Source organism: Scyliorhinus canicula, chromosome 2, assembly GCF_902713615.1.
Source record: "Scyliorhinus canicula chromosome 2, sScyCan1.1, whole genome shotgun sequence".
NCBI classification, from domain to species: Eukaryota; Metazoa; Chordata; class Chondrichthyes; order Carcharhiniformes; family Scyliorhinidae; genus Scyliorhinus; species Scyliorhinus canicula.
In genome coordinates this window covers 107,974,718-108,083,728 of record NC_052147.1, presented here as the reverse complement: position 1 = coordinate 108,083,728, position 109,011 = coordinate 107,974,718, and the positions used below count along the sequence as shown (strand labels likewise).

Sequence of the window (109,011 nt, the reverse complement as noted above, 5' to 3'; positions counted from 1 at the left end):
CGACCGGCACTGTGCAAATGGATAAAGCCTTTATCTGGATTTCACTTGGCTGGTTCGAAGAAAGTGGCTCTGTCTCTGCTGGGCTCATCCGTCAGGTAGCGATTGTTGGTCTTGAACTTGGCTGGCTGTTCCTGCTGCAATTGGGCTGGCACAGGCCGGATCCAAAAGAGAGAGAACACATGGCTGTGCTCTCCTTTATCCCTCTGGGATTTTGCGCTCTTTGGGGTGGTCCTTAACCTTGGGCCCAATAGTTCAACAGGGCTCTGATCACTGTCTTCGATTTCGGCCAATCAAGGGGCGGGTGCCTTAGTGGCTGGGCGGGTCCTTAACGGTCATTGACCTTGGCAGTTGGGCTTTCTGAGAAAAGGGAGTGGCGCCGATCAGTCTGTGGCTGTACTGGTTGCTTGATTGGAGTTCTATTGTCCTGGGAAAATGGGTCATTGAAATGTAAACAAGCAGGGGTTTTGATCAGGCCTGGTTACCTGTGTTTCAGATACACATCGACTCAGTATCTGTCTGAGTCCTGGGTTGGCCATAATTCCCATGGTCCTTTGCAGGCGGCCATCTTAGATGGCTACACGTGGGAGATAGATGGTGGCTAATATTGCCTCCATAGGTATAATGAGTTGGGATGGCTTTATCTCTTTGTTATAAATCCAGCCTGGGAAGACCATCGGTTGCTCACTTGTTTCATTGATTGTAATGGGTTCATACAATATTAGGTGTGAAGTTCCACAAGGATGAGGGTTGAGCTTTATCCTACAATTACTGTTGGACATTTCCAGGAACATAGCCAATGTGAAAATCATGTGACTTTTAGCAGCCATGTTTTTGTTCCATTTCGGAATAAGCAGAATGTAAGGTTTGATTTAAACAGTTCATGAAATTTTCCATGTCTTATGAACATAGCGGAATGCTTCAACAGGACCATTATGTGGCCATAGACAGGCTTGCCTGACCCTCCATTGGTAAGGAGCCTGCAAAGTTGATGTGCATCATTGCCCTGGGAGTATTGACACATCATTTAATGAAAACTTAATACCCTTGTTAATACTGAAAAGGGCTCAGGAGAGGTACCGGTGCAACATTTTCGTCCCATTCCAGTCTTCCACAATCTCAACCTTCCAACGTGCAATATTTCCAAGGACCCTTAACGTACTGCTTGCACAGTCAGGTAATGAAATTCACATCAAATGTCCGTCTGTGACTTGAGAAAGAGATTCCATCATTCCAATCCATACGATGATTCATGTGCAAGGGAACACCCTCACATGTAACAGGCAGGTATCACAAGGCTGAGCACTCACCTCTGACATTGCACACTCATTGACGTCAAACAGGCATTAAAAATTCTAGCGAGAGGAACTAACTTCCATAGCTCTGCATCATGCATGTGGAGTGTGGGAACTAATAAAAGATTATGGTTCAGCCGTAAACACATTAACGAGAATGATTTGGCAGGCATAAACGACAACAATCTTCAAAGATAATCCATACAGAGATTAGGGCGAGTCCTAAAGGACATAAATGCTAAACTGGGACTGCAGCAGGTGGTGAGAGAACCAACAAGAGGGAAAACATACTTGACATCATCCTCACCAATCTGCCTGCGGCAGATGCATCTGTCCATGACAGTATCGGTAGAAGTGACCACCGCACAGTCCTTGTGGAGACAAAGTCCCGTCTTCACATTGAGGATACTTTCCATTGTGTTGTGAGGCACTACCACTGTGCTAAATAGAATAGATGTCAAACAGATCTGACAACTCAAGATGGGCATCCATGAGTTGCTGTGGGTCATCAGCAGCAGCAGAATTGTACTCAACCACAATCTGCAACCTCATAGCCTGGCACATCCCCCACTCTACCATTACCACTATCAACCCTGGTTCAATGAAGTGTGCCAGGAGCAACATCAGGCAAACCGAAAAATGAGGTGTCGACCCGGTGAAGCCACAACACAGGACTACTTGTGTGCCAAACAGTATAAGTAGCAAGTTATAGACAGGGCTAAGTGATTCCACAACAAAGGCATCAGAGCTAAGCTCTCTAATCCTGCCACATCCAGCTGTGAATGGTGGTGGACAATTAAACAACTCACTGGAGGAGGAGGCTCCACAAATATCCCCATCCTCAATGACGGAGGAGCCCAGAACATATGTGCAAAAGACAAGCCTGAGATACTCTCAACAATCTTCAACCAGAAGTGCTGAGTGGATGATCCATCTCAGTCTCCTCAGGAGGTCCCCGACATCACAAATGTTAGTGTTCAGCCAATACGATTTACTCCACATGATGTCAAGAAATGGCTGAAGGCTTTGGATAGTGCAAAGGCTATGGGCCCTGACAATATCCCGGCGATAGTACTGAAAACTTGTGCTCCAGAACTTGCCGCACCCCTAGCCAAGCTGTTCCAGTACAGTGACAACACTGGCATCTACCCGGCAATGTGAAAAATTGCCCAAGAAACAGGACAAATTCAAACCAGACAATTACTGCCCTATCAGTCAACTCTCCATTATCAGCAAAGTGATGGAAGGAGTCATCAACAGTGCTATCAAACGGCACTTACTCAGCAATAACCTGCTCATGTATGCTCAGTTTGGGTTCCACCAGGGTCACTCATCTCCTGACCCCATTACAGCCTTGGTTCAAACCTGGGCAAAAGATCTGATTGCAGATGTGAGGTGAGAGTGATTGTCCTTGACATCAAGGCAGTATTTGACCGAGTATGGCATCAAGGAGCCCCAGCTAAACTGGAGTGAATGGGAATCAGGGGGAAAACCCTCCGTTGGTTGGAGTCATACCTGGCACACAGGAAGATGGTTGTGATGGCTTGAGGTCAATGATCTCAGCTCCAGGGCATCACTGCAGGAGTTCCTCAGGGTAGTGTCCTCGGCCCAACCACCTTCAGCTGCTTCATCAGTGACCCCCCTTCCATCATAAGGTCAGAAGTGGGGATGTTTGCAGATGACAGCACAAGGTTCAGCACCATTCACAACGCCTCAGATAATGAAGCAGCCCATGTCCAAATGCAGCAAGACCTGGACAATATCCAGGCTTGGCATGAGAAGTGGCAAATTACATTCGTGCCACACAAGTGCCAGGCAATGATCATCTCCTACAAGATAGATGGATTTGTTTATTGTCACGTGTACCAAGGTACAGTGAAAAGTATTTTTCTGCGAGCAGCTCACACAGATCGTTAAGTACACAAAAAGAAAAGAAAAAAAACCATAATAGGGCAACACAAGGTACACAATGTAAGTATATAGACACTGGCATCGGGTGAAGCATATAGGGGTGTAGTATTAATCAGGTAAGTCCAGAAGAGGGTCATTTAGGAGTCTGGTAACAACGGGGAAGAAGCTGTTTTTGAATCAGTTTGCACGTGTTCTCAGACTTTTGTATCTCCTGCCCGATGGAAGAAGTTGGAAGAGTGAGTAAGCTGGGTGGGAGGAGTCTTTGATTATGCTGCCTGCTTTCCCCAGGCAGCGGGAGGTGTAGATGGAGTCAATGGATGGGAGGCAGGTTCGTTTGACAGACTGGGCTGTGTTCATGAATCTCTGAAGTTTCTTGCGGTCTTGGGCTGAACTGTTGCCACACCAGGCTGTGATAACTGAATGCAGATGTGATAGGATGATTTCTGTGGTGCATCTGTAAAAGTTGGTAAGGGTTAATGTGGACATGCCAAATTTCCTTAGTTTCCTGAGGAGGTTTAGGCGCTGTTGTGCTTTCTTGGTGGTAGCGTCGATGTGGGTGGACCAGGACACATTTTTGGAGATTTCCCCCCTAGGAATTAGAAACTGCTAACCATCTCCACCTCAGCCCTGTTGATGCTGACAGGGGTGTGTTCAGTACTTTGCTTCCTGAAGTCAATGAGCAGCTCTTTAGTTTTGCTGGCATTGAGGGAGAGATTGTTGTCGTTGCACCACTCCACTAGGTTCTCTATCTCCCTCTTGTATTCTGACTCATCGTTATTCGAGATCCAGCCCACTATGGTTGTGGCATCAGCAAACTTGTAGATTGAGTTGGAACCAACTTTTGCCGCACAGTCGTGAGTGTACAGGGAGTATAGTAGGGGGCTAAGTACGCAGCCTTGCGGGGCCCCGGGAGAGAGGAACTAACCACCTCCCCTTGACATTCAGTGGTATTACTATCGCTGAATACTCCACAATCAACATCCTGGGGGTTACCGTTGATTAGAAACTGAACTGGACTAGCCACATTAATACTGTGGCTACCAGGGCAGGTCAAAGGCTAGAAATCCTACGGCGAGTAACACATCTCCTGCCTCCCCAAAGTCTGTCCACCATCTGCAGGACACAAGTCAGGAGTGTAATGGAACACTCTCCACTTGTCTGGATCACTGCAGCTCCAACAACATTCAAGAAGCTCAAAACCATCCAGGACAAAGCAGCCCACTTGAATATTCCCCCTTCCACAAACATTCAAACCTTCCACTACCAATGAACAGTGGCAGCTATGTGCACCATCTACAAGATGCACTGCAGTAACTCACCAAAGTTCCTTAGACAATATCTTCAAAACCCATGACCACTATCATCTGGAAGGACAAGAGCAGCAAAAACCTGGGAATCCCACCACCTGGAGGTTTTCCTCCAAGTCATTCACTACCCTAACTAGGAAATATATCGCCGTTCCTTCATTTTCGCTGGGGCAAGATCCTGGAACTCTCTCCCTCACAGCACAGTGGGTGTACCTACATCTCAAGGACTGCAGGGGTTCAAGAAGGCAATTCACCACCACCTTCTGAAGGGCAACTATGGATGGGCAATAAATGCAGGCCTAACCAGCGACGCCCACAACCCATAAATTAATTTTTTAAACTGACAAGTCGCCAAATGCAGGCCTTTGCAAAGGGCACGTCATTGGAGTAATTCCAATGCCGCTTTCGGGTGAGGTCCTGTAACAATCACAGTGCTTCACGAACTTCAGTGCTTCTGCACCTATATGATGTATAACCTTCCAAGATCAACAGTCATTAGACTGTATTATTAGATCCTTTGATGTAAGTTTTCCATTTGCATCGTACAACTATCATGTCCACATAACTTCATTTCACTTATGTGGAATTATCTGAGATGATATTGGTTTGGACAACATGGAAGTGAGGGACGCAAAGCAAATCTTGATGAGGGAGGACATCTGTGACCCTTGAATGAACACAGATCATTGAATCAGATAGAAGAACCATTCAGTACCTGAGACACTAAGTAAGAGAATCCAAATAGTGTTTATAGAGGTGCAAAATATTTGCAATGCTTGAACACCTATGCCATCATAACTTCTTATTATTTCTAACTTGACCACCATGTCTTGGTGCAGCTCCGGCATGCAGAGCAAGAGGTGAAGTAGCCTGCTGACGCCAATGCCATGTTGTGTGAGATGACTTAGGTTGGCGTCCTGTGGATTCCCAAGGCCTGGAATACACTGGCCTGTTTTGGGTATCTTGTTCAGGGTAGGTGCACTCTCCTTGGCCTGACCAGCTGGAGTTGATGGGGTCACTGGAAGATTGGGATTTGGAGCTGCTGAACCCCATTGGAGTGTCCTGGCTGCATACTCCCAGGGTGTCTGGCTGGTACCCCTACTCCTTTGGGTGCCCAAGAGCTCCTCTCTGATCTCTTCAGGAACAGCGGGCACCTGGAGAGAGAACAAGATGCCTGTCACCTTCTGGCCTAGCCATTATTGTATGCCACACATGACTGGAGCAATAGGTACAAGTGCAAATCCAGCAGAAACAGCTGGAATTAGGTCCCCTGGGATTACTCGCGCCGGGACTTTGGCGCCGGCTGGAACTGCGGGAGCCACTCCGGCATCAACCTCACCCCCTAGAAAGTGAGAATTCCTCACTTTCAGGGGCCATTGGCACCGGAGTAGTTGGCGCCGGATTTCATGCCAGCTTGGGGACATAGCCCCATTATTAGAGAATTATGCCCATAATGTTACAGTTATAACAAGGTGGAAAGAAAAGATCAACTTAATACGAGGGTGATCTTTTCTTTACACCTTGCTATAACTGTAACAGTATATTCTTCAGTCTCTCCTTCCTTCCCTGTGTACGGTATGCATTGTTTATACAGTATGCAAGAAACAATACATGAGCCTACTCTTGATCTTGGACCCATCAAGATGCGTGTGCCTGCACAGGTGGAGTGTGTAGCTGGATGCAGTGATGGCTCCACATCTAGTGCATCCTCAGCCTTTTCATTCGAGGTGGGCTGTGGTTGGGATTGAGGGGTTGTCTGGAGGTCAGTATCAGCAGAATGCTTGAAAAGACAGGTGCGCACATTATTTTTTAACTCACAGTGATTATCAGCATGCAGCCGAGTAAAAGAGGATGCATCCGCGTGGCTTGCTGGGAGAGGCGAATCTCGTCTTCCACGCAGGACCGATCCAGATCCTCAGCTGCTGACTCCACCTCCTGCAATCATCGAAGCAGGAAAGGTCATGCAACTGTGGAGTGCTGCCTCTAGTCTGGGATTTCGCCCTCCTGTTGCATCTAGTCAGATGGATGGATTCAAGGCCATTGAATCCCTATAGTGCAGAAGGAGGCATTTTGGCCTATTGAGTCTGCACCAATGCTCTGAAAGACACTCTACCTAGCCCCACACTCCCATCTTATCCCCATAACCTGCACACCTTTGCACAGTCATGTGCCTATGCCCTCGAATACACCGTGGTATTGGGTGATGATGTTCTTCAGTTGTGTTTGAAAGTCGGCGTCCGGAGATGCTGAAGCATCAGTGGGTGACAAGGAGTGAACCCTTTGAACGAGGTTTAGGAGCTTGCACGCCTGAGCACCGAGCAGGGAAGCTTTAGTGGATCCCACTATCTCAAAGGGCAGGGTGGTCTTTAATAAACGGTGTGACACCACAAGCTGGCAAGAGCCACTATCAGCTGGATGGCAGGATGGTAGGCTTGACATGGAGGCTTTCGAGGTCAGACTGCGCAATGAGGTTGGCTGAAGCGCCGGTGCCCAGCCGGAATCAGATGCAAGATCGGTTGACCGTGAGGGTGGCACACCACTCGTCGTCCGGATCAATGCTCAGTACTGGGGAAGACTTGGCTTTTGTTTTCTGAAGCACCTTGTGTTTGGTGATGATGCCCGTCCAAAATGGTGCTTTGGGATCCTCGGTGTCAAGGTCCGGAATCATGTTGGAGTCGGAGCCGGTGACCAGTGGCTGGATGGTTCGGACATCCCTTCGTGGCTGGTGGGAGTGACGAGAGGTAGTTGGTTGAGCAGACCTGCATAGGGCTGCATAGGGGCCAAGCTTGCCACACTGGAGACAGCGTTGGGATTTTGCAGGACATTGCCGCTTTAAGTGGGCGGAGCCACAGTTGTTGCACTTCGTGACGTCAGACGTTCGGTGCGCCACCACGCATGCGCGGTGTGGTCATACGTAGTATGCGCCTGCACAGTGCGCTCTTCGGCCTCGCCGTCCCCTCAGTCAGTGCACGCATGCGCAGGAGCCCATGAAAAGCACGCAAAATGGCCGCCCTCATCCAGGCTCAGGCCCTGGAAGCTGTTTAATGGCTTGCACCCACTCTTCCTCATGGGGGCCTTGCCGCGCCGTTTCAGCCACTTGAATGTGCGAGTATCGGTTAGTGGCGTGTTCATGCAGAACGCAGGTCTCGATGGCTATAGCAAGGGTGAGCTGTTTAACTGTTTAACTTTGAGGAGCTGCTGGCGTAGGGGGTCCGATTGCACACCGAAAACGATCTGGTCACGGATCATCGAATCGGAGGTGGAGCCATAATTGCAGGACTGCACGAGGATGCGAAGGTGGGTGAGGAAAGATTGAAAAGGTTCATCCTTACCCTGCAGACGCTGTTGAAAGACGTAGCGTTCAAAACTTTCATTTACTTCGATGTCACAATGACTGTCGAATTTGAGCAGGACTGTCTTGAACTTGGACTTGTCCTCACCTTCAGTGAATGTAAAGGAGTTGAAGATATGGATGCCATGGTCCCCGGCCATGGAAAGGAAGAGAGCAATCTTCCTGGCGTCGGAAGAAGCTTCCAGGTCTGTAGCTTCGAGGTACAGTGGAAATCTTTGTTTAAAGATTTTCCAGTTCGCACCGAGGTTGCCGGTGATACGGAGCGGCGGGGGAGGGCGGACGCTGTCCATACTACCGGATGGCTGATCGCTGGTCGAAGGCAGATTACTTGAGGGTAGGTCCATCAAACTCTAACATCACGTACTGGTACCATGATGTGTTGGGTACTCTGGATCTGTGAAGACTGCGTTTACCAGAGCAGTAACATAGACAGGCTACCAGCACTTGTAGAAGTACAACTCTATTTTCTTTAACTATGAGCTGTTAAACATACTTGAACTATGGGTCAACACTATGTTAGGTTAACTGAAGACCTATGGCTAACCTGACCAACCTATAATGCTAGCACATGGTAGATGTTTGTGCTACTGACTGCGGGTTCTGTCTATCTCAGAGACTGCATCCCGAATGAGCGGGAAAACTAGTGCCCTCTGGCTTTATAGTGACCGTGCCCTATCTGGTGATTGGCTGCTGTGTTGTGTGTGTTGATTGGTCTTGCAGTGTGTCAGTCAGTGTGTGTCTATGCACCATCATATACTTATGTGTTTATTATGACAGTGTGTGAGATGCCTATGGACTGTAACCCTCAGCATGCCTGATGCTCTGAGAGTGTCTGAGTTTGGAGTGAGGAAAAGGATTACTTCCCCTGGTGGAGTGGATGAGATTGTTCATTGTCTTCCTGCACCGCAGGGCGGACCTTTTCTGTGTGGCATGAGGGTTGACCTCCTTGGCGCTCGCCTCCCAGGCCACCGCAGTCTGAATCAGAGAATCTTTACAGTGCAGAAGGAGGCCATTTCAGCCCAACAAGTCCGCACTGGTTATGTGGATGAATGGCCCTCCAGCTCCCATCCCTCAGAAAGAGGACCTCCTGCCAATTCTGCATGGGTTGGTGGAGATCATCAGGGAGGCCTCTCTGAACCATGGTGCAGGTTTTTTTTTGTTCTTTTAGGCGCCATTTTCAAGAAGCTCTCAACAAAAGCTTCGGTAGCATTGTGGATAGCATAATTGCTTCACAGCTCCAGGGTCCCAGGTTCGATTCCCCGCTGGGTCACTGTCTGTGCAGAGTCTGCACATCCTCCCCGTGTGTGCGTGAGTTTCCTCCGGGTACTCAGGTTTCCTCCCACAGTCCAAAGATGTGTAGGTTAGGTGGATTGGCCATGCTAAATTGCCCTTAGTGTCCAAAATTGCCCTTGGTATTGGGTGGGGTTATGGGGTAGGGTGGAGGTGTTGACCTTGGGTAGGGTGCTCTTTCCAAGAGCCGGTGCAGACTCGATGGGCCGAATGGCCTCCTTCTGCACTGTAAATTCTATGATTAAAAAACTTCTGGCCTGAAGGGCGTGAATATGTGTTGGACTGTCATTTAAATATGGTGCCTGGACCGTTGACCCCCATGGTGTAATTGCAGGAGAGAGGAATCACTGCCCCCCCCCCCCCCCCCCCCCCCCGGGATTTGATGAGCTCCTTGCTGATACATAATTAATGAGATAAGTAGCGGAAAATCAGGTGCAAAAATCTGCCCCGCCACTCAGCGGGAAAGATGCAGATTTTCCCACCTGCCTCAATGTTCTGACCCAAAAGCAAGTGAGCCCAAATAAGTCATGCTGATACATTAAGAACAGCTGTCAAATGAGAAAGCACTTTGTGTAAAGGACAAAGTTACAAAGAAATAAGCCAAGCACTCTTTACACATAATTACTCAGCAATAGAATGTGAAAAGATTTGTGCAAGAATTGAATTGGTGAAAGTTGCAAAAGACTGGTGTTAAGTCTGATTTGTTTCAATCTCAACTAAGGTTTGGGAGTGTAAACATTTTGTTACTCATTAGCTTCTCAATGACATCTGACTTGCAGTATTTTATTACTTTGAACAGTAAAGCACTTGAGTTGGACACCACCTTTGGCCAGTTATAGAAGGTAAGGAATTGGGAGCTAAAATATCCTGAGGAGAATCCTGTGGAAGGATACATCTGGATACATCTGGTCAAGTCAATAAGTACAATTAAAGGTAGGTAAGAAATTCCAAAAATAGACAGGCACCGACGCATAATTGTCAATAGTGAAAATCAACAGAGCGTTAGAAGTTGGCAGCAAACTGGTTGTTATACGGAGACTGCCATATAAACGTAAGCTCCATGAAAAATGAGAGAATAAATTCAACTACTGACCAAAGAGTTCAGCTGAACAATGTACCACGTTCGTGTCATATATAAGCTAGTTTTAGAGGCTGTTTGCCTGATTGCACATCAGGAAATTTTGACTGTCGAACAAATAATGTGATAATTTTATGCTTTCATTTGCGACTCCATGTAACTGCAAAGGTCTGTCAACAAACTTAATTTTGGTCAAAGGTGGTGTAAGGTTGTGCAAAAGGAGAGTGTTATGCACTATTTTACCCGTTCTTGAGACTGATCTAAGGGAGATTTTAATTCCACCTTCCTGTCAAATTAGCATTTTTACTGGACAGTTGGGTTTAAATTTCCAACATCTGTTTGTCCATAGGCATTATAATTTGAATCCAATACATTAGATCCAGTAATTTATGTTGTGCTTTGTTTGTGGAGCTGGATGTGTCTGGATATATTCCTTCGGACATCCTTAAGGCACAGGTTGTTAAACCCTGAGCTTTAGCACACACCTTCCTTGACAGTTACATTCTGAATCGCAAATAAAAATGAAAGAAATGCAAATGCCAGAAATTGGAAAATGTTGGAAATACACGTTGGTGTAAATTTTACAATTCCACCCACCATGGGAATTGTCACGGATGGGACGGATAATTAGAAGGACCATTAAAAGGTCCGTTGACCTCGGATGGAACTTCCGGTCCCTAGGCGGGAAGGACTGGAAAATCCCATCTGTTGTATATTTTATATCTTTGTAGATATGACACTAGTTTCTTTGTATGTAACGGGTTCCATTCACAGTATTATAAATGTCTACTCCATGTTACAGCTGTGGCTTCCAGCTTGTCCTAAATGTGTTTGCTTTTCTCTGAGTCCACACCCAGGCTTAACCAATCAAGCACCGTGAACATCAATAACAAACAGATTCCCTATTCAAACAGTGAACAGTTGATACTGCATTGCGCAACAGTATTGCAGTGGTGGGGGTGGAAAACAGGCCACTGCTTTGGAAGGAGATCATGCCAATAGAAATAGTTCCGAAAAATTAGCCAAGCTTTCCAACTTCAGCACTGCTGATGCATGCTGGGAATGCATATAAGAGGAAATTCTGCACTGCCAACACATTATTGCCTGACCTGCAGGTGCACTATCGCAAATAAAACTGGATTATGGTTTCAGAAAAGCTTTTTCCTGACGGTGATAAACTTCCATCTTAGCATTTCTCATTCTGAGGTACCTTTGTGTGACAGCTTCTAAGTGATTGTAACATAGTCTCATCTTTTCGTTTGGTTCACGTCTGGGATCTCAGGAAAGTAGCTGAAACTATGCTGCGCTTGCACATTCACAAAACAAAATGGAAGCCCCACCCCCTGCAATCCACAAAATGAAAGTGTACCAACTGACAGCTATAAGTTTTTCAGCCTGGCACTTTGCATGATTGAGCAGGTCTTCCTGAAAATAACGGCTTGTGTTGGTAATGGTGGCTCCAAGCTTGTTCGATGACAGAAACATACTGGTGCTCTGAATGCTTCAACGTGTTTTCAAGGCCTTACTGACTCAGAAATCAGGACACCCAGGAAAATCTGTATCCCCACTGCAATCAGCTGAATACAAATATAGAACATAGAACAGTACAGCACAGAACAGGCCCTTCGGCCCTCAATGTTGTGCCGAGCCATGATCACCCCACTTAAACCCACGTAACCCCGTAACCCAACAATCCCCCCATTAACCTTACACTACGGGCAATTTAGCATGGCCAATCCACCTAACCCGCACATCTTTGGACTGTGGGAGGAAACCGGAGCACCCGGAGGAAACCCACGCACACACGGGGAGGACGTGCAGACTCCACACAGACAGTGACCCAGCCGGGAATCGAACCTGGGACCCTGGAGCTGTGAAGCATTGATGCTAACCACCATGCTACCGTGAGGCCCCAAATCAATTGGTTTATATTTGAAAAGGCTTGGTGAGTTTTGCTTGGGACGATGAAAACACTGAGAGCAAAGGATGGTATGTGAAGGTATCAGGGGTGGGATTCTCCGATAATGGGGCTAAGTCTTGACGCCGTTGTAAACGCCGGAGCGTTTTATGAAGGCATCATCTGGCCCCTAGGAGCAGCAATCCTGTGTCGCACAGGGGGCCAGCACGGCACTGGAGCGCCTCACACAGCAATTAGCCTGCCCGGCGATCAGTTGGCCCCGATCCCTGGCCACCGTGCAGGCGCCCACTGGAGTCAGATCCACCCTCACCCCCCACCAGGACGGCCCCCGCAGCCAGAATGCCGAGGTCCCGCCGGGTAGGACCACCCTGGGGGGTGCCCCCACGCCATCACCATAGCGGAGGCGGAAGAGACCCCCTCCCCTGCGCATGCGCCGGTATGACGTCAGCAGCCGCTGACACTCCGGCGCATGCACGGACTTACGCCGGCCGGCGAAGTCCTTTCGGCCATGGCTGGCGTGGAGCCCAAAGCCATTCACGCCAGCCGGCAAAGTGGAAACCACTCCGGCGGGGGCCTAGCCCCTCAATGTGAGTGGTTGATCCCTAAATGTGCGGAGAATTCCACACCTTTGGGGCGGCCCGCGCCGGAGTGGTTCACGCCACTCCTACACGCCGGGACCCTCCGCCCCGCCGGGTAGGGGAGAATCCTGGCCCTTGTATTTACTCAGCATCTTTTATAACCTCAGAACATCCCAAATTGTTTTACAGTTGAAAAAGTACATTGCAGTGTATAGTCATCATTGCAAATCAAGAGGCTCAGCCAATCACGCCCACATGTTCTGGGCCTGCCCCAGACTTGCCGGGTTCTGGACAGCCTTCTTTGAGGTGATGTCCAAGGGTGTCGGGGTGAGGATGGAGCCATGCCCGAGAGTCGTAGCCTTCTGGGTATTGGACCAGCCAGGGGAAGAGTGCCGACACCCTAGCTTTTGCTTTCTTAATCGCAAGCCAGAGAATCCTGCTTGGCTGGTGATCAGCAGCACCACCCACAGCTGCAAACTGGTTGGCAGACATGTCGGAATTTCTTCACCTGGAGAAGATCAAGTACACCATCCGTGGGTCAGACCAGGGCTTCCACAAAGTGTGGGGGCCATTCATCAACCTGTTCCAAGACCTGTTCAAAGCCAAATGCGACCAGGTAGAGAGGGGGGAAGGGAAGTAGGAGGGAACCCAGGGGAGTCGCAGAGAGAGAAATGGGGGAAAAGGGACAATGGCAGGGGGCAGGAAGCCCCCTCCCCCGCCCCCACACACACTGAACCCAGAAAGACAATAGGAAACTGGAAAAGACACCCAGGGCAAAGGTTGGTGCCAGGAAAGAACCAGACTACCAACGGGGGGTGGGCGGGAGGGGGGAGCAGGGATGGGGGAGGGCGGACGGAGAGAATGCATGTAAAATTTGTAAATAAGAAATATCACAATGTGTAAATACCAGGTATACTCTATGTTGAATCGCTAGTCTGTAAAAATTGGAAAAATACCAATAAAAATATATTTTTTAATATCATTGCAATGCATGAATTTTCAGCAACAAATTTGCACATTTCCCTGTAATCCTCATCACCATCATCCTAATTACCACTGTCTAATTACCTTCATTCAGTTAAACCCTATGGATTTTGCCTTGATTTCTGTATAAGTATGTATATGATATCCAAAACAAAAATTAAATTTGTCCAACTCAATCCCTGTAGCTAATGGTTAACAGAAATAATTTAGAATCACCCTGCACAAGCTCTTAGCATCTATATTCTGTGATTATTTACCTGCCTTAGAACTCTGACAAAATCTCCCTGCTGGCTAAAGCTTTGGAGGTCAAAGTTGATGAGGACACTTCAGGTAGCTGAGTTTGGTGACTCGTGAAACCCCTGAGTGACTGGTTGTAGACTGAATCTTCTTGGTATAGGTTGGCCCAGCCTTCTGTGTGGCACTATAAAGGACACTGTGAATGGATGGTGGGGAGGAGTGATGGTGCCTCTCACATTAAGACCACACTCTAGGGGCCTCGGTACTCCTGAAGGTCTCTGCGAGAACAGGAGTGACATGATACTCTGGAAACCTCTATCAATGCTGTCCCTAATTCCATGTCTGCAGCTGTCTGAGCATCCATGACGGGTGGTACATCATCTCAAATGTGCAAATATAAAAATCTTGCACAAGCTCCAAAAACCAAGGCCTTTGTCTTCTTCAGAAAAAGCGTTCACCTTCGATTATAAACTTGAGTTTATCTGAACCCCCCCCCATCTCACAAACAGAGAATTTATTAACCAAGCATTGAACAATTCAAGTGTCCATTTTTCCCAAACCTGAACAAAAGTTCTTTATTTCGCTGAATTTGAAACTTTTATGAGTGTTTTAAAGCCTTTTTATCTTTGCCTTTTCAGCAAGGTTCTCAATGTGCATAGTTATACATACCAAAGTACATTGGCACTTTCAGAGCCCAAGGTCTCACCTATTGCTTGTTAGATAACAATCTGGAATGCCTTAACCTCACCAGAGGGTCTAATGTAAGTGAAGAATTTCACAACATTAAGACATTCAGAGTTGACGTCAGTTTGGAAATATCCTGAACTCATGATCCATTTGACTCAGAGACAATTTCACCTCGCATCAGTCCTGAATCTCTTTCTTAATGCCATACAATCAGACACCAGCAGTACTTCTAGAGTTAAGGACAGGTGCTGTTCATCACAGAAGATCATGCACAGCTTTAATTACACAATTTCCCATAAGCGGATTTAGCGAATAAAAGATAATCAGCGAGATAAAAGTTTTTCTTTCTGTAGTATGACAAGTAGTTGATGTGTTGAGTAAGCTGGGTCTGCGAGGACTGTGTTTATTGCAGCAGTGAGAGAGACAGGCTTCCAACACTTGAAGAAATGCAACTCGATTTTATTGAACACTTAACTATAACACATGCTTTAACTGTAGGTTGACACTATGCTGACTTGACTGGAGACCTGAGGCTAACCTGACCAGACTATCTTACCACCACATGGTGTTTGTTCTAGTTGCTGCTCACGAGCTCTGACCGTCTCAGAGGCTGGATCCCGAGAGAGCGGGAAAACTCGTGCCCTCTGGTTTTATAGTGGTCGTGTCCTGTCTGGTGATTGGTTGCTCTGTTCTGTGTGCTCACTGGTTATCCTGTGTGTCAATCACTGCCTGTCTGCACACCATCATATACCTGTATGTATATTATGACATCTCACCCCCTTTTTTTAAAAAAATATGTTCAGGTCAATAAATAGTGATTGTGTGTGTACAGGAACCTGACTATATCCAAAATATGCTAACGTATTTACATGGGAAGGTGTCTAGTGTAGATAGAGGGCAGATAACACATGAGACAAAAGCCAATATGTACAGATGTGTAAACGATGAGATAACAAAGTAATGCAACATTCAGTCTATAAATTCAATCTCTGTGGTGGGCGACGAATTCTGGTTGACCGCATCAAGGGTGGGTCAGGGGCCGCCTGCACTTGAACGGGTGGAACTGCCGCCAATGTAGAGGTTGGTAGAATAACTGGCAGATCGGTGGCCTCGTGGAAGGGCGCGTCCTGAGGAACCAGCGTGCGAGATGAGACATCACGGTTGGGTGGCGGGCGTGGAAAACGACGCAGTGCCCGCTTATTACGCCAAAGAAAGGAGCCATCAGACATGTGAACGAGGAATGATCTCGGGGCCACTTGCTTGACCACCACACTGTGGCAGACCAGCCACTGTCAGGTAGCTGAACACGAACTCAGTCAGCAGGGACCAGGTCAGGTTGATCTGTGGCGTGGGCATCGTATGCCGCTTGCATTGGGCCCGAGACTGTTGCGTCCTCTGTAGGACCGGGAAGTTGTCAAGGTCTGGAATGTGGATAGCCGGCACCGTCGTTCGCAGTGTGCGGTTCATTAGGAGCTACACTGGGGACAGCCCAGTGGACAAAGGAGTCGCCCTGTAAGCTAACAGCGCCAGGTTGAAATCAGAACCTGAGTCAGCAGCTTTGCACAACAGTCTTTTAACAATGTGGACCCCTTTTTCAGCCTTCCCATTCGACTGAGGTAGTGGGGACTTGATATGACGTGCCGAAAATTGTACAGCCGGGCAAAATCTGTCCACTCCTGGCTGAAGAAGCAGGGGCCGTTGTCACTCATAACTGTGAGTGGGATGCCATGCCGGGCAAAAGTCTCCTTGCATGCCTTGATTACTGTTGTTGAGGTGAGGTCAGTCAGTTTGACCACCTCGGGGTAGTTGGAAAAGTAGTCCACCAGGAGGACATAGTCTCTGCCTTTGATATGAAAGAGGTCAACACCAACTTTGGACCATGGTGAGGTCACCATTTCATGCGGCTGTGGAGTCTCTTTAGGCTGAGCCGGCTGGAACCTTTGATAGGTTGGGCAATTGAGGACCGTGTTGGTGATATCTTGGCTGATGCCTGGCCAATATACTGCCTCTCGGGCTCGACAGCGACACTTTTCGACCCCCAGGTGACCCTCGTGGATTTGGCAGAGGACCAACTCTTGCATGCTCTGTGGGATCACAATTCTGTCCAGCTTCATTAGTATGCCGTCTACCACCACTAGATTGTCCTTTACATTATAAAACTGGGGGCACTGCCCCTTTTGCCAACCATCCGTGAGATATCGCATGACCCGCTGGAGTAGAGGATCCCTGGCTGTCTCCTGACGAATTTGCACAACCCTTTCATCAGTGGCCTGAAAGTTGGAGGCACAGAATTGCACCTGCGCGTCTATTTGACAGACAAAGTCAGTCTGCTCACACGGTGTGGTGATAGATCTGGAGAGTGCATCGGCCACAATGAGGGTCCATGCCCGTGGTGTACACCAGGTCGAAATCATAGCGTTGGACTTTGAGGAGGATACGTTGTAGCCGTGGCGTCATGTCATTGAGGTCTTTTTGGATGATGTGAACCAATGACCTGTCGTCCGTCTTGACCGTGAATTTGGGGAGGCCACACACAGGGCTAAATTGCTGGCTTTTAAAAGCAGACCAAGGCAGGCCAGCAGCACGGTTCAATTCCCATATCAGCCTCCCCGAACAGGTGCCGGAATGTGGTGACTAGGGGCTTTTCAAAGTAACTTCATTGAAGCCTACTTGTGACAATAAGCGATTTTAATTTCATAATCATGGAACTTGTCGATCCCTGTGAGGAGGCCCAGGCAGTCTTTTTCAATCTGAGCGTATCATTGCTCAGTGGATGTCATGGCTCTAGAGGCATATACAACTGGGGCCCAGGAGGAGAAGTCGTCCAGCTGGAGGAGCACTGCCCCAATGCCAGCCTGGCTCGCGTCGGTGGATATTTTCGTCTCCTTCGCGAGGTCGAAAAACACCAGCACCGGGGCCTTGGCGAGTTTCGCCCTGAGCTCACGCCACTCTTGTTCATGAGCGGGTAGCCACTGGAAGTCCATAGTTTTTTTAATGAGATTGCGGAGAGCTGTGGTGTGTGATGCAAGGTTGGGGATAAACTTCCCAAGGAAGTTGACCATCCCTAGGAAGCGGAGTACCGCCTTCTTATCCTCCGGGGCCTTCATGGCATTGACCTCCGACACCTTGTCTGCATCTGGCTTCACACCGAACTGCAAAATATGGTTGCCAACGAACTTTATTTCTGCTTGACCGAACGAGCATTTGGCTCTGTTGAGTCGGAGGCCATGCTCGTGGATCCTGTGGATCGATGTGCTCCTGAGGACATAGACATAGAACAGTACAGCACAGAACAGGCCCTTCGGCCCTCGATGTTGTGCCGAGCAATGATCACCCTACTTAAACCCACGTAACCCGTATACCCGTAACCCAACAATCCCCCCATTAACCTTACACTACGGGCAATTTAGCATGGCCAATCCACCTAACCCGCACATCTTTTGGATTGTGGGAGGAAACCGGAGCACCCGGAGGAAACCCACGCACACACGGGGAGGACGTGCAGACTCCACACAGGAGTTGTGGACCAGATAATGATATCATCGACGTACACTCGCACACCCTCGATGCCCTCCATCCTTTTTTCCATTATGCGGTGGAACACCTCTGAGGCGGAGATGATGCCAAAGGGCATTCGGTTGTAACAGTAGCGACCGAATAGGGCGTTAAATGTGCACAGCTTTCGACTGGATGCATCCAGCTGTATTTGCCAAAACCCCTTGGAGGCATCCAGCTTCGTGAAGAACTTGGCATGAGCCATCTCGCTGGTTAGCTCTTCTCGTTTAGGTATTGGGTCGTGTTCCCTCATGATGTTACAGTTCAAATCTTTGAGGTCGATACAGATTCGAAGTTCCCCTAATAGCTTTTTGTCACAAACCATGGAGCTAACCCAGTCCGTGGGTTCCGTGACCTTAGAAATGACGCCCTGGTCCTGGAGGTCCTGCAACTGCTGCTTGAGGCGGTCCTTAAGGGGTACCGGCACCCAATGCGGTGTGTGGACCACAGCGGTGGCGTTTGGCTTCAGTAGGATTTTGTATCGGTAAGGGAGTGTGCCCATACCTTCGAACACGCTATGGTATTGTGCTATGATGTCATCGAGTTGGGCTTGGAAGTTAACATCTGGCGAGGCCGTTGCCTCTGCGGACGACCTGGTGTGAACCCGCTGCACAATGTTCAGGAGTTTGCAGGCCCAAGCACCGAGCAGGGAAGCTCTGTTGGTTCCTACAATTTCAAAATGCAACGATGGGACACCACAAGCTGGCATGAGCCACTGGCAGCAATGGCATTGCCATTGTAATCATGGAGTTGGCAGGCCGATGGAAGAATGCTTGGCTTGACGCGGAGGGTTTCAAGGTCAGACTTTGAAATGAGGTCCAGCTTGTAGGCGAGCCTTGTTGACCGTGAGGGTGACACACCACTCATCGTCCGGATCAATGCTCATTATTGGGAGTTGTTTCACCATCGTTGATAAAGGCAGCGTATGCTTGGTGATGATGCCCACCCGGAATGGGGATGTGAGGCCCTCAGTGTTGGGATCTGGAAGAATGTCGGGGTCGGAGTCTGTGATGGGTTGCTGTGCTGATCAAACGTTCCTGCGCTGTGGCTGGGATCGCTGTGCGTTGGGCAGTGGAGCAGATCTGCAAAGGGCTGCGTAGTGGCCAAGCTTGCCACACTGGAGACAGCGTTGAGATTTTGCACGACAGTGCCGCTTTAAATGGGCGGAGCCACAGTTGTAGCACGTCATGGCGCCGCCGTCAGGACAATCCGTGCGCCAACGTGCCTGCGCAGTGCGGTCGAACGACGTGCGCACTTGCGCGGTTCGGTCGTCGGACTCGCCGCCCCCTTGGTTGTGGCGCACATGCACAGGAACCCGGGAAAAGCGCGAGAAATGGCCGCCCTCATCCAGATTCAGGCCCTGCATTTGTTTGATGGCCTGCACCCGTTCCGCATCGTGGGGGTTTTGCCGTGCCGTTTCTGCCGCCTTGATATGGGAGTACGAGTTGTTAGTGTGTTCATGGAGGACGCAGGTCTCGATGGCGATGGGAAGGGTGAACTGCTTAACTTTAAGGAGCTGCTGGCGAAGGGGATCAGAGTGGACCCCGAAAATGATCTGATCCCAGATCATGGAATCGGGAGTGGAGCCATAGTTGCATGACTGCACGAGGATGCGGAGATGAGTTAAAAAGGACTGAAAAGGTTCATCCTTACCCTGAAGCCTCTGCTGGAACACATAGTGTTCAAAGCTCTCATTGACTTTGATGTCACAGTGGCTGTCGAATTTCAGCAGGAATGTCTTGTCCTCGCCTTCAGCAAAGGTGAGGGAGTTGAAGATGTGGATAGCGTGGTCCCCGGCTGTAGAAAGGAAGTGATCTTCCTGGCATCCGATGCGGCCTCGAGATCGGTGGCTTCAAGATATAGCTGGAACGTCTGCTTGAAAATCTTCCAGTTAGAACCAAGGTTGCCAGCGATGCGGAGCTGCGGGGGAGGGCGGCCGCTGTCCATGTTACCGGATGGCTGATCGCTGGACAAAGGCAGATTATCTCAAGGTAGGTCCATCAAACTCAAGCATAACTCACTGGTACCATGATGTGTTGTGTAAGCTGGGTCTGCAGCGGTGGGAGAGACAGGCTTCCAACACTTGAAGAAATGCAACTCGATTTTATTGAACATTTAACTAAAATACATGTTTTAACTGTAGGTTGACATAATGCTGTCTTGACTGGACACCTGAGGCTAACCTGACCAGACTATCTTACTACCACATGGTGTTTGTTCTAGTTGCTGCTCACGAGCTCTGCCTGTCTCAGAGGCTGGTTCCCGAGAGAGCGGGAAAACTAGTGCCCTCTGGTGGACCATAGTGGTCATGTCCTGTCTGGTGATTGGCTGCTGTGTTCTGTGTATTCACTGGTCATCCTGTGTGTCAATCACTGCCTGTCTGCACACCATCATATACCTGGATGTATATTTTGACGGTAGTATCCATTAAATTTACTTGCACACCCTTTAGTTTACTGGCGTGAGATGTTTCGAATTATTTGTATCCTTGATCGATAATGCTGCATTCCTCACCTTTACTAACTCTTCCACCAGGCCCAGTAATTGCAACTCTCATGCTAAGGGGGAAAAGAAACACCATTTCCTCTCTGAATGAGTTATTCAATAATTCTGACTCTTTCACGGAACTCACAGTTCCTATACCTTATTGAGCACTAATTATGGGTAAGGAAAGACCTTAATTGGCCTGGTTCTGTTGGGGCATCACCAGACAATATTTGACACAGAGACACATGAGGAGATAATAATAAGCAGTTAATAAAAGTACACAGAAATCTAGGCCGTGTCATAGGTGTGTTGATAGTAAAAACAATGTTAAACTTACCTAGCCTTAACTGGAGTTTTTTTCGTTTGTTTCTATAATCTTTATTGTCGCAAGTAGGCTTACATTAACACTGCAGTGAAGTTACTGTGAAAATCCGCTAGTCGCCACACTCCGGCGCCTGTTCGGGTACACCGAGGGAAATTCAGAATATCCAAACTATCCAACAAGCACGTCTTTCGGAACTTGTGTGAGGAAGCCAGAGCACCTGGAGGAAACCTACGCAAACACAGGGAGAACGTGCAGACTCCGCACAGACAATGACCCAAGCGGGCATCAAACCTGGGACCCTGGAGCTGTGAAGCAACAGTGCTACCCACTGTGCACCATGCTGCCCAGCCAGTTCTGGGCATCACATATTAGGAAAGGTATGAAGGCTTTAGATTCATGAGAATGGCCTCAGGAATGAGGAATTTAATTTATTGAAAATAGATTGGAGAAGTTAGGACAATTTTTCTTGGAGAAGAGACGGTTGAGAGAAGATTTGATAAACGTATTTATAATCATGAGGGGTCTGAATAGATCAGATAGGTGGAAGCCATTCCCATTGGTGGAAGGATCAAGAACAAGAGGGCACAGATTTAAGATAATTGACAAAAGAAGCCATGGCGACATGAGGGGGGAACATTCTCAGGGTTACTGTCGTAGACAATATTTTCCCCGGTTCTGGACTGTGATAGAAAGATTCAAACAAGGTTCGTTAGGTAAGCAAAACTAAGCTTTATTTACGAACTGCAACTGCTAGCAGTATGGCTGAGACTTGGAGTCGGAAGGCAGTCAAGTACAAACTACTGGTTCCCTTCCAAGTCTGCAGTATCACAAAAGAATAAGACAATTTTTATACATTATAGGATCAAGATAACATGAATACAGCCAGGTCAGGAATTTGATCAAAAGTAAAACATAAGTAGTAATCATTAAAATGGCGTCACCTTGCTGACCTTTAGAGGACTCGGGGTCTCATATCATTATCTTGTCTTTTGGTGCATATTTAAGAAATGGAGCAAACCTGTTTAAGTACCGAAAGAGACAGGTTTTTAGCTTATAGAACATAGAACAGTACAGCACAGAACAGGCCCTTCGGCCCTCAATGCTGTGCCGAGCCATGATCACCCTACTCAAACCCACGTATCCACCCTATACCCGTAACCCAACAACCTCCCCCTTAACCTTACTTTTATTAGGACACTACGGGCAATTTAGCATGGCCAATCCACCTAACCCGCACATCTTTGGACTTAGATGGGGTGACGAGGATAGGGTGGGGCAGTGGGCCCAGGTAGGGTATCCTTGGACAGCTTATCGTGTGTATTTAGACTGCTCTGGTCTTATGACGAATGAGCTTTATCCGAGTTTAGAGTCAGCCAGTTCTCGGGTCAAGTTGACCTTGGCTGCTTGTATTTGTGCCTTAGGTTACGCAAAGTCAGTTTAAATTTAATTGTACCAAGAAACTTGACTAGTTTTCCCATCATGCCATTATTTGCTTCGCACAATACCACATTACGATGTGGAATGCACTGCCTGAGAGTGTGGTGGAGGCTGGTTCAAACTTGGCATTCAAGTGGGATTATTATCCAAAAAGGATGAATATGCAGAGGTACAGGGGGAGGCCGGGGGAATGCTCATACGGAGAGCCAAAAGGCTTCCTGTATGTAACAATTCCATGATTCTGAGATATTCGGTATATGGTCAAAAGTTTTGGTCAAGGAGATGCATTTCAAATGGCATCTTAAACTTCGCAAGAGAGTGACAGAAAAATATTCGGTAGTGAATTACAGAGCTCAGAATTTAGACAGCAGAAGGGGCAGTCACAAATACTGGGGTAAAGGAAATCCGGAATAAATACCTTGGTATATGGCTCCCTGACATATAGTGAAATATTTGTAGAATCCACAGGGCAGAAGGAGGCAATTTTCCCATCAAGTCTGCACCAATCCTCCGAAAGGATACCCTACCTGGGCCCACAGCCCCACCCTATCCTCGTAACCCTGTAACCCCATCTAAACTTTGAACACTAATGGGCAGTTCAGCATGGTCAATCCACTTAAACTGCACATCTTTGGTCACTAAGGGCCAATTTTGCGTAGCCAATCCATCCAACCTGCACATCTTTGGACACTAATGCTCATTTTTGCATGGCCAATCCACCTAACCTGCACATCTTTGGACTGTGGGAGGAAACCGGAGCACCCGGAGGAAACCCACGCATACAAGGGGAGAAGGTGCAAACTCTACACAGACAGTCATCCAAGGCCAGAATGGAACCTAGATCCCAGATTCTTAAGTTATAGAATGCTATATGTCCTCAAAACAGTATAATATTAGCCTAAATACATTTTGTTGCAGGGTCATATTTAGTTGTCCCAAGCGCTACCAATTATAACATTGTTACTGTGACTCCTTTTTGTTCAAACTTAAGAAAATAAATAATAATTTAAAAATGGAAAACCAGCACTACCTAGTAGAAAATAAGTTTTTATATTAAAAATGCAATTCTTGTCACATCAGTGTAAACTTCTTACAAAACATTGCATATGTAGCCCAGATTTGCATAACAGCATCCTACAAAACAGTTGACGACCAGAGTGAATGAATTCACACCAAAAATGTGGCATTTAGGCACAATTTGCATCACAGTTTGCACAGTGACTGTAGAACACAACAACAATCACAGCACTCTAACTCATCACATGCAACTTTCACATTCCCAATGTCTTGCCCACGCAGGTGTGCCTGTTGATGGATGACAAATGAACACTTTATTTTCTTTAAAACAACATAGAGAATGGACTGTCTGCATTTGAACAAGATGGAGTCAAGAGGTCAGGTGACCTAATTCTTTGATTGCCAAATATACATGAAACCGCATAAGGCTTTATGTAGTCTGTTTTTCTGGTCAGGGTCTAAAAGTGTAAATCACCATCTGGAACACTGCATTGAGAAGACATTAAAGCAACCTATAGATTTTACAGTTGGATTTGTTTAAGTGTCTACAGAAACTGATATACGATGATCACACAGACTTAGTGGCTGCGGATTGAAATGCAACATAATGGGTGCGAGGCAAAACCATTCTATCAAAATGGGATGCAAATAGCCAGGATAAAAAGCCAATATTTGTCGATGCTAATGTTGTCAAGGATCATTTGAGTGGACAAAGGGAATACTAATACTGTCACCCGACAAAAATTAGTTTGCAATAAGAAACACTTCATCGTCACACATCTTAAATGCATGATGTCAGTGATGCACTATCAATTACGACGAGACGAGAGTAGAATGTAATCGAGGCTTTATTACACAGAGGTGTGTGGCCTCCGACAGCAGTTGACGAAATGGCTGCTGGACGGGGAGCACACATATTTATACTCTGCCTACTGGGTGGAGCCAGCAGGCAGGGATCTACCCCTGTACCTGTAGTACAGAGGACTTACTGTAAAACCCATATGTATATACAGTATATACATCAGTGGTGATTACCACAGTCAGTCAGTCTGGGAGACAAAGAGACTCAACGGGAATCCACCAATAGGCAGAGAAGTGGAGCTAGTTTTTTTACATACAGATTTGTAGAATAATGCCAGATCTTCGCTTTTGAGTTTCGACTCCAACTTTGACTGGAGCAAAGCCAAAAAACTGTTGCAAGGAGTGAATCACTCTGAATTCATCACCAGAAACTTCCTTCAGTGAACTAAAAGGGAACCATCAGGCCTGCAACATTCCCACCTTCTATCTCGCAAGACAAGAGTAAAAGTTACTTCTTGGACTCTTTAAAAACAGAAGTGCGTGCTACCTCTTTTGTAAATACCTTTTCTTGTGTGTCAGTGTGCGTGAGTCTTGTGTAATCGTACTGTTGTGATTATGTTCGAGTTTTAAGAAATAAATATTTATTCTTTTGTTTAAGTTAAACTTATGAGAAAGCTCCCTGTCTTGTGTTTGTTCTAGTGAGTCACAGTACTCAAGAGGTTCAAACATATCCTCTTTAAAATGCATTTTATTGTAGTCAGTTAGAGATAGAAACAGGAGAAACCATTCTGCCAAGTCTCCTCTGTGTGCAGCACACCCACTAGCACATAGCAATATATGTAAATACTACTATAAGTACTTTCCTTTTACTTCCTCTCTTGATAGATAATCACATTCATATTCAACATTTTCTTAGGTATTTGCTATTTGCAGCAATATAGCCTGCGGGGCCCTTGAATATGTATTATCTATAGCTGATCTTCCGATGTATGTTTACTTGACCCAAGGCATAGGCTGTGGTGATTAAAGATCTTGGGCGGGATTCTCTGAACACCCCCCCGTCGGATCGGAGAATCATCGGGGGAGGGCGGCGTGAATCCCGCCTCCGACGGCTGCTGAATTCTTCAGCGCTGGAGATTTGGCGGGGGCGGGAAACGCGCCGCGTGGGTCTCCCCCGGCGATTCTCCTGCCCTCGATGGGCCGAAGTCCCGCCCGTTCTATGCAGGTCCCGCCGGCGTAAATTGGAGTTGATCTCTTACCGGCGGGACCTGGCGGCGCGGGCGGGCTCCGGGGTCCTCGGGGGGGGCGCGGGGCGATCTGGCCCCGGGGGTTCCTCCAAGGTAGCCTAGCCCACGATCAGAACCCACTGATCCGCGGGTGGGCCTGTGCCGTGGTGGCACTCTATTCCTACACGCCGCCTGTGTAAGTCTCTACAATGGCTGCCGCGAAGGTGAACCCCCCTGCGAATGCGTGGGGATGACGTCAACTGATGCTGAAGCTCCCGCGCATGCGCGGACCCGCACCGGCCAGTGGAGTCCCTTCGGCCCCGGCTGGCGTGGCGCCAAAGGCCTTCCATGCCGGCCGGCGGGGGCGCAAACCACTCCGGCGCCGGCCTAGCCCCTGAAGGTGCAGAGGATTTCACACCTTTGGGGCGGCCCGACGCCTGAGTGGTTCCCGCCACTCCACTGCGCTGTTTCTGCCCACCCCGCCAATTCCCAGAGAATCTCGCCCCATGGTACCAACCATTGCTTATTCTCAAAATAACTTACAATCAGTAAAGCTACTAAATTTGACCTTAAACTTTATGTTGAAAGATACCTCCGAAATTGAATCAACAGATGAGGTACATCAAAAACACCACATAGTTGTTGATACAATAATGCATTTTGATATGGAAGCTGAATATATATGTGGCATCTTTGACGTTGACAACCTTATCCTCACCCTTGTCACTTCAAGGCTTTCCTGCATTGACTCAGTCACCCCAATGCCGCAAATTATAATTCTAAATACTCATCCTTGCAGATAAATCTTTTTCATTGTCATGCCTCTCACTATTTATATAGTCACCTCCAGACTTCCGACATTAAATTCTGCCTTTCTCTGCCAATGACCTTCTGGGTATGCCCTAACTGACCTCCCTTCAACCCATCACTTGTAATTAATAATAATTATAATAATCTTATTGTCACAAGTGGGCTTACATTAACACTGTAATGAAGTTACTGTGAAAAGCCCCTAGTCGCCACATTCCTGCACCTATTCGGGTACACAGAGGGCGAATTCAGAATATCCAATTCACCTAACACGTCTTTCAGGACTTGTGGGAGGAAACTGGAGCACCCGGAGGAAACCCACGCAGACACAGGAAAACATGCAGACTCCACACAGACAGTGATCCAAGCCAGGAATCGAACGTGGGTCCCTGACGCTGTAAAGCAACAGTGCTGCCCTAACTGTGCCATCAGTTGCCCAGATCCCAACTCAGAAGTGCTTATATGGAAATGCAACAGAGTCCCGTTTTTGGCCGCATTTAGCGGGATGTTTTCTGGTGCTTGCAGTGCCGAGAACGATCCCACTATTAAACGGGACTCCAAGGCTGCACTTAGGCTCATTTCCTGCACTAATGAACTCAGCTTGTCAGTGCAGAAAGTTTGGGCATCATTTTTAAATGGCGCCCCAATTTCTGAACCATTCACTGCAGACTCCCGACCCCTCCAATGCCCCAACTTTCTAATTAAGGGGTCCTCGATCCCCCTCCGTACCACACCTCATAAGGGCAGGGCACCCCGGGCCCAATCTCTGGCACAGGAAATATGCCACCTGGGCACACTGGCATTACAAGGGTGGCACCCAATTGGCACTCCCAGGGTGCCAGATTGGCAGTGCCATGGTGCCTGAGTGGCACTGGTCATGCCAGGGTGCCACACTTCTCATAGCCTGACCACTAAGGGGCTCCGGATAGCCTGGGAGACACCCCAAGTGCCGGTATGCCTGGTTCACATTTGTGGGAACCAGTGCCAAGTGACGCCCGCTCGGGGTCTCCGAGACGAGGCCGTTAACTCAGCACCTTGGGTAACTCTGGCGTAAACATATTTAAGTGAGCTTAACTGTACACTTAAATATGCAAATCTGAATCCTGCCCATTGAGGGTGGGATCCGATCACGACCCCTGGCAAGATCCTGTTAGATCGTGTAAGGCATAACGGGTGTCATCAAATGGGCCTCGCCACGTCCCGAGTTGGGTGCGGTGAGGCAGTCAGATCAAGCCAACAACCTCTGTAATTCTCCCTGTATCTTGCCTTCTCTCTTGCTATTAGACCACTTTAAAAGCCCACCATTCTGAGCAAAAACCCTCCCAGTGTCTCCAATTTTGGCTCAGTGCCATTTTTTGATGATGCCTCCATGAAGCCTCTTTGACGACATTAAAGGTCCACAGTGAGAATTTTAAGATTAAATCTAGCAGTCTTAACATGTTTAAATTATGGTGGAAATGAAGCTAAGATTTAGTCCTTTAGTCACCATACTCTGAATCAAGTTAACAAAAACAAAGGGCACAGAAGGTCACTGAGGCAATAAGTCTTCATGGATGATATTGTTCCTCAGATGATATTGCTACAGATAATACATGTTAAGTGTTGATTTGATCATAGTGAGGGAAAGAAAGTCAATAAAAACATTTACCTGTACATTTCAGATATTCTGGGATTAAAAGAAACAAGAAATCATAATTTTACATTAAAACTTTAGTCTTTAAATTAGCTTCATATCCAGATTGAAATTAATCCCGATACAAAGCAGTTTTACTTCATGCCAAACAAACTCCATAACATAGGGTATACTAGAGAAGCCAATAAGGGTTTTGGGTGCAATGGAAGGAATAAGATCTTGTTAATTTACTCTGGAAATGTCCAAAGATAATTTCTCATTGTCAGCAGTATCTGATTAAATCCACAGTGCATTTACAATGCATTTACGACACAAAGCAGCCTAGGTCAGTCTGGGGGACCGACAATTAAGTTTTGGCCTTGAAGGTTAGGCAGCCTGCCTTCTATTAGCTCAAATGTTTTGGCTTAACTGCTGGAGAAAGACTGAATAAAAAGCCTTTGAGAAGCAAGCAATCATCAGAATAGAAGTGGTTTTGATGTCTTACTGCCTCATGAGTCAGTAAAAAATTTTAAAAGTCACGGTTGGAATGTAGGATAACAATGCAGCCAATTTACACAGAGCAAGATCCCACTTCCAGCAAGGATAGATGTTAATAATGTGTCTAAGAGACAAACTCTCTTGCTTTTCCTCGTGTGAGTCATATTTCTTATTCAGCTGCTTGAACAAGAAGTGCTGGTTGAAAACAAATCTGATTATCAGATTTGCGACTGAGGTCACTGTGAACTCTGGCTGAAAATAACAGTTGCTCATAATTGAATTCTTGAATCAGCTGAACACAAACTATTGAAAGGAAGTTAAGGTATAGGGTGCATTGTTCGACTGTAAATTTTCTTTCTCTACTCAAGCGAGGGGCTGGTTTAGCACAGTGGGCTAAATCGCTGGCTTGTAATACAGAACAATGCCAGCAGCGCGGGTTCAATTCCTGTACCAGCATCCCTGAACAGGTGCCGTAACGTGGCGACTAGGAGCTTTTCACAGTAACTTCATTGAAGCCTACTCGTAGTAAGTTATTATTATCCAGTTGAAACACCACATTCCAACCTGAAATAATAAAGTTTTTGGAGTTTCTACGTTTGTTTCATTTTCTCAACGGAATTAGGATAACTTATAAAAAATAGCCTCTTAAAATCACGGGACCCAGTTCCTAATGGAGGGGGTCAAGTGGAATGAAGTAGGCTTGCTAATCTAAAATGAATACTATTCGCAAAGCAAATAGTTAATAACAGCAGGACATCTGGGGGCGGCTACCTGTTGGAAAAGAAGTTCCCCACTCGCAATGGGAGCATTAATATGTACTGCACCAGTTGAATACTAAAAGATTGTCAAATAATGGTGAAATTGTTCGAGATGTAAATCACTTAAGGTGTTAATGGAGAGGCAGGGAGTTTGGATGGGGAGCCCGACATAAGAACAATTCAAGCAAGGCTGGGATGTGGAGGTCATACAGATGTTAAAGAGGCATCATTTCGATATAGGGCAAGATTCTCTGGCCTCCCAGCAATGTATTTCTCGGTAGGAGATGGCCTACTTTTGTCCGACAACGGGATCTTCTGGGATTTCCCTTTGAATCCACCACATGCCGCCAGGAAACCCACGGAGGGGCTGTGCCATTGGCGGGACCAGAAGATTCCATTGGTGTGAACAGCCAGAAGATCATGCCCATTGTAATTGGGCTGTTGAGGCTGTAAAGATCTTAAGGCCTCATTTAAATACAGCAATGTTCTGCAAATTCCAACTTGATTGACATTCTGATTGACAGGCTGGCTGCTTGGCAGAGGGATCCATGGCGTCTGTCCCCAGCACTCATTGTGGGGAGGGATGTTGACGCTTCAGGCTTATAATCATGTTGGGTAGTTGGGGTGGGGGGGGGGGGGGGGGTAAGGCTGAAGGATCATGGCCATCGTCAGGTCTAAGGGAGGTCAATGGTTCCCTGGTGATGGAGGGGTGAAGGAGCACTCCTGTTCATTCTGGCCCATAAATTTGCTTAAAAGGAACATACCTTTAGCACTTACTTTGGCCAGTCAGGCCTGTGAAGAGTGGCATCTTTGTCATTGACAAGCGATTCATCACCAAAAACATTAATTTGCATTCATATAGTGCCTTTAATGTAATAAAATGAGCAAGGAGTTTCACAAGAGCATTATAAAACAAAGTATGACATGGGCATAGGGAGACCTTGGGACAGATATGCATAGGAATGGTCAAAGAGTTAAGTCTCAAAGGAGGAATATGAGGCACAGACATTTAGGGAGGGAATTCGAGGGCTTAGGACTCAGGCAGCTGAAAGCATAGCCACTGTTGATGGTGCAGATACAATCAGGAATGCTCAAGATGCCAAAATTAGGGGATTGATGATAGCTTGGAGTGTTTGGGGGCTGGAAGGGGTCACAGAAATAGGGGAATGTGAGACCACACAGGTATCAATACAGGAACATTCAGTCTCAGGTCAGAGATAACCAGCAACTCAGGCTTGTCCTCGTCTCTCACGGTTAAATATTAGTTATGGTGGCAATGATGTCATCAGACTGCTGATGTGTTGGGTATGCTGGGTCTGTGAGGACTGTGTTTACCATAGCAGTGAGAGAGACAGGCTTCCAACACTTGAAGAAATGCAACTCTATTTTATTGAACTCTTGACTATTAAACATACTTTAACTGTGAGTTGTCACTATGCTGAGTTGACTGGAGACCTGAGGCTAACCTGACCAGACTATCTTACTACCACATAGTGGATGTTCCAGTTGTTGCTCCCAGGCTCTGATTGTCTCAGAGGCTGCATCCCATGAGAGCAGGAAAACTAGTGCCCTCTGGTTTTATAGTGGTCGTGTCCTGTCTGGTGATTGGTTGCTGTGTTCTGTGTGTTCATTGGTCATCCTGTGTGTCGATCAATGTCTGTCTGTGCACCATCATATACTTGTGTGTATATTATGACATCTCCCCCCTTTTAAAAAATGTGTATATGTCAATAAATAATGAGTAAGTGTATGAGCTTGACTATGTACAATGTATGTGAGTGTATTTACATGAGTAGGAGCCTGACTATATTCAAAATACGTGAGCGTATTTACATGGGAAGGTGTCTAGTGCAGATAGAGTGCAGACAACAAATTAGGAAGAAACAATATGTACAGATGAGTAAACGAAGCTCAAGGAAATGAAACATTCAGTCTATAAATTCAGTCTCTGTGGCGGGCGACGAATTCTGGTTGACCGTAAGGGTGGCACACCACTCGTCGTCCGGACCAATGCTCATCATTGGGAGTGGTTTAGCCTTTTTTGCACAAAGCATCGTATGATTGGTGATGATGCCCACCCGGAATGGGGATGTGAGATCCTCGGTGTCGGGATCTGGAACCATGTCGGAGTCGGAGTCTGCAATGGGTTGCTGCACTGACCGGATGTTCCTGTGCTGGTGCTGGGATCGATGCGTGGTGGGCAGTTGAACAGATCTGCATAGGGCTGCGTAGTGGCCAAGCTTGCCACACTGGAGACAGCGTCGAGATTTCGCGGGACATTGCCGCTTTAAGTGGGCGGAGCAACAGTTGTTGCACGTCATGGCACCAACGTCAGGACGCTCCGTGCGCCACTGCGCATGCGCGCTGTGGTCGAACGATGTGCACACCTGCGCAGTTCGGTCCTCGGCCTCGCCGTCCCCTCGGTCATTGCGCGCACGCGCAGGAGCCCGGGAAAAGTGCGCAAAATGGCTGCCCTCATCCAGACTCAGGCCCTGGAGCTTTTTTACGGCCTGCACCCGCTCTGCATCATGCCACCTTGATATGGGAGTACCGGTTATTAGCGTGCTCATGTAGGACGCAGGTCTCGATGGCGATGGTGAAGATGAGCTGCTTTACTTTAAGGAGCTGCTGGTGAAGGGGATCGGAGTGGTCCTGGAAAACGATCTGGTCGCGGATCATGGAGTCGGAAGTGGAACCGTAGTTGCAGGATTGCGCGAGGATACGGAGGTAGGTTAGGAAGGACTGAGAAGGTTCATCCTTACCCTGAAGCCTCTGTTGGAACACATAGCTTTCAAAGCTCTTGTTGACTTCGATGTCACAGTGGCTGTCGAACTTCAGCAGGGCTGTTTTGAACTTTGTCTTGTCCTCACCTTCAGCAAAGGTGAGGGAGTTAAAAATGTGGATAGCGTGGTCCCCGACTGTAGAAAGGAAGAGAGCAATCTTTCTGGCATCCGATGCGGCTTCGAGGTCAGTGGCTTCAAGGTACAGCTGAAACTTCTGCTTAAAAATCTTCCAGTTCACATTGAGGTTGCCGGCGATGCGGAGCGTCGGGGGAAGGCAGATGGTGTCCATGTTACCGGATGGCTGATCACTGGTCAAAGGCAGACTATCTAAAGGTAGGTCCATTAAACTCTAACATGACTCACTGGTACCATGATGTGTTGGGTAAGCTGGGTCTGCGAGGACTGCGTTTACTGCAGCAGTGAGAGAGACAGGCTTCCAACACTTGAAGAAATGCAACTCTATTTTATTGAACTCCTAACTATCATACATACTTTAACTGTGGGTTGACACTATGCTGAGTTGACTGGAGACCTGAGGCTAAGCTGACCAGACTATCTTACTACAACATGGTGTATTTTCTAGTTGTTGTTCACGGGCTCTGACTGTCTCAGAGGCTGGATCCCAAGAGAGCGGGAAAACTAGTGCCCTCTGGCTTTATAGTGGCCGTGTCCTGTCTGGTGATTGGCTGCTGTGTTCTGTGTGTTCATTGGTCATCCTGTGTGTCAATCAATGTCTGTCTGTGCACCATCATATACTTGTATGTATATTATGACAATTGCGACTGTTGAATTTTCATTAGGTCCCCATCTTACAGCCTTGACTCAATGATCATTTTGTGTCTGTTAAAATCTGGACCGCTGGGTTGGGTTGGGGTTGGGTTTTCAATCTGGATACTTTGACACTTTTCAGCCCATTGGTGGGAGTTAAAATTGAGTCCGGTGTTAGTCAGGAAACTCTTTAATGTACTGATTTTACCAGTTTGTTTCACTGTGATCATTTGGTGACATGTTTTGTTTGGTGTACTGGTTTAATTTTTTCCAACCTGTTTACTCAAAGTTATTTTAGCATTTCTTCACTCTTTCTTGGGTTGTGGGCGCTGCTGGCAAGGCCAGATTTTATTGCCCGGAGGTCTTCAACATCGACTCTAGACCCCATCCACGTTCATGGCACCTAGTAAAATATGGGCAGGGAAACCTCCTGCTTATTATCACGTACTGTCCCCACTCAATTGTTGAATCAGTACTCCTGCATGCTGAACACCACTTGGAGGAAGCGCTGAGGGTGGCAAGGGTGTAGGATATACTCTGGATGGGGGACTTCAATGTCCATCACCAAAATTGGCTCAGTAGTACTACCCAAGCTGGCTGGGTCCTAAAGGATATAGCTGCTAGACTGGAACTGCGGCAGTTGTTGAGGGAACCAATAAGAGGGAAAGACAATAAGTAGGAGTGACCACCGCACAGTCCTTGTGGAGACAAAGTCCCGTCATCGTACTGAGGATACCCTCCATCGTGTTATAGGGCGCTGCCACCATGCTAAATGGATAGACTTTGAACAGACCTAGCAACTCAAGACTGGTCATCCATGAGGAACTGTGGCCCATCGGCAGCAGCAGAATTGTGGTCAACCACAATCTGTAACCTCATGGGCACATCCCCCACTCTTCCATTACCATGTAGCCAGGGGGTCAACCCTGGTTCAATGAAAAGTGCAGGACAGCATGCCAGGAACAGCATCAGGCATACCGAAAAATGAGGTGTCAACCTGGTGAAGCCACAACATAGGACTACTTGTGTGCCAAACACCATAAGCAGCAAGTAATAGACAGAGCTAATGTAGCCATCTGGGACGGCCACATCCAGAATACAAGATGGATGATCGCAATGACTGTAGGGAAATATGGACAAAGTTAAGAAAGCAAGCAGGCACAGGGCCTGCATGCATATTGGAGAAGGCAGCTCCCAGACGAGACTGAAACTATAGGTCAATTAACATATTGATGGCCCATCTCTGGGAACAAAGGAAAGACACTCAAGAAACCGATACAGCTCCAGACATCCCGGCACCAGTTCCTCGAACCGAAAGCGTAAACAAAGCAAGGCCAACAGCCACCAGCTTTCAGGGCACCAACCCCTTTATTGGTCAAGATCAATACGAATGATCAAGCTGCGGCCCAATTAATTGGGGCCAAGTTCAAGGCTCGCCCAAAAGCCCGCGAAGCCCTTTCGGATATAAGAAGAAGCCCCCGAGAGAGAATCACTCTCTTGGAATTGGCTCTCAAAGTGGAGAGACCCTTCCACCTGCTGCACCAGAAGCAAGTAAGTCCAAGGTCAATGCCCGCTACCAAACGGACGACCTGAGCTCTTCTCCTGTACTACTTCGAACCCAACGACATCAGATCTGAACAACGGCCATTGTTCCTCTGACTGAGTGGGCACCCGAAGTTAAGTATAGGCGTTAGTGTCAGATATAGTTTAGTTTGTTGTATTTTATGCATGAGTAGATATTACTGTGTGTAAATAAATAGTATTGACTTTGAACAAACTAACTGGTATATTGGTTCTTTGATCAGTATTCGGGTTTGAACCTTGTGGCGGTATCGAAAGATACCTGGCGACTCTGGAGCAAACATAATTAGGATTAAGGAAGGCGACCATATTGACTGCCATATTTATTACCAAATAAATATAGCAACATTTACTGGTGACTCCATCGGGACTCGACCTAGAAGTGGCCTAGTCACTCCGAGAGAATCCAAATTTGAATCCAATTGGAAAAAGAAAAACCACAAGCCTAAGACCAATACTGATCAAATCCACCAAAATTCAGAAGTGTGTTATTTGCATGCGTACTAACAGTGATATAGGTAAACCTGAGATATTTTGTTGCGTAAAACTGTCGGGAGTTTTGTAGGTCAGAAATTAGCGTAAGCCGTACCCGTGTTTACATCACCACTTTATCATCCCCTGTTCCAAGTTCGGTAGAGACCCAAGAGATAGCGAGAAAAATGGCAATGAAGGCAATGGAACGCCTTATGAACCCCCAGGAATTCGAGGTCGCAGTGACCAGTAGAGTAGGACAGTGTCGCGTATGGGAAGAGGAAATCAGAAAGTACCTCAAAGGGAAAGGATGGCCCCTTTGGAGCGAATTCTGCGCGAATGATGAAACAGGTCCCGGAAGTATAGGGCATACTTGGTGGGAGAACCTGTCAGAGATCCATAAGAAGAGCTTAGGGAAAGCTCGCAAGCCGATGGCAATCGTGTCCTGCTTGGCACAATTACGAGGCACAGAGGAGGTCGTTAGGATGCTCCGTAGAGAGATTGAGGAGAGAGACAAGAATAGTCAAGGAAACGTGAGTGAGTATGAGAAAGAAAACAGGGAACTGAGAGAGCAGTTAGCGGCGAGGGACAAAGAGGTGGCTGATGCCAAGCGGGCACACCAATCTTGTCTCGCCCATTTAAGCAGTTTTCAGTCCCAATACGACAAAGCCTACCAAGACATGCAATGCGTGGTCTTGGTAAGACAGGAAACAGAACGACAAGTTGAGCAGTTACAAAAACAGTGTAACGATTTAAAAGCAGCCCTACGAGCACTACACACTTCCACGACGGAACAAAGGCAGAGCTCGGTAGATCATGCAAAGTGCCGGAAGCAAATTGCAGAACTGTAATCTCTGCTTTCTGTTCAGAATGGGTTCCAGAGCACGTTTGGACCCCAATTAGACCAAAGAAATGGCCACAATTGGCAGGAGTTAAATGAGACTGCCCATAGATATGTACATGGAACATGTACACAGGACAAACCCCAGAAACGAAAAGCACCCCAACCCCGACTGCACAGGCAGAATACACCCCTATGAACCCTGTAACCACACAGCGCAGGGCCACAACAGACAGAGACCCAGATTTCCTATACACCACCCCATTAACCGTCATTCAATTATGGGATGCGTGCGATAAGATTACACCATTCCTACTCACATTGGATCCCCACCAGTTCTTTGTAAGAGTAAAACAGCAGGCAACCATGTACAGCCTGGATGAAAAAGAGCAAGTGAAGCTCACAGTTTTAAGCCTCGACCCCTCAGTTGCGGCAGCCCTTCCCGACCCACAAAATGTAGGAGGAGGCACACTCCAAGAAATGCACACAGCGATCCTAGACGCGATCGGCTATAACAAAGGAGACCCCGTAGAAGGCCGAAACAAGTGTAGACAAAAGAAGACAGAGCACCCCACAGCGTTTGCTGGACGCTTATGGATACATTTTACTGCGGTGTTTGGAGAATTAGCCTGCCCATTTGTCCCCAGTTAATATGGCCAAATGGACCCACATCCTAGTCTCTCATGCGACAGAGGCAGGACAAAGAGTTTGAGCAAATTACGACCCCTCAGCCGAGGCCCACAACGTGAAATGGGTTTTGAAAAGATTGTCCTGTGCTTGGGAGTAGTCCATCCAAGGTAAATCAGCGTATGGTAAAGCAGAGGAAGAGCAGGCAGACATGCATCCAGTTAGAACACACCAGAACCCCGCATGGGGAAATGAGGGAAGGAACAGCCCACAGCAGACCAATACCCAGAAGTGTTATAATTGCGGCCAATTAGGACACTTCGCACGAGAGTGCAATGCACCCCAGAAGCAGCAGAGAAACCAGCAGACAGGCACCCTGAATAGGAATAGTGCAAAGCCAATTCACAGTGTTAGCGCCATTTCTGATACCCCTGATATGAACGGCACCGATTGACGGTGTTCAGACTCCCCGACTTGGGTCTGCGACACCCTTTAGGACAAGTCCGGGAGATCGGTAGTGGCAGGCACAGTCCGGGGACACCCCGTGGAATTTCTTTGGGACACAGGAGGGCCCTGTACCACGATAAATTCCTCCACAATGTTTCAGCGAGACACATGGCCCACCACAGACGCCATTACTCTCAGCGGTTTCACAGGACACTTACAGCAGGGACACATCACAGACCCTGTAGCCATTCAGATAGGGAACATTAAAACTAAACAATCTTGTCGATCTACCCCAGACAGCCGAACACATTTTAGGTATCGATTTTATAAGCTCCCACAATCTATCATTCGATCTGGTAAATAAATGTGTGTGGAAAATGGCAAAGGCAGCATGAGCCCCCGCCACGCTTACAGTTGGAGACTATGAAAATAGGATTAGCACAGTAGGAGACTTCTGGTTCGACCCTCGAGCCATTAGTCAGGACAAACAAGTTAGGGAAGTCCTGCAGTGACACAGAGCAGCATTTACACAGCACAAACACGACTGTGGCAAGATCGCTGGCTTGGTGAATATTACAGGTCCCGACCCCACACCCCAAAAGCAGTACGGTTTTCCCCAAGAAGCAGAGGAAGAGATCTCAAAAGTTATACAGAGTCTGCTTGATCAAGGAGTACTCCATTCAGTAGCCTCCACGAACAATGCTCCAATTTGGCCCGTCAGGAAACCCAATGGATCATAGCGACTGACCATCGATTATTGGGCACAAACAAAGTAACCCCAGTAGCAACCCCCACCGTAGCCACGAGTCCCGAGACCATGCTCAAACAGGGACTACAGTCAAAACATTTTTCGGTTTTGGACATTAGCAAAGGCTTTTGGTCCCTTCCATTGGATAAAGCGCGCCAATATAAATTTGCATTCACATTCCAGGGACAGCAATATACGTGGACGTGCCTTCCACAAGGCTTCCACCACTCCCCCTCCATTTTCCACCGACAGCTGGCAAATGGTTTAGCAAAATTTTCCCGACCCGATTGTCTGGTCCAATATGTAGATGACTTGCTTCTGCAGACAGACACTAAGAAAGAGGACATTTTGCTTCTCGATGAACTATTAGGACTCCTACAACAAATTGACTGTAAAGTGAACCACAAGAAGGCCCAGACTTTACAGGAAAAGGTGATTTACTTAGGAACAGTGATCATGCCTGGTAATCTCGAGATCGAGCAGAAAAGAATCGAGTCGATCGTCAAATTACCCCTGCCCCATAATGTCACGGCCATCTGGGTATTTCTAGGACAGGTTGGCTACTGTAGAAACCACATCGACGGTTTCGCCAGAAAGGCAGCGCCCCTATCCGACCTTCTCAAGAAGCAAGCACCTTGGGAATGGCTTCCACAGCACACGGATGCCGTGGATGCATTAAAAAGAGCCCTCAGCACAGCCCCGGCTTTACAGATCCCAAATCCACTCTCCCCATATGCAATTGAAGTTGCAAGCACCGACCAAACCCTTTCGGCCGTGCTCCTCCAAGAACAACATGATCGTTTAGGCCCCGTGGCATACGCCTCACGTGTATTAGATCCAGTCGAGCAAGGATTTTTTGCCTGTGAAAGGTACCTGCTCGCAGTTTTTTGGGCAGTACAATACTTCGCCTACATTACTGGACTCAACCCCATCATCATTTTAACTGAACACACCCCAACACAACTCCTACTTGATGGTAGACTTAAGGATGGCACAGTCAGCCAAATCCGCGCAGCCTGATGGACCCTTCTCTCACAGGGATGGGACATTATGGTAAAGAGGACAAAGACCCACACTTTCCTCGCTGATAATTTACACTGTGCAGGCACCCCACATGAGTGTGAAATAATATCCACTAGACACAATAGTCAGCTACCCAGAAAGCAGGTACCCCAGAGATCCCAGCCCACAGACACATGCGCACCCCTTAGAATCTATGTGGATGGCTCCTCTACAGTTTTAAACGGCAAAAGGATTACCAGTTTCAGTATTTATGTGGAGGACGGGCAGGGATGCGCCCCAGAAGAGATTTTGTTAAAATTGCCAGGACACCTAGGCTCGCAGGCAGAAGAACTGGCAGCCATAGCATACATTGTAGAACACCCCAACTCATTCCCGACCCCAGCCGACATATATTCTGACAGTCTATATGTCTGTAATAGTTTAACAGAATTCCTACCCCTGTGGGAATCTGGACGATTCATTTCCGCAGATGGAAAACCCCTCCCCTCAGCCCCATTACTCCAGCATATTCTATAGACAGCCAAAGATCGGTAATATGGGATTATTAAAGTTCGTAGCCACCATCGTTCTCCTCCCCCCCCCCCCCCCCCCCCCCCCCCACCCCGGCAACATTAAGGCAGACACACTAACAAAGGCAGGTTCCAGACACGGTCACTTTTGGAACCCCCCCCCCCCACCCCCCCACCGAGAGCGCCCCAGTACAAGCGGTTCAGGTCTCACAGACCAACATTCAGGATTTAGAAAAGGCCAAAACAGAAGACACACAGCTCAGGGGAGTTTTAAAAGGCAACTTCCCAGCCCCCTACGATAAATATAAAAATGCGTTAACCACACATGACGGTGTGATTTTTAAAGACGGAATTTATATAGTCCCCAGCCAGGACAGGAATCAGATTATTTGCCAATTCCATGACAACCATGGATATCAAGGCATAGAAGCCACCCTAGTCCACCTCAGACCTCTCTGCTGGTGACCTGATTTAAAGACTAATGTGACACATTACATTGAGAATTGCTTGATCTGTGCCCAGAACAATCTGGACAGATACGCAAAGAAAGGTCAGCTAAGTCACATCCGCCCCATGAATGGCTCTTGGAAGAACTTACAAATTGATTATATAGGACCCCTACCCCCCCCCTGCAGGAACGGTTTTAAGTATGTCTTGGTGGTCATCGACACCTTCACAAAATGGGTGGAAGCGTTTCCATCCAGAACAAACACAGCCAGAAAGACAGCTAAAATCCTCACTCAGCACATCTTTACAAATGGGACTTCCACGCAGTACAGAGTCCGATCAAGGCTCCCATTTGCAGGACGAGTGATGAAAAACGTCCTTACAATTTTCGGCATAAAACAAAATGTCCACATCGCATACCACCCCCAGTCAAGCGGCATAGTAGAAAGAATGAACAGAACTTTAAAAGCGACCCTCAGAAAAATGGTGCAACAGCACAACAGCACCTTGGACACAGTTCTCCCATTTGCATTAATGTTTATACGAAACACAGTATCCATGTCCATAGGATACACCCCCCACACCCTCATGACCGAACGCCCCATGAAAGGGACAGATTATTTATTCGGACTGGATTTGGCCAGCCCCGCGGTCACTGCCCTCACCCATGAGAAAGCAGTTCAACAGATTATAGAAACTGTAAAGGCAGCCCAGCTTGCAGCAGGCGTTAAGCTTGGGACACGCAAGAAGCAAAGAAAAGTTTGCTTTGATAAGACAGTACACATCACAGAATTTGTAGTAGGGCAGCAAGTCATACTAGCCCTAAACAACCCCAGTTCATTCCTTTCCCCCAAATTTGCAGGCCCGTACTCCATTTCTGATAAAGTCAGCCCCTTGGTGGGAGTCAGACTCTATGTCATCACCTTCTCCTGATTGCCATACTCTTGACTGGAGTAGTCGTGCCAAAGCTGCATGGGGCGAATTGAGGTCCATCTCATCATTCCGGATGAGCCTGTGCGAATTGTCTCGGTGCCAGTATTTAGTATCTAGGTTGGAGCTGCCAGGGGCTAATTCATAATCGTCGGGCGGTGGGTCTGGATCAGGGGCTTTAATATACGTCATTTCAAAGGGGTCGCTGGAATCCTGTTCGGAGTCGCTGGGAGTGGGGCCTGGTGCGGGGGTTAATCATAGCGTGGTGTGCTGAGGCTGTCGCTATCGCTATCTCTATCGCTATCATTGTCGCTGTCGCTGTCGGTTGGAGGAAGGGAGAGGCAGAGTCCCTCTGGGGGTGGAGTCGAAGGCGTGTCTGAGGATGGGCTGGACAGGTTGGGGGAGGGTAGGAAAAGGTTGTTCGTTTGCGGGGCGTGTTAATCAGCTGCTGCGAGCAAGATGTGGTGTAAATGGTTGTTCTGCGAGCCATAAGCCTTAAGCTGGTTTATGTGGAACCACGCAGACTTGCCATTGGGATAGGTTCTTTGATCAGTATTCGGGTTTGAACCTTGTGGCGGTATCGAAAGATACCTGGCGACTCTGGAGCAAACATAATTAGGATTAAGGAAGGCGATCATATTGACTACCATATTTATTACCAAATAAATATAGCAACACTAAGTGATTCTATAACCAATGGATCAAATCTACGCTCTGCAGTCCTGCCACATCCAGCTGTGGATGGTGCTGGACAATTAAACAACTCACTGGAGGAGGAGGTTCCAGAAATATCCCCATCAACAATGATGGAGGAGCCCAGCACAACTGTGCAAAATAAGGCAGAAGCATTTGCAACAGTGCCAAAGGTGCCAAGTGGATGATCCATCTCAGCCTCCTCTGAGGTCCCCAGTTTCACAGATGTCAGTTTTCAGCCAATTCAATACACCCAGCATTATATCAAGAAATGGTGGAAAGGCACTGATATTTCAAAGGCTATGGGCCCTGACAATATTCCAGCAATAGTCCTGAAGACTAGTGCTCCGGAACTTGCCGCGTTCCTAGCCAAGCTGTTCTAGTACAGCTACAAAACTGGCATTCCACCCTGAAATGTGGAAAATTGCCCAGGTATATCATGTACACACGAATCAGGATAAGTCCAACCAATTACCGCCCCATCAGCCTATGCTCGATCATCAGCAAAATGATGGAAGATGTCATCAACAGTGCTATCAGGCGGCACTTACTCAGCAATATTCTGCTCATGGACACACAGTTTAGGTTCCACCAGGGTCACTCAGTGTCTGACCTCATTACAGTCTTGTGATGTGAGGTGAGGTGAGAGTGACTGCCCTTGGCATTAAGGCACAATTTGATCTAATATGGCATCACGGAGACCAAGTAAAACTAGAGACAATTGGAAGTAGGGGGAAAAGTCTCCACTGGTTAGAGTCATACCTGGCATAAAGGACATAAAGGAAGATGGCCGCAGTGGTTGGAGGTCAATCATCTCAGTTCCAGGACATCACTGCAGGAGTTCCTCAGGGTAGTGTCTAAGACCCAACCATCATCAGCTGCTTCAACAATGACCTCCCTTCCATCATAAGGACAGAAGTGGGGATGTTTGCGGATGGCTGCACAATGTTGAGCACCACTCACGACTCCTCAGATAATGAAGCAGTTTATGTCCAAATGCATTAAGACCTGGGCAATATCCAGGCTTGGACTGACAAGCGGCAAGTAACATTTGCACCACACAAGTGCTAGGGAATGGAAATCTCCAACAAGAGAGGACCTAACCATCGTCCCTTGCCATTACCATCACTGAATCCCTCACAATCAACATCCTGGGGGTTACCATTGACCTGAAGCTGAACTGGACTAGACATATAAATACTGAGGTTACCAGAGCAGGTCAAAGGCTAGGATATTGTGGTGAGTAACTCCTAACCCCACAAAACCTGTCTACCTATCTTCTACAAGGAACAAGTCAGAAGTGTGATGGAATACTCTCCACTTGCCTGGATGGGTGCAGTTCCAACAACACGCCATCCAGGACAAAGCAGCCCACCTGATTAATCCCCCTTCCACAAACATTCCAACCCTCCACCACTGATGAACAGTTGCAGCCGTGTGTACCATCTACAAGTTGCACTGCAGAACTCACCAAGTTCTGGTCACCAAGTTAGGCTGCACCGTTTAAACCCACAATCACTACCATCTAGAAGAACAAGAGCATCAGTTACCTCAGAACACCACCACCTGGAGGTTCCCCCCAAGTCACTCACCACCCTGACCTGGAAATATATCACCATGGCTTCACTGTCACTGGGTCAAAATCCTGGAATTCCCTCCCTAATAACACAGTGGGTGCACGTACACCTGAGAGACTTCTGCAGTTCAAAAAGGCAGCTCTTCACCACCTTATGAAGGGAAACTGGATATGGCAATAAATGCTGGCCTAACCAGTGTCACTCACACCCTACAAAATGATTTTTTTTTAAAATCCCTAATTGTCCTTGAGAAGGTGATGGTGAGCCACTTTCTTGAATCACTGCAGTACATTTGGTATAGGTACATCCACAGTGCTGTTGGGAAAGGAGTTCTAGGATTTTGTATCAACGACATTGAAAGAATGGCAATTCGCTTTCTGTGAGTATGGTATGAGGCTTGGGAGGATATTGCAGATGATGGTGCTCCTATGTGTCTGCAGCCCTTATACCTCTCAGTGCTGGAGGTAGCAGGTTTGGAAAGTTCTGACGAATGAGCCTTGGTGACCTGTTGCTGTGCATCTTGTAGATGGTACACACTGCTGCTACTGTGCATTCGTGGTAAACAGACGAATGTTGGTGATTGGGGTGCTGATAAAGTGGGTTTCTTTATCGAGGATGGTGCTGACCTCCTTGAGTGTTGTTGGAATGACGGTCACCCAGGCAAATGGAGAGTATTCCGTCACACTCCTGACTTGTGCCTTGTAGCTGGTGGATAGGTTCTGGGGAATCAGGTGTTGAGTTACTGCCTTAGAATTCCCAACTTCTGACTTTAATAATATTAATATTAATAATCACTTATTGTCACAAGTAGGCTTCAATGAAGTTACTGTGAAAAGCCCCTAGTCGCCACATTCCGGCACCTGTTCGGGGAGGCTGGTACAGGAATTGAACCCGTGCTGCTGGCCTCTTTCTGCATTACAAGGCAGCTGTTTAGCCCACTGTGCTAAACCAGCCCCTCACCACAATATTTATATGGATGGTCCAATTTGGTTTCCGGTCGGCCTCCCCAGCAAGAGGTCACACTGGCGACGATTCATGCTTCTTTTTAAAAACGTGAACATGGCAGAAGGGCTTCTGCGAGGAGCCGAGGAGGTGACAGTTGTAGGTTCACTAGGATATTATGATGGATGAGAAGGCAGAGTTAGGAAGAGAAACTTGAGCGGTTTGGATTGTTTTATCAAAGCTGCAAAGAGTGAGTGCATGGGAGAATGAGTGAGTATAATAATAATAATCTTTATTGTCACGAGTAGGCTTACATTAACACTGCAATTGAGTTACTGTGAAAAGCCCCTAATCGCCACATTCCGGCGCCTGTTCGGGCTCACAGAAGGAGAATTCAGAATGTCCAAACCACCTAACAGGACATCTTTCGGGATTTTTGGCAGGAAACCGGAGCACTCGGAGGAAACCCACGCAGACGCGGGGAGAATGTGCAGACTCCGCCCAAACAGTGACCCAAGCAGGGATTCGAACTGGGGACTCTGGCACTGTGAAGCCAGAGTGCTAACCACTGCCCATTATATGTGTGTGTGTGTGTGTGTGTGAGAGAGAGAGAGAGGGAGAGAGGGAGAGAGAGAGAGAGAGAGAGACAAAGCCCTGAGAATGGGAGTGAACCAGACATACACATAGACACACACACACATACACACTGCTGAGTGAGGGGACACATATACAAATTCCCTTCCCCACCCCAAACATCTATCCACACACTGCTTTTTAAATGAAAAGACAAAAATGGTTAGCTCTCTTCTTTGGCACTTTCTAATGATCGTTTTTTTAAATCAATTATTCATTTTTAAAATGATCAATTTATTGTTTTGACATTGTTGCTTATGTTTTCTTCATACCTTAACTTTTTTCCTGAAATTTCTATTTAATATTATGCCAAACCAGCTCTCAGAGAGCTGCTGCTAGGTGTCTTGCTGAAGAGGAATGAGAGGTTTAAAACAGTCTGGACTATTTTTTGGAGGGCTGGAAAAAGGGGGTTATTTTTGCTCCAGTAAAAATAAGGAGCGCTGGAAACACTCAGCATGTCTGGAAGCATGAGAGAACCAGATGTTAGCGACCCTTCGTCAGAACTGGTGCCGTTAAGGGACCTGAAATGCTGACTCTGTTTCTTTCTCCATAGATGCTGCCTGGTCTGCTGAGTATTACCTGCATTTTATATTTTGGATTTCCATCATCTGCAGCACTTTGTCCTCCTATTATAGGCTCCATGTAAGTGTGATTAGTTTCAATTTAAAATGAGAATATATTAAAGGCGTATTTTTTTCTGTTAGCCAAAGCCCATCTGCATGGTTAGAAATAGCACATGATTGAGAGGGGCCAGACTGGTGCTAACTTTACTGGAAGCTTTTGCCATTTTTAAACTCGGAGGTGAAGCCAGGTTAACAAGCAGCAACTCGTACTTGAAAATTTATTTGGGTTATTTGATTATTGTCTGCTTCTGAAAGATTCCGGTCATGGTTTACCAGCCGCATACCACCGGAATCAGGACAGGTGTGGCAGGTAGATCTGGAAGAGGCCTCTCCCGGGATTCCTGAAGGTCGTTAAGCATTGCGAGATTTGACGAGATCTCGCGAGACATCGGGATCTGGATCATGCCCACAATGGGCAAAACCCAGACTCACATACTTAAAAGAGCTTAAAAGCCCACTTAGTTACACTGCCGCCAAATCTAACCAGCACCTGGCATCTATTGGCCTTGCCAAGGTTCTCCAGCCGGCATTTGGGGGGTCTTCCAGCCGATTGTAGGCCCCCGGGTAGTCGGCCTCTAGCTGGAGTGTTTCACGACAGCATCGGAGGCCACTCCTGGCCCCCTATTGGGGGGTGGGGGGGGGGGGGCTAGTAGCAGTGTTCCGTAAATCTCGGCTGCCGGGCCTTGACACTGGCGTCAAGGCGGCGCGCCGAGAATGACGCGGCCGCTGGCGCCTAATGACGTCAGCCACACATGCGCAGGTTGGCCGGCTCCAACCCGTGCATGCGCGGTTCCCGTCTTCCCCTCTGCTACCCAGCAAGACGTGGCGGCTTGATCTTGCGGGGCGGCGGAGGGGAAAGAGTGCGCCCCTTGGAGACGCCGGCCCGACAATCGGTGGGCACCGATCGCGGGCCAGCCCCTGCCGAGCACGGCCGTGGTGCTCGATCCCCTCTCCACCCCCCACAGGCTCCAAACTCACCTTTTACACCATGTTCACGCCGTCAGTGACCAGGTGTGGTTGCTGCCAGCGTGAACAGGTCGGGAACGGCAGGCTGCTCGACCCATCCGGGCCGGACAATCGCGGGTCACCGTGAAAAACAGCCACCTGCGATTCTCCGAGCGGCGTGTCGCAAAACGTGACACGCCATTTTAGGGGGGATGGGAGAATCGCGGGGGTGCCAGAGCGGCCCTCCCGCAATTCTCCCACCCAGCGTGGGAGTGGAGAATCGCGCCCATAAAGTGGTACGGGAGTAGAGGGACCTGAGTGTATATGTGTATAGATAATTGAAGGCGACAGGAGAGGTGGAGAGAGCAGTTAATAAAGCAAATAGTATTCTGGACTTTATTGTACGGGGCATAGAGTCTAAGAAGGTGGAGGTTAACCTGAATCTATACAAGGCATTAGTTAGACCTCAGCTGGAGCACTGTGTATAGATCTGGGCACCACACTATAGGAAGATGTGATTCTAGGGATGAGAAGCTTCAGTTATGAGGATAGATTGGAGAGATTGGAACTGTTCTCCTTGGAGAGAAGAAGGCTAGAGAGGAGATCGGATAGAAATACTCAGAATCATGAGGGAGGCTGGGCACAGTAGATCAGGAGAAACTGTTCCTGCTCGCAAGAAGGTCGAGATCAAGAGAGAAGAGATTTAAAGTGAGTTGCAAAAGAAGCAAACTTGATATGAGAACAAACTTTTTCACACATCTTGTGGTTCAGGTCTGGAATGCACTGCCTGGAAGTGTGGTGGAGGCAGCTTCAATCGAGACATTCAAGGGGGCATTAGATGATTATTTGAGTAGATACAATGCGCAGGGGCCCAGAAAAAAGCTGGGGAAATGGCACTAAGTCATGACGCTTGTTTGAAGAGTTGGTGCAGGCACAATGGGCCAATTGGCCTCCTTCTGCACCATAACAATTCTGTGATTCCCTGAGCAGTTAAAAAAATGCAAATTGTAAAAAAAATTAGAAAGAGTTTTAGTGGAATGTCTTTAATCAATTTACCTCAGTTGATAAAATAAGGCTGCAACTCAAAGAACCAATAGAATCTATTACAAGTGAGTTTTAAGTACGGCACTATTTATTTATCTCTCCAATCAGTCTTCCAGCTGTCATTTGGAGATTTTGGAGCTGTCTTTTGAGAAATTGTAACTTAGGGTTGCCAACTGTATTTAAATGGGTTCCTGGAAGTTTCATCCCATGGACATGATTATCCCCACCCTCCAGCTTCTTGTCAGCCAACGCAACCATCCCTGTTACGCACTGCTTTCCTAAGCCAATTGGAAAGCAAGAAAACTCATTACGCAAGTGGGTGATGCTTAGCTATCAGTCAAACTGCAGCCCCCGCCTCCCCCACCCCACCATGCACAAGGACTGATTTTAAACGGGGAAGTTTATCACAGTAACACAAGGCTGTTGCAGTTCCTTTTTTGCATTCTGATGTTGCAGAAAATGAGTATTATATTTGCTTGTGTTTTTTGTTTTGAAGGATGAACTCCAAGAATTCACTGAAGAGAAGTCCAAAGGTGGTCATTGTCGGAGCTGGGATAGCTGGAGTGGCAGCTGCTGGCAAACTGTTGAAGCAAGGTTTCACTGACGTACAGATTATTGAGGCATCAAGTCAACCTGGAGGACGCATCAGAAACTGCCCATTTGGTATGCCTAATGAAACAAAGAATATGTAGGAATTTAGAAATTAATTAGACCGTAAGACGTAGGAGCAGAAGTAGGCTATTCGGCCCATGGAGTCTGCTCCACTATTCAATGAGGTCATGACCAATTTGATATGATAATCCTCAACTCCACTTTATCCCCACAACCTTTGATTCTCCTACTATGAATCGTGAACGTACTTAATGATCCAGCCTCTACATTTCTCTATGGTAAAGCATTCTACAGATTCACTATCCTTGATTGATTTAGCACTTTTTTAAAAACTTACTGCACAACTAGGATAAGGTAAAATTCACCAGTCAGTCCCAGATAACCATAGACTGCTTGACTGGTGGTATTTTAATTTTAATTAATTTTTAAATTTATTTTAACCTGAGGATCACCACCCTCTGGGAGAGGGGCACGGTTGAGAAGGCAGGGCCTTCATGAATAATCTCAGCCAGTATAGGAATTGAACCTGCCCTGCTGGCCTTGTTCTGCTTCACAAACCAGCTGTATAGCCCACTGAGCTAAAATGGCCCCTGGTTGATCAGTAAGGAATATGTTTACCTATTGCGTCCTGTTATTAAATGAGTGTAGATTTTTCATATAGATTTATTAGATATAATGTTCACAAAGCAACGTAGACATTAGAAATTCCAAATATACAAGTGTATAATCTTTTAATTTTAAATGTAAAAGAATGTCATAACAGAAATTCCATTAGCTCTCTAATGTACTCATAATCAGTATACTGAATGTGGTCACATTTACCAATATTCAAGTGATGTCTTTCCTGACTTCATTTGACAGATTACCTCCGGAGAACAGAAAGGGCTGACTCACGGTCCAAAAATAAGGCCAAAGAGAATTAGATACTTGTGTTACCGGAAGCCATTTCTGACACTTGAACCCAAAGACTCAGACCCAAGGTTTACCAATTCTTTATGTTTAATAAGGACACGGGGCGTCCGCACTGAGTAAAAATAAGAACAAAGTTTTATTTACAAACGTGATATGTACGCTTCCCGGTAGACTACTACCGGATTCCTTTCTGGTCAGTGTTTTGTTATGCTCTTGACGTAGCATAAGCTGCTTCCTTGATGTGCACTCTGACAAAGGAAGGTTCAGACTTGGAGATAGCTTTAACACATTTATTAAACTGTTAACAATTCTCCTACTTGGATTTGACTCTCCTGTTAATCCTGCTATAGCTACTCAGGCTGATGAACCAGTCTGCTACAATCCCCGTGGTGGGTGTGATGTGTTTCAAATCAACCCTGTGTACACACTGACTGTCTCCACTGGAAATAGGAAGATCATGAGTGCTGTCTTTTTATATGGGTTGGTGTAATGCCCCCCTGTGGTAGTGTCACCTCTGTGTGTATCGTGAATGCCCATTGGTCGTTTCCTATCTTACTGACCTATTGGTTGAATGTCTGTGTGTCATGTCTCTGGTGCTCCCTCTAGTGTCTAGATAGTCTATGTGTATTTACATTAACACCTTGTGTATTTACAGTGATGCATATCACCACATCACCCTTTTTTTCGTGTTACATATTTTCTGTACACTGTTAAAGAAAATTGAACAAAAACAGGTAGATAGGTGATGCTCTGTACAAGTTATGATAACAGTGATCATTAAACACTAAGTCCAAATCATATTCATGAGTCCAAAATTCATTAATTATTATGGTCGAAAGTCTTTCTTGTTGGGTTGGTGAGGTGGTGATGTTGATGGTGGCATTGTATTGTAAATGCCATCCTTGTCCCTGTGCGTGAGGAACCAAGAAGTGGTCAAATCACTTTGTTGTCCGATTTGGAGTCTTTTTTTCTTCCGATGCTTGTGATAGCAACGTTTGATGGCATCTGTCCTGAAAGCCAGGTTGCCTGTTGGTAGTGTAGCAAACGTTAATTGGGAAGTTGCATCGTCCTGCCACGGTATGTCATTGTACTGAGCTGAGCAGTAACAGTGCAGAGTTGTACCATGTCGTACAAGTTGTTGTGCCATAGCTGTTGTCTTTGTCGTGCTTGCTGTCGACGTTGTTGCCTTTGGTATGCTTCTCGTTATTGTCGTTGATATGGTTTTCATAGGTTGTGCTGTTGTGTTAGATGGTTCTGTTGTTGTGTTCGCTGCGCTCAAGAACCACACTCTGTGGATAATACGAGTCCTTCACACAGTTACTCGTGTCAGTGTGCTTTGTGGCATCTGCTGTTTTCTTGAGCGTGCCGTCACTGAGTTTGCGGTGCTCCCCGTCTGGAGTCATGTCCGGCTTACTTGAATCAGCTTCGGCTTGTTGATTCTCCCCATCTTGAGTCTGGTCTGTTTCACCTGAGTCAGTTTTGGCTTGTCGATACTCCCCGTTCGTAGTCATTTCAGGTTCACTTGAGTCAGCTGAGGTTTCTTGATGCTCCACGTCTGGAGTCAAATATTCAGGAATACATTGCTTGTGGAGAGGCTCGAGCGAATGAGGTTTGAAGTAACGTGGTGTCACTGGAGTCACCAATAGTCTTGCTGTGGTTGTCGAGTGCCTCTGTACATTCTAGCTGAGGTCTGCAACATTGCACATCTTGTATGGAAGTGGGATGCCGTCGTCACTTGTCTCAGTAGCCTCAGTAGCTTCTTGTTGTTCACCTGAGCTGGGTAGACTGTCAGAGTCTTCTTCTTGTGGCTCAAACAATCTGGGTGGACTGTCATAGTCACTTTGTTGTTCACTGGAGCGTGGTAGACTGTCATAGCCTTCTTGCTGTGCACTTGAGCATGGCAGACTGTCATAGTCTTTCTGTTGTTCACTTGAGCATGGCAGACCTGCATCGTCTGCTGCTGGTTGCTCAGAGGAGGTTGCTTGACCCTCATGGTCTTGGTCATGCAAGGACTGCGCTTTGGTGTCTTGCGTTGCTCCTGTCATGAAGGCTGTCCATGAGCTCGCTGTGGAGGCTTGTGTCACTCGAGTCACTTTTTGTGTAGAGACATGCAGTTGTCTCGCTGTGGAATCTTTCATGGCTTTCTGTGTAGAGGCTGGGACCCTTTGTGGTGCGTGGACCACTCTCTGTGTGGAGTCGGACCCTTTGCGGTGCGTGGACCACTCTCTTTGTGGCAGCAGGCCGCTCTCTGTGGGCTTGTTCCACTCTCTGTCTCTTGGTGTCAGGCCGCAGCATAATCCTGCACTCACGAGTTGGGATGTCATAGATGCTGGGCTGAAGATTCTCAAATCCGAAGAACACATGCGCATCTGTGTCAGATTCTTCACTGTAGAGCACATCTCGTTGCGGTTCGGATTTGGTACTGGGGTCGCCATCTCCAATGATGAAATCTTCGTCTGAGTCACAGTCTTCTAGGACAATATCATCATTTTTTGTGTCGGAGCTGGCATTGGGCTCATGATGTCCAAAGAAGAAATCAAGGTCGGAGTCGGAGTCGTAGTCTTCAAGGACTGTATCATCTCTTAGGGCGGTGCTAACTGCTTGTTGCAGGGTTCTGCAGAGGTTACTTTCAGCTGCTGGTTGAAGTTCAGGCATTGTGCTGCCGCTCCAGGTGAAAAAATCGGGTTTAACGGCTATAAAGATTTTTTTCTTATTTTGGGACATTTCCCCTTTAAGTGGGTGTGGTCAGGGGCCTCTGATGTAATGAAGCGTGTGATGTAGGGCGTGGGAAGCGATTGCGCATGCGCAGATCGTTGCTCCTTTGCTTTGCGCATTTCTCTCAACTGCGCATGTGCGGTGCCTTTTCCAAGATGGCCGCCGATCAAAATTGTCGCTCGTTGCTCAGGGACCTCGGCTTCGTGGTGAGTATTGGCAACTCTCTTACCGTTTTCTGTTGGTTTTTTAGTGTTTTCCTTGCAGTATTGTTCGAATTTGTCCAGGACTGCCTGGAACTCGCTCCTGTTCTGCCCTTTGGAGAACTTGAATATTTTGAAGATTTCTCTGCTCTGGCACCGGCGATGGTGAGCAGAAGCTCTGGCTTTTCAGCATCAGCCACGTTTTGTAGGTCGGCTGCTACCAGGAAGATCTCAATCCTTTGTCTGAATGCACGCCAGTTTGCACTGAGATTGCGGTGGCACTTGAGCTGCTGTGGAACCGGAATCTCGATCATCGTGCCTGGGTGTTGTTGCTGGTTGTCATTGTTTGCTGAGTTGGAGCTATATGGATTTAACAGTCACTCACTGGTACCATGTCTTGTTGTGCTATTGACGTAGCATAAGCTGCTTCCTTGATGTGCACTCTGACAAAGGAAGGTTCAGATGTGGAGATAGCTTCAACACATTTATTAAACTATAAACAATTCTCCTACTTGGATTCAACTCTGCTGTTCATCCTTCTATAGCTACTCAGACTATCTAACCAGTCTGCTGCAATCCACGTGGTGGGTGTGATCTTCAATCACCCCTGTGTCTGTACTCACTGAATGTCTCCACTGGAAAGAGGAAGATCATGTGTGCTGTGTCCTTTATATATGGGTTGGTGTAGTGCCCCCCTGTGGTAGTGTCACCTCTGTGTGTATCGTGAATGCCCATTGGTCGTGTCCTATCTTACTGACCTATTGGTTGAATGTCTGTGTGTCATGTCTCTGGTGCTCCCTCTAGTGTCTAGCTAGTCTACGTGTATTTACATTAACCCCTTGTGTATTTACAGTGATGCATATCACCACAGTCGGTGCCTTACTGGCCAACCTTGTGTACACTGGGTAATTGGGCTATCCCGCCCTTATTGGGGAGGCTCGTACCCCACAAGCAGCAAGGGGTAGACAAGCATTCCTGCACCTTAGGTCAGGTGCAGGATATTGCATTATGAATTCTAGTGAATTGAAAGACGTTCTCCTCTGAGGGCAAAGTAACAGTATTCATCATGCTCAAAATTTAAGAAAGAATTTTGCACACGCATTTATATTCCATCTTGAATATTGAAGTATCTCACTCATGTAAGATAAAAGCAAATTACTGCGGATGCTGGAATCTGAAACCAAAAAGAAAATGCTGGAAAATCTCAGCAGGTCTGGCAGCATCTGTAGGGAGAGAAAAGAGCTAACGTTTCGAGTCCAGATGACCATTTGTCAAAGCTCTTTTTGGTTCCACTCATGTAAGATATGGGCCAGTTGGATGGAACATCAATGAGAAGGTCTAAGTTAGTAGCATGTGCACAAATTCCAGTTGCACAGACTCAAAGTGTTGTTTTAATGATGCTTTTGGAGTTGAAATGAAAGAATAGAGAACCAAATCAGATGGGTGATATGGTGAAAATCTCAACTTGGGTGTTGTGTTTATTTGTGGAAAATAATCACATCTAATGGCTGTTCTCCAATATGTATATTTTTAATTTATAAAATTAACCTCTGAAAATTGTTGACGATTGATATTCCCTTCAATGATTTTTTCAAAGAAACAGCTTGGTGCAGTGCTTACTTCTGTAATTGAAGTTTATATCTCAATGTACTTAGGCAAATCGGTGGTTCCTGAAGGGGCGCAGTACATTCACGGGGCTAGTATGAAGAATCCCATTTTTCAACTGGCTAAAGAGTATGACCTTCTGCAGCAAGTGTACAATAAGTCAGAGACTGAATGGTCAGTGTTCACCAATACACAGAAACAGCTCGATCTTAACTTCACTGAGGAAATGAGTAATCTCGCCAGCAGCATTCTGAGGCGTGCTCATCTTCTCGCTCAAGAGAGAGGCTACACACAAGCTAAAAGCATTGCTGACGTCTACTTAGAGGAAGTAAAATTGTTACTCGCACAATGGAGTGGTGACCATGTTGACCTGAGGAGACAGAAGTTGGGGGTGCTGAGTATGTCAATGAAGTGGCAGTGTATCCATCTTGCGACAAATCGGCTGGCAGATGTGTCCGTACATGAATATGAAGAGTATAAGAACATCGAAGGAGATGACCGAAATTCTCCAGGGTAAGAAAAGCACATCTGACACTCATTGCTGACCGCCATGACACTCTACATAATGTTCATAGGCTTTAGTATTTTAGCCATTCCCATGTTTATGATACTGGATTTGCGATCCAGAGGTCAAAATTTAACTTGGGTCATGATTCGTGTGAAATATTTTTAAAATGTGGGGCAGAATTGTAAGGGTCCCTGCAGGTGGATTTGCAGATGGGAGGGCCTGTAAAAATCCCTCGGGTAGCCTTCTCCCTGCTCTCCCACCTGCCCCCCCGAGCTGTCCTCAATTTTACTAGGGGATGCCCCAATTTTACCAGGGAGGCCCCTACCCTCGTCCCAATTGAGGCTCTTATGTGGCCAATTATTGACCACTTAAAGGCTGATCCCGCTTGTGCAAAATTTCGAGTCCAGTGAGGGAAGTTGAGGGATGGATGGGAAACCTGGCACGTCACTCTGCTTAGGCTAGGGCAGGATTAGCGGTCCTTTTCCATATCAGGTAACCAAGGTTTACCCCCTCCACTCTTAGAAACATAGAAAATAGATGCAGGAGTAGGCCATTCGACCCGTCGAGCCTGCAACAACATTCAATATGATCATGGCTGATCATGCAAATGCAGTATCCTACTCCCGCTTTCCCTCCATAACCCCTTGATCCCTTTAGCCGCAAGGGCCACATCCTCTTGAATATATCCAACGAGCTGGCCCCAACAGCTTTCTGTGGTAGAGAATTCTACAAGTTCACAACTCTCTGAGAGAAGAAGTTCTTCCTCATCTCAATCCTGAATAGCTTACCTCTTATTCTTAGGCTGTGACACCTAGTTCAGGAGATCCCCAATATCGGGAACATTCTTCCCGCATCTAGCCTGTCCAGTCCCATCGGGATTTTATATGTGCCTATGAGATCCCCTCTCATTCTCCTAAACTTCAGTGAGTTCAAGCCCAGTCAAGCCTGTCAGTCCTGACATCCTGGGAATTAGTCTGGTGAACCTTCGCTGGACACTCTCAATAGCAAGAATGCCCTTCCTGAAACTAGGAGACCAAACTGCACACAATATTCAAGGTGTGGGCCCACCAAGGCTCTGTATAACTGCAGCAAGACATCGCTACTCCTATACACAAATCCTCTCGCTATGAAGGCCGGCATGCCATTCGCTTTCCTCGCCGCCTGCTGTATCTGCATGCCAACCTTCAGCAACTGTTCCACCATGACACTCGGGTCTTGTTACACTTCCCCTTTTCCTAAACTGCCACCATTCAGATAATAATCTGCCTTCCTGTTTTTGCCACCAAAGTGGATAAACTCACATTTACCCCATTATATTGCATTTGCCAAGTATTTTCCCACTCAGCCAGCCTGCCCAAGTCACCCTGCAGCTTCTTTGCTTCCTCCTCACAGCACACACTGCCATCCAGTTTAGTGTCGTCTGCAAATTTGGAGATATTGCGTGCAATTCCTTCGTCCAAATCGTTAATGTATATTGTGAACAGCTGGGGTCCCAGCACTGAACCCTGCAGTACCCCACTAGTCACTGCCTGCCACTCTGAAAACGACCTGTTTATTCCCACTCTCTGCTTCCTGTCTGCAAACCAGTTCTCTATCCACATCAGTACATCACCCCCAATACTGTGAGCTTTAATTGTGCTCACCAGTCTCTTGTGTGGGACCTTGTCAAAAGCCTTTTGAAAGTCCAGATACACAACATCCATTGGTTCACCCTTTCCACTCTACTGGTCACATCCTCAAAAAATCCAGAAGACTTGTCAAGCATGACTTCACTTTAGTGAATCCATGCTGACTTAGATTGATTTTGTCCCCACTTTCCAAATGCTCAGTTATTTCATCCCAAATAATTGTTCCACATTTTCCCCACCACCGATGTCAGGCTGACAGGTCTATAATTCTCTGTTTTCTCTCTCGACTTCCTTCTTAAAAAGTGGGGTTACATTAGCTACCCTCCAATCCATTAGAACTCTTCCAAAGTCTCTTAAATGCTGGGAAATGATCCCAAATTTCACTCCGTAATAATAATAATAATCTTTATTAGTGTCGCAAGTAGGCTTACATCAACACTGAAATGACGCCACAAGTATTCTGCAGTGCTCTGCAGTGTTTTAATCTCATCAACTTCCCCAATACAATTTCCTGACCAATGAGAATTTAGTTCATCCTTCATGCTGGACCCTCTATCCTGTAGTATTTCCGGAAGGTTATTTGTATCCTCCTTATTTAGAAGAGCAAGTGCAGTGGATGCACCACAATCTGCAAGTTCCCTTGCAAGCTACACACCTTGCTGACTTGAAACTGTATCGCCATTTCTTCGCTATAGCTGGATCAAAGTCCTAGAACAACCCCCTAACAGCACTGAGTGTACCGACATCACAAGGACTGCAGAATTTCAAGAATGTGGCTTACCAGCTCCTTCGCAAGGGCAATTAGGAATGGACAATAAAAATGCTGGCCAAAAGGTCAAAGTCTCATGGAAGTAAATAGGGTAAAGATTTTGACAGAATGTTGCAGATTTTGTTGGTTTTATTGAAAGCCAACAGGATCACAATTTTTACTTGAGAGAGCAGGAGGAAATGGTTCAAGTGGTTTGTCGTCGCTGTTGTAGTACAGGAAAACATAGGCCAATTTTTTCGCACTGCACGATCCCATGATAATAATGTGATATTGACCAGCTATTCTGTCTCAGTGAAGTTGGATGAATGCTAAGCATTGACCAGGAGACCAGGAAAAGTTTCCTATTTTTCTGCAAAAAATATTTTTTTTTTCATCTAACTAAGCGGAAATACAGGACCTCAATCTCATTTACAAGGTGGCATCACTGTCAGGGCAGGACTTCCTCAGCACCTCACGAAAGCATTAGCCCAGATTATGTGCTCTCTGGAATGGGACTTGAACTCATGACCTTCTGATTAATGCGAGAGTATTACCAAGGAATCCAGTTTGATACTTCATGGAAACTGGAGTAGACTGAGTATCTAACATTGTTACCTGGTCTGTTATCTAAGGACTATAATGCTATGTTAATCTCACAACTGTTTATCAATCTTAAACACTAATTTCAACTGTAAACTCATAATCAGGGAGCTGTTATTGCTTATTTACTGTAAAATAACTGAACTTCTTTTTATAATATTATATTATTGTCAATTAAGGCCAGCTACTAATTATTTACATTTTCAATGTTTAAGTGCTGCTAACAACGATTCCAAATAATTCTAAGTCATTGTTAGTCCATTGACCTTGTTGTCTGACTTTTTCACAAGAAAGTTAATTTCTTCATTGAGGAGCTTGGATCCTGATGGGAGTTTGATAATATCATCTAACTGATTGACAGAAGCTAGAAAAACAAGCCAAATTTGGGCATCATTCACTCTGAGACTTAGACTGATTTGTAAACCTAAAACATTCCTTGATGAGGAGTTAAGGTGAAGGGTAAAGGATTTATCTTGTTCCTTTGGTAAATATTCTTCTCAGGGCACAAATCCCAAAGATTTTGTCTTCCCTATGGTGAAGGACATCATGGATCTGGTGAAAGTGTGAAGGAGTGTGACTAACCTTACAGCTCTTATACACGAGGGTGACTCCAAGAGACCTTCTGAAGACATATAAGGGCTTCTAAAGTTTTTTTAAATAATGAAATTCTCCGACCTCCCCCCCCCCCCCCCCCCCCCCCTCCCCCGGCCGGGTTGGAGAATCGCCGGGGGTTGGCGTGAATCCCGCCCCCGCCGTCTTCCGAATTCTCCGACCCCCCAAATGTCAGCAAGGCGTGAATCACGCCGCCCGCCTCGGATAATGGCGGGGACCGGCGCGACTCAATGGGCCCCAGGGCTGCCCGAATTCTCCGGCCCGCAATAGGCCAAAGTCCCGCTGGATTTTTGCCCGTCTCACCCAGAGGGACCTGGCGGCGTGGGCGGGCTCCGGGGTCCTGGGGGGGGGGGGGGGGCGCGGGGGCGATCTGGCCCCGGGGCGTGCCCCCACGGTGGCCTGGCCCGCGATCGGGGCCCACCGATCTGTGGGCGGGCCCGTGCTGTGGGGGCACTCTATTCCTACGCGTAGGCCATGTTAGCCTCCGTGTTGGCCGACGCATAGGTGAACCCCCCCCTGCGCATGCGTGGGAATGACGTCAGCAGCCGCTGACGCTCCTGCGCGGACTCTCGCCAGCCGGCAGAGTCCCTTCGGCTCCGGCTGGCTTGGCGGCAAAGGCCTTCCACGCCAGCCGGCAGGGCGCAAACCACTCCACCGCCGGTCTAGCCCCTGAAGGTGCGGAGGATTCCGCATCTTTGGGATGGGCTGACGCCGGAGTGGTTCACGCCACTCCGTCCTGCCGGGACCCCCTGCCCCGCCGGGTACAGAAGAATCCCGCCCATGGTCGAAGAGGTTATTTGAGATGGAAGGGATGATAGGACTGAACTCTCATGTGCCGAGCACCGAGTCCAATTAAAGTAAACTTGACAACTTTCTGTGTGGAGGATATCTCCAATTATAGAAATTGCCTGGTTAGTAGCCAAATTAATGACTAATGAGCTATTGCTGTCTCCCGAAGGCGTGGAGGGGGAGGGGTGGGGGTGGGGGGGGGGGGGGGGGGGGAGTGTGGGGGGGCATTTTCAGTGGAGGCATAGAATTGGGAAATATTTCCTACCTTTTCCTAAATTGGCCCACTTTGGCTGATGAAGTGGAAACAAAGACACAGAGCTTTTGTATGTTGAGTTTATTGGCCTGCTTAGTTGCACAGCTTTTTGCCCACTCAACCCAGTGTCCCAACTATCCCCTAGTTATAGTCTCATACAAAATAAACAAGTGAACGGGGAGTGACAACCCCTGGTGAGATCCCTTAGTAATATGCCTTAGGCAATTAAAGCCCATCACTTACATCTCTTAACCTTAACAATGAAATTGACATCCACTTGGTGCATTGCCGCCTATCTTTATTTATGTACATTTGCATTGTATTCCTAATTCCACATTTACCATTCCAGATTATTCCCCAGTCTATTGCAGAAATTGCTAGAGGTTATCCCAAAGGAAAAGCTATTGCTGGAGAAGCCTGTTAAACAGATCCAGTGGAATGGAAGCTTTCAATGGGAGGATGGCTCACTGTATCCAGTCAGAGTGGTGTGTGAAGATGGAGATCATATTCTGGCTGATCATGTCATTGTAACCATTTCACTGGGTAACTATGATAACTGTATGATCAGCTGTCTTCTAGTGACCTGCAATTATTTCATTAAACTACAACCAGAGTTGATCAGCAATTTCTACAGAATATGTAACTTTTATTGCTAACATTATGATAGGACCATAAGCTTCAATCCGTAGGGATCCTCCTGACTGGGTGCACACGCTGGTGCTCCCGCGCATGCGACAACTCGGGCCGGTCAGCAGATGCCCTTCGGCGCCGGTTGGCGTGGCGTCAAGCCCTTTGACGCCAGCTGGTGTGGCGCCAACCCGCCAGCACCGGCCTAGCCCCTGAAGGTGCAGAGGATTCCGCACCTTCTGGGCAGCCCGACACCGGAGTGGTTCACGCCCCGCCGGGTAGGGGAGAATCCCGCCCCTTATGTCTACAGGTCTCTGTATTACTGAACTAGTTGGATATTTCTGAAAAAAGGGACATGTTGTTGAAGCTTTTCTTTTTTTAGAAAATATTTTATTGAGGCATTTATAATTTTAACAATTGTAAACATCCGGTTTCAACAAGAACAAAAGAATATAACCAACACACCCCCCCAGTGACATACCCCAGCCAATATGTCTCACACAAACAGTACCACCTTCCCCAGCTCCCCTTTTCTCAAAGAAGTCGATGAATGGCTGCCACCTCCGGGCAAGCCACTGCAGCGATCTCCTTAAGACGAATTTAATTTTCTCGAGTCTGAGAAACCCCGCCATGTCACTGACCCATAGTCCCGATTTCGGGAATTCCGAGTCCCTCCAACCTAGTAAGATCCGTATCCAGGCCACGAGGGAGCAAAAAGCCAGGAAATTGACCTCTCTCACGCCTGGGCTCCCGGATCGTCTGACACACCAAAGATCGCCACCTCTGGACGCGGCACCATCCTCAGCTTTAATACCTCTGACATGACGTCGGCAAACTCCTGCCAGAAGCCCCTCAACCTCGAACATGCCTAAAACATATGGACATGGTTCTCAGGACCCCCGCACAGCGCCCACATCTATTCTCCACCCCCTCAAAGAACCGGCTCATCTGGGCCACCATCATGTGTGCCCTGTGGACCACCATAAATTGTATCAGGCTGAGCCTAGCACACGACGAAGGATGCATTGACTCGCCTCAGGGCCTCCATCCATAATCCAGCCTCCAACTCCCCACATAGCTCTTCTTCCCACTTTCTCTTCACTTCCCCTATCGGGGCTCCCTCCCACTCCACAGTTCCTTGTAGTTACCTGAAACCTTCCCCTCTCCTATTCCTATTCTCAACACCACCTTATCCTACGGCCCCTGGTGCAGCAGGTCCGGGAAGGTCGAAACCTGCCTCCGCAAAAAATTCCTCACTTGCAGATACCAGAGCCCATTCCCACCCGGCAACTCAAACTCCTCCAGCTCCTCTAAGCTCGGGAAGCCGTCATCAATAAAAAGATCTCCAAATCTCTCGGTCCCTGCCCGCTACCACCGCCGGAACCCCCCCACCCCCCCACAGAGCGAACCAGTGATTACCACATATCGCTGCCCACACTGACCACCCCGCCTCTAACCCCATATGCTGCCTCCACTGTCCCGACACCCTCAAGGCTGCCACTACTACCGTATGGAAGGCTCTGGAAGATGAACAAAAACCTCAGGAGGACCGTTATTTTCACTGTCTATATCCGCGTCACCAGTGACAACAGGAGCACATCCCACCTCCAAAAGTCCCCCCTCATCTGTTCTACCAATTGACCCAGATTCAGTTTATACAGCTGCTTCTAATCCTGCGCCACCTGGATATCCAAATATTAAAAGCTCCGTCCCGCCACTTTGAATGGCATCTCACCCAAAATGTTCTCCTGTCCTCTCGCCTGAATTGCAAAGACTTCATTCTTACCCACATTCAATTTATACCCTGAAAACCGACCAAATTCCTCTAATATTTCCATTTTTCCTCCAATCCCCCCCAGCCAGTCCGATATGTATAGATGTAAATCGTCTGCATAAAGCAAGACCCTGTGCTCCACCACCCCCCCTCCCCTCCGCCCCCATACTATCCCCTGCCAGACCCTCACATTCTCAGTGCCATTGCCAATGGCTCTATAGCCAGGGCAAACAACAGTTGGGAAAGTGGGCACCCCTGCCTTGTCCCCCGGTGTAGCCTAAAATAATCTGATCTCATTCTGTTCATCCACACACTCGCCCCCTGTGCCTGATATAACAACCGGACCCAATCCACAAATCCCTGCCCAAACCCAAACCACCCCAGAGGACGTGCCATAGATATTCCCACTCCACTCGATCAAAGGCCTTCTGAATCCATGGCCACCACCACCTCTACCTCATGTCCCTCTGGAGGCATCATGATCACATTAAGTAACCTCCTGATGTTGGCTGCCAGATGCCTCCCCTTCACGAACCCCGTCTGGTCCTCCCCTATTACCCCTGACACACAGTCCTCGATCCTCGAGGCCAAGATCTTCGCCAATAGTTTGGTATCTACATTTAGCAGGGAAATAGGTCTATATGACCCACATTGTTCCAGATCCTTATCTAGCTTTAGAATGAGGGAGATCAATGCAATGGGGCAGCACGGTAGTACAAGTGGATAGCACTGTGGCTTCACAGCGCCAGGGTCCCAGGTTCAATTCCCCGCTGGGTCACTGACTGTGTGGAGTTTGCATGTTCTCTGCACGTTAGGTGGATTGGTCATGATAAATTGCCCTTAGTGACCAAAAAGCTTAGGAGGGGTTATTGGGTTTCGGGGATAGGGTGGAAGTGAGGGCTTAAGTGGGTTGGTGCAGACTCGATGGGCCGAATGGTCTCCTTCTGCACTGTATATTCTATGTTCTATATTAGAAGATGGAAAATGGAAGTGGTTATAACTTCAATATTTTCCTCCTCCCCGTGTGTGCGTGGGTTTCCTCCGGGTGCTCCGGTTTCCTCCCACAGTCCAAAGATGTGCAGGTTAGGTGGATTGGCCATGATAAATTGCCATTAGTGTCAAAAATTGCCCTTAGTGTTAGGTGGGGTTACTGGGTTATGGGAATAGGGTGGAGGTGTTAACCTTGGGTAGGGTGCTCTTTCCAGGAGCCGGTGCAGACTCGATGGGCCGAATGGCCTCCTTCTGCACTGTAAATTCTATGAAGTGCCTGCAACAACGTTGGGGGGGAGTACTCCCAGCTCCTTTGCCTCATTGAAAGCCCTTACCAACCGCGGCCCCAATAGCTCTGAAAATTTCTTGTAGAATTCCACCGGGTACCCGTCGAACCCAGGTCCTTACCTGATTGCATCGCTTCCAGCCACTTCACTACTTCTACCAGCCCAATTGGGGTGACCAAGTCAGAGGCAAGATTGTCAAATTTCAAAGGGAGAATTTTGACTGCATGAGAAAAAGATGCGGAAAGGTTGAAATAGCCAACTTGCCAAGCAATCAGCAGGCATTTCTCATGCAGTATAAATTGTTGCTGCATTTGAAATGTGGCATTCTTGTGTTTGTCATGATGAGTCTATGATGAAAAGCTTCAACAGCATGTCTAATTTTTTTCAGCAATACTCAAGCTCTGTGCTAACAAATAACTAAAACTACTTGGGTTTAAATAGCACCCTTCACCCAAAGTGGAAAAGTTCTTAACAAGAAACTTAGAAGAATATAGTTCAGGACATAAACAAAATTGTGAATAACAGTGGACATATTGCATGAATGCAAGTGTGAAGACTGCCTATTGTATGGAAATAGTGCATGCATAGCTAGCATAGAGGAATTCAGTACTCTGAATCAACCATGTTCATTTGTAAATTCAGATTTTTAAAGCAGCTAAATGATCAGTATTGTGTTAGCTATACTTCAATTTTAAAAGCATTGGCCAGCTGGAGAAAAGGATGGCCATTCACCCTATCTTTGTTAATATCAAATGTCACCATAAATATACCAGGGTGGCAAGTCTACTTGGCCAAGCCAATAAAGATGGATTAAAACAACTACCAGATGTGTAATGATTTAAATTTACATGCACATCCCAGAAGAAAGTAAACTGTAATCAATATGTTGACCATCTCAAGTCCAATGACCATTTTTAATGGAAATGACAGCAGAGTACCATAGAATTTCTACAAGTGCAGAAGGAGGCCATTCACCCCATCGGGTCTGCACCGACTCTCTGAAAGACCAACCCATCGAGGCCTACTCCCCTGTCCTATCCCCATAACCCTACCTAACCTGCACACTAAGGGGCAATTTAGCATGGCCAATCCACCTAACCTGTGTATCTTTGGATTGTGGTAGAAACCAGAACACCCAGAGGAAATCCACACAGACACAGGGAGAACGTGCAAACTCGACAGTCACCCAAGGCCAGATTTGAAACCCAGTCCCTGGCGCACAGAGGTAGCAGTGCTAACCACTGTGCCACCGTGTCACCCAGTAGTAGGAGTCTAATTCTTCCTTTCCTCTCACATAAGTTTGACAAAATGACCATGTTTTACAGGACAAGTTTCCTCATCCAGCTGTATTCTTCTGGAGCCCACTGATGGGTTTCGCCATCTATTGATGAATTTTAATGTTTAAAAAAACTGGAGTTCACATTGGAATCAAAGACTGACAGCTACAAGCAATGAATGTTTGGTTTCTCCTCATCTAGTTGGCTGCAAAAACTTTGGAAGCACTTTTTTAAGCAAATCAAATGACAGTTTAATTCAATATTATTCCCACCTCAAAAAAGGGGAACTTAGAAGATGCAAGGAAAAGGTTAGTTTAGAGATTAGAAGACAAATGAAAATTTGGAATGAACTACATTCGTTAGAAAAAAAATTAATGTTACATGATTTGCATAAAGAGACATTACAGGTAAAAATAAGAGTATGTAATAGTTTAGAGTTAATATCATTTACTAATTCTGGAGAGCGTTGTGGAGTGAGGCCAACTGTACGGTTTCAATTTCTGTAACTGATGAGGTTATTCATGAAGACCCCGCCTTCTCAACCTTGCCCCTCACCTGAGGTGTGGTGACCCTCCGGTTAAATCACAACCAGTCAGCTCTCCCCCCTCAAAGGGGAAAGCAGCCTATCATCATCTGGGACTATGGCGACTTTACTTGACTTACTCTGGAGAGTTAGATAGCTTTATTATCACAATGCTGGTCACAGTTTTCAGCTGTGCTGTGTGTGAGCAAAAAGCTAATGATATCAAATGGCACAGAGAAATAAACATTACAATGAGTGTGATGATTCATTTATAACCACAATACATTAAGTTAAAAACAATAGAAAAAAATGATCTTTCAAACATTCTTTTTTTTTACCTTATTCACAGGTTGTCTAAAAGCAAGTAATCAGTCACTGTTTCAGCCAAGCCTACCTGCAGGCCATCTACAAGCTATTCATAACATGGGCTTTGGTACAATGAATAAAATTTTCCTGGAGTACGAGACTCCATTTTGGGATGAAAATATAGACATAATTGCATTGGTTTGGGAGGATGAGACCCCATTGTCTGGCCAGAAGCCCAACCTGGTTGAATGGTGGAGACGTCTTCCTGTTGTTTATGTGTTCAAACCAACAGAAAGGTACTAAAATGTCTGATATCCATCTAGCAATGTGATCTGTTTTGCAAGAACGTCCTTAAATATTAATTCATAATTCAAATGTGCATAACATATCCATACCAGATGGGAATGCTGTGAACATGTAAGTGCTCTGCACCAAATATAAAACAGTGAATTAGAGCTGAACATACAAGGGGTCAGAAGCCATGTTTCGGCTATACAAAACCTTGGTTAGACCTGGAATATCATGAGCAGTTCTGCGCACCACACCTTAGGGAGGATACTTTGCACTTGGAGAGAGTGCAGTGTAGATCTACCAGGCAGGTATATGGACCCCAGGGCTTATATTATGAGATAGGTTACACAAACTAAGATTATATTTCCTGGAATCTAGAAGCTAAGGAGTAATTTGATCAAAGTTTTCAAGGTAGAAAGGGGAACCGATATGGTAGATTATTACCGTAAGTTGGGGACTACAAAACTTGATGGCACAGTCAAAAAATAAGAGGCAGAAATTTCAGGAGTAAAATTAGGACGCACATCTTAACATGCAAACATGTGAACATATGATGGGTAGGCAAATTCATACACAAATAAATGTGGGCAGCACGGTAGCATGGTGGTTAGCATAAATGCTTCACAGCTCCAGGGTCCCAGGTTCGATTCCCGGCTGGGTCACTGTCTGTGCGGAGTCTGCACGTCCTCCCCGTGTGTGCGTGGGTTTCCTCCGGGTGCTCCGGTTTCCTCCCACAGTCCAAAGATGTGCGGGTTAGGTGGATTGGCCATGCTAAATTGCCCGTAGTGTCCTAAAATGTAAGGATAAGGGGGGGTTGTTGGGTTACGGGTATAGGGTGGATACGTGGGTTTGAGTAGGGTGATCATTGCTCGGCACAACATCGAGGGCCGAAGGGCCTGTTCTATGCTGTACTGTTCTATTCTATCTATCTAAATGAATTAGGTGCAGAAGTAGGCCCCTTGAGCCTGCTCCACTATGGCTGATCTGATTGTAACCTCAATCCCAGATACTGAACTTGCTGCTAACCTTTCACTCCCTTGTTAATCAAGAATCTATCTAGCTCTGCCTTCATAATATTCAAAGATTATGCCTCCACTGCCTTTTGAGGAAGAGAGTTTCAGAAACTCATAGCCATCCGAGAGAAAAAGTTTTCCTAATCTCCATCTTAAATGACTGGCCCCTTATTTTTTAACAGTGACCCCTAGTTCTAGATTCTCTGACATGTGGAAGCATCCTCTCCATATCCACTTTGTCAATAGCCCTCAGGATCTTAAATGTTTCAATCAAGTTGCCTCTTACTCTTCTGAACTCTGTAGATACAAACCTAACCTTTCCTCATAAGACAACCTGCCCATCCCTGTTATTCGATTAGTAAACCTTACCTGAACTGTTTCCAATGCATTTACATCTTTCTTTAAATAAGAACATAAGAATTAGGAGCAGGAGTCGGCTATTTAGCCCCTCGAGCCCCCTCCGCCATTCAATGCAATCATGGTTGATCTCCTTTTAGCCTCAACTCCACTTTCCTGCCCATTTTCCATAACTCTTAATCCAATTCCTAATTAAAAATCCATCTCCTCCTTAAATTTACTCAATGGCCTGACATCCAATGCACTCTGGGGTCGTGAATTCCACACATTCATGACCCTTTAAGAAAAGTAATTTCTTCTCATCTATGTTTTAAATCTGTTACCACTTAGCCTAAAACAATGGGCTCTCGTCCTAAATTTCCCCATAAGAGGAAGCATCCGCTCTACGTCTACTTTGTCAATACCTTTCATCATCCTATATACCTCAATTAGATCTCCTCTTAGTCTTCTAAACTTGAGAAAGTAGAGGCCTAAACTTCTCAATTTCTCTTCATAAAACCAAACCTTGAATCAATCTAGGGAACCTCCTCTGAATGGCCTTGAATGCAACTACATCACATCCCAAATTAGGAGACCAGTGCAGTACTCCAGATGTTGTCTAACCAATGCTCTGTACAATTGAAATAATAATAATCTCCATTGTCACAAGCAAGCTTACATTAACACTGCAATGAAGTTACTGTGAAAATCCCCTATCTCCACACTCAGACTCCTGGTCGGGTACACTGAACGATAATTCAGAATGTCCAATTCACCTAACAAGCACATCTTTCAAGACTTGTGGAAGGAGATGGGAGCACCCTGAGGAACCCCCCGCAGACACGGGGAGAATGTGCACACTCCGCACAGCTGGTGACTCAAGCTGGGAATCGAACCTGGGACCCTGGCACTGTATAACCTGCCTCCTTTTATATTTAATTCCCCTCACAATAAACAATAACATTCTACTAGTTTTCCTAATTACTTGCTGTAGCTTTATGCTAGTCTTTGGTGATTTGTGCACGAGGACACCCAAATCTCTCTGTACTCAGAGCTCTGCAATCGCTTGCCATTTAGATAAAAAGCTATTTCACATTTGCCCACATTATACTCCATTTCCCAGCTTTGTGCCCATTCACTTAACCTATCCATGTCCCTTTGTAGACTCATTATGTCATCTTCACATTACTTTCCTCCTGATTTATGAGTTGTCAGTAAATTTAGCGACTATACCTTCGGACCCTTCATTCAAGTTATTTAATTAAATTGTATGAAGTTGAGGCCCCGCTACTGATTCCTGTGGCAAACTGCTCTTCACACCCTGCCAACCAGAAAAATACCCATTTATGCCAACTTTCTATTTCCTGTTAGCTGGCCAATCTTCAATCCATAAACATTTATTTTCCACAATACCCTTTGATGCGACACCTTATCAAATGTCTCCTGGAGATATAAGTACAGTACATCCATTCACGCAAACGGTGGTAGGAATTTGGAACTCTCCAGTTACGCATCATTGAACAAGGTTTAACTCTTTAGGGACTTTCTAACAATGAAGTGGGAGAGAAAAAGGGAAAGCTCTCAGCAAAATAATTTATTTCTCTGGGGGTGAATGGTGTTCCCGCCCCTGACTGCGGCAGAGTAATGAATGACAGACCACAACTTTAGGATTTCCATCTTAATCTGCACTTGCGCTAAATTTTCAAAAAGTTGAGCTCGCCACACGGAATTAACAATGCTCTTGATAGGTTGATAATGCAGCATTTCTGAAATCAGGGACAAGTGATGTTTTAGCCTTGTAATTTTAAAACTAAAATTGGCACTTTAATGTTTACCAGTACCTTTTTAAAAATGCATTCACTCATAGAATGATGGTTTCATTGGCAAGGCTGGCAATTATGAGCATGGCACGCAATTCTTTCTCATCCCTAAGAGTCCTTGAGAAGCTGGTGGTGAGCTACCTACTAGACTTTCTCAATCTGTCATAATGGTTTTGATACAATTGAGTGACTTTTTAAGACTTTAGAGTTAATCATATTGCTGTGGGTTTGGAGCCACATCTAGGCCAGACTGGGTAAGGGCAGCAGGTTTATTTCCATTCAGGGCATTAGTGAATCAGTTGGATTTTTACGACAATCCTGTAATTTACTGGTCAACATTACTGATGCTAACTATTTTTATTGTAGATTTATTTAAGCAACTGAATTAAAATTTCCCAACAGCTGTCTATAGAAGGGTCATTTAGATCCGAAACGTTAACTCTGTTTCTCTCCACATAAGCTGCCAGACCTGTTGCGTTTATCCAGCATTCGAGTTAATATTTGTTCTGTATTTTGACAAGTTCAGTTCCAGTGCATTCGGAGGTTTCAATGAGATAAAAAAGCTGGCTGGAATTTTCTGGTCTTTGTGATTCAATTTTCTCACCGGCAGCGCACCCCCACTAGCGGGTTTCATGGCGTTTACAATGGGAAATCCCATTGACAATCGGCGCTAAGATAGAATCTTACCACCAGCGAATGGTGCGTGGCCGCGAAACACGTGGCTGGCGGAACGGAGAATCCCGCCCACTATCTTTTAAAGGTTTGGTTCTGAAGTAGAGTTTGCACATTCTCTCCGTGTCTGTGTAGGTCTCACCCCCAAAACCGAAAGATGTACAGGGTAGGTGGATTGGCCATGCTAAATTGTCCCTTAATTGGAAAAAAAAGAAAAGGCTTAGTTCTGAATTAAACATTGAAGGTCATAATCTGCCTGGTCCCTTTTAATTTCTGTTCTAATTCAGCAGAGTAATGCTGACACAAGTGCATCAGATTGCATTTGTGCATTCAATCCAAATTTGACATAAAATGTAAAAACTGCCCATTTTTGTCAAGACAAAATGACAGCATGTGGCACCTAATCTACTTCTCCTGCCACCACTAATTGTATTGAACACAACCTTTGAAAAGGCATCTGTGGGAGTGGCTCTCGAGAAGTACCAGTGCCATCTTGTATATGTTACATCATTAAACAATTGTAAGGTGCACCTAAAAAGAATCAAACCAGATATGCAGTCCATGGAATTTATTTCTGTGATTAAATGCCTACATTTCTTCAGAACCTTCTGTTGCACTGTTATTTTGTCTGAATAAACCAAATTTAAAGGTAAAAGTACCAGCAGGGGGAGCAGGAGGCACAAGGAAACTGAAAATAAATACTGATGCACAGGATTTCTAAGTTACAACACTTGACTCCTTACCATTAACATGTTTGAGTCTCTCCGTTCCAGCTTCTTCCACTAATTGTAATGTCGTAATCAAGATTACACATGGCTGGGCAGCATGGTGGCACAGTGGTTAGCACTGCTGCTTCACAGCGCTGAGGATCGGCTTCGATTCCAGCCCTGGGTCACTGTCCGTGTGGAGTTTTCACATTCTCCCATTTTTGCGTGGGTCTCACCCCCCCCCCCCCCCCCCCCCCCCCCCAACCCAAAGATGTGCAGGGTAGGTTGGCCATTCTAAATTGCCCCTTAATGAAAAAAAAGATTACACATGGCATCGTCTCTGATTGTGATCCTGGTGCACCATTCCTACCTGTTCTCTTCAACCTCCCAGCAGCTTTTAACATGGTTAATGACACCATCCCCCCTCCGTTATCTCGTTCAGAGGCTCTGCCCTCACTTGGTTCCACTCTTACACGAACGCAGCTAGAGCCTCAGAAGAAATTGCTTCTCTCCCTGTTGGCACATTCACTCCTGAGGGCCTCAAGAATCTATCCTTGGCCCCCTCCTCATCCCCATCTATATGCTTCCCCCGAGCAACGTCATCCAAATACTTGGGCCTTGCTTCTACAAGTACATCAACAACACCAAGCTCTATCTCTCTCTCGTCTCTCTCTCCACCCTGATATGATTTCCATACTGTCAGATTGGTTGTCTGACATGCAGACTGAACTGCAATTCACTCCAATAAGAATGCCAAAGCCATCATCTCTGACTTCCTCCAAAAGCTCCATGTTGTTAGCACTAATTCTATCCAATTCGCAGGCCAGCGTTTTTGGGTGAAGCAAACTGTTCACAACCTCTTTACTGAATTTAACCTGAGCTGAGCTTCTGAAACTATAGATTCTTCACTGTACAGACTGCCCATTGTAACCTCTGTAACATCACAGGCCTCACCTATCAGCTGCAGCCTACCTTCCTTCTTGCCTATGCTCCCTTTAAACTCAACAATTCAAATGTTCCCTTAGTTGGCCTTCCATCCTTAATCGCTGACCTTCCCTAAACATCAGCACATCCAAAATTCTGCTCTGCTATCATACACCACAATAAATCTTGGTTGTCTATCATCCCTGTCCTTGCTGACTGGATTGGCTCCCATTCTCTCAGTACCTCCAGGTTAAAACTTCCATCACCCGGTTTAAATTTGAAGTGTTTGCGCAACAATCGCCAAGCAGGAAGGTTCCCTTCCAGTCAAGGAACACTTCAGCAGTCAAGGGCATTCAGCCTCTGATCTTCGGGTAAGCTTTTGCCAAGGCGGCCTTGAGGATGCACGACAACACAGAATCGCCGAGCAGAAACTTATAGCCAAGTTCCGCACACATGAGTACGGCCCCAACCGGGACCCTTGGATTCATTTCGCATTACATTCACCCCCCACCATCTGGCCTGAGCTTGCAAAATCCTACCAACTGTCCTGGCTTGAGACAATTCACACCTCTTTAACCTGTGATTATCCATCTCTCTAGTTGCTCCGTCTAGACTGTAAAGACTTAATTACCTGCAAAGACTCGCATTCAAAGTATCACCTTGCATCATTGATTTGTCTCTATATGTGTTTGCGGAACCCACCTCTTCATTCACCTGAGGAAGAAGTTGTGCTCCAAAAACTAGTGATTCGAAACAAACCTGTTGGACTTTAACCTGGTGTTGTAAGACTTCTTACTCTGTTTTCTTGCACATTAAATCACCGTCGACTAAAGTTTGTTTTTTTGCTTCAAAGGTATGGTCATATCCTTGTGGGAACAATTTCTGGAAAAGAGGCAGAGTTTGTGGAATCCCTGAATCCTGAGGAAGTGGCTGCAAATTTCACCAAGCTTTTCAGACAATTTACCGGTACGAATTGTAAACTTGGGAACAAATACAATGAGATAAGCGTATTGAAGTAAATGGATTGGATGGGCTAGCTCAATCAAACAGCTTTTATAAATCAAATCTTCTGATAATGATTCTCGATAGATGTTCCTTTGATAACCAGCCCTGATAATAAATCAGGAAAAATGGCAATAAGATCCAAACAGTTTGAATTAGGTTTATATTTTGTCTCATTAAGACTTTCTTTATTATACCTTTAATAATTTAACTATACCTGCCCTCCTCCCCATCTATTTATAATATTAATTCATGGGATGTGGGCATCGCTAGCTGGACCAGCATTTGTTGCCCATCCCTAATTGCCCTTGAGAAGATGGTGGAGAACTGCCTTCTTGAACCGCTGTAGTCCACTCACAGTGCTGTTAGGGAGGGTGCTTCAGGATTTCACTCAGCGACAGTGAAGCAATGGTGATATATTTCCAAGTCACGATGGTGAGTGACTTGGAGTGGAGCTTCCAAGTGGTGGTGTTCCCATGTGTCTGCTGTGCTTGTCCTTCTAGATGGTATCTGTTGTGATTTGAATGGTGCTTTCATTGGCGCCTTGGTCAGTTCTTGCAGTGTATCTTGTAGATGGTATCTTAACACTGTTTTCACTGTTCGGCGGTGGTGGGGGGACTGAATATTTGTGGATCGGGTGCAAATCAAGCAGGCTGCTTTGTCATGATGGTCTGTTGTTGGAGCTGCACTCATCCAGGCAAGTGGAGAATATTTCAACACACTCCTGACCTGTGCCTTGTAGATGCTGGACAAGCTTTGGCGAGTCAGAAGGAGAGTTATTCAACACAAGATTCCTAGCCTCTGACCTGCTTTTGTAGCCACAATATTTATATGGCTGGTCCAGTTCAGTTTCTGGTCAATGGTAATCCCCAAAGATGTTGATAGTGGGGGATTCAGCAATGGTAATACCATTGAACATCAAGGGGCAATAATTACAGTCTCTCTTGTAGAAGAGGTCATACCTTGGGATTATCTGGCGTGTATATTATTTGCCACTTGTCAGCCAAACCCTGGATATTGTCCAGGTCTTGCTGCATGTGGACATGGACTGCTTCAGTATCTGAGAATTCGCAAATAGTGCCGAACATTGGACAATCATCAGTGATCATCTCCAGTGATGAAGCAGCCAAAGATGGTTGGGCCTAGGACACTACCCTGAGGAACTCTTCCAGTGATAGTTTGGAACTATGATTGACTTCCAACAACCACAGCCATCATCCTTAGTGCTAGGTATGACTCCAACCAGCAGAGTTTTACCTGATGCCCATTGACTCCAGTTTTGCTCGGGCTCCTTGATGCCAAACTCGGTCAAATGATGCTTTGCTATCAAGGGGACAGATCTTCCTATTTTTTTCTTTTTCTGCTTCTGCCTTTTTCCAGGCTCTGTATTTCTTTACGTAAGAAGTCTTACAACACCAGGTTAAAGTCCAACAGGTTTGTTAGAAACACAATCATTCACCTGAGGAAGGAGCAGCGCTCTGAAAGCTAGTGTTTGAAACAAACCTGTTGGACTTTAACCTGGTGTTGTAAGACTTCATACTGTGCTCACCCCAGTCCAACGCCGGCATCTCCACTGTATTTCTTTGACAGTTGTTTATCTCTAACATTTTCAAGTTCTGATGAAAGGTCATCTACTTGAAAGGTTAACTCTGTTTCTCTCTCCCCAGGTGCTGCCAGATCTATTCATTGTTCCCAGCGCTTTAAGCTTTTATTTCAGAAATGCAGCATGCAGATTATTATTTTGGGAGCAATTATTTGGGCATTTTTGTGGGATCTATATTAATTCTGGTTCAATAACTACTGTGATATCTTACAGGGAGACCTTCACTTCCAGCACCAAAAAACGCTTTTGTAACAAAATGGTTCAGTAACCCTTACACCCAGGGCTCTTACTCCCATATATCCATCAACTCAACCGGAGATATGATTGACATGCTGGCTGAACCCTTACCACAGGCAACAGAGGGAACTTCTCCGGTAAGTCACACCATATAGTAGTCGAACTCATAGTTTGAGGTAATATTCTTAGAATTCTAAATGCTGAACAGATTATTAGGCATAATATTTTCTTCCTCCAGCCTACTCATCTCCTTTCTTGGAACTTTAAATTAGTACAAAAAGTGAAGTTTCCTATGCTGACTGGCCTCCAGCACCTCAACCCAAGTGGCAATTCTTAATATCTTGATTTGTGATAGCAAATCACTGTACTCTTCAACAGTGCTGACTCAGTCCAATCTTGTTCTTACTCGACATTCGCACATACATATTACATAGAACAGGTGTCACAGGATAGACAGAGCAAATGAGAAACCAAAGCTGATGAGTATTTCTCTGCTTATCAGAAACCCAGACTGCTGTCACTGACTAGAGAAAAGCTGGGCTCCCTATTCTTTGTGATATTTGGCCTCCAGATGCAGGCCATGCATGCAGGGCTAAATTTATTGCCAGGTCATGTTTCTCATGGAAAGTTAAGGTGAGCGGCAGCAGCACTTGCTGTGGGTGCCACTGACAAGGATATTAGATAAGAAAAGGTACTATATTGAACCAGGAACAATAAAGGAACATGTCCAAGTAAGAATGATGTGTGAAGTATGATATCCCGCAGATGGGGTTCAATTAATTCTGTGCAAAGGACTAAAAATCGCATTTTATGCATTTTAATAACCAGCTGGACTTATGAGGCAAAGTTCAAAGAACATAGAACATAGAACAGTACAGCACAGAACAGGCCCTTCGGCCCTCGATGTTGTGCCGAGCAATGATCACCCTACTCAAACCCACGTATCCACCCTATACCCTTAACCCAACAACCCCCCCTTTAACCTTACTTTTTAGGACACTAGGGGCAATTTAGCATGGCCAATCCACCTAACCCGCACATCTTTGGACTGTGGGAGGAAACCGGAGCACCCGGAGGAAACCCACGCACACACGGGGAGGACGTGCAGACTCCGCACAGACAGTGACCCAGCCGGGAATCGAACCTGGGACCCTGGAGCTGTGAAGCATTTATGCTAACCACCATGCTACCGTGCTGCCCCATTCTATAAGGTGCTATAAAGTGCTGCATATGCTTGGGGGATAAACTGTTATCAACTGTGCATGTTCAGTTGTTACCAACTTAACTGCTAAAGCAGCACGGTGGCACAGTGGTTAGCATTGCTGCCTCACGGCGCCAAGGTCCCAGGTTCGATCCCGGCTCTGGGTCACTGTCTGTGTGGAGTTTGCATTCTCCCCGTGTTTGAGTGGGTTTCGCCTCCACAACCCAAAGATGTGCAGGGTAGATGGATTGGCCACGCTAAATTGCCCCTTGATTGGAAAAAAGGAATTGGGTACTCTAAATTTATAAAAAAAAGAAGAAAGTAAAAAAGTTAACTGCTGAACATTATATCTGGGCTCGATTCTCCAGCTGCGTTGCACTCAAGAGCACAACATGGCGGGGCAGCACGGTGGCCTAGTGGTTAGCACAACCGCCTCACGGCGCTGAGGTCCCAGGTTCGATCCCAGCTCTGGGTCACTGTCCGTGTGGAGTTTGCACATTCTCCCCGTGTCTGCGTGGGTTTCGCCCCCACAACCCAAAAATGTGCAGAGTAGGTGGATTGGCCACGCTAAATTGCCCCTTAATTGGAAAAAATAATTGGGTAATCTAAATTTTAAAAAAAAGAAGAGCACAACATGGCTGGAGAGTACCAGGAGAGGCCTGCAGCGAGCGTCCTGACAGGCTCCGCGCCTCACGAGGTTCAAGTTTTCCTTGAGACGGAGTCGGAACGTTGCCCAATCAGTGTTGGTCTAAGTGTGCACTAAATTTCCCAGGGTTTAAAAAAACAACTAAGTGTCATTGAATAATGGTCGGAAACTTGCCGGCAGAGCCGATGGGAAATTCCCTGAAAAACCCGCCATAAATTAACCAAGAAATTATTTGGTAGAATTGCGCCCTTAATGTTATTATGAATGTGATTCTCTCTGCTCCACTCCTGAGGGCTCCTTGTTATTTTTTTTATAAATTTAGAGTACCCAATTCATTTTTCTCCAATTAAGGGGCAACTTAGCATGGCCAATTCACCTAACCTGCACATCTTTGGGTTGTGGGGGCGAAACCCACGCAAACACGGGGAGAATGTGCAAACTCCACACGGACAGTGACCAAGAGCCGGGTTCGAACCTGGGTCCGTGGTGCCGTGAGGCAGCTGTGCTAACCACTGCATCACCGTCCTGCCCTAGAGGGCTCCTTGTTAAGGCATTGTTTAATAAAAAGGCATCCATAAGTGGCTTTTACTCATTTGTCAGCTTTGCCGGTAATTGGTCACGAATGATTTGATTAAACAATTTGATCATGTCATTGTCCCTTTGGAGTATGTACATTCTCCCCAAGTCTGTGTGGGTCTCAGCCACACAGCCCACAAAGCTGTGCATGGTCGGTGGATTGGTCATGCTAAATTGTCCTTAAATTGCAAAAAAGGAATTGGGTACTCTAACATTTTTTTTTACTTATTTGATCATAACTGCAATATTGTCAAGTCCTTGTCCTCATCTCACTACACACACTCAGTGATTATTGGAGAGCAATCAGTAATGCGAACATAAGTCATGTTTCCATTTATAATCATAATAATCTTTATTAGTGTCACAAGTAGGCTTACATTAACACTGCAATGAAGTTACTGTGAAAAACCCCTAGTTGCCACATTCTGGCTACTGTTCAGGAACACTGAGGGAGAATTCAAATCCAATTCAACTAACAAGGACTTATGGGAGGAAACTGGAGTACCCGGAGGAAACCCACGCAGGCACAGAAAGAACGTGCAGACGCCACATAGACAGTAACCCAATCGAACCTGGGACCCTGGTGCTGTGAAGCAACCGTGCTAACCACTGTGCTACCGTGCAGCACCTTTTCAGCCACGGAATGCCAAAACCAGTGTTCACAGTCCCATTCACTCACTGTCTTCAGTGAGCTTAGCGAATTCACACCTTGAATCAAATCTACGTTTGTTTAACTTTGCACTCATCCATGAAACCACCAACCATTTCATAGCCTGAGGTTTTGGGAGATCTGACTCCAGTTACATTCCCCCACCCCTCCAAGGCTGCAAATGTGACACATTGCGTGACAATGTGGCATTGCAGCCTCTGTTAACCAACAAGACAACTATTTATATATAAAATAAGCAAAATAAAGTGGATTCTGGAATCTGAAACAAGAACAGAGAATGCTGGAAAAACTCAGCGGGTCTGGCAATCTATAGAGATGAAACCAGAGTTAATATTTCAAATCCATTTGACTCAATCATAACAAGAAGGAAAATGTGTTGAATATTAATCTCTAGCTGGGAGAGGTTGCAACAAGATGTAGCAACCTTAAGAACAAAAGACAGGTGGCCTGGTGAGGGAGGGAGGGGATTGGAGGGGGAGGGGCATTGTGGGTGGAGAGAAGGGAGGGTTTTTGCATTGTGACAATGTCTGGGGTGTAAAAAATGGGTTTAAGGTGGAGGGAAAAGGTCACAGTCGAAAGTTATTGAACTCAATGTTGTGTCCTGGGGGCTGTAAAGTGCCTGATTGGAAGATGAGATGCTGATCCTCCAGCTTGTGTTGGGTTTCACTGGACCATTGCAGCAGTCCAAGGACGGAGATATGGGCATGAGAGCACGGTGTTGAGTTAAAATGGCACGCAACTGGGGTCATGCTTGCTGACTTAGAGATGTTGCACAAGCGGTTACGCAGCCACATCATTTGTTGTGTGGAAGATATTATACTTATTCCAATATGGTCATTCCTCATGCTGATGAACCTACATTCCGGAATAATTAAAAGCTTTTTGCCTGCCGACTGTAATCATTTCCCTCTGATTCCAGATGTTGCAGGTTTTATTTGCTGGGGAAGCAACACATCGGCGCTACCACAGCACCACCCATGGAGCACTGCTGTCTGGGTGGAGAGAAGCAGATCGACTGATTAATCATCACGCCATCAAATGAATTTCCAAAACTGAAGTGAAATTTCAAATTCTGATTCTTTTCCCAATTCTTTGATTTGTTCTCTCAAAGAATAAGTGTTTTTCGCAACATCAAAAAAACCTTCAATAAGAATATAGTCAATATCAAGGATGATAATGGATCCTTTATCAGGATTGTTTTAGAATAATATTTTAAACAAAGTAAAATCAAATGATCAATCTCCTTATGCGATTACTACTGAAATCTTAACATTGATAAACCAAAGTAGAATTTTGATCGATTGTTCAGATTGATTTTGGTTTCAAAAATAAATGCTTTATTCAAAGACTGATTAACACTTCAGAAAGACTGACAAATTAGGTACAAGAAGGACTATACAGATCAACTGCAATTAAGGTTTTCTGGTGAGAAATCAGTTATCACAAACCCAGTGACTTTTCATGTCTTTGGGTTTAAATGGTTATATGTTTGTATCTTTTGTCTCTCAGAATCTAAACATATATCATCACTAAATTAAATTCTGCTAGTTCCCTAATATTAGCTAGCTGGAGCCATCCAACTTGTCGATTGTATTCTTGCTGATTTTAATTGTGCGCGCCAAATTTGTAAATGAACACTTCCGCAACATTATTGTGCTCTGAACATTGGATCATATTCTTACTCAGAGATATTCATAATGGGTACACAGCTCCCAAGTTCCTCCCTCTCCCAGCACAGAACTCAACCTTTCTTCTCACTTACGCAAATTTAAGGGAAGAGTTGACAGAGCAGTCTGAGAGCCCTCATCGCCCTCTGATGCGTCAGTCATCTATAGGTGGTGTTGCGAACATAACCATTCCATGACTAACTAATTGCACTGGAGTGGCAATTAACATTGTGTGACAGCCCATGTCAGTACCCCTTGAGTGTTATTAAAGTATTCCATTCAAAAAATATATCAATGATTCTGGGCCCCCAAATTAAATGTAACCAAGTGGAACAAATATCTTTAACATCACAGAGTGAATTGGAAACAGTTAAACTCCCCATTGTGAATCTGGTGCATGCACAGTGATTGCCTCTGCATATATAAACAGTCTAATGAAAGAACTGTCAAAGTTTGGTAGAAAGCTTGAAGGCATCCTTCTCTCGGGCGGTACGTGGTTAGCACTGTTGCCTCACAGCTCCAGGGTGCCGTGTTCAATTCCGGCCTCAGCTGACTGTCTAGATGGAGTTTGCACTTTCTGCAGATTAAGTGGATTGGCCGTGCTAAATTGCCCCTCAGTGTTCAAAAAATTAGGTTAGGTTAATGGGTTATGGGGGTATGGTGGAGGCATGGGCTTAAGTAGGGTGCTCTTTCCAAGGGCAGGTGCAGACTCGATGGGTCAGGTGGCCTCATTCTGCACTGTACATTCTATGATTCAACTCTCACAGCACAATTAATACTTTCCTTGTGTTCTCCCAACACCCTTCTCCAGCCACACCGCTCCTCTTTCTCACATTTTCAGATATAACTACTGAGGAAAATCCTGTTTATGGTCCTTCACCTTTTTAAAGATAACTGATATGTTATGTACTCTGGGATAACACAGGCTGCAACTGGATGCAGCTTTAACCAAAAGATACTCCAGACCTTGAAGTTAGTTCAATCTGATTTATTGAACCAATAGCACAGTTCTCTATGAGTTCGACTCTCTGCTAACCCAAGTGTGGTTACTCTGTCTGACTGAACCAGACTAGCTCTTCGCCACGTGCTGGAGGTGTGATACTGTAAATACACCCCGACTCTCACTGTAGATGTTCGTCAGTGGAAAGAGGCAGAGTGTTGAGTGCCTCATGCCTTTTATAGTGAGATACCACCCCCGAGTGTCCTGCCTGCTCATTGGTCATGTCCTGTTCTCTGTGTTCATTAGATGCCTGTCTGTATATCATTATCTGCATGTCTGCATATCATGACAATAACGAAAATTGCTTTTTAATCCACATATCTTCAGAATGCATCTGCTCTCAATCCCACAGTGAATGCTATTCAGAATTTGCAATTTCTTATTTTAAAAATGTAATTGAGAAAACCATCAGGTCATAGCTATGCAGACAGCAAGTGTAAAACTGTTGCCAGTGGTGCAACTTCTGCTTAACTAAATCATTTGATTAGTGTTTATTCAAAAAAAACATTTTCTAAAAAGGTAGCATGAGAACTCCCAAAATTGCTACCTCAACTCAGTCTGCCCTCTTCCTAACTCACTTAAATACTGCTTTCCATAGAATCCATATAGTAGATCGTATAGAATGATGCGATGACAGCAGTGCTAACCACTGTGTCACCTTTCGTTAAACTGTTTCAATTTGTGTACACATTAAGCAGCCAGGTTCAAGGCAGGACCACTCTTTAAGCCTCCTGCCTCAGTTCTTACTGTCCCCATTCTCCATTCCTTCATTCTCCGGGAGCAGAGGGTCTATGCAGTGGATTGTCCTGTTTGGAGACAGGAATCCCCCCTAACCAACCTAGGGCCAAATCTCATTTGAGTAGTGGCGACACATTGGTCACTTTAAATCTATGCTTCCGGGAACGTGCTATTGAACTTAGAAATTATCTGAATCTATCAAGTCCACCTATCCCGGAAGATTAGCCACAGAACAAATAGTTAAACACAACTAGAATCATTTTTTTAAAAAAGCTCTCTGTCACAATAGACACAATATGGAATCCCATGCAGTTCAGAATTTGGTTGGGTTTTGCTGAACTGCAGCAGTTCAAGCAGACTCACCACCACCTTCTCGAGGGCAACTCAGATAACACTAAATGATGGCCCTGGCAGTGAGGTCCACAGCCCGAGAATAAATACTTCAAAAGAACTGATTTATTATAAACTTACAAGCAAGATAAGGTAAAGCACCAGCTACAATAGAATTTAGAAACATAGGAATGTATAGGACTTGGAGAGGCCACAAAAGTCTATCTGACTTCACACATCATTCACTGCTTCCTTTCTGAGTTTGATTGCACATTAAGCGTACTACAGAGTCTGTTCCTATTTCAAGCACATTAGGGTGGTGTTTTTGTATATCCTTTAGAGAACCAGGTCATGTTGGAAACATTGCAATTAAGAGAAGAAAATATAGGCAACATATTTACAACCCAATGAATTTTATCCTCTTTGAATGTACAACAGAATGTTACACTAAAGTAAATCTAAGACTAATTCAGATACACTTGTATATATTCAACATAAATCCACAAATTTCAGTGATTTTCACTGCAATTGAATAAGGCAACAGCAGTTTCCTTGCCAATTTGTGAATGAAGAAAGAATTTTAATCATACAAAGATTTTAGTTCTCAAAATTTCACCCGAGGCTCAGATTAATGGAATACACAAGGGTAAGTGTATTTCTGCTGTATTTTCAAGGCTGAGTATTTCTGCCTTTGAGGCTCGCCTTCTGGGTGCACATATTAGCCCTTATATTTTACCATCCGCTTCATTCTAAAGGACATAAAATCATGAGCCCACAGTTTTCTTCTGTGCTCTAAGTAGGTGAGGCTCTGTCAGGTTGACAAATGTAGCCACTAGTTTATCTGCTGCAATGGGAGGGAAGGACTTCTCACTTGTGCTCTCCGCAGGACCTTGGATTTTCTTTTCCCACTCTGTGCATCTGGCACTACTGCTAAACATCTGACTTCTGCGACATTCTTTAGTTGTTCTCCATTCTTTTTTCCCTTAACTCATTGTTCTTTGTGTTCCTTTTCATGCCTCATTCACTGAGAGACAATCTGCTCTTTTATTTATCCCTATTGATCATAGAACATACAGTGCAGAAGGAGGCCATTCGGCCCATCGAGTCTGCACCGACCCACTTAATCCCTCACTTCCACCCTATCCCCCCAACCCAATAACCCCTCCCAACCTTTTTGGTCACTAAGGGCAATTTAGCATGGCCAATCCACCTAACCTGCACGTCTTTGGACTGTGGGAAGAAACCAGAGCACCCGGAGGAAACCCACGCAGACACGGGGAGAACGTGCAGACTCCGCACAGTGACCCAGTGGGGATTCATACCTGGGACCCTGGCGCTGTGAAGCCACAGTGCTATCCACTTGTGCTACCATATTGTTGGTATTCTCCTAAACTTTCACCATTTGCGGGTTCTCGTGTGTGAAAGGACTGACTGACAAAGACCGTGACACGAACAGTGTTCCAAACCTCAGTGGTCATCTGTTCTTCCTCACACAATTGCAAACTCCAGGGTAGTTCACACCCAGTACACCAGAGTTTACGGGCCTAAAAGACACAACTGTATGTCGCATTTTACAAAGTGCTACATTCACCACTGGATATTTTAAAAACCATGGTGTTACAATTCAAGTACTGTATTTGATGGGTTGCCCATTTCACAAGTGGTTAAATTCACGGTCAGGGGCATGTTATTACCTTGTAATCAAGTTATGAGTGATTATATGTAGGTCTAGCTAAGATACTCAGAAGCAAATAACTTGGTTCAACCTAGATCAGTCATTGATTTGGGTTTCAACCATAAAATGGGAACCTATAATTAGAAGCTTATTGTTGTCAATGACACAAAGGCATATTGTAAGCAGTGTAGATGGAATAGTAACATTACAAAGAGATATTGATGTAGTGCATGGGGAAAATTGTAGCCAATTGGATTTTACTGATGGTTAGTATGAAGGCATCCAAAGTGGATGTAAAAATAATCTAACCAAGTATTGTTTAAATGATGAAAAGCTACAACTCAGTAGGTCCAGAGAAGAATGGAGGGGGGGGGGGGGGGGGGGGATGTTTAGACCAGTTCTGGATGCTACACCTCACAAAGGAAGTGATTCCAAGGGGTAAACTTTGAGGGAATATTATGCAAACTGGAGTTTGTAGGAACTTTGATCAAATTACCTCATAAGCATCCACATTTTTAAAGACATTAAGGGAAACAGATAGGGTGAATAGATAGAAACTATTCCCAACATTTGAGGAGTCTAGGACAACAGGAACATTGTTTAAAGATTAGAGACAACCCTGCCAGGAGTGAAATTTAAAAACATTTCTTCACACAAAGGGTGGGAGAAGTTTGGGACTCTCTTCTACAAAATACAATTGATGCACGATCAATTGTTAATTTTGAATCGGAGATGGATGGATTTTTGTTAACCAAAGGTGTATAAGGATGCAGGGAAAAGGCAGGTATATGGAGAAAGGCCGCACATCAACAATGATCTCAACGAGCAGCAGAACAAGTCGGAGGAAAGAAAAACAAGCAACAAAATTTCAGAATAATTTGAAGTCAGTGATTTATTGAACGGGAAAGGTGCCTTGAAATATTTATTTTAACGTTACCAATTGGACTTATTAGGACTAAAGAGAATCAATCTACTTGCTATGTAGTTTAAACAGGGATACACCGGTTTGGCAAACAACATGCTTGGCATTTAACCACCACTGAAGGCACACATTTAATCGACTAGCGTCTTCCTCTTCACTCAATGCCATCCAACTACATCGCAAGATCCTCCAACCTCCATCGCTGCTTGCATTCACCCTTGGATAGGTCACCCTAAGTATAACCTTATTCAACCCGAATGCTGCACTTGGTCGTGATTCCATGTTTGCAATGAGATCAACCGGTTTTGGATTGAAATGCACAATTGTATTATCCAAATTGATGCAATACCTGTTTATATATTAGGAGGGGGATTTTCAATGTAGAACGTAATGTAATGTAACCGGTTTTCAAAATTAAATGCAGTTTATAATGATTTTATTCTGCATTAATTTTCACAGAGGCCAGCAAGAGCCTTGTATCAATCCCATGACTAAACCTTTGCAGTCATTTAGTGTTTTCCCTGGTTTTCTGATCAAAGGTAAAAAATTTAACTCCTGTTGAATCTAAGTGAGCAACAGTTAATTTGAGTTTTGATCAGGAATTTGGATTCAATCGACAATCTAGTTCACTATTCACTTGCCGTAATCTGACTCCTGACCCTTACTACTCAGGCCTATGAACTGAGATGACTGTGAACCAACACCCCAGCTGGAAGATCTATGTTGGAAGTCCCTGCTGGTACCTTTCCACATCCTTCATCCCATCCACATTCCGTCCTTGGAGGAAAAGAGGATGAAAATTCTGCCTTCCTTGCTTCCATCTCTTCTCCCTAAGGACCAATTCCTCCCAATGACACCACCTTAATCTTGATTTTCTTTTGTGTGTAACACCAAAGGATGCCAACTTGCTCATTCCTAAAACTACATGTTTTAAAGTCACCATAACAAAACTGTTTATTCAGTGACACGCAAAATTGTAGTTGCTTTTCACATTCTACTTCCAGCATCAGAAAGGCACATCTAAAGTCACACTTTAAAGTCAAAAAAAAGTTTCCCGAATTTCAAAATCAAATTATTCCTACATTACTTCATTCTCGATCCTATTGAGTAAATATCTGAAAATTGAGAAGTATTACACCTTCCTTACAGAGCAAAATGCATTGTAGAATATATAGTACAAGCATCAAATAGTGCGCAGTGTGGGACCGGTCTAGTTTAATGGAATCATAGAATCCCTATAGTGCAGTAAGAGGCGAGTTGACCCATCGGGTCTGCACCGAACCTCTGAAAGAGCACCCTACCCAGGCCCGCTCCCCGCCCTATCCCCGTAACACCACCTAATGTAAGGGATAGTAAGAGGAAAATTAACATGGTAAATCCACCTAACCTGCACATCTTTGGACTGTTGAAGGAAACCATAACACCTGGAGGAACGGCACGCAGACAAGGGAGAATGTGCAAACTCCATACAGACAGTCACCCAAGACAGAGTAAGACAGCTATTAAAATGGGCCACGGAAAGGTGCAATCATGGGAATTGAACCCAGGTCCCTGGTGTTGAGGCAGCACTGCTAACCACTGTGTGCCCCCCCCCCCCCCCCGTAATGGAAACTATTTGCACAGCAACTTTGTCTTTTCAAATTTTACAACCAAACAACACCTATTCCAATTGTCCAATTGAATTACAGAAGCTATCCAATAAAGGAAGGCATCACAACCCCAGATTAATCCTATTCTCGCTTTGTAGCTGCACTCAGGAATGATCCAGCAGACGGAACAGGCTAGTCATCAGGAGCAGGAACCTGCTTTGATCTTCGCTGAAGTTGATTTTAACAAACCAATAGCTGGTAGCTCAGAATAATCAGAATTCAAACATGCAAATGTATTGCTTAGCACTTCTACAAAATGTAAAATGTATCTTTACCAAGTGAGTCATCAGGTGGGGAGTTTTGGGGTCTTTGTTTTTTAATGATCTACCTTTACAAAGCCACACAATCCATTGCTGGGGTGCACACTCCAACAGGATTTCCATTCACACTCCCAGTTTCCCAGACAGGGAGTTACTAAACTCAGATAGAAAGCAAAACTGCAGCATTGTCTCATACTATACGAGAAATAAAACACTTTTTTCACTATTGATACATATTGAAAACCTGTAGCCCTTATATAAAATGCCCTTTTCAAATGGCTATTAAACTGACAACTTTACTGGAAGGATTTCCAAATTGAATGATGTTATTCCAATTTCCAGTGTCCATGGATATCCATCAGTTGAAGAATGGTGCTCATTAGTTGAATGCTAGTCACGTTCAATAAACCTCTTATACTCTCATTTCCTAAGTATCTTTCCAAGCACCAATAGATCAGTGTTCAATCCAACTATAACGCTTAATAGAATCACATCTTTCTACTGATTCCTCTTCATTAGCACCAGAGCAGGTTGATCTGTGGAAAATAATGGCTGAGTCAATGAGAACCGATGATAATTCAGAAGTGGAAGAGGATTGAAGGACTGAAAAGATTAAGTCACTCCTAGAGCATAAACCAATTTCATGTTCGGGATATTAAAAAAAAAGCCACAAAATAGTTGCTTCCGTACAAAATAAAGTACAATGAAAGTTCAGGCGCCCACAAGAATTCATCCAGGGTTGGCGTCCCAATCCCAATGTGATAGACGTCGGCCACTTCTTCACTGTAATCTCATTCGCTTTTCAGGGGGAGCTTTGGTGCTTGAGCTCTGCTGCGAGTTCTTTGCGGACTCTTTTTCCTCTTGTTTGATGGTTTCAGTTGTTGGTTCTGGTTCTTTTTTCACCTGCTCCACTGCAAAGCAAAAATAAGCATGTAGAAATGGTCGCGGTTTGTGTGTTTCTAGAAGCCCACCCTATTAACTTGAATTTGCTTGATGCACACAAAAAAAACTCACCTGGCACAGGTTTGTCTCCAGATTTGGGCTGAAAATGAAAACCAACAAGTCACTATAAGGAAAACCGGAGGACATTCATAAAACAAAGAGAATTATAGTTCTGACATTGCATTATTCAGTTTTTCCATTAATGTGCCGAACCCTTGCTTACAGTCGTGAGGTCAGTGTTTAAAATAAGACACTTGGCTTCTCCAGTGAGCGAGGTGCCTAGTACCTCGAGGAACTTGGTGGATGGGGACCTAGAAACTAAGTTACAGTGGCACGCCGTCCATTTCTAATCCAGTCAATCACTATTTTTGCCAAACCAGCTGAGAAGCAACATTCAACAAAGCCTGCAAGTAGCTGGACTGAAAATGAAAATCGCTTATTGTCACGAGTAGGCTTCAAATGAAGTTACTGTGAAAAGCCCCTAGTCGCCACATTCCGGCGCCTGTCCGGGGAGGCTGTTACGGGAATTGAACCGTGCTGCTGGCCTGCATAGTCTGCTTTCAAAGCCAGCGATTTAGCCCAGCGAGCTAAACAGCCCCTTTAGCTCTGTGAAGACTGTGCCGCCTTTTCAGGAAAGGAGGTTGGTTCGGATATAAATGGAAGGGAAAGAATGGGGAAATAGGCTTTATAATTGTGCTACAGCAAATGAAATTTTTCACCTTCTCTGCCGAGGTGGAATTCAAAGGCTGAGGTAGGATGTGTGATTGAACTTATTTTCATCCGCGTTCTTAGGGTGGCACACATTTGGCCTGGCATGATACCTGCCATTTTCACATACCCGCCCTAGCCTGTCCTGAATAATGAGGAATCTTCTTTAATTAAGGCAGGCTCAGATCCCATTAAAGCCAAACTAAAGTTACTCGTTAAGTTGCAAAGTGAAGACAGAGTGAGACGGCTATTAAAATGGGACGGGAAAGGTGCAATCCCTGGCTCCCTGCAGTGGGATGGTGATGAGTCATTCTGTGCATTACATTGGCTATCTGAGTGAAAGTCATCTGAAAGATCACGGAATCTAATGCACACTGTAAAATGTAAACCTTTCACTCTCCTGACACATGGTGGAACTGAAAGGTCACTACAGCACTGTCAATTAACATCTGCCTCTGTGCAGCTTTTTTTCATTTCTTCTTTTTTTTTTTAAAAAGAGGCTGATGAGGTGCAGACAGACGTCTACCTGAATATACTTGGGCTGGAATTTTTGCCGGATATCCAGCAGTAGCATGTCCACTCTCTGACGCTGGAATATTGAACTTGGCTCCTCCTTCTTCTTTGATTTTGGCTTGACTTTATCTGAGAAGACGATAGAAATGTAAAAACAATTATAATGTCAGCTGTTTTAAAGACCTTTTTAAATTGTTTTGTTGAATCGAAGTTACTTGATCCCCTGCGTTTTCTGCGTCCTGTCTACTTGTTAACAGAAATTCCTGCAAACTTGGGATTCTCTCCTGGCTGTCCTTAGCAAGACAGTGAAATATGAGGGAGATTTCCAGTCACTCCACTTGTTTGGATGCACTGAGATGACCCTTTTCATGTAATGATAAAAGCAGCGATCTACATTCATGATTCTTAAAGATGACAAAAACTATCTCCCTGACTGGCTGCAACAAGATAAACCACAACAGCTCCTGACTCTCTCACATCTTCTTTACATTAAAAAAAATCTCTCAGGATGTGGGCATCACTGTCAAGGCTGGTATTTATCGTCACTCACTCGTTACCCTGAACAGAATATTGAATTGCTGCAGTCCATGTGGTGAAGGTGCGTCCACAGTGCTGTTGGCGAGGGAGTTCCAGTTTTTCTTCATACTTTGTCGGTGATGCATCGCAAAGGGCAGTTAAGAGTCAACGATATTGGAGTTACATACAGGTCAGACTAAGGAAAGAGGACATGTTTTGTTCCCTAAACATGAGTTAACCAATGGGTTTTAACAATAACCCAACGCTCACAAGGTCATATAGACACTGGTTTTGAACTTCAATTCAAATTTTCAAACTGCCATGGTGGGATTTGAACCAACAATGATGGAATCATTAGTCTAGGTCTATGGATTACTAGTTCTGACATTTGAAACTGTACCATATATCATCTGGTGGCCTGAATCAGTCTCGTGAAAGAAAGCGTGGATGAGGCGGGTCCTTGTTTATGTTGTTGGCTCTCTGGGTACTTCGTAAACTTTCCAGTGCAGAAGGAGTTCATTCGGCCCATTGAGTCTACACCGGCCCTTGGAAAGAGCACCCCACTTAAGCCCGCGCCTCCACCCTATCCTGTAACTCAGTAACCCTACCCAACCTTTTTTTTGGACACTAAGGGCAGTTTATTTTGGCCAATCCACCTAATCTGCACATCTTTGGACTGTGGGAGGAAATCAGAGCATCTGGAGGAAGCCCACGCAGACACGGGGAGAACATGCAGACTCTGTATTCAGTGACCGAAGCCGGAATCGAACCTGGGACCCTGGAGCTGTGAAGCAACTGTGCTAATCATTGTGCTACTGTGCTGCCCATACTTGCAAGATAAACGTGCGCAGTTTATTTACTACAGTCTACAGACAGCAGGGGGTATCAGCCTCCCCGAACAGGCGCCGCAATGTGGCGACTAGGGGATTTTCACAGTAATTCATTGAAGCCTACTCGTGACAATAAGCGATTTTCAATTCATGATGTCGCAGCTGGTTTGAATTGCTCAAACTGAGGGATAAATGTATCCAGTATGTCGCCATGAGGAAGGGGCACAGTTCATTTTTGATATTCTATCTGATACCATCACTAAATTTGCTTGTTCGCAACAAGGGCTTGCCTAAAAACAGAACAATGTATAAAAGTTCACATTCCTTACCACAGGTTGAGAACAATAAGTGCCACAAGTCTGGTTATATTTTCCACCAGTAGATGGTATACTACTAACACTTTCTGAAATGGTCAGCTTTAGATATACGATAAGCTTCCTGGTATTGCCATGTAACAGCTTACCCCGCTCCTCTTGATCCTTGAAATGCCACCAATATCCTTTGGAGGGATGGTATCGACAGTAAGATAGGGCTTCATCGAATGCAGACTGAACTGCATGCACTGCGGTCAGCTATTTTGGGGAAAAGAGAGGAATCAAAACAACACAATCAGTCACCACATCTCCAATACATACCATTCTTTTCACACTGGCTTGAAAGGAAATACAGAATATGCCACATAGAGTGTAATGTGATATAGATCTGGTCTGTAGGATGTTCAAACATGATCACAAAAAGGTATACATTATGTTTTACTTGGACAAGTTTCAAAACATTCCCAAAACGGAGAACATCTCTGCTTGGCAAGGGGGACGTTTACGCAGTGCATATAATTCCATAACACTGTCAATAATTGGTTCAAAAGATTCTAAAAGTAACTCAGTCAGGGTGCAATGCATCCTTGGTCGTTGAAGAAAGCAGAAATTGCTCAGGTGCTGGCCACAATTTTCCAATCCTCCACAGATGACTTGGACATGGGGGTGCAGGGTATGATTTTGAAACTTGCAAATGAACAAAACTTGAAGTGTAGTAAACTTTGAGGAAGATGGTAACAGATTTCCAAGAGGACCCAGACAGGTTGGTGGAATGGGTGGACACATGCCAGATTAACTTCAGTGCAGAAAAATGTGAGGTGATACATTTTGAGGGGAAGATTGAGGAAAATTGGACACACAATGTGGTGCAATTTTAAAGGGGATGCAAGAACTGAGACACCTTGAGAGTTTTTTGTGCGCAAATATTGAAAGGTGGTAGGACTAGTTAATAAAGCATGGGGCAGTCTCCACTTTATAGAGGCATGGAGTGCATAAACCAGGAACTTATGCCAAAACTATATGAAACACTAATTCCTCCCCAGCTTTAATATTGTGCCCAATTCTGGCCACCGCGCTTTAGAAAGGACTTGATGACTTTGGTGAGGCTAGAGAAAAGGTTAATAGACTGATTCTAGGACTGAAGGATTGCAGTTAATGTTGATGGACTGGAGAAGCTGGGATTATTCTTCTTACAATAGAGAACACTAAGAGGAGATTTGTCAGAATTGTTTAAAATCGTGAAGGGTTTAGATAAAATAAATAAAGAAAAAATTTATTCAACAGTTGAAAGGTAATAACCGAAGGGTGTAAATTTAAGATCATTGACAAAAGAACCAGGGATGACATGAGGAGAAAAAAAAAATTATTTTACAAGTGCTCAGATTTAAATGCACTCTCTGACAGGACGTTAGATACAGATTCAATAGTAACCTTCAGGAGCAAATTAGACATGGTGCAGGGGTATCGGGAAATAGTATAGGAGCAGGACTAACAGGTTTCCCTCTTAAAAGGGATGGACAGAATGTGCTCCTTGTATATTATAATATTCTAAGCTTTGTTTTTGAAGATTTAGTGAAATGGTTGCACTTAAACTTGACATCATTCATTTCTTGCTATCAGCTTAATGCGTTCTTCTGAAGGTGAATAAGCGACAGGAAGTATATCAAGTCACACAATATCTCACAATTGTCTGTTATGTATAATGTAGCTGCAAGGAGACGGGGGAAGGGAAGGGACATTTTTATTTCTTTCTTGCAGAGAAGGCAAGCTATAAAAATGCTAATTTGTGCAACAAGCAAAATAAATTGGCCTGGATCCCCAGGTTAAGTGATCTCAGCAACATTCACAGCACTCAAAATACATCACTTTAAGGGCAGAACGGTGGCGCAGTGGGTTAGCACTGCTGCCTCACGGCGCCAAGGTCCCAGGTTTGATCCTGGCTCTGGGTCACTGTCCGTGTGGAGTTTGCACATTCTCCCTGTGTTTGCGTGGGTTTCGCCCCCACAATCCAAATAATGTGCAGGCTAGTGGATTGGCCACGCTAAATTGCCCCTTAATTTGAAAAAATTAATTGGCTACTCTAAATTTATAAAAAATAAAAATAAAAAATACATCACTTCTGATTGGGACACGCTGTTATCTAATGGTTAAAAAGTCACTTGAAGCAAAGTCACCCACCATTCTTGAGTTTATTACTGATCCCAAATCAGGCGCCTGATACACCACACCAGCAATTATATAATAGTCAGCCAAAGGAGTAACTGGAAAGGGAAAATAAAATGCATGGAAAATTAATCTAAAATTATACAGAGTAGATTTTCTTTTCAGGGATAAATAGTAAATAATGTTTTCATTTGTTTTCCATCTTGATTTAAGACTAGATCATTTCCATGACTGCAATGAATTTGGGCAAACAGATTCTTGCATAATAGATGTCGGACACAAATGATCTTCAGTGAAGTGGGTTGACATGTACCTATCACAGCAACTCTGGCAGCACCAACTGGATTCCAATTTTAAATGTATTTTGTGATTCAATATCTTCTTCCCAAGCTACTCATCATCTGAACCAAGAGGACAAGATATGCTTATGGTTATATCATGTCTCCCACAAACATCTTAAAGCACCTCACATACAAATGAAGTGGTGATTTATTGGACATCCACATAAACAGCATGCTTAAAGGTAGACAGACTTCAGGAGTAAATTCTTCAGTAGTACTATCACGCTGCAGTCATCCCACTAGCATGATTGAATGCCAAACTTCATTGTGCGCTCAAATCCTAGTGGGGCTCAAATCCATAGTCTTCTGACTCAGAGGCAAAAATGCTCAGACACAAGCACAGTGGGCCAAATAGCCTTCTTTTGTGCTACATCATTCTATGAATGCTACCCCTTTGGGTCAAAGACTGATGGTTTTCTTGTGGATCTCAAACAGCAGACTTCTGGCTGCTTAAAAATGCATAATTGCCCTAGTTACAGAGGGAAAAGATCATAAAATATTTGGTCTCATTATAGACCAAATGTTCTTTCTGTTGCAGAGCAGGTATCTGCATTTGCTTCGGGAGAGAAAACTAATGAATACTTTAAAAATAAAATAAAGGTTGAAAGAGGATTCATATTGGAACTTAATTGTCTTCCCAACTCCAAATACCTCCTCAAAGTTTCCCCTGTTCTACTTTGTTATCTGCTAATCCTTTCTCTCCCATTTTTTGCTGATTCACTGAAAAAAAAAAAATCCCTCTCCATTCTACTAAACACCTCAAAGCAATTTTAGCTGGAAATTTACTCAGAGCTCCTGGTTCACACTATAGCTTCCCCGATAGTCTGGTGAAAACTGACTATTTCTGGAGGAAATTTCAGGCCTCCATAACATGGAAGACAATATAAAATCATGCTCCAATGTTAGCAGAGGATTTAGACGCACCAACCAAAACTCTCCAAGCAAGCTTTCAGAACATCATAGATGGAACGATGTAATGATTCATCTAAATAAATGCTTTGCTTTCCAATTGCATTGATTGCTATAAACTCAAGTTGCTGTATAACAGGTTTGCCCAATCTTCTTGCTTGGGAGGACCACTTTTTAAGTTTTTTTCTCACTCAAAGGGCCAATGAGCAAATTTCAGCAAGGTTTGGAACAACAATAAAAATGAATTTCAAAATAAAAGTCAACGTCTAATGAAAATTAGCATTAAAAAGTGTCAAGCTTCAGAGTTAACCAATAAAACCTTTGTTACCTTTTTGTTCAAGAAGGCCAGAGGGACAGACTAGGCCCCAAGTCCTGGTCACCAGGTAAGTGGAGGGTACCAGGGCTGAGCTGAGGAGTTGGGTTGAATTAATATTGGCCTCATAATCAACCCTGGTGGCTCAGACTGTCATCTGGCCTCAGCGAAACTCATACGAATGTGGGGGTTGGAAGCTGGTTGCCTTTCAACCTAGGTTTTCCTCCTCATTCAGCCTGATGTAGTGACAGGTTTTTGGGAAGGGAGGAAGAGAAAGGAAAGAATGTGTCTGTGTCCAGCTTCCTTCCGGTCTCAGGCTTCCTGCTCTCGCACCTGCCCCAGACACACATCTGCCCCAGACTCTCACCCACCCACCCACACAGACTCAGACTCCACACTTGTCCCCAGGAGGTTTGGGCATCTTACCAATGAGGAGGTATTTGGGATGCTGTGAAGAGATACACTTCCACACTCGGCACTGTCGGAGACTCCAGCTGCCCAGGAGGGTGGGCGCTATTGCTGTGATGCTGCTGTACCTCTCAGCCTCCTGGACTGCTCCAGGAGACTGTTTCTCTGCTGAATTTGGTGCTCATAGGTTCAACAGTGAGGCAGCAAACGTGAGAGTGAATTGACCTGTGACTGGAGGAGGAGCTGCTTCCAGATATTTCATTAAACTTGCACATAGTTTGAACATGGCATCTGAGGGATGGCTACAGAGGCTTGGCAAGGTTGGGTAAACCTGCTGTATACCCTACAATTTATGCACCATACCCCTTGACGTAATCAAACATCCTGTCGCTAGTAGACTCTTGCACTACACAGCTATTATTTATTCTGTACAAGTACTCCCAGTTTGGAATACGAAAGTTGTGGGTTCAAATACTGTTCTAGAAACTTTAACAAAGTCTACATTGTCAGTACTGCACTGAAGTGGCAGAGTGCTGCAAAGGTGCCAACAGGCGTTTACTGCCCCTGCAAATGATCCCATACTCGAAGAGCAGAGTTCTCGCAGTGTGCTACAGTATTTATCACTCAACCAACACTGCTAAAGTAGACTATCTGGTCAATAATGTTTTTGCTTTGCAAATTGGCTGCCATAGCCTCCCCCCCCACACACACCCATGTTACAGCAGTGCAACCCCTCCCCCCCCCCCCCCACAAACACCCATGTTACAGCAGTGCAAAGTATTTAATGGTTACAAGCTGTATAGCAAGAACATCTTCATCAATTTTTTTTTAAGATAAATGTAGAGTATCCAATTCCCCCCCCCCCAATTAAGGGGCAATTTAGCCTGGCCAATTTACCTACCAAGCACATATTTTGGGTTGGGGGTGAGACCCACGCCGACACGGGGAGAATGTGCAAACTCCACATGCCCAGTGACCTGGGACCGGGATCAAACCCGGGTCCTCAGCGCCGTGAAGCAGCAGTACTAACCACTGCACCACCGTGCCGCCCAACAACATTTTCATCTAGCTGCAGTTTTTCCTTTGTCAGAAAAAGGACACATGGCTTTAGCTCTACAAATGTGAATAGTTACCAAGCGTAATAGTTTTTAACACTCAGGAAGTGGAGAAAGCATTTTTGGTTCCTTAGGAGATGCCAAGAACTTTCACTTTTCTAATTTTCACCAAGTATTTCTTCCTAGACAGTATCAGTTCAAGAGTATACAAGAATCTAAGGCTATGCTGCAAGGCACAAGCATTAAGTAACTGTATCAGTAACTGGCACAGCTGAACAGAACACATTCAAATAGTAGTGACATTAAGAGATCTGGGAACAGGGTGGGGAATGTGGCGTTGAGCTAGATAATAAACCATGATCATATTGAAGGGAGGAGCAGACTCGATGAGCCGAGTGGTCAACACCCAAGGTTCTAGTACCACACAGCAAATTATATGATGGGGTTAGGGTGAAACATTTTGCAACCACTACATATTCCTTCATCTGTATTGACTCTTCTACAGAAAATTAAAATATTAGTCAATCCTACAACTTCTGACTGAATTGTCCCATCTTCATTTTTATCAGCTAACTTCAAAAACTGAATATACATCTTTGCCGCAATGTTTTACATTTTCTATTCACTTAACTCAACATTCTGAAAATAATCCAGTACAGCTCGAATGAAAGCAAACTACTTTGTGCGCTGCAACTTTCACGTGGACGAAGAAGTTTGCAATGGACCTTTATCAAAATTGTATACACACGTTCTAAACATCTACAACACCCAGTACACCAACAAAGTTTTGTAAAACTGCTCTGTCGTAAACTTACGATGCAACAACAAGCTTCACTGATACAGAAATGTCTTACCTTGTGTCTGGGAGTACCTATGCTGCTTTCGAATGATATACAGTATAGGCTCCTGAGCATGCAGTAGAATGTATTCCAAACCGGTCATATTGCTGTACCAGAACAAAAGCAAGTGTTTAAAATTATACTTTCGCCAGGTTCATCCATCACCACCAATTCTATTTCTCACTCCGTGTAAAATGTCCAAATTAGTACACAACCTCAACGTGCTCCACAATGGTGGCATATAAAAGGTCATAGACTTAAGATTTAGAGCATGGTGACAACACAGGAGGCCATTTGGTCTGTCATGTCCATGCCGTTTCTCTGTAAGAGATACTCACCTAGTCCCACTTGCTTGCCTTTCCCCCTAGTCCCCACAAATATCTCTCTCTTCTGACAGTGGCTACCAGGTCAGGTCAAAGGCTAGGAATTCTACACCAAGCAACTCACCTCCTGACACCCCCCTCAAAGCCAGCATCTACAAGGCACAATTCAGGAGTGTGATGGAATATTCACCACTTGTCTGGATGAGTGCAGCTCCAACAACACTCAAGAAGCTCGACACCATCCAGGACAATGCAGCCCCCTTGATTACTCCCCCTTCCACAAATATCAAATCCCTCCACCACCGAGGGACAGTGACAGTCCTGTGTACCATCTACAAGATGCACTGCAGTAACTCACCAAGGAACCTTAGACAACACCTTCCAGACCCATGACACTACCATCTAGAAGGACAAGAGCAGCAGATACCTGGGAACCCCACCACCTGGAGGGTCCCCTCCAAGTCACACACCACCCTGACTTGGATATATATCGCTTCTCCATCACTGTCGCTGGGGGCAAAATCAGCATTGTGGGTGTACCTACACCTCAGGAACTGCAGCGGTTCACGAAGCAACTCACCACACCTCCTGAAGTGCCGCTAGGGATAGGCAATAAATGCTGGTTTAGCCAGCGACGCCCACATCCTATAAATGAATAAATAAAGAAAATTGTCCGTTTCCCTTTTGAAAGCCACGACAGAATCTGTCCCCACCACATTCTCAAGCAGTGTCATCCAGATCCCAAATATTTGCTGAGCAGAAAAACTGGGTTATACTCGCATCATCTCTGGTTCTTTGGCCAATCATCTTAAATCAGTGTCCTTTCGTTCTTGACCCTTCCACCAATGGGAACAGTTTCCCTCTATCTCCTCTGTCCAGACTCATGATTTTGAACACCTCTATCAAATCTCTTCTCAAGCTCCTCTTCTTCAAGGACAGTCCCAGCTCTGCCAATCACTGTATACCTTCCTCCTGTGCAAAACAAACAACTGTTCACCATTATTCTGTTTCCAGTCTCTCAGCCAACTTTGTATCTATGCTGCCACTCTTTTATTCCATGGACTTCAACTTTGCTGTCATGTGGTACCTTATCAAATGCTTTATGGATATCTCAGGAGAACTAGATGCTAAGGAAGAAAAGCCTGATAAAAATCTGGACTGGAGTCCAAAGGTGGATAGTTACTTCATCGAAAAACCCAACTAAATTAGAAAATTTTGATTCACCCCAGACAAATCCAGGCTAGCTTTCCCCAATTAATCCACAACTGTCCAAGTGACGATTCACTTTGTCTTGGATTATCAGTTCAAAAGGTTTTCCCACTACCAAGGCTAAACTGCCCGGTCTCGGATTATCCATACACTCTTTTTTTGAATAAGATCCGTTAACCTAGGCTTGTAACATTTATATAAAACCTCTTCTTTCCTCCAAAACCTGAAATCCAGCTCAAGACCACGCCACAACGCAATCCCCAAGAGTTACAAGAACGCAGCAAAGGGGATCATGAGCACCACCCTCTACATACCTCCACCCCCATCTCAGCATGCTTGCATAGAGAAATTTCCATTTTCATCAGCCAGGAGAACAGAAGGAGGAATCAACAGTTAACAAGCACATCCGCTGCACATACCAATTAATGTGCATCAGCAAGGTTATTAATGGCCAACAATCTAATTGGGACAGCAATGGCACAACAGAAGGAGGATGAATGGTAAAATAGATTTTTACGGGCAGGTCCTGGTATTCATTGAAATCAAAGGCAAGTAAGGACCAGGCTGGCGAATACAATTTTTGTTCAAGTAACCACGTATATTTCAAATATCTGGTAACCACACTCAGAAAGGTGACTGAGACTAGTGATGTGGAAAACTGAATGCAGTACACTGATGCAATGGAGGATACTTTGCTGGGGCTTGAATGTCAACGCAAACTCAAAGTAACTACAAACTCTGGATTGTATCCAACCTACCCAATATCTGACACAGGAGTATCTAATGCTGGCAGAGAACAATAAAAAATATTCTCATTTAAGATCACTTTAAGAATTCTTTAACATAAGCCTTAGTTTAAACGCAGGAATAAGAGCAATTATCCTTAGCTACTTTCTGCAAAATGGATATAATTTGCACAATAATTCAACTCATTCTTGCACTTCAGGGTTAAGTCAGATAAACATATAGCTCTGCAAGTCCTGGCTGCACATGTGGTGATTGCTGCCACTGCATGTGGATGAAACAGTTTTTAAAAAGCTGGTACAAATCATAACGTTGAATATGTCATTTAATTATAAACATCCTACTTTCTAAGTTCACTATAGAAGTGAACATCCATTTTCAAGCTTCAGTGGATGTGTCTTAATGACTCTCACATATCGAGCAGAATCGTTGATTACTGAAACACACAGTTTTGGACTGAATATCCTGCATTTGCCTGGTCGCAGTTAAAATTAATTATCTGCTACCTTTACAGCATGAACCTCAATCTGATTCAGTGCATGTACATTTTTACTCCCATAAGTGTGGTGCAATATGGTACAGTCCAGTAAAATAGATACAGTGGCAAGGATTCAATCCCTGGGCCTCACTATTGCTAATCCAGATTATTGGTAGGTGAAGGCACACTCCAGATCAAAGGGGCTATACGATCCATTTGTGGTTTGATTTTTAATCTTCATGAATTTATACGATGCCCTTTTGAAAGCCTTGACTGAATTTGCCCCCACCATCCTCGCAGACAGTGCATTCCAGTCCTAACCATTCACTGCATATTAAAAAAAATGTTTTCTTGTGTTGCCTTTGGTTCTTTTGTTAATCATTTTACATCTCTGTCCTCTGGTTCTCCAGCCCTCTTTCAGTGGGAACAGTTTCTCGCTATCTGTTCTGTCTAGATCCACCTGATTTTGCACCCCGCTATGAAATTTCCTGATACTTCTGTTCGTTCAACCCCTGCTTCTCTGATCTACCCATGTAACCAAAGTCCCTCATCTGTGCAACCTTCACTGCAGCCTTTCAAAAGCCTTCCTGAAATACGGTGCCCAGAATTTGGTACAATACTCCAACTGAGATCAAGCGATTGTTTTATAAAAGACTCATCATTACCGCCTTGCTTTTGTACTCAACACCTCAACTTTTAAAGCCCAGGATCCTGTGTTCATCTTTAACCCCGTCTCAACATGCTCTGCTACTTCCAACAATTTGCACACATATAACCCCCGGTCTTTCTGTACCTTCACCTGTTTCATAGAATCCCGACATTTAATTTAGAATTCTACTCTTTTATTGCCTCTCCTTGTTCTTCGCACCAAAGTGAAGAGTTTCACATTTCTCTGCATTACATTTCTCCTGTCACTTGTCCACCCATTCCCTATGTCCTCTTGAAGTCTATCACTATGCTCCTCACAGTTCCAGACTTCATATTATCTGCATTTTGAAATTGTGCTCTGTACACCCAAGTTGTAATCATTAATATATTTCAAAGGAAGCAGCTGTCCTAGTATGGACCCCTGGCAACCCCACTGTATATGTTCTTCAGAGTCTGAACAACAAGCGTTTGCTGCTAGTCTGTGTTTTCGGTCATTCACCCAACTTTGCATGCACATCGCCACTGTCCCTTTTACTCCATGGGTCTCAACTTTGCCGACAAGCCTATTATATAGTAGCTTTATAAACATAATTTGGCCATATCTACCACATTATTTGGACACATCTACCACATGGGCTGGTTTAGCACAGTGGGCTAAATAGCTGGCTTGCAATACAGAACAACGCCAGCAGCACGGGTTCAATTCCCATACTGGCCTCCCCGAACAGGCGCCGGAATGTGGCGACTGGAGGCTTTTCACAGTAACTTCATTGAAGCCTACTTGTGACAATAAGCGATTATTATTATTATTACTCGGGGCAGCACGGTGGCACAGTGGTTAGCATTGCTGCCTACGGCGCTGAGGACCCTGGTTCGAATCCCGGCTCTGGGTCACTGTCCTTGAGGAGTTTGCACATTCTCCCCGTGTCTGCGCGGGCTTCACCCCCACAACCCAAAAGATGTGCAGGATAGGTGGATTGGCCATGCTAAATTGCCCCTTAATTGGAAAAAATAATTGGGTACTCTAAATTTTAAAAAAAAATTATTATTACCCCCATTAACCCTCTCTCGGTTACCTCTCAAAAAGCTCAATCAAGTTAGTAAAACACAATTTGCCTTTTAACAAATCCATGTTAGCTTTCCTTAATTAATTCACCCTTGTCCAAGTGATTGTTAATCTTGTCCCGGGTTATCGATTCAAAAATCTTTCCTACCACTGAAGTTAAACTGACTGGCCTGTAGTTGCTGGGTTTATCTTTACACTGTTTTTTTTTTGTACATTTGCAATTCTACAGTCCTCTGGTGCCACCTTCATATCAAAGGAGGATTGGAAGATTATGGCCAGTACCTCTGCAGTTTCTGCCCTTACTTCCCTCAGCATTCTCAAATGCATCCCATCCAGTCCCGCTGACTTATCAGTGTTTTAGTGCAGCCAGCCTTTCCAATACTCCCTCCTTATCTACTTTTAGCCATTCAACGTTGCAATTATTGCCCTTGGCAGCATCTTGATCCTTGGTAAAGACAGATGCAAAGTACTCATTTAGTACCTCAGCTATGCCCCCACCACCCCGTATAAATCCCCTTTAAGCTCTCTTCAGTCTCCTCCTCCTTTTACCACCCTTCAGCTGGAAGCAGCAAAGTGAAAATCTAAACCAAAAGAAAAGGAGGATTTAAACCGAAGAGTAAAGACAATGGAAATAAAAACAGTCCTTGAAGTTCACAATAATATACCAAATTTTATGAGTTAACTTTTGAAATTGGGACCATCTTTACCATTAAATTAAAATCAACTTTGGCCTCACTTAACAGGTAACAATTTGAACTAGGTTTTGATGACAAATCAAAAGCCTAGACTTCCAAATGCTTGGAATATGTCCATATTTTCCATTTGGCCATCTTATATTCTTATGTTATGTGACTGGCCTATCTACAGCAATATAGAATATAGCCTGAATGGCGATTGAAATTTAAAAATCATTACCATACAGAAAATGGATTTGGACATTGTTCTGGGAAAATATTAAGCACAATCACATTTCGGGACATATGATTAACAACCAATACCTACTGCAAATGCTCTAGGCTAAGCCTCTGCATTTTGACCACCTCATTGTTGCAAGTGCGGTCGTAAAAAGGGTTGCTTCTTTCAGAGAAGTAATCGAGCACATTTCCAGGATTTAATATTGGAATCCAAGCACTGTCCACCCATGAGATCCCGAGGAGGTTATCTGACAAAACAAAAATACACAATGTAAGGAGCAATTATTAAAAAAATGTTCATTGCAGTAATCCATTAGGAATGCAAGGGAAGGGGAGAAAACACAACAAAGTTGGCACACGCCATTAACTAAATTGACCTGCTTAATTAATTAGGTACAGTAAAATTTTTAATATTTGAATTGTGTGGGGAATGGGTGATGCTGGTTAATCAAAAATGGCAGTTATCCAAGAGCTCCGCGTTTTGAACCAATTGGAAAGCCCCTGGGTGGTTGTGTGGTGGTGTGGGTATTGAGGTCATGTGAGAGATGGGGAAGTGCGCACATCTAGTGAACAGCACAGAGGCAACATGGTGCTGCAGAGCAGTGGGAGGCTGAGGCCGGACCAAAGGCAGGTCGTGTTCAACAACTAACCAGAGTTTGACAAACATGTAGCAGTTGTGTAAGTTGTATCTATTTCTGAGAGATGAGAGACATTTAAAATTTTTAAAAACAGACCCAATAGAAATTCTGTTTAGCAGAGAATTCTGTTTGGTGGAGCCCCAGACAACATAAAGTTGACTGTATTAGGAGGGGGCCTTTAAATTCTTCCACACTCCTACCTTCTGAAGGTAGCAATGGGCTACTTTTAGGAGCATCATCCAGTGTCATCCCAAATGCCCACGATTCTGTTGTATCCATATAGATAGTGGCAATCAGGCAAGCTTTTCAATTGCGAAGGTATCTTAGCAATTTCTAAACCTCTTTCCAGCTGGTCTGTACACATTTCAGCAAGAGGCTTAACCGTAGGAACGCGGTTTGAATTTCCACGCTCCCAGTCCAGAGTTGGAAGGTTAATTAGGATAGCCTATTGCCCGCATGGTTAGGATTATTTAAATCAACATAGATGGAAATTCAAACAGAGATCTTGATGTTCTATACAGAACTCCACACCAGGTAATGCACTCACCGACTGAATTATCAAGGGCCTTATCACAGTTATTTCCACCTTTGTCCCAACCACATCTATAAAATTCCACATATCCTCTGCAACCTCCTCAAGCCTTCCATTCCCTACTGAACCCTCTAGTCTACTGTGCAGCCCCTTTCTCGCTTTTAACAGCTGTGCAATTGTCTTTAGACCTCTTAGCCCCACTCCCCAGAACGATGTATAAACCAGGCTGACACTCCAGTGCAGTACTGGGTGAGGGCTGCACTCTTCCAAGCGCAATCTTTCAGCTGAGATGTTTAACTGAGGTCCCTTCTGCCCTCTCGAGAGAACGTTAAAGATTCCATGGCACTGTTCATAGAAGAGGGAAGTTCTTCCTGGTGGCCAGGCCGATATATCAAAGTCAATAAAACAAATGAGCTGGTCATTATCCTATTGCCATTTGCTGTGAGCAAATTGTTACATTTCCTGCACTGCAACAGTGCCTCCACTTCAAACATATTTCACTGGCTGTAAAGCACTTTGGACTGCCCCAATGTCATTAAATATGCTTCATAGGGGCAGCACAGGCCGCAGTGGGTTAGCCTTGCTGCCTCACAGTGCCAAGGTCCCAGGTTCGATCCCGGCTCTGGGTCACTGTCTGTGTGGAGTTTACACATTCTCCCCGTGTTTGCGTGGGTTTCGCCCGCTCAACCTAAAGATGTGCAAGGTAGGTGGATAGACCTTGCTAAATTGTCCTTTAATTGGAATAAAATTAATTGGGTACATTAAATTTATTTTTTTTAAATGCTTCATAAAGGGCAGCATGTGGCACAGTGGTTAGCACTGGGACTGCGGCGCTGAAGACCTGGGTTCGAATACCGGCCCTGGGTCACTGTCCGTGTGGATTTCGCATATTCTCCTCGTGTCTGCGTTGGTTTCACCCCCACAACCCAAAGATGTGCAGGGTAGGTGGATTGGCCACGCTAAATTGCCCCTTAATTGGGGGGAAAAAAAAATAATTGGGTACTCTAAATTTTTTTTTTTTAAATATGCTCCATAAATAGAATACTTGCTTTGGATGCCCTTTCTCAAAATCCTAGCACCACTCTGCCTCCCGAAGCTTTCTGAAAGTCCATCTGTTCTCCCCAATATTTAGACATCAATCCTTAAACTGCCATGAACACTCAGCATTTATTCAGAGCAGCAGTGTTTTTTTTTCCCCAGGCACATTTTTTGCAAATTGCTTGATAAAGCAACACATTCTCATTTATGTCTGCAATGGAAAGGAAACCACACCGAATCCAAGGCTCTGATTGAGTGAAATTTCTTTTACCCGTCTCCTTCCAAACAAAAATCCAAACTGACCAAATGAAGAAATAGATTGCCCGTGCTCTTTCATCTGTTATGCTGGTCTAATGCAGTAAAATCATTACAGCACATGAACAGATGCTGCAGTATATATTTAAACTAACTCAGTGGGTGTCAACGTTAGGTGTCCATTCCGCAAATACTCGATCAATTCTCACATCCAAGTTTTACCTCTTGCACGTATGTGATCCTTTCCTAAAGTTTCTGAGACGGGTCATTTTCACAGAAAAACAATCCGTGACGACATTAACTGGCATTTGGAAAATGATGGGCTGATAAAGGGAAAGCAGTATGGATATGTTAATGGCAAATGGATCTTGACTAGTTAGATTGAGTCGCGATGAAGCACAGAAGGTTGGTGGGGGTAGTGTGATTGATGATGTGATTATGGACCTTCAAAAGGTGCTTGATAAAACTGTGTAATAGACTTACTGACGAAATTGAAGTTTAAAGGATTAAAGGAGTATGACTTAAGACCCTCGGACCTGGATGCGGCGATGCAAAAAGTTCAATGACCTCACATGAGTGGTCATGGTCAGTGAATGCACCTTCAAATGTCTGAGCCCACTAACCTCACACACCACTCAATCTAACACACCACCATCACACAGCTACCAACAATCTCTTTCAGGACTTATGCCTAACATGCACTTCACCCTCACACACTTTAGCACTGCTGCAAATCACACACACTCATACCTCTCCATTTGCACACACTGCCAGCTCTTCAACAACGACAGTCTTGTTACCCCAAAAGGTTGCACCACATGCAATGACACACTTCTCCTGTCTTTCAGGACAACACCCTAGGCAGCTGGTGCAAACCAGCAGGGGTCAGGCTCAGTGTACATTAGATCCAGAGAGTGAACAGTGCTCACCATCACTGGGTGGCCATTGCTGAAGATATGGCCAATGGTGGGGCTGAAACAATGGAAGATTTAAAAAAAAAATTAGAGTACCCAATAATTTATTTTCCAATTAAGGGGCAATTTAGCGTGGCCACTCACCTGCCCTGAACATAGAGACATAGAAGGTAGGAGCAGGTGAAGGCCTTTTGGCCCTTCGAGCCTGCTCTGCCATTCATCACGATAATCAAACTCAATAGCCTAATCCTGCTTTCTCCCCATAACTTTGATCCCATTCGCTTTAAATGCTATATCTAGCCGCCTCTTGAATATATTCAATGTTTTAGCATCAACCACTTCTGTGGTAATGAATTCCACAGGCTCATTACTCTTTGGGTGAAGAAATGTCTCCCCATCTCTGTCCGAAATGGTTTACTCTGAATCCTCAGACTCTTGACCCCTGGTTCTGGACAACCCATCATTGGTAACATCTTCCCTGCACCTACCCTGTCTAGTCCTGTTAGAATTTTATAAGTCTCTATGAGATTTTCCCCCCCCCCCCCCCCCCCCCTTTCATTCTTCTGAACTCCAGCAAGAACAATCCCAACCTAGTCAATCTCTCTTCATATGACAGTCCCACCATCCTTGGAGTCAGTCTGGTACTCCCTCGAGAGCAAGAACATCCTTCCTCAAAGGAGACCAAAACTGCCACAATATTCTAGGTGTGGTCTCACCAAGGCCCTGTATAATTGCAGCAACATATCCCTGCTTCTACACTCAAAACCTCTCACAATGAAGGCTGCACAAGGACACCCAGGTCCCGCTGCACACTCCCCTCTCCCAATTTACAACCATTCAGGGAGTAATCTGCATTCCTGTTTTTGCTTCCAAAGTGAATAACCTCACACTTATCCAAATTATACTGCATCTGCCGTTGATTTGCTCACTCGCCCAACCTGTCCAGATCATGCTGTAGGATCCCTGCATCCTCGTCACAGTTCACCCTCCCACCCAACTTGGTATCATTTGCAAACTTTGAGATGTTACATTTTGTTCCCTCATCCAAATCATTAACTTATATTGTGAATAACTGGGGTCCCAGCACCAATCCCTGCTTTCTTTCTACCTTCCTTTTTGAATATTGGAGTGTCATTAGCTACCCTCCAATCTGCAGAGACTGTTCCAGAGTCTATAGAATCCCAGTAGATGAACACCAATCCCTCCATTATTTCCAGAGCCACCTTCTTAGCACTCTGGAATGCAGATTCTCAGGCCTTGGGGATTTATCCGCCTTCAATCCCATCAATTTTCCCAGCACCATTTCTCTACTGATGTTGATCTCCCTCAGTTCTTCCCTCTCACTAAACCTTTCATTCTCCAACATTTCTAGTATCTGATTTGTGTCCTCTTTTGTGAAGACAGAACCAAAGTATGCATTCAATTGCTCAGCCATTTCTTTGTCCCTTATTATGCATTCCCCTGTTTCTGGCTGTAGAGGACCTACATTTCTCTTTACCAATCTATTTCTCTTCACATATCTATGGAAATTTAGTATCAGTCTTTATGTTCCCTGCAAACTTCCTTTCGTACTGTACTTTCCCCTTCTTAATCAATTCCTTTGTCCTTCTTTGCTGAATTCTAAACTGCTCCCAAACCTCAGACCTATTATTCTTCTTGGCCAATCTGTATGCTTCTTCCTTGGATCGGATACTATTTCTAATTTCCTTTGTAAGCCATAGATTGGCCCTCTTAACCATTTTGCTTTTGTGCCAGACAGGAATGAACAGTTGCTGTAGTTCCCCCATGTGTTCCTTGAATGTTTGCCATTGCCTATCTACTGCCATCCCTTTAAGTAACTCTCCCAATCCATCAAGGCCAACTCACGCCTCATATCTTCATAGTTCCCTTTATTAAGATTCAGCACCCTAGTCTCCAAATCAACTACGTCACTCCATCTATCATTCCCAAGGGGTCTCACACAGCCAGATTGGCAATGATTCCCTTCTCATTACACAGTACCCAGTCTAAGATGGACTGCTCTCTAATTGGTTCCTCTACATATTGGTCAAGAAAACCATCCCGTATACACTCCAGGAATTCCTCCTCTACGGCATTGTGGCTAATTTGATTTGCCCAATCTATGTGAAGATTAAAATCACCCATGATCACCGATATTCCCTTATTACATGCATCTCAAATTTTGTGTTTGATGCCATTCCCAACATCACCACTACAGTTTGGGGGTCTATATATGACACCCACTAATGTTTTTTTGCCCCTTGGTATTTCTCAAGTCTACCCATACAGACTTCACATTGTCAGAGTTAATATCCTTTCTCACTACTGTGTTAATTTCCTCTTTAACCAGCTGTGCCACGTCACCACCTTTTCTTTTATGTCTGTCCTTCCTAAATACTGAAAACCCTGGGACATTCAGTTCCCATCCCTGGTCACCCTGCAGCCATGTCTCCGTAATCCCAATTATATCATACCCATTTATATCTATCTGTGCAATTAGTTCATCCACTTTATTGCAAATGCTGCATGCATTAAGGCACAGAGCCTTTAAGTTTGTTTTCTTCACATTGTTTGTCTTGCTCCCAATATTTTTCTCTTTTGCCCTGTTTGAATTTTGTCCTTGGTTTCTCCATTTATCATTTTTCTTATTCACTTTTCTATGTTTTTTTTGTGTCCTTGCTCCCTCTTTCTCTTTGGGTTGTGGGGTTTAAACCCACGCAGACACAGGGAGAATGTGCAAACTCCACACAAACAGTGACCCGGCAACGCAAGCAAACCCGGGTCCTCAGCGCCATAGGCAGCAGTGCTAGAAACAATAGAAGGTGACAGTATCTTCACACCCAATCCTCCTCGCTCTTACATCACATCTGACAATCACTTGGTGCAAGTGGTGTAAGCATGCAGCTCTTAATTTTCCTCCTCTCCCCGCAACAGAACTTTATCCTCATGACTTCCTCTTTTCAGATAACCAATTGCAACTCGGCCTGGCAGTGGCACAGGAGCACAAGGTGAAAGAATGTGAAAATGGCGATGTTAAAGAAATGTCGTCACTACATTTTAGCTCAAATTCTGATACTCTGTAATCTGGAGGATAGCTCAGAGGTAAACTCTGCACTTCAAGAGATGGCATTCAGGACATGGAGCAAAGGTAGTGCAGATGCTAGTTCATCAGAGAGATAACTCACAAGTGAGCTATCCTGCATAGGACACAAATGATGATGTTAACGCTACAGAAGGAGGTTTGGTAGGAATGCAGAATTAAATACTTGGTGCATTGGCAGGTTTGACAAGAAGCACTGTCAAACAGCATGATCTGAGATAGCAGGCCAACCAGGAAATTATTAGAATACTCACATTTAGAGTTAATAAAGGCACAGGATTAGGGTTTTAGCAGCAGATCATCTGAAACAGGACAGGGTTGAGCACTGTTAGAGAGGCAGAAACAGGTTGTCTTATTGATGGGGAGGATATGTGGTTAGTTCATCTTGGGATCAGATGAACACCAAAGTTGCAAACAGACTGGCTCAGCCTCAAATAATGAGCAGGTGGAGGAATATGTTACAGGGCTTTCAGATGTTAATGAGGGACAGAATTCAGATGAGGAAGATGAGAGAACAAGGTTAGATCCTTAGGTCTCCAGAAATAACAGCACAGGAAGAGAAACTTTTGCCACAGATACTCTAAAAAAAAAGTACAATCCCACCCAAGTGGACAACAGAGAAATAGTGATGGAGGATAATGTAGTCAACCAAAATCTACAGATAGTCCAAGAAGGATGATGACTGATAGTTTGCCTTGATTACAGTCAAGTAAAATATCAATGTGACTTAGATAAGAGCCATTTCAATGTAGCAGAAATGGAAACCTGATTGGAGGGATTCATGCATGGAGTAAATTAAAAGACGGGTGTGGATTTGGGAGCTGACATTCCAAGGATTCTGAAGAAAAGGAGGTTGGAGATGGGACAATGTTTCTTTAGATGGAGAGGAGGAGTGATGATGGCAGATCTAAAGGCAACAGGGGCAGCACCGAAAAAGAGAAAATCACTAATGATATCAGCTAACATGGAGGCCAAGAGTTGGGTCATCGGCAGATTAGCAGGAAGGGGTCGGGAGAGGTGGTGGTGGGGGATCTGGCTGAGATGAGCTCAGAGAGGGCATGAGTTGAGATAGGAGAGAAATCAGGGAGAGGTACGGTGGGGAGGCATAGTACTGTCTCATAGCACCAGGGACCTGGGTTCGATTCCAGTCTTGGGTGAATTTCTGTGTGGAGTTTGCACATTCTCCCCATGTTTGCGTGGGTTCCCGCTAGGTGCTCTGGTTTAATCTCAGTCTAAAGATGTGCAGGTTAGGTGAATTGGCCATGATAAATTGCCCCTTAGTGTCCAAAGATGTGCAGCTTAGGTGGGGTTGCGGGGATAGCAGGGGTAAGTGGGCCTTAAGTGCTCTTTTGGAGGGTCAGACTCAATGGACTGAATGGCTTCCTTCTGCACCATAATGATTCTATGGCATAGGAGAGTTCAGAGCTAGGGTGGGGGAGCGAAGTAGAAACATAAACAGTCTTCTGGACTCAAGTAAATATTACAAATGGTTCACTTTTAAAAAGCCAGTGTAATTGTGAGAAATAAAATAAATGAAATTCATAAACACTGTGAGCAAACTAAAGGGCAAAGAAACAGGAGGTGAATTGTTAACAGATATTCCTCTAAAACAATAACCACAGACACGGAAGGACAATAAGACAAACCCTGTACTCTGATAAATGGAATATGAGCCCCCGGGGAGGTTCCTGTCTCCTCCTCCAACTCACAGAGTCCAGGGGCTGAAACTGCTCTTTACCTCTGCTGTCCACCGCCGCCATGTCTGTCTCCCCCAATCCGACGCATGGAATCTGCGTCACCACTAAGTGGCGCATCCCGATGACGCGTGGACCAGCAATGCCGCTGGGAAATGGAGTCCAGATGGAGAGCTGAAAGCAGACTGTGCAAACATGAGTTGGAGCTTTGACCTGGCCAGTCCTGGGTGCTAACTTCAATCTGCATTGGTGTTAGAATTTTAAAAAACAACACAATACCACAGCCACATAGAATAAGCCATAGTACCCCTTGAATGTAACAGGAGGCCATTCGGCCCATCCAGTCTTCACCGGATCACCAAAAGAGCGCCCTACCTAGGCCCACTCCCCTGCCCTATCTCTACCTAACCAGCACATCATTTGGACACTGAGGGACAATTTTTAGCCTGGCCAATCCACCTGACCTGCCCAGTTTCAGACTGTAGGAGCACCCAGAAGAAACCCATGCAGACGCGGAGGGAACGTGCAAATTCCACACAATCACCCAAGGCTGAAATCGAAGCTGGGTTTTTGGCCTGGTGAGGCAGAAGTGCTGAAGTTGTTTAAATAAAAACAGAAAACGCTGGGACAGTTAGGAAGCCAGGAAGTATCTGTGGCAAGTGAAAAAAACTAATAGCAAAACAAAATGTTTCGACCAAAGTATTCTTATTTTCCAGTTTTTACTGTTTTTTCCTACTGGGGAGTTACCATTTCAAATTGGTGACCTTTCATCAGATACTGTTTTATACTGTTTTATAATAATTTGTTTTTAATCGCAAATAAAACGTGAGACATTTTCGAGCAGTCATTCCATCGCTTGTTGTGACCTGCGTTATTCCTAATATTTTATATTGTATGCTGTGGCACAAATACAGTTAGAACCCAATGCCACAGAAATTACGAGAAGATCATTGGAACTGATAGCTCTCTGTCGTTTTTTCAATTAATCGCTAACGGTCAACTAAAGAATGTTACCCCAAGTTATTTCAGTATTGAGAATTCTCCAGTTTGTCTAGTTCTTTTGTCCCAGTGTATTAATTTTGTAGTATTTTAATCCTCCTGGCTTGACAGCAGCAACAACAACAGATTGCTTTTATATAGCATCGTTAGCATAGTAAAATGAAAGCAAAACAACATTTATGTTGAAAAGTTGACAATAACAAACATGGCAAGCAGTGATAATTACCATTTTTCATATATATTACGATTTTCTTTATCATATCGCTGAAATAGGGGAGGAACTTTCCAGATTTATTTCTCCTGTTCCTTGACGTACTAGTTGAGAAATCTACTGGGCGTTCTCTACTCCAGTCTGCTGTTGGGATTCTTATAATTCTACACGCTATAAGATTGGTCTCATCGACAACCTTGTAACTAGGACCAGAGCCATTTGCTCACCATGCAAGCTTGATGTTGAAATAGGGCAAATCAAATGCATCCTGCTAGCCACCCTGATCGGATTATTCCACGCTGCATATCACACAAACTCATGAATGGACCTGAGGCCATTCCTTTTGGCCCTGAAAAGAGTCCAGTCTACCTCAGAATACCCTGGACAGGCAAGGAATCTCAAAAATTTGAATAACAGATGAAGCTACTATTTCACACTACTGCTATGTGATAGCAACGTGAGTGATATTCATTACTAACATGATGCTCCTGTCAAACGTAGAAGAGGTTCTGTCTATCACACAAATGAGTAATGTGATATATGCATTTCAGTGCTAGTGTGATGATAGTTATGGGGGCCATATGTGCCAGCCACTGTTTGCAACGGGCAAGGTACAGGCTGTACGCAATGAGCTCGTGCTTGCAAAATGCAAAACACATTAGATGTGATTCTGCGATTGGACAACATTTATTAAATAATC

The 109,011-nt window shown here is 45.2% G+C and overlaps 2 protein-coding genes across 3 annotated transcripts; one reads left to right on the top strand and one right to left on the bottom strand.

Moving 5' to 3' along the window:
* The first annotated feature begins 9,979 nt into the window (after nucleotides 1-9,979).
* On the top strand, nucleotides 9,980-76,805 carry LOC119956958 (peroxisomal N(1)-acetyl-spermine/spermidine oxidase-like). 2 transcript variants are annotated; one of them, XM_038784543.1, is made up of 9 exons: nucleotides 9,989-10,085; nucleotides 44,734-44,822; nucleotides 47,289-47,455; nucleotides 52,887-53,349; nucleotides 58,324-58,517; nucleotides 63,802-64,054; nucleotides 70,375-70,487; nucleotides 72,340-72,500; nucleotides 76,376-76,805. In XM_038784543.1, the coding sequence occupies exons 2-9, from the start codon at nucleotides 44,734-44,736 to the stop codon at nucleotides 76,496-76,498; spliced, it is 1,563 nt and encodes a 520-aa protein (XP_038640471.1). In that variant the 5' UTR covers nucleotides 9,989-10,085; the 3' UTR covers nucleotides 76,499-76,805. The 2 variants fall into 2 exon arrangements, with proteins under 2 accessions (XP_038640472.1, XP_038640471.1); XM_038784544.1 differs by lacking the exon at nucleotides 44,734-44,822 and having other exon boundaries at nucleotides 9,980-10,085.
* Nucleotides 76,806-81,739: 4,934 nt separating this feature from the next.
* On the bottom strand, nucleotides 81,740-107,205 carry med6 (mediator complex subunit 6). Its single transcript, XM_038784556.1, has 8 exons — nucleotides 107,146-107,205; nucleotides 99,019-99,178; nucleotides 93,564-93,655; nucleotides 89,699-89,781; nucleotides 87,670-87,778; nucleotides 85,874-85,989; nucleotides 84,712-84,739; nucleotides 81,740-84,608 (listed from the first exon to the last, which is right to left on the bottom strand). Exons 1-8 carry the CDS (start codon nucleotides 107,165-107,167, stop codon nucleotides 84,478-84,480), a joined length of 741 nt encoding a protein of 246 aa, XP_038640484.1. The 5' UTR covers nucleotides 107,168-107,205; the 3' UTR covers nucleotides 81,740-84,477.
* Nucleotides 107,206-109,011: the final 1,806 nt, after the last annotated feature.

What these genes read in the sequence shown, in the direction of transcription:
- LOC119956958 (XM_038784543.1), top strand. Translation starts at nt 44,734, where the DNA reads ATGCTGCCTGGTCTGCTGAGTATTACCTGCATTTTATATTTTGGATTT. An exon ending in CATCAGAAACTGCCCATTTG is followed by an intron (nt 47,456 to 52,886) that starts GTATGCCTAATG and finishes CAATGTACTTAG; the next exon opens with GCAAATCGGTGGTTCCTGAA. An exon ending in GATGACCGAAATTCTCCAGG is followed by an intron (nt 53,350 to 58,323) that starts GTAAGAAAAGCA and finishes TTACCATTCCAG; the next exon opens with ATTATTCCCCAGTCTATTGC.
- med6 (XM_038784556.1), bottom strand. Translation starts at nt 107,167, where the DNA reads ATGGCGGCGGTGGACAGCAGAG. An exon ending in TAGGTACTCCCAGACACAAG is followed by an intron (nt 89,782 to 93,563) that starts GTAAGACATTTC and finishes TTCCCTTTCCAG; the next exon opens with TTACTCCTTTGGCTGACTAT. An exon ending in CAGTAATAAACTCAAGAATG is followed by an intron (nt 87,779 to 89,698) that starts GTGGGTGACTTT and finishes TCCCCAAAATAG; the next exon opens with CTGACCGCAGTGCATGCAGT.